This window comes from Schistocerca serialis, chromosome 9 (assembly GCF_023864345.2).
Source record: "Schistocerca serialis cubense isolate TAMUIC-IGC-003099 chromosome 9, iqSchSeri2.2, whole genome shotgun sequence".
NCBI lineage: Eukaryota > Metazoa > Arthropoda > Insecta > Orthoptera > Acrididae > Schistocerca > Schistocerca serialis.
This window is the reverse complement of record NC_064646.1, coordinates 461,840,533-461,979,973: the sequence shown is the minus strand read 5'-3', so window position 1 is coordinate 461,979,973 and position 139,441 is coordinate 461,840,533.

Here is a 139,441-nt window from a genome sequence, read left to right as displayed (position 1 = left end):
ACCTTTCCATGGGCTGTCTCGGTTCGCGTACTTTTTCAGGGCGCACTGTTACTGAGGACACTATATGGTGTCAGCCGGGGTGGGGGTGCTTTATGGGCTCGGGTGCGGCGGCCGGTTGCGCGCGCGCCCCATTGGTCGGCGGCCGCAACAGGGCGAGCTGGTAAAGGTGCGGCGGCGGCTGGCGGCGGGTGCCACTGTGTGGGGAGACGCTGACTAGAGTGGAGCGCTTGCTACTGGTGTTGCTGCTGCCGTACGTTGGTTCGAGATGCCGCCCAAGACTAGCGGGAAGGCCGCCAAGAAGGCTGGCAAGGCGCAGAAGAACATTTCGAAGGGCGACAAGAAGAAGAAGCGCAAGAGGAAGGAGAGCTATGCCATCTACATCTACAAGGTGCTGAAGCAGGTGCACCCTGACACGGGCATCTCGTCGAAGGCGATGAGCATCATGAACAGCTTCGTGAACGACATTTTCGAGCGCATTGCGGCCGAGGCTTCTCGCCTGGCGCACTACAACAAGCGCTCGACCATCACGTCCCGCGAGATCCAGACCGCTGTGCGGCTGTTGCTGCCTGGCGAGCTGGCCAAGCACGCCGTGAGCGAGGGCACGAAGGCGGTGACCAAGTACACGAGCTCCAAGTAAGGAGGTGGCTCTGGAATGGAAGGAAGGATGGAGAAGGCTCCTCCGTTGCGAGAGCGGCAAAACGGCCCTTTTCAGGGCCACCAACTTGCCTTTTGCGGGAAGGGCGGAATTGTTGTTGTTGTTTGTGTGGACGGCTGTGATGTATGTGTGCATTTTGATTGTGGGTGGGGGGGCGCGCGTCAAAGCGTGTTGCGGGGTACGGCCACGAGGTTGGTCGCCGTGGCGTGGAATGGTGGCACGCCTCGTTGGAGTGAGTGGTTTTGACCCATTGGTGTTGGTGTGTGTGTGTGTGTTACCTGTCTGCGAGGGGGGACAGTGCGATCGGCGACTTTTGTGTCACCGTAACGACGGCCGTTTGCGGGTTTGTTTTTTTTGCACATCATACATGGCGAGGGTGAAATGTGAAATGTTTTTGTTTGGTTTTTTTTTTTTTTTTTTTTTGCCGCCCACTATTCCCTTTGCTGTACGCCGAGTTTGACAATGGTGCGACGTAACTGCAGCGTGGAGGTGTGTGAGTGACGTTGAAATGAACGTGCCATTAAGACGCATTGTTGTTGTATTGTACTGTACGTGTACGGCGACACGCACGATGATGTACCATTCGACTCTGATGTTTGATAGCCGTGTCTGACTGATTGCGTACGACGCACGCACACCGATGTCGTCATTCAAGATGCACGCGTGTCCAGTGCAGTACAGTAAGCGCGACGCTAGACGACGACGGCGGCGGTCGTTTGTTTGGCGAATGTCTGTACACGTGTTTGTCTGTGTCCATCCGGTATGTATTTGTTTGTTTGAAAGTGTTTTGTGTGTCGGTGACGTGGTCCGATCCGTCGCCCCCTGAGTAACTGTCGATCGGCGCGATAGACCGGCGTCACGCAACTGAACCGAAGTCTTGGGCACACCCGTCATACTGTTGTACACCGTCGCGCTGAGAACGGTAACGAAAGGTTGACTTTGATCGGTCGAATGTCTGGGCAGAACGTGAGGAATGAGGCAAGAGTGCAAGGAGGGGGGGCAAAAGAGAGAGGAAGGGAAAAAGGGGAGAAACGCATTCGTAGAGCAACGGAACGTTCCCGTGTCGGAGGCGTATTGGAGCCGCACTGAAATGCGTTTAACGGCGGCGCGGCTGCAAGTGTCTGCCGTGGTGAACGTTACCTTTGACGGCTGCATTGGGCTTTGCCTTTGCTTTTGCTTTCGCTTTCGCTTTCGCTTTCGCTTTCCCGGATGTACGTAACGTTTGTTGATATGGTTCTGAGGAAGAGTGTATGACAGTGCCGTGCCGTCCATGTTCGTGTGCCCTCCCATTGTGTGTATGCTATTGTCTGTGTACTTGAATGATGTATGTAGGTGTTAGTGGACATGTTTTACCAGTGGGGGGAAGTGGATCGTCGATAGTTGCCGTCACTCTGTCACGGTCGAGATGACGCACCCTCCGTACAGAAAGGTGTCGAGAAAGTGAGTGTGTGTGCGTGTGTGTGAATTGGCAGTGTTTGGAGGTGGGCGTGCCCTGCATGTGGCCCGGAAGGCTGTTCGTTTGGCGGTAGTGTTGTGTGGACAGGGGAGGGGCATGCGTAACGCTGCTGGCATGGCATTTCGGGAGATGGGAGGGGGCAAACGAGGAAACGAGGAGCGGCGGCCAAAGACGGGACGGGGAGGGGCGCGGTGTGGGTGGCTTGCGCCTGTGCTCGGCGTTGTGGTTTGTGCAAAAGAGGAGGAGAAAAACAATGTGAGTTGCCAGGGAGGGGAGCGGTGTTGTGTTGTGGTTGTCGTGGTGTAGCCGCAGACGCGGCTGTCAGTGAACGTGGCGAGACGGACGGATGCGCGGAGGGGCGGGGGCGGCGCATTTCGCCGGTGCCGTGCCGTGCCGTGCCGTGCCGTGCCGTGCCGTGCCGTGCCATGCCTGAAAGCCGCGTGGTCGCTGTGTTGTTGGTGGCGTGGGGGCGAGGAGAGTACCGTACGGGTGTGCTTGTGCGCCGGAAATGGCACACTGCGCCCGCCCGTCTTGGAGGCTGATGGCTGTGGTGTGGAAATGGGGCGCGGTGATGTTGAAGCAGTTGAAGAACAGAAAAGAAACCAAGAAAACGGAAGGCGTGATGCGGCGGTGGTGGTGAGAGCGGGAAAAACAAAACAAAAAAAAAAAAACAACAAAAAAAAAAGAAGGAAAAACAACAAGAAACAAAAAAGAAAACAAAAAGTCTATCAATATTAAAATGTAAATGGAAATGGAAATGGACCCAGGTATAACCTCCCTGCACAAATAGCAGAGAGTCCGATGATAATAAAAATGTGCCAGAATGTTAACGTCCCTACAAAACAAACCCAACGATAATATTAATGAAAGAGTGAACCGTATGTAACATTGCAACAGACATAATGAAACCTGATAAATTGTATAAGGGCAGCAGCGTTGACCTTTGGCCCTGTATTCAGAATAAAAAGAGCCAAAGATCGTTACCCCAATGAAAAAGACACTGAAACACGTATGTAACATAGTAGCGATGGCGAGACATTGTAGCATCTGTGACCAGAGAGTTTGCGCTGGACTGCGCGAGTGTTGCGAGCGGTTCTCAGTCAGTCAGTCAGTCAGTCAGTCAGTCAGTCAGCCGTTGCGAGTCCGTAGCTCTGTGTAGTTGAGGGCTGTACTCTGTCAGTAGTCGTCGCGTGCAGTACGCTAATAGTCGTCATGCAGAGCGGTCGGTCAGTAGTAGCAGCCGAGTGCGGTTGTGTGATGTAGGCGGTCGGCAACACTGGTCAAGATGGTGAATAAGGTATACTGTTAATTAATATAATCATTAGATGATGAAAAATTGTATTTATTGTAATTATTCTCCAACAAGTTCCCCAATAATAATTTTTATTTCAAAAGCATTTTTCAAACATTTAATTTTTTATTGAACTAAAGAGTTCGTTGCACTTCACATTTCATTCCACTTCTTTGAAGAAAAATGTCACTAAAATCACAAAAAAAAGAGAATATTATTATTTGCAATGCAGTTCCTCCAAGCGCTGCGCAACAACCAGAGCAGAAATGTGACATCCATTTATTCGGAGGTAAGACTTTAATTCTGATTGTTTTGCACAGGGCCAAAGACCGATATTTCGGTTTAATTGAAGTTTCTTGTCACTGAACGGACTTTTTTAAATGTTGTGTGAAGACTTTATATTTGAGTCAGATTGCGAATTTCACATTTTTGTTGCCATTTTCAATACCTCTCATTGTGGGCGAGGTTACAATTAGCGCAATGTCCATTAGCATCCGTAAATAACATTGTCCATTATTTTAAATTTTGCTGGGAGGTTACAACACACACACAAAAAAAAAAAACAAAAAATTGCATTTATATCCACTCCTCAATTGTAGATACCCCTTACACAGCTGTGTGCAATGAATGAGTGCTGGCTGGTAATTAATTGCACTCCTTGGAGGGAAATGCCATAGGAAGTAGTCTTTAAAAAGTGAATGTTTTTCGTTAAGAGACACAAGTTACTTTAGAAAAAAAAGTAATAGTGGGGCTTTTGTTGTTGAACAAAATAAGTACAATGAACATACGTTATCAGATTTGCGCAATGCAGCGTCACACCACCTTTTGATTATAACACAATATACTATACATCGTCCCGAACCGTGACCAGAGTCGCGAGACGAGCAGAGCACGCCGCCGACGCCCGCTCAGTACAACCGTCCACCCGCTACCACTGTCGACCGACTACTACCTCTCCCGACTCGCGCTACAATATATATAACAACTGTTCCTGGCGACCCGGTGCGTGCCACTACTGTCGTCTGGCGCGGTCCAAGCGCCGACTAGCAGCGATAAAGAACTCTCTGGTCAGACAGAGATGCTGTCATGCCTCGCCATCGCTCTGGTAATGAATACATACGTGTTGCAGCGTGCGTACCACCGGAACACGCAGTGGCGGAGCCAAAGACTGTGTTGTCGAGGTCGAGTGCGAGCGGGAAGAGAGGCAGCGTCGGCACGGAGATGCAAGCGAGCGCGAGACGCACGGGGGCTGCGGCGTGGCGCGTTTGCGGTCGGCGCCTTTGGTGGCAACGGCCGGGACAAGCAGCGGTGTATGGTGTGGTGCGGGGCGGACAGGGGCGGCGGTGGACGGGGAGGAGGCGGCGCGACGACGGCATGGGGGCGAAAACGGGACGGGGGACGGCGGATGTTGAGAGGCGTCACGCGCGGACAGGACACAGACACAGAGATTGGAAAGGGAGGGTGCGCGGTAGTAGTTGGGAATGTGCGTACCGTGCGGGATGGGAGTGGGCGAGGAACACGGTCGTGGCCCCTGTTTTGGGTGCGTGTGATGACGTCGGTGTGTTGTGGGAAGGGAAGGTGCTGTGGCGGCGGCGCGTAATGGGCGTAGGCCGAAAAGAGAAAGGAACGTGGGCAGTGTGTTGGCAAGCGTCGGTTCGACTGCTGCGACGTTGATGGGCAGGGCAGGGCAAGGTTAATGGTGGTAGGAGTAGGCGTGTGGGCGCAAAAAATCTGCCGCTGCAGGCGGTGCCGTAACCGCCATGGCGGGAAGGAGAGAGGGCCAAAGAAAGAAAGAAAGAAGACAAAAAAAAACAAAAAAAAAAGGAGGGGGGGGCGAAAGTGGAGAGGCGGTGGTGTGAGAAGGGCGGGGGCGGAAGGAAGGCAGGAAGGACAAGAGGCGAGGCGACGGCTTGCTTTGTGTATCGGTCGGTCTCTGGCTATGCTTCGTTTTCTGCAGCAGGGTCGGTGCGCGGCGTGGCTCGCGGCAGTGGGAACGCCTGGTGGCTGGACGGCCAGCAATGCGGTTGGATGGGCGGCCACAGCACCGCACCTGTGCCCGAGGAGGAGACGCTGGCGGCGGGCCCTGAGGTGAGGCCGGCTCGGCTGGGGCTGTGGATGTGTAGGTGTGCGCCGCTGCTGCAACAACGAGTAAAACGCGAGAAGAAGGGATGGCGGTAGAGAGAAAAAAAAAAAAGGTCGTGTTGTGTTGATGCGCAGGCAGACGCGTACAGAGGGACGAGCCCGGTCTGCAGCAGGGTGTGGCCGTGCCGAGTGCAGAGCAGCGGCGGCTCGGTTCGGTTCGGCCCGGCCCGGCCCGGCCCGGCCCGGCCCGGCGGGCCGCGGTGTTGTCGCTCACGTGAGCGCCCCCTGGCGGGTGGCCGGAGGCGGCGCGGCGTGTTGGACGTGTGGCTGGTGGCAGTGCACAATTTGCGAGTGGCTGGCGGTGTGGTGTGGCGGTTGGCGCGTCGGGCGGCGGAGAGGTATGTGTTGCGGGCGCCCTTTGCTGCGCTGCGTCGTTGCGTGTGCCGTACAGGGCGGGCGCTTGTCGACTGTGTGGGCGGTGTGGCGAATTGGCGTGAAACGGCTGCCGAGAGGTGTGTGGTAGCGAGCCGGTCGGTGGTGTCAGTGCGAAGGGGAATGTGCGTGCGTTTGGCGGTTTCGGTGTGCTTTTTGCGGCGTGAGAGTGGGAACTAGTGGGGCCGGCTGTTGTGTTGGTTCCTTGTGTCTTGTGTCGCGTAGCTTGATGGCAACGTGGAAGGACGCCGGTTTCGTTTCGAGCCTTGCGTGTGGTTGTCGACGTTGACTGGTTGGCGTGTGCCGATGCACGTGCATGTGTGGGTCGCGAGTGCGTTTTTGGCTGGCTGTGTGTGTTTTGGGGGGGAAGGGGGAGGCGGTGGTGAAAGTGCAGTCGTTGCCACGGGCGTCGTCGGGTGGGGCTGGGGCTGTGCGTCGTGGCGGAAAGGTGGTAGGTTGCGGGAAGCGAGCCCGTCGTTGACGGTGTCGCGTGAGTTGTGAATCGAGCGGGGCGCGGGGCGCGGGGCGCGGGGCGCGGGGCGCGGGGCGCGGGACAGGAGCAGCGTGCCGCTGCGTCGTGGTCGTCAGCAGAGGCTGTGCGTGTGCTTGTCCTTTTTGTGGGCGGTTCGTGCGAGGCGTTTTTGTTTTGTGTTGCCCTAGTTGTTAGTTTATTTTGTTTGTGTTTGTTATTGTGAGACGACGACTGGTTGGTGGCGTGCGCGCGAAGTGGCGGTGTGCGCTTCCCGTGTCGTTTGTGTTGTTTTGTTTTTTTGTTTTTGTGTGTTTTTTTGCACTGGGCCCCGGTGGGTGGGTGCGTGTGTGTCGATTGCCGGCTGGCGAAAGGTGCGCCATCGGCGGGGTGGGTCGCCGGCACAAGTAGAGGCGGCGGCGTTGTTGCTGTTGTTGTGTGGTGTTTGTTTTGTTCGGCTGTGTCGGCGAGCTGTGTTGCGGTGCGTGTGAATGGTGGTCGATGTTGTGAACAGCGGCTGTGTACGGTAGTGGTGTTGTTGTAGCACGACGTGCATCCGGGCCGGCGCGGAAAGCGCAGTTGCGGGCGGTTGCCCTTCGGTGCCAGCCATGTCGCGTGAGCGGCGGGTTGCTCTGGTGTCGACACGTGGTGCTCTGGGTTGTTGTGTGGTGCCCTTTGGCCGGTGGGTGGGGGTGGTTCGCGTGTGTCTCGTTCGCGCTCGGTGTCTGGTCGTGGTCGTGCTGCTCCCCCGTCTGTCGGCGGTTTCCGACGTGGTCTGTACGTTTTTGTTCGTTTGCGGCGTGCCTGCCGACGTCGTCCCGTCGCGACCTTTCAACCGAAAGTGTGGCGCCCGAAGGTGAACGAACGTAACCCTGACCTCGGCGCTTTACGCTGAGCCGAGCGAACCGAACCGAACCTAACCTGTGGTGTGGCGAGGTGAGCTCAGCCTGTGAGCCCCTAACGTCTACGTAAGGTAAGCTGTCCGGCTCACGCCTCACGTTTGAACGCTTTTTTAACCTACGTTTGACGCTTCTTAACCTAGCACTGACCCCTTAACCTAACGTGTAACCTAACCTAACCTAACCTAACCTAACCTAACCTAACCTAACCTAACCTAACCTAACCTAACCTAACCTAACCTAACCTCTGACGCCTGACGTGTTTGAATGCTTAACCTAAGTTTGACGCTTAACCTAACCCAGGTCCTCCTTAACCTAACCCACGTCCACCTAACCTAACCTAACGTAGACGTGTAAACGTAATGTGTAACGCGTAACGTGTAAGGTCGGCTGTCGTGTGTGCTTGACGGCAGATTGGGTTGGTCTGTAGATTCGGATTGCGGTTTGCCTCGGTCGAGGGGTTGGGTCGGAAGCGGCGAGGGGCGGCGGCGCCTGTTGCGCAGGCGGCGTCCGTTTGCGGCGGGCAATTGTTGAGAAACGGCTGTGAATGTTGGCGGGCGAGAGGAGGAGGACGGCGCGCGATGTGGCCCGACGGCTGCGGGCCGATCGGGAAACGGCGGGAGGGCGACGGAAGGCGATGGGGCGGCGGAGGCGCGTTTGCACGGCCGTCATCGCCGCACGCCTCGGCTTGTGTGGCTGTGGCGCCGGCCGCGCTGGCCGGGCTGCCGCGGCGACGGTGTGGGAGTTTTGCCGAAGGTTTGGCCATTGTGGCGGGTCGTCGGCTGGGGCTGTGGGGGCGGCATTTGGGCGGGGGCGGCGATTCTCGGCGGGCCGACCCAGGCTGTAGCGCGCGGTAGCTGCAGTTTGGCCGTGGTTTGCGGCGCTGCCGTGGCGACTGGTTGGCGACTGTGGTGTGGCTGTGTGTAGCCCCATCCTCGGTGGTTTGAAAGGCGCGGGCGGTTGTGGCGCAGGTTTGGGGCTGCTCCGCACAGGCTGTCGGACGTTGGGCGGTAGCAAGCGCGGGAGGCGCGGCGCGACGGCGCGCAGAGTGGCGGCCGCTCTCTCGGCCGTCCGCGCCCGCCCGCGACACTGGCTGGGCCCTTGTGATTCTCTGCTCCGCTGCTGTGCTGTGCTTGCGTGCCTGCCGTGCCGTCCCGCTCGCTCTCGCTGTGTGTTACGCGCGTCGTCGAAATGGCAGATCAGGCGGCTACGAACGAGACTGCTGCGGCACCCGCCGCCACCGGCACTACGAAGAAGGCCAAGTCTGCGTCGTCTGCGAAGAAGCCGCGCGCCAAGCCTGCGCACCCGCGCACCTCTGAGATGGTGACGGCCGCCATCAAGAGTCTGAAGGAGCGCGGCGGGTCGTCGCTGCAGGCGATCAAGAAGTACATAGCCGCGCACTACAAGCTGGACGCGGAGAAGCTGGCGCCGTTTATCAAGAAGTACCTCAAGTCGGCCGTCGTGGCGGGCGAGCTGGTGCAGACGAAGGGGAAGGGCGCGTCCGGCTCGTTCAAGCTTGCCGGCGCCGGCGGCGGGGGGGCGGCCGAGGGCGGCAAGGCTCGTGCTGGCGGTGCCAAGAAGAAGCGCGCCGCTCCGGCCAGCAAGGAGAAGAAGGGCGCCCGTGCGGCCGGCGCAAAGAAGGCTGGTGGCGTGAAGGCGGCGACCGGTCGGAAGGCGGGCGCCGCCAAGAAGGCGTCTGCGGCGTCGGCCGCTCCCGCGGGTGCGAAGAAGGCGGCTGCGGCCAAGCCGGCCAAGGCCAAGTCGCCGTCGAAGGCGAAGAAGGCCGCCAAGGTTCCGACGAAGAAGCCGAAGGCGCCGCGCCCGAAGAAGGCGACGACGCCGTCTAAGGCGAAGGCTTCGCCCAAGAAGAAGAAGTAGAGTAGAGTAGAGGAGAAAGAGATGGGAAAGGAAGGGTTTGGCGCTTGACTCCGTCGTCCCCACCCCCCGTCGTCGTCTAGTGGCGCGCAAGAGACGCGCGGCCCAAAACGGCCCTTCTCAGGGCCATCAAAGCACGTCGGGGAAGGTTTTGATTGTCGTGTTGCGTTTGGTGTGGGTGTCTGTCTGTCTGTCTGGCGTTTCTGTATGCCCGTGGGGATGCTGTTTGCGTGCCATGGTGGTTGGATTGCGGGGGTCGGTGGCGGGTGTGGGCGGCGGTAGCGGTAAGCGGTGTTGTTGTCGTGGTTGATTGTCGCCGTGTTTGTGGCGGCGGCCGACGGTTGGTTTTCTGTCACGTTGTTTTTGTTTGAATACGTTGGTTGGCTTGCCTGCGTTCGTTCTTCTCGGATGTCTGTCTTGTCGAGTCGTGTCTGGTCTTTGTTTTGTTCCTTTGTGTGTGTGTTATGTTTTGCAACGGGGGGCACGTTGAGATGTGGGAAGGAGTCGGCGGGGATTTCGGTGGCGTGTAGAGCGAGCGAGCGCGCCTGCCTGGCCGTTGGCCGTCGGAGTGGAGTGCGGGTTTTTTTTGTTTTCGAAACGAAAGCGGCGGCCGGCCAGCCAGCCAGCCACCCGTGCGGTGTGACGTCGGCCGTTGGGTATTGTGCGCTTTGAGCGCCGGGGAGGGATGATGTGTGATTGTTGCGCGCTGCTAGCAGGCAGGCAGAGTGAGCGGGTGTGGCGGACGGACGGGAAGTGGTGGTTTTTTTTGTTTTTGGGTTGCGGGGCGAGAGGCAGGCGACCGACAAAGTTTGCTCGCGACGGAGAGATGTTAGTGGCCCTGAAAAGGGCCGTTTTTGTTTGTGCGGTGCGGTGCCGCGGCGCGGTTTAGGCGCGCTCGCCGCGGATGCGGCGCGCGAGCTGGATGTCCTTGGGCATGATGGTGACGCGCTTGGCGTGGATTGCGCACAGGTTGGTGTCTTCGAAGAGGCCGACGAGGTAGGCCTCGCTGGCCTCCTGCAGGGCCATGACTGCGGAGCTCTGGAAGCGCAGGTCGGTCTTGAAGTCCTGGGCGATCTCGCGCACTAGGCGCTGGAATGGCAGCTTGCGGATGAGCAGCTCTGTGCTCTTCTGGTAGCGCCTGATTTCTCGCAGGGCGACGGTGCCCGGCCTGTAGCGGTGGGGCTTCTTGACGCCTCCGGTGGGGGGCGCGCTCTTCTTCGCCGCCTTGGTGGCGAGCTGTTTGCGCGGCGCCTTTCCGCCGGTGGACTTGCGGGCCGTTTGCTTTGTGCGGGCCATGGCGGTAGCGTTGGCGGTAGCGGTAGCGGTAGCGGAGCGGCGTGCGTGGAGGTTAGGTGCGGCGCGGCGTCCGGTGCTGCCTTGACAACGGGCCCGCGCGCCTCCGTGCTGCGCTTATATGCCCTCGGTTGCGCGTGGTGGGGGGAGGGCGGGCCAGAGTCTATATAGGGGGGCGGCGGGCGCGCTGGGCGCAGACCGTAGCCGACTCGCCAGCCGCTGCAGCTGCTGTTTGTGCACGTTTTGCTTTGCCCGAGGAAGGAAGGATGACAGGCCGCGGCAAGGGAGGAAAGGGGCTCGGCAAGGGTGGCGCCAAGCGGCACCGCAAGGTGTTGCGCGACAACATCCAGGGCATCACGAAGCCCGCCATCCGCCGCCTGGCTCGCAGGGGCGGCGTGAAGCGCATCTCTGGTCTGATCTACGAGGAGACCCGCGGGGTGCTGAAGGTGTTCCTGGAGAACGTGATCCGCGACGCGGTGACGTACACTGAGCACGCCAAGCGCAAGACTGTGATGGCCATGGACGTGGTGTACGCCCTGAAGAGGCAGGGGCGCACCCTGTACGGTTTCGGCGGTTAGGCTGCGTCGCAGCGGGCGCTGGCCTTCCCGCGGCCGTGCTTGTGGGTGGGAGAGACTAGAAAACGGCCCTTTTCAGGGCCACCACACTGTTCGGAAGTTGAAAAGTGCGAAAGAGTCTGTGTTGTTGCTGCGTGTGTGCGCTGTGTTGTTTGTTTGTTTGTTTCTTTCTTTCTTTCCGTTTGAGCGACGTGATGTGACTGGGAGGGGGAGAAGGAAAGGAAACGTGTCATGTGGCTGGAGCTGCTTCGTTTGTGTGTCTTTGTATCGATCGCGACGGAGATGGCGGGCTGTGTGTTGTTGTGCGAGAGGCGGTGATTATTTGCTTGCGTGGTTTGGCTCTGTGTGTGTGTGTGTTTGCGGCGGCGTTGGGGTTTCCGAGGCAAGGCGTGTGGGCATAGGCGGCCGGATCAGCTGTTTCGTTCGTGTCGACGGCCGTTGCGCGCGGGAGTGGAGGGCGGTGTGTCGACACGCCTCCCTTTAACAATGGTCATTATTGCTGCCGTTGTCGTTTGGAAGGCGACTGCGACCGTGCAAAATGTGGGTGGGTGTGTGTGTTGGGCCACACGGGCTGTGTGGACGACAAGATGGCGGACGTGCGCCGGCGGCGGCTGTGCTGTGACAGTGCAAAGTTAAAAAAAAAAAAAAAAAAAACAAAACAAGGTGCGGCGAGGACGACTGAAATTTTGCTTTGGACGTAGGTTTGTGTGGTGGCCCTGAAAAGGGCCGATTGTTGTGGGCCGAGCCGAGCCGGCAAAGCGCGTTGCGTGCAGGGGAGCACGCGGCGCTGCGATTGCCTGGCCTCCTTTAGGCCTTCTTCTCGGTCTTCTTTGGCAGCAGGACGGCCTGGATGTTGGGCAGGACACCACCCTGTGCGATGGTGACGCCCGACAGGAGCTTGTTGAGCTCCTCGTCGTTGCGGATGGCAAGCTGCAGGTGGCGCGGGATGATGCGCGTCTTCTTGTTGTCGCGGGCCGCGTTTCCGGCCAGCTCGAGCACCTCAGCCGCGAGGTACTCCATGACGGCGGCGAGGTAGACGGGCGCCCCGGCGCCGACGCGCTCTGCGTAGTTTCCCTTGCGCAGGAGGCGGTGGATTCTGCCGACCGGGAACTGGAGCCCGGCCCTGCTTGAGCGGGACTTTGACTTGCCCTTGACTTTGCCTCCCTTTCCGCGTCCGGACATGGCGATGGGCTAGCGACGGTGCACACGAAACGGAAACGAAAACGACCGGTGCGAGCGGCAGCGAGTCGAGCAGCGGAGTGCGTGCCGGCGCAGCCGGGGTGGGGGTGCTTTATGGGCTCGGGTGCGGCGGCCGGTTGCGCGCGCGCCCCATTGGTCGGCGGCCGCAACAGGGCGAGCTGGTAAAGGTGCGGCGGCGGCTGGCGGCGGGTGCCACTGTGTGGGGAGACGCTGAATAGAGCGGAGCGCTTGCTACTGGTGTTGCTGCTGCCGTACGTTGGTTCGAGATGCCGCCCAAGACTAGCGGGAAGGCCGCCAAGAAGGCTGGCAAGGCGCAGAAGAACATTTCGAAGGGCGACAAGAAGAAGAAGCGCAAGAGGAAGGAGAGCTATGCCATCTACATCTACAAGGTGCTGAAGCAGGTGCACCCTGACACGGGCATCTCGTCGAAGGCGATGAGCATCATGAACAGCTTCGTGAACGACATTTTCGAGCGCATTGCGGCCGAGGCTTCTCGCCTGGCGCACTACAACAAGCGCTCGACCATCACGTCCCGCGAGATCCAGACCGCTGTGCGGCTGTTGCTGCCTGGCGAGCTGGCCAAGCACGCCGTGAGCGAGGGCACGAAGGCGGTGACCAAGTACACGAGCTCCAAGTAAGGAGGTGGCTCTGGAATGGAAGGAAGGATGGAGAAGGCTCCTCCGTTGCGAGAGCGGCAAAACGGCCCTTTTCAGGGCCACCAACTTGCCTTTTGCGGGAAGGGCGGAATTGTTGTTGTTGTTTGTGTGGACGGCTGTGATGTATGTGTGCATTTTGATTGTGGGTGGGGGGGCGCGCGTCAAAGCGTGTTGCGGGGTACGGCCACGAGGTTGGTCGCCGTGGCGTGGAATGGTGGCACGCCTCGTTGGAGTGAGTGGTTTTGACCCATTGGTGTTGGTGTGTGTGTGTGTGTTACCTGTCTGCGAGGGGGGACAGTGCGATCGGCGACTTTTGTGTCACCGTAACGACGGCCGTTTGCGGGTTTGTTTTTTTTGCACATCATACATGGCGAGGGTGAAATGTGAAATGTTTTTGTTTGGTTTTTTTTTTTTTTTTTTTTTGCCGCCCACTATTCCCTTTGCTGTACGCCGAGTTTGACAATGGTGCGACGTAACTGCAGCGTGGAGGTGTGTGAGTGACGTTGAAATGAACGTGCCATTAAGACGCATTGTTGTTGTATTGTACTGTACGTGTACGGCGACACGCACGATGATGTACCATTCGACTCTGATGTTTGATAGCCGTGTCTGACTGATTGCGTACGACGCACGCACACCGATGTCGTCATTCAAGATGCACGCGTGTCCAGTGCAGTACAGTAAGCGCGACGCTAGACGACGACGGCGGCGGTCGTTTGTTTGGCGAATGTCTGTACACGTGTTTGTCTGTGTCCATCCGGTATGTATTTGTTTGTTTGAAAGTGTTTTGTGTGTCGGTGACGTGGTCCGATCCGTCGCCCCCTGAGTAACTGTCGATCGGCGCGATAGACCGGCGTCACGCAACTGAACCGAAGTCTTGGGCACACCCGTCATACTGTTGTACACCGTCGCGCTGAGAACGGTAACGAAAGGTTGACTTTGATCGGTCGAATGTCTGGGCAGAACGTGAGGAATGAGGCAAGAGTGCAAGGAGGGGGGGCAAAAGAGAGAGGAAGGGAAAAAGGGGAGAAACGCATTCGTAGAGCAACGGAACGTTCCCGTGTCGGAGGCGTATTGGAGCCGCACTGAAATGCGTTTAACGGCGGCGCGGCTGCAAGTGTCTGCCGTGGTGAACGTTACCTTTGACGGCTGCATTGGGCTTTGCCTTTGCTTTTGCTTTCGCTTTCGCTTTCGCTTTCGCTTTCCCGGATGTACGTAACGTTTGTTGATATGGTTCTGAGGAAGAGTGTATGACAGTGCCGTGCCGTCCATGTTCGTGTGCCCTCCCATTGTGTGTATGCTATTGTCTGTGTACTTGAATGATGTATGTAGGTGTTAGTGGACATGTTTTACCAGTGGGGGGAAGTGGATCGTCGATAGTTGCCGTCACTCTGTCACGGTCGAGATGACGCACCCTCCGTACAGAAAGGTGTCGAGAAAGTGAGTGTGTGTGCGTGTGTGTGAATTGGCAGTGTTTGGAGGTGGGCGTGCCCTGCATGTGGCCCGGAAGGCTGTTCGTTTGGCGGTAGTGTTGTGTGGACAGGGGAGGGGCATGCGTAACGCTGCTGGCATGGCATTTCGGGAGATGGGAGGGGGCAAACGAGGAAACGAGGAGCGGCGGCCAAAGACGGGACGGGGAGGGGCGCGGTGTGGGTGGCTTGCGCCTGTGCTCGGCGTTGTGGTTTGTGCAAAAGAGGAGGAGAAAAACAATGTGAGTTGCCAGGGAGGGGAGCGGTGTTGTGTTGTGGTTGTCGTGGTGTAGCCGCAGACGCGGCTGTCAGTGAACGTGGCGAGACGGACGGATGCGCGGAGGGGCGGGGGCGGCGCATTTCGCCGGTGCCGTGCCGTGCCGTGCCGTGCCGTGCCGTGCCATGCCTGAAAGCCGCGTGGTCGCTGTGTTGTTGGTGGCGTGGGGGCGAGGAGAGTACCGTACGGGTGTGCTTGTGCGCCGGAAATGGCACACTGCGCCCGCCCGTCTTGGAGGCTGATGGCTGTGGTGTGGAAATGGGGCGCGGTGATGTTGAAGCAGTTGAAGAACAGAAAAGAAACCAAGAAAACGGAAGGCGTGATGCGGCGGTGGTGGTGAGAGCGGGAAAAACAAAACAAAGAAAAAAACAACAAAAAAAAAAGAAGGAAAAACAACAAGAAACAAAAAAGAAAACAAAAAGTCTATCAATATTAAAATGTAAATGGAAATGGAAATGGACCCAGGTATAACCTCCCTGCACAAATAGCAGAGAGTCCGATGATAATAAAAATGTGCCAGAATGTTAACGTCCCTACAAAACAAACCCAACGATAATATTAATGAAAGAGTGAACCGTATGTAACATTGCAACAGACATAATGAAACCTGATAAATTGTATAAGGGCAGCAGCGTTGACCTTTGGCCCTGTATTCAGAATAAAAAGAGCCAAAGATCGTTACCCCAATGAAAAAGACACTGAAACACGTATGTAACATAGTAGCGATGGCGAGACATTGTAGCATCTGTGACCAGAGAGTTTGCGCTGGACTGCGCGAGTGTTGCGAGCGGTTCTCAGTCAGTCAGTCAGTCAGTCAGTCAGTCAGTCAGCCGTTGCGAGTCCGTAGCTCTGTGTAGTTGAGGGCTGTACTCTGTCAGTAGTCGTCGCGTGCAGTACGCTAATAGTCGTCATGCAGAGCGGTCGGTCAGTAGTAGCAGCCGAGTGCGGTTGTGTGATGTAGGCGGTCGGCAACACTGGTCAAGATGGTGAATAAGGTATACTGTTAATTAATATAATCATTAGATGATGAAAAATTGTATTTATTGTAATTATTCTCCAACAAGTTCCCCAATAATAATTTTTATTTCAAAAGCATTTTTCAAACATTTAATTTTTTATTGAACTAAAGAGTTCGTTGCACTTCACATTTCATTCCACTTCTTTGAAGAAAAATGTCACTAAAATCACAAAAAAAAGAGAATATTATTATTTGCAATGCAGTTCCTCCAAGCGCTGCGCAACAACCAGAGCAGAAATGTGACATCCATTTATTCGGAGGTAAGACTTTAATTCTGATTGTTTTGCACAGGGCCAAAGACCGATATTTCGGTTTAATTGAAGTTTCTTGTCACTGAACGGACTTTTTTAAATGTTGTGTGAAGACTTTATATTTGAGTCAGATTGCGAATTTCACATTTTTGTTGCCATTTTCAATACCTCTCATTGTGGGCGAGGTTACAATTAGCGCAATGTCCATTAGCATCCGTAAATAACATTGTCCATTATTTTAAATTTTGCTGGGAGGTTACAACACACACACAAAAAAAAAAAAAAAAAAATTGCATTTATATCCACTCCTCAATTGTAGATACCCCTTACACAGCTGTGTGCAATGAATGAGTGCTGGCTGGTAATTAATTGCACTCCTTGGAGGGAAATGCCATAGGAAGTAGTCTTTAAAAAGTGAATGTTTTTCGTTAAGAGACACAAGTTACTTTAGAAAAAAAAGTAATAGTGGGGCTTTTGTTGTTGAACAAAATAAGTACAATGAACATACGTTATCAGATTTGCGCAATGCAGCGTCACACCACCTTTTGATTATAACACAATATACTATACATCGTCCCGAACCGTGACCAGAGTCGCGAGACGAGCAGAGCACGCCGCCGACGCCCGCTCAGTACAACCGTCCACCCGCTACCACTGTCGACCGACTACTACCTCTCCCGACTCGCGCTACAATATATATAACAACTGTTCCTGGCGACCCGGTGCGTGCCACTACTGTCGTCTGGCGCGGTCCAAGCGCCGACTAGCAGCGATAAAGAACTCTCTGGTCAGACAGAGATGCTGTCATGCCTCGCCATCGCTCTGGTAATGAATACATACGTGTTGCAGCGTGCGTACCACCGGAACACGCAGTGGCGGAGCCAAAGACTGTGTTGTCGAGGTCGAGTGCGAGCGGGAAGAGAGGCAGCGTCGGCACGGAGATGCAAGCGAGCGCGAGACGCACGGGGGCTGCGGCGTGGCGCGTTTGCGGTCGGCGCCTTTGGTGGCAACGGCCGGGACAAGCAGCGGTGTATGGTGTGGTGCGGGGCGGACAGGGGCGGCGGTGGACGGGGAGGAGGCGGCGCGACGACGGCATGGGGGCGAAAACGGGACGGGGGACGGCGGATGTTGAGAGGCGTCACGCGCGGACAGGACACAGACACAGAGATTGGAAAGGGAGGGTGCGCGGTAGTAGTTGGGAATGTGCGTACCGTGCGGGATGGGAGTGGGCGAGGAACACGGTCGTGGCCCCTGTTTTGGGTGCGTGTGATGACGTCGGTGTGTTGTGGGAAGGGAAGGTGCTGTGGCGGCGGCGCGTAATGGGCGTAGGCCGAAAAGAGAAAGGAACGTGGGCAGTGTGTTGGCAAGCGTCGGTTCGACTGCTGCGACGTTGATGGGCAGGGCAGGGCAAGGTTAATGGTGGTAGGAGTAGGCGTGTGGGCGCAAAAAATCTGCCGCTGCAGGCGGTGCCGTAACCGCCATGGCGGGAAGGAGAGAGGGCCAAAGAAAGAAGACAAAAAAAAAACAAAAAAAAAGGAGGGGGGGGCGAAAGTGGAGAGGCGGTGGTGTGAGAAGGGCGGGGGCGGAAGGAAGGCAGGAAGGACAAGAGGCGAGGCGACGGCTTGCTTTGTGTATCGGTCGGTCTCTGGCTATGCTTCGTTTTCTGCAGCAGGGTCGGTGCGCGGCGTGGCTCGCGGCAGTGGGAACGCCTGGTGGCTGGACGGCCAGCAATGCGGTTGGATGGGCGGCCACAGCACCGCACCTGTGCCCGAGGAGGAGACGCTGGCGGCGGGCCCTGAGGTGAGGCCGGCTCGGCTGGGGCTGTGGATGTGTAGGTGTGCGCCGCTGCTGCAACAACGAGTAAAACGCGAGAAGAAGGGATGGCGGTAGAGAGAAAAAAAAAAAGGTCGTGTTGTGTTGATGCGCAGGCAGACGCGTACAGAGGGACGAGCCCGGTCTGCAGCAGGGTGTGGCCGTGCCGAGTGCAGAGCAGCGGCGGCTCGGTTCGGTTTGGCCCGGCCCGGCCCGGCCCGGCCCGGCCCGGCGGGCCGCGCTGTTGTCGCGGACGTGAGCGCCCCCTGGCGGGTGGCCGGAGGCGGCGCGGCGTGTTGGACGTGTGGCTGGTGGCAGTGCACAATTTGCGAGTGGCTGGCGGTGTGGTGTGGCGGTTGGCGCGTCGGGCGGCGGAGAGGTATGTGTTGCGGGCGCCCTTTGCTGCGCTGCGTCGTTGCGTGTGCCGTACAGGGCGGGCGCTTGTCGACTGTGTGGGCGGTGTGGCGAATTGGCGTGAAACGGCTGCCGAGAGGTGTGTGGTAGCGAGCCGGTCGGTGGTGTCAGTGCGAAGGGGAATGTGCGTGCGTTTGGCGGTTTCGGTGTGCTTTTTGCGGCGTGAGAGTGGGAACTAGTGGGGCCGGCTGTTGTGTTGGTTCCTTGTGTCTTGTGTCGCGTAGCTTGATGGCAACGTGGAAGGACGCCGGTTTCGTTTCGAGCCTTGCGTGTGGTTGTCGACGTTGACTGGTTGGCGTGTGCCGATGCACGTGCATGTGTGGGTCGCGAGTGCGTTTTTGGCTGGCTGTGTGTGTTTTGGGGGGGAAGGGGGAGGCGGTGGTGAAAGTGCAGTCGTTGCCACGGGCGTCGTCGGGTGGGGCTGGGGCTGTGCGTCGTGGCGGAAAGGTGGTAGGTTGCGGGAAGCGAGCCCGTCGTTGACGGTGTCGCGTGAGTTGTGAATCGAGCGGGGCGCGGGGCGCGGGGCGCGGGGCGCGGGGCGCGGGACAGGAGCAGCGTGCCGCTGCGTCGTGGTCGTCAGCAGAGGCTGTGCGTGTGCTTGTCCTTTTTGTGGGCGGTTCGTGCGAGGCGTTTTTGTTTTGTGTTGCCCTAGTTGTTAGTTTATTTTGTTTGTGTTTGTTATTGTGAGACGACGACTGGTTGGTGGCGTGCGCGCGAAGTGGCGGTGTGCGCTTCCCGTGTCGTTTGTGTTGTTTTGTTTTTTTGTTTTTGTGTGTTTTTTTGCACTGGGCCCCGGTGGGTGGGTGCGTGTGTGTCGATTGCCGGCTGGCGAAAGGTGCGCCATCGGCGGGGTGGGTCGCTGGCACAAGTAGAGGCGGCGGCGTTGTTGCTGTTGTTGTGTGGTGTTTGTTTTGTTCGGCTGTGTCGGCGAGCTGTGTTGCGGTGCGTGTGAATGGTGGTCGATGTTGTGAACAGCGGCTGTGTACGGTAGTGGTGTTGTTGTAGCACGACGTGCATCCGGGCCGGCGCGGAAAGCGCAGTTGCGGGCGGTTGCCCTTCGGTGCCAGCCATGTCGCGTGAGCGGCGGGTTGCTCTGGTGTCGACACGTGGTGCTCTGGGTTGTTGTGTGGTGCCCTTTGGCCGGTGGGTGGGGGTGGTTCGCGTGTGTCTCGTTCGCGCTCGGTGTCTGGTCGTGGTCGTGCTGCTCCCCCGTCTGTCGGCGGTTTCCGACGTGGTCTGTACGTTTTTGTTCGTTTGCGGCGTGCCTGCCGACGTCGTCCCGTCGCGACCTTTCAACCGAAAGTGTGGCGCCCGAAGGTGAACGAACGTAACCCTGACCTCGGCGCTTTACGCTGAGCCGAGCGAACCGAACCGAACCTAACCTGTGGTGTGGCGAGGTGAGCTCAGCCTGTGAGCCCCTAACGTCTACGTAAGGTAAGCTGTCCGGCTCACGCCTCACGTTTGAACGCTTTTTTAACCTACGTTTGACGCTTCTTAACCTAGCACTGACCCCTTAACCTAACGTGTAACCTAACCTAACCTAACCTAACCTAACCTAACCTAACCTAACCTAACCTAACCTCTGACGCCTGACGTGTTTGAATGCTTAACCTAAGTTTGACGCTTAACCTAACCCAGGTCCTCCTTAACCTAACCCACGTCCACCTAACCTAACCTAACGTAGACGTGTAAACGTAATGTGTAACGCGTAACGTGTAAGGTCGGCTGTCGTGTGTGCTTGACGGCAGATTGGGTTGGTCTGTAGATTCGGATTGCGGTTTGCCTCGGTCGAGGGGTTGGGTCGGAAGCGGCGAGGGGCGGCGGCGCCTGTTGCGCAGGCGGCGTCCGTTTGCGGCGGGCAATTGTTGAGAAACGGCTGTGAATGTTGGCGGGCGAGAGGAGGAGGACGGCGCGCGATGTGGCCCGACGGCTGCGGGCCGATCGGGAAACGGCGGGAGGGCGACGGAAGGCGATGGGGCGGCGGAGGCGCGTTTGCACGGCCGTCATCGCCGCACGCCTCGGCTTGTGTGGCTGTGGCGCCGGCCGCGCTGGCCGGGCTGCCGCGGCGACGGTGTGGGAGTTTTGCCGAAGGTTTGGCCATTGTGGCGGGTCGTCGGCTGGGGCTGTGGGGGCGGCATTTGGGCGGGGGCGGCGATTCTCGGCGGGCCGACCCAGGCTGTAGCGCGCGGTAGCTGCAGTTTGGCCGTGGTTTGCGGCGCTGCCGTGGCGACTGGTTGGCGACTGTGGTGTGGCTGTGTGTAGCCCCATCCTCGGTGGTTTGAAAGGCGCGGGCGGTTGTGGCGCAGGTTTGGGGCTGCTCCGCACAGGCTGTCGGACGTTGGGCGGTAGCAAGCGCGGGAGGCGCGGCGCGGCGGCGCGCAGAGTGGCGGCCGCTCTCTCGGCCGTCCGCGCCCGCCCGCGACACTGGCTGGGCCCTTGTGATTCTCTGCTCCGCTGCTGTGCTGTGCTTGCGTGCCTGCCGTGCCGTCCCGCTCGCTCTCGCTGTGTGTTACGCGCGTCGTCGAAATGGCAGATCAGGCGGCTACGAACGAGACTGCTGCGGCACCCGCCGCCACCGGCACTACGAAGAAGGCCAAGTCTGCGTCGTCTGCGAAGAAGCCGCGCGCCAAGCCTGCGCACCCGCGCACCTCTGAGATGGTGACGGCCGCCATCAAGAGTCTGAAGGAGCGCGTCGGGTCGTCGCTGCAGGCGATCAAGAAGTACATAGCCGCGCACTACAAGCTGGACGCGGAGAAGCTGGCGCCGTTTATCAAGAAGTACCTCAAGTCGGCCGTCGTGGCGGGCGAGCTGGTGCAGACGAAGGGGAAGGGCGCGTCCGGCTCGTTCAAGCTTGCCGGCGCCGGCGGCGGGGGGGCGGCCGAGGGCGGCAAGGCTCGTGCTGGCGGTGCCAAGAAGAAGCGCGCCGCTCCGGCCAGCAAGGAGAAGAAGGGCGCCCGTGCGGCCGGCGCAAAGAAGGCTGGTGGCGTGAAGGCGGCGACCGGTCGGAAGGCGGGCGCCGCCAAGAAGGCGTCTGCGGCGTCGGCCGCTCCCGCGGGTGCGAAGAAGGCGGCTGCGGCCAAGCCGGCCAAGGCCAAGTCGCCGTCGAAGGCGAAGAAGGCCGCCAAGGTTCCGACGAAGAAGCCGAAGGCGCCGCGCCCGAAGAAGGCGACGACGCCGTCTAAGGCGAAGGCTTCGCCCAAGAAGAAGAAGTAGAGTAGAGTAGAGGAGAAAGAGATGGGAAAGGAAGGGTTTGGCGCTTGACTCCGTCGTCCCCACCCCCCGTCGTCGTCTAGTGGCGCGCAAGAGACGCGCGGCCCAAAACGGCCCTTCTCAGGGCCATCAAAGCACGTCGGGGAAGGTTTTGATTGTCGTGTTGCGTTTGGTGTGGGTGTCTGTCTGTCTGTCTGGCGTTTCTGTATGCCCGTGGGGATGCTGTTTGCGTGCCGTGGTGGTTGGATTGCGGGGGTCGGTGGCGGGTGTGGGCGGCGGTAGCGGTAAGCGGTGTTGTTGTCGTGGTTGATTGTCGCCGTGTTTGTGGCGGCGGCCGACGGTTGGTTTTCTGTCACGTTGTTTTTGTTTGAATACGTTGGTTGGCTTGCCTGCGTTCGTTCTTCTCGGATGTCTGTCTTGTCGAGTCGTGTCTGGTCTTTGTTTTGTTCCTTTGTGTGTGTGTTATGTTTTGCAACGGGGGGCACGTTGAGATGTGGGAAGGAGTCGGCGGGGATTTCGGTGGCGTGTAGAGCGAGCGAGCGCGCCTGCCTGGCCGTTGGCCGTCGGAGTGGAGTGCGGGTTTTTTTTGTTTTCGAAACGAAAGCGGCGGCCGGCCAGCCAGCCAGCCACCCGTGCGGTGTGACGTCGGCCGTTGGGTATTGTGCGCTTTGAGCGCCGGGGAGGGATGATGTGTGATTGTTGCGCGCTGCTAGCAGGCAGGCAGAGTGAGCGGGTGTGGCGGACGGACGGGAAGTGGTGGTTTTTTTTGTTTTTGGGTTGCGGGGCGAGAGGCAGGCGACCGACAAAGTTTGCTCGCGACGGAGAGATGTTAGTGGCCCTGAAAAGGGCCGTTTTTGTTTGTGCGGTGCGGTGCCGCGGCGCGGTTTAGGCGCGCTCGCCGCGGATGCGGCGCGCGAGCTGGATGTCCTTGGGCATGATGGTGACGCGCTTGGCGTGGATTGCGCACAGGTTGGTGTCTTCGAAGAGGCCGACGAGGTAGGCCTCGCTGGCCTCCTGCAGGGCCATGACTGCGGAGCTCTGGAAGCGCAGGTCGGTCTTGAAGTCCTGGGCGATCTCGCGCACTAGGCGCTGGAATGGCAGCTTGCGGATGAGCAGCTCTGTGCTCTTCTGGTAGCGCCTGATTTCTCGCAGGGCGACGGTGCCCGGCCTGTAGCGGTGGGGCTTCTTGACGCCTCCGGTGGCGGGCGCGCTCTTCCTCGCCGCCTTGGTGGCGAGCTGTTTGCGCGGCGCCTTTCCGCCGGTGGACTTGCGGGCCGTTTGCTTTGTGCGGGCCATGGCGGTAGCGTTGGCGGTAGCGGTAGCGGTAGCGGAGCGGCGTGCGTGGAGGTTAGGTGCGGCGCGGCGTCCGGTGCTGCCTTGACAACGGGCCCGCGCGCCTCCGTGCTGCGCTTATATGCCCTCGGTTGCGCGTGGTGGGGGGAGGGCGGGCCAGAGTCTATATAGGGGGGCGGCGGGCGCGCTGGGCGCAGACCGTAGCCGACTCGCCAGCCGCTGCAGCTGCTGTTTGTGCACGTTTTGCTTTGCCCGAGGAAGGAAGGATGACAGGCCGCGGCAAGGGAGGAAAGGGGCTCGGCAAGGGTGGCGCCAAGCGGCACCGCAAGGTGTTGCGCGACAACATCCAGGGCATCACGAAGCCCGCCATCCGCCGCCTGGCTCGCAGGGGCGGCGTGAAGCGCATCTCTGGTCTGATCTACGAGGAGACCCGCGGGGTGCTGAAGGTGTTCCTGGAGAACGTGATCCGCGACGCGGTGACGTACACTGAGCACGCCAAGCGCAAGACTGTGACGGCCATGGACGTGGTGTACGCCCTGAAGAGGCAGGGGCGCACCCTGTACGGTTTCGGCGGTTAGGCTGCGTCGCAGCGGGCGCTGGCCTTCCCGCGGCCGTGCTTGTGGGTGGGAGAGACTAGAAAACGGCCCTTTTCAGGGCCACCACACTGTTCGGAAGTTGAAAAGTGCGAAAGAGTCTGTGTTGTTGCTGCGTGTGTGCGCTGTGTTGTTTGTTTGTTTGTTTCTTTCTTTCTTTCCGTTTGAGCGACGTGATGTGACTGGGAGGGGGAGAAGGAAAGGAAACGTGTCATGTGGCTGGAGCTGCTTCGTTTGTGTGTCTTTGTATCGATCGCGACGGAGATGGCGGGCTGTGTGTTGTTGTGCGAGAGGCGGTGATTATTTGCTTGCGTGGTTTGGCTCTGTGTGTGTGTGTGTTTGCGGCGGCGTTGGGGTTTCCGAGGCAAGGCGTGTGGGCATAGGCGGCCGGATCAGCTGTTTCGTTCGTGTCGACGGCCGTTGCGCGCGGGAGTGGAGGGCGGTGTGTCGACACGCCTCCCTTTAACAATGGTCATTATTGCTGCCGTTGTCGTTTGGAAGGCGACTGCGACCGTGCAAAATGTGGGTGGGTGTGTGTGTTGGGCCACACGGGCTGTGTGGACGACAAGATGGCGGACGTGCGCCGGCGGCGGCTGTGCTGTGACAGTGCAAAGTTAAAAAAAAAAAAAAAAAAAAACAAAACAAGGTGCGGCGAGGACGACTGAAATTTTGCTTTGGACGTAGGTTTGTGTGGTGGCCCTGAAAAGGGCCGATTGTTGTGGGCCGAGCCGAGCCGGCAAAGCGCGTTGCGTGCAGGGGAGCACGCGGCGCTGCGATTGCCTGGCCTCCTTTAGGCCTTCTTCTCGGTCTTCTTTGGCAGCAGGACGGCCTGGATGTTGGGCAGGACACCACCCTGTGCGATGGTGACGCCCGACAGGAGCTTGTTGAGCTCCTCGTCGTTGCGGATGGCAAGCTGCAGGTGGCGCGGGATGATGCGCGTCTTCTTGTTGTCGCGGGCCGCGTTTCCGGCCAGCTCGAGCACCTCAGCCGCGAGGTACTCCATGACGGCGGCGAGGTAGACGGGCGCCCCGGCGCCGACGCGCTCTGCGTAGTTTCCCTTGCGCAGGAGGCGGTGGATTCTGCCGACCGGGAACTGGAGCCCGGCCCTGCTTGAGCGGGACTTTGACTTGCCCTTGACTTTGCCTCCCTTTCCGCGTCCGGACATGGCGATGGGCTAGCGACGGTGCACACGAAACGGAAACGAAAACGACCGGTGCGAGCGGCAGCGAGTCGAGCAGCGGAGTGCGTGCCGGCGCAGCCGGGGTGGGGGTGCTTTATGGGCTCGGGTGCGGCGGCCGGTTGCGCGCGCGCCCCATTGGTCGGCGGCCGCAACAGGGCGAGCTGGTAAAGGTGCGGCGGCGGCTGGCGGCGGGTGCCACTGTGTGGGGAGACGCTGACTAGAGCGGAGCGCTTGCTACTGGTGTTGCTGCTGCCGTACGTTGGTTCGAGATGCCGCCCAAGACTAGCGGGAAGGCCGCCAAGAAGGCTGGCAAGGCGCAGAAGAACATTTCGAAGGGCGACAAGAAGAAGAAGCGCAAGAGGAAGGAGAGCTATGCCATCTACATCTACAAGGTGCTGAAGCAGGTGCACCCTGACACGGGCATCTCGTCGAAGGCGATGAGCATCATGAACAGCTTCGTGAACGACATTTTCGAGCGCATTGCGGCCGAGGCTTCTCGCCTGGCGCACTACAACAAGCGCTCGACCATCACGTCCCGCGAGATCCAGACCGCTGTGCGGCTGTTGCTGCCTGGCGAGCTGGCCAAGCACGCCGTGAGCGAGGGCACGAAGGCGGTGACCAAGTACACGAGCTCCAAGTAAGGAGGTGGCTCTGGAATGGAAGGAAGGATGGAGAAGGCTCCTCCGTTGCGAGAGCGGCAAAACGGCCCTTTTCAGGGCCACCAACTTGCCTTTTGCGGGAAGGGCGGAATTGTTGTTGTTGTTTGTGTGGACGGCTGTGATGTATGTGTGCATTTTGATTGTGGGTGGGGGGGCGCGCGTCAAAGCGTGTTGCGGGGTACGGCCACGAGGTTGGTCGCCGTGGCGTGGAATGGTGGCACGCCTCGTTGGAGTGAGTGGTTTTGACCCATTGGTGTTGGTGTGTGTGTGTGTGTTACCTGTCTGCGAGGGGGGACAGTGCGATCGGCGACTTTTGTGTCACCGTAACGACGGCCGTTTGCGGGTTTGTTTTTTTTGCACATCATACATGGCGAGGGTGAAATGTGAAATGTTTTTGTTTGGTTTTTTTTTTTTTTTTTTTTTGCCGCCCACTATTCCCTTTGCTGTACGCCGAGTTTGACAATGGTGCGACGTAACTGCAGCGTGGAGGTGTGTGAGTGACGTTGAAATGAACGTGCCATTAAGACGCATTGTTGTTGTATTGTACTGTACGTGTACGGCGACACGCACGATGATGTACCATTCGACTCTGATGTTTGATAGCCGTGTCTGACTGATTGCGTACGACGCACGCACACCGATGTCGTCATTCAAGATGCACGCGTGTCCAGTGCAGTACAGTAAGCGCGACGCTAGACGACGACGGCGGCGGTCGTTTGTTTGGCGAATGTCTGTACACGTGTTTGTCTGTGTCCATCCGGTATGTATTTGTTTGTTTGAAAGTGTTTTGTGTGTCGGTGACGTGGTCCGATCCGTCGCCCCCTGAGTAACTGTCGATCGGCGCGATAGACCGGCGTCACGCAACTGAACCGAAGTCTTGGGCACACCCGTCATACTGTTGTACACCGTCGCGCTGAGAACGGTAACGAAAGGTTGACTTTGATCGGTCGAATGTCTGGGCAGAACGTGAGGAATGAGGCAAGAGTGCAAGGAGGGGGGGCAAAAGAGAGAGGAAGGGAAAAAGGGGAGAAACGCATTCGTAGAGCAACGGAACGTTCCCGTGTCGGAGGCGTATTGGAGCCGCACTGAAATGCGTTTAACGGCGGCGCGGCTGCAAGTGTCTGCCGTGGTGAACGTTACCTTTGACGGCTGCATTGGGCTTTGCCTTTGCTTTTGCTTTCGCTTTCGCTTTCGCTTTCGCTTTCCCGGATGTACGTAACGTTTGTTGATATGGTTCTGAGGAAGAGTGTATGACAGTGCCGTGCCGTCCATGTTCGTGTGCCCTCCCATTGTGTGTATGCTATTGTCTGTGTACTTGAATGATGTATGTAGGTGTTAGTGGACATGTTTTACCAGTGGGGGGAAGTGGATCGTCGATAGTTGCCGTCACTCTGTCACGGTCGAGATGACGCACCCTCCGTACAGAAAGGTGTCGAGAAAGTGAGTGTGTGTGCGTGTGTGTGAATTGGCAGTGTTTGGAGGTGGGCGTGCCCTGCATGTGGCCCGGAAGGCTGTTCGTTTGGCGGTAGTGTTGTGTGGACAGGGGAGGGGCATGCGTAACGCTGCTGGCATGGCATTTCGGGAGATGGGAGGGGGCAAACGAGGAAACGAGGAGCGGCGGCCAAAGACGGGACGGGGAGGGGCGCGGTGTGGGTGGCTTGCGCCTGTGCTCGGCGTTGTGGTTTGTGCAAAAGAGGAGGAGAAAAACAATGTGAGTTGCCAGGGAGGGGAGCGGTGTTGTGTTGTGGTTGTCGTGGTGTAGCCGCAGACGCGGCTGTCAGTGAACGTGGCGAGACGGACGGATGCGCGGAGGGGCGGGGGCGGCGCATTTCGCCGGTGCCGTGCCGTGCCGTGCCGTGCCGTGCCGTGCCGTGCCGTGCCATGCCTGAAAGCCGCGTGGTCGCTGTGTTGTTGGTGGCGTGGGGGCGAGGAGAGTACCGTACGGGTGTGCTTGTGCGCCGGAAATGGCACACTGCGCCCGCCCGTCTTGGAGGCTGATGGCTGTGGTGTGGAAATGGGGCGCGGTGATGTTGAAGCAGTTGAAGAACAGAAAAGAAACCAAGAAAACGGAAGGCGTGATGCGGCGGTGGTGGTGAGAGCGGGAAAAACAAAACAAAGAAAAAAACAACAAAAAAAAAAGAAGGAAAAACAACAAGAAACAAAAAAGAAAACAAAAAGTCTATCAATATTAAAATGTAAATGGAAATGGAAATGGACCCAGGTATAACCTCCCTGCACAAATAGCAGAGAGTCCGATGATAATAAAAATGTGCCAGAATGTTAACGTCCCTACAAAACAAACCCAACGATAATATTAATGAAAGAGTGAACCGTATGTAACATTGCAACAGACATAATGAAACCTGATAAATTGTATAAGGGCAGCAGCGTTGACCTTTGGCCCTGTATTCAGAATAAAAAGAGCCAAAGATCGTTACCCCAATGAAAAAGACACTGAAACACGTATGTAACATAGTAGCGATGGCGAGACATTGTAGCATCTGTGACCAGAGAGTTTGCGCTGGACTGCGCGAGTGTTGCGAGCGGTTCTCAGTCAGTCAGTCAGTCAGTCAGTCAGTCAGTCAGTCAGCCGTTGCGAGTCCGTAGCTCTGTGTAGTTGAGGGCTGTACTCTGTCAGTAGTCGTCGCGTGCAGTACGCTAATAGTCGTCATGCAGAGCGGTCGGTCAGTAGTAGCAGCCGAGTGCGGTTGTGTGATGTAGGCGGTCGGCAACACTGGTCAAGATGGTGAATAAGGTATACTGTTAATTAATATAATCATTAGATGATGAAAAATTGTATTTATTGTAATTATTCTCCAACAAGTTCCCCAATAATAATTTTTATTTCAAAAGCATTTTTCAAACATTTAATTTTTTATTGAACTAAAGAGTTCGTTGCACTTCACATTTCATTCCACTTCTTTGAAGAAAAATGTCACTAAAATCACAAAAAAAAGAGAATATTATTATTTGCAATGCAGTTCCTCCAAGCGCTGCGCAACAACCAGAGCAGAAATGTGACATCCATTTATTCGGAGGTAAGACTTTAATTCTGATTGTTTTGCACAGGGCCAAAGACCGATATTTCGGTTTAATTGAAGTTTCTTGTCACTGAACGGACTTTTTTAAATGTTGTGTGAAGACTTTATATTTGAGTCAGATTGCGAATTTCCCTTTTTTGTTGCCATTTTCAATACCTCTCATTGTGGGCGAGGTTACAATTAGCGCAATGTCCATTAGCATCCGTAAATAACATTGTCCATTATTTTAAATTTTGCTGGGAGGTTACAACACACACACAAAAAAAAACAAAACAAAAAATTGCATTTATATCCACTCCTCAATTGTAGATACCCCTTACACAGCTGTGTGCAATGAATGAGTGCTGGCTGGTAATTAATTGCACTCCTTGGAGGGAAATGCCATAGGAAGTAGTCTTTAAAAAGTGAATGTTTTTCGTTAAGAGACACAAGTTACTTTAGAAAAAAAAGTAATAGTGGGGCTTTTGTTGTTGAACAAAATAAGTACAATGAACATACGTTATCAGATTTGCGCAATGCAGCGTCACACCACCTTTTGATTATAACACAATATACTATACATCGTCCCGAACCGTGACCAGAGTCGCGAGACGAGCAGAGCACGCCGCCGACGCCCGCTCAGTACAACCGTCCACCCGCTACCACTGTCGACCGACTACTACCTCTCCCGACTCGCGCTACAATATATATAACAACTGTTCCTGGCGACCCGGTGCGTGCCACTACTGTCGTCTGGCGCGGTCCAAGCGCCGACTAGCAGCGATAAAGAACTCTCTGGTCAGACAGAGATGCTGTCATGCCTCGCCATCGCTCTGGTAATGAATACATACGTGTTGCAGCGTGCGTACCACCGGAACACGCAGTGGCGGAGCCAAAGACTGTGTTGTCGAGGTCGAGTGCGAGCGGGAAGAGAGGCAGCGTCGGCACGGAGATGCAAGCGAGCGCGAGACGCACGGGGGCTGCGGCGTGGCGCGTTTGCGGTCGGCGCCTTTGGTGGCAACGGCCGGGACAAGCAGCGGTGTATGGTGTGGTGCGGGGCGGACAGGGGCGGCGGTGGACGGGGAGGAGGCGGCGCGACGACGGCATGGGGGCGAAAACGGGACGGGGGACGGCGGATGTTGAGAGGCGTCACGCGCGGACAGGACACAGACACAGAGATTGGAAAGGGAGGGTGCGCGGTAGTAGTTGGGAATGTGCGTACCGTGCGGGATGGGAGTGGGCGAGGAACACGGTCGTGGCCCCTGTTTTGGGTGCGTGTGATGACGTCGGTGTGTTGTGGGAAGGGAAGGTGCTGTGGCGGCGGCGCGTAATGGGCGTAGGCCGAAAAGAGAAAGGAACGTGGGCAGTGTGTTGGCAAGCGTCGGTTCGACTGCTGCGACGTTGATGGGCAGGGCAGGGCAAGGTTAATGGTGGTAGGAGTAGGCGTGTGGGCGCAAAAAATCTGCCGCTGCAGGCGGTGCCGTAACCGCCATGGCGGGAAGGAGAGAGGGCCAAAGAAAGAAAGAAAGAAGACAAAAAAAAACAAAAAAAAAAGGAGGGGGGGGCGAAAGTGGAGAGGCGGTGGTGTGAGAAGGGCGGGGGCGGAAGGAAGGCAGGAAGGACAAGAGGCGAGGCGACGGCTTGCTTTGTGTATCGGTCGGTCTCTGGCTATGCTTCGTTTTCTGCAGCAGGGTCGGTGCGCGGCGTGGCTCGCGGCAGTGGGAACGCCTGGTGGCTGGACGGCCAGCAATGCGGTTGGATGGGCGGCCACAGCACCGCACCTGTGCCCGAGGAGGAGACGCTGGCGGCGGGCCCTGAGGTGAGGCCGGCTCGGCTGGGGCTGTGGATGTGTAGGTGTGCGCCGCTGCTGCAACAACGAGTAAAACGCGAGAAGAAGGGATGGCGGTAGAGAGAAAAAAAAAAAGGTCGTGTTGTGTTGATGCGCAGGCAGACGCGTACAGAGGGACGAGCCCGGTCTGCAGCAGGGTGTGGCCGTGCCGAGTGCAGAGCAGCGGCGGCTCGGTTCGGTTCGGCCCGGCCCGGCCCGGCCCGGCCCGGCCCGGCGGGCCGCGGTGTTGTCGCTCACGTGAGCGCCCCCTGGCGGGTGGCCGGAGGCGGCGCGGCGTGTTGGACGTGTGGCTGGTGGCAGTGCACAATTTGCGAGTGGCTGGCGGTGTGGTGTGGCGGTTGGCGCGTCGGGCGGCGAAGAGGTATGTGTTGCGGGCGCCCTTTGCTGCGCTGCGTCGTTGCGTGTGCCGTACAGGGCGGGCGCTTGTCGACTGTGTGGGCGGTGTGGCGAATTGGCGTGAAACGGCTGCCGAGAGGTGTGTGGTAGCGAGCCGGTCGGTGGTGTCAGTGCGAAGGGGAATGTGCGTGCGTTTGGCGGTTTCGGTGTGCTTTTTGCGGCGTGAGAGTGGGAACTAGTGGGGCCGGCTGTTGTGTTGGTTCCTTGTGTCTTGTGTCGCGTAGCTTGATGGCAACGTGGAAGGACGCCGGTTTCGTTTCGAGCCTTGCGTGTGGTTGTCGACGTTGACTGGTTGGCGTGTGCCGATGCACGTGCATGTGTGGGTCGCGAGTGCGTTTTTGGCTGGCTGTGTGTGTTTTGGGGGGGAAGGGGGAGGCGGTGGTGAAAGTGCAGTCGTTGCCACGGGCGTCGTCGGGTGGGGCTGGGGCTGTGCGTCGTGGCGGAAAGGTGGTAGGTTGCGGGAAGCGAGCCCGTCGTTGACGGTGTCGCGTGAGTTGTGAATCGAGCGGGGCGCGGGGCGCGGGGCGCGGGGCGCGGGGCGCGGGACAGGAGCAGCGTGCCGCTGCGTCGTGGTCGTCAGCAGAGGCTGTGCGTGTGCTTGTCCTTTTTGTGGGCGGTTCGTGCGAGGCGTTTTTGTTTTGTGTTGCCCTAGTTGTTAGTTTATTTTGTTTGTGTTTGTTATTGTGAGACGACGACTGGTTGGTGGCGTGCGCGCGAAGTGGCGGTGTGCGCTTCCCGTGTCGTTTGTGTTGTTTTGTTTTTTTGTTTTTGTGTGTTTTTTTGCACTGGGCCCCGGTGGGTGGGTGCGTGTGTGTCGATTGCCGGCTGGCGAAAGGTGCGCCATCGGCGGGGTGGGTCGCCGGCACAAGTAGAGGCGGCGGCGTTGTTGCTGTTGTTGTGTGGTGTTTGTTTTGTTCGGCTGTGTCGGCGAGCTGTGTTGCGGTGCGTGTGAATGGTGGTCGATGTTGTGAACAGCGGCTGTGTACGGTAGTGGTGTTGTTGTAGCACGACGTGCATCCGGGCCGGCGCGGAAAGCGCAGTTGCGGGCGGTTGCCCTTCGGTGCCAGCCATGTCGCGTGAGCGGCGGGTTGCTCTGGTGTCGACACGTGGTGCTCTGGGTTGTTGTGTGGTGCCCTTTGGCCGGTGGGTGGGGGTGGTTCGCGTGTGTCTCGTTCGCGCTCGGTGTCTGGTCGTGGTCGTGCTGCTCCCCCGTCTGTCGGCGGTTTCCGACGTGGTCTGTACGTTTTTGTTCGTTTGCGGCGTGCCTGCCGACGTCGTCCCGTCGCGACCTTTCAACCGAAAGTGTGGCGCCCGAAGGTGAACGAACGTAACCCTGACCTCGGCGCTTTACGCTGAGCCGAGCGAACCGAACCGAACCTAACCTGTGGTGTGGCGAGGTGAGCTCAGCCTGTGAGCCCCTAACGTCTACGTAAGGTAAGCTGTCCGGCTCACGCCTCACGTTTGAACGCTTTTTTAACCTACGTTTGACGCTTCTTAACCTAGCACTGACCCCTTAACCTAACGTGTAACCTAACCTAACCTAACCTAACCTAACCTAACCTAACCTAACCTAACCTAACCTAACCTAACCTAACCTAACCTCTGACGCCTGACGTGTTTGAATGCTTAACCTAAGTTTGACGCTTAACCTAACCCAGGTCCTCCTTAACCTAACCCACGTCCACCTAACCTAACCTAACGTAGACGTGTAAACGTAATGTGTAACGCGTAACATGTAAGGTCGGCTGTCGTGTGTGCTTGACGGCAGATTGGGTTGGTCTGTAGATTCGGATTGCGGTTTGCCTCGGTCGAGGGGTTGGGTCGGAAGCGGCGAGGGGCGGCGGCGCCTGTTGCGCAGGCGGCGTCCGTTTGCGGCGGGCAATTGTTGAGAAACGGCTGTGAATGTTGGCGGGCGAGAGGAGGAGGACGGCGCGCGATGTGGCCCGACGGCTGCGGGCCGATCGGGAAACGGCGGGAGGGCGACGGAAGGCGATGGGGCGGCGGAGGCGCGTTTGCACGGCCGTCATCGCCGCACGCCTCGGCTTGTGTGGCTGTGGCGCCGGCCGCGCTGGCCGGGCTGCCGCGGCGACGGTGTGGGAGTTTTGCCGAAGGTTTGGCCATTGTGGCGGGTCGTCGGCTGGGGCTGTGGGGGCGGCATTTGGGCGGGGGCGGCGATTCTCGGCGGGCCGACCCAGGCTGTAGCGCGCGGTAGCTGCAGTTTGGCCGTGGTTTGCGGCGCTGCCGTGGCGACTGGTTGGCGACTGTGGTGTGGCTGTGTGTAGCCCCATCCTCGGTGGTTTGAAAGGCGCGGGCGGTTGTGGCGCAGGTTTGGGGCTGCTCCGCACAGGCTGTCGGACGTTGGGCGGTAGCAAGCGCGGGAGGCGCGGCGCGGCGGCGCGCAGAGTGGCGGCCGCTCTCTCGGCCGTCCGCGCCCGCCCGCGACACTGGCTGGGCCCTTGTGATTCTCTGCTCCGCTGCTGTGCTGTGCTTGCGTGCCTGCCGTGCCGTCCCGCTCGCTCTCGCTGTGTGTTACGCGCGTCGTCGAAATGGCAGATCAGGCGGCTACGAACGAGACTGCTGCGGCACCCGCCGCCACCGGCACTACGAAGAAGGCCAAGTCTGCGTCGTCTGCGAAGAAGCCGCGCGCCAAGCCTGCGCACCCGCGCACCTCTGAGATGGTGACGGCCGCCATCAAGAGTCTGAAGGAGCGCGGCGGGTCGTCGCTGCAGGCGATCAAGAAGTACATAGCCGCGCACTACAAGCTGGACGCGGAGAAGCTGGCGCCGTTTATCAAGAAGTACCTCAAGTCGGCCGTCGTGGCGGGCGAGCTGGTGCAGACGAAGGGGAAGGGCGCGTCCGGCTCGTTCAAGCTTGCCGGCGCCGGCGGCGGGGGGGCGGCCGAGGGCGGCAAGGCTCGTGCTGGCGGTGCCAAGAAGAAGCGCGCCGCTCCGGCCAGCAAGGAGAAGAAGGGCGCCCGTGCGGCCGGCGCAAAGAAGGCTGGTGGCGTGAAGGCGGCGACCGGTCGGAAGGCGGGCGCCGCCAAGAAGGCGTCTGCGGCGTCGGCCGCTCCCGCGGGTGCGAAGAAGGCGGCTGCGGCCAAGCCGGCCAAGGCCAAGTCGCCGTCGAAGGCGAAGAAGGCCGCCAAGGTTCCGACGAAGAAGCCGAAGGCGCCGCGCCCAAAGAAGGCGACGACGCCGTCTAAGGCGAAGGCTTCGCCCAAGAAGAAGAAGTAGAGTAGAGTAGAGGAGAAAGAGATGGGAAAGGAAGGGTTTGGCGCTTGACTCCGTCGTCCCCACCCCCCGTCGTCGTCTAGTGGCGCGCAAGAGACGCGCGGCCCAAAACGGCCCTTCTCAGGGCCATCAAAGCACGTCGGGGAAGGTTTTGATTGTCGTGTTGCGTTTGGTGTGGGTGTCTGTCTGTCTGTCTGGCGTTTCTGTATGCCCGTGGGGATGCTGTTTGCGTGCCGTGGTGGTTGGATTGCGGGGGTCGGTGGCGGGTGTGGGCGGCGGTAGCGGTAAGCGGTGTTGTTGTCGTGGTTGATTGTCGCCGTGTTTGTGGCGGCGGCCGACGGTTGGTTTTCTGTCACGTTGTTTTTGTTTGAATACGTTGGTTGGCTTGCCTGCGTTCGTTCTTCTCGGATGTCTGTCTTGTCGAGTCGTGTCTGGTCTTTGTTTTGTTCCTTTGTGTGTGTGTTATGTTTTGCAACGGGGGGCACGTTGAGATGTGGGAAGGAGTCGGCGGGGATTTCGGTGGCGTGTAGAGCGAGCGAGCGCGCCTGCCTGGCCGTTGGCCGTCGGAGTGGAGTGCGGGTTTTTTTTGTTTTCGAAACGAAAGCGGCGGCCGGCCAGCCAGCCAGCCACCCGTGCGGTGTGACGTCGGCCGTTGGGTATTGTGCGCTTTGAGCGCCGGGGAGGGATGATGTGTGATTGTTGCGCGCTGCTAGCAGGCAGGCAGAGTGAGCGGGTGTGGCGGACGGACGGGAAGTGGTGGTTTTTTTTGTTTTTGGGTTGCGGGGCGAGAGGCAGGCGACCGACAAAGTTTGCTCGCGACGGAGAGATGTTAGTGGCCCTGAAAAGGGCCGTTTTTGTTTGTGCGGTGCGGTGCCGCGGCGCGGTTTAGGCGCGCTCGCCGCGGATGCGGCGCGCGAGCTGGATGTCCTTGGGCATGATGGTGACGCGCTTGGCGTGGATTGCGCACAGGTTGGTGTCTTCGAAGAGGCCGACGAGGTAGGCCTCGCTGGCCTCCTGCAGGGCCATGACTGCGGAGCTCTGGAAGCGCAGGTCGGTCTTGAAGTCCTGGGCGATCTCGCGCACTAGGCGCTGGAATGGCAGCTTGCGGATGAGCAGCTCTGTGCTCTTCTGGTAGCGCCTGATTTCTCGCAGGGCGACGGTGCCCGGCCTGTAGCGGTGGGGCTTCTTGACGCCTCCGGTGGCGGGCGCGCTCTTCCTCGCCGCCTTGGTGGCGAGCTGTTTGCGCGGCGCCTTTCCGCCGGTGGACTTGCGGGCCGTTTGCTTTGTGCGGGCCATGGCGGTAGCGTTGGCGGTAGCGGTAGCGGTAGCGGAGCGGCGTGCGTGGAGGTTAGGTGCGGCGCGGCGTCCGGTGCTGCCTTGACAACGGGCCCGCGCGCCTCCGTGCTGCGCTTATATGCCCTCGGTTGCGCGTGGTGGGGGGAGGGCGGGCCAGAGTCTATATAGGGGGGCGGCGGGCGCGCTGGGCGCAGACCGTAGCCGACTCGCCAGCCGCTGCAGCTGCTGTTTGTGCACGTTTTGCTTTGCCCGAGGAAGGAAGGATGACAGGCCGCGGCAAGGGAGGAAAGGGGCTCGGCAAGGGTGGCGCCAAGCGGCACCGCAAGGTGTTGCGCGACAACATCCAGGGCATCACGAAGCCCGCCATCCGCCGCCTGGCTCGCAGGGGCGGCGTGAAGCGCATCTCTGGTCTGATCTACGAGGAGACCCGCGGGGTGCTGAAGGTGTTCCTGGAGAACGTGATCCGCGACGCGGTGACGTACACTGAGCACGCCAAGCGCAAGACTGTGACGGCCATGGACGTGGTGTACGCCCTGAAGAGGCAGGGGCGCACCCTGTACGGTTTCGGCGGTTAGGCTGCGTCGCAGCGGGCGCTGGCCTTCCCGCGGCCGTGCTTGTGGGTGGGAGAGACTAGAAAACGGCCCTTTTCAGGGCCACCACACTGTTCGGAAGTTGAAAAGTGCGAAAGAGTCTGTGTTGTTGCTGCGTGTGTGCGCTGTGTTGTTTGTTTGTTTGTTTCTTTCTTTCTTTCCGTTTGAGCGACGTGATGTGACTGGGAGGGGGAGAAGGAAAGGAAACGTGTCATGTGGCTGGAGCTGCTTCGTTTGTGTGTCTTTGTATCGATCGCGACGGAGATGGCGGGCTGTGTGTTGTTGTGCGAGAGGCGGTGATTATTTGCTTGCGTGGTTTGGCTCTGTGTGTGTGTGTGTTTGCGGCGGCGTTGGGGTTTCCGAGGCAAGGCGTGTGGGCATAGGCGGCCGGATCAGCTGTTTCGTTCGTGTCGACGGCCGTTGCGCGCGGGAGTGGAGGGCGGTGTGTCGACACGCCTCCCTTTAACAATGGTCATTATTGCTGCCGTTGTCGTTTGGAAGGCGACTGCGACCGTGCAAAATGTGGGTGGGTGTGTGTGTTGGGCCACACGGGCTGTGTGGACGACAAGATGGCGGACGTGCGCCGGCGGCGGCTGTGCTGTGACAGTGCAAAGTTAAAAAAAAAAAAAAAAACAAAACAAGGTGCGGCGAGGACGACTGAAATTTTGCTTTGGACGTAGGTTTGTGTGGTGGCCCTGAAAAGGGCCGATTGTTGTGGGCCGAGCCGAGCCGGCAAAGCGCGTTGCGTGCAGGGGAGCACGCGGCGCTGCGATTGCCTGGCCTCCTTTAGGCCTTCTTCTCGGTCTTCTTTGGCAGCAGGACGGCCTGGATGTTGGGCAGGACACCACCCTGTGCGATGGTGACGCCCGACAGGAGCTTGTTGAGCTCCTCGTCGTTGCGGATGGCAAGCTGCAGGTGGCGCGGGATGATGCGCGTCTTCTTGTTGTCGCGGGCCGCGTTTCCGGCCAGCTCGAGCACCTCAGCCGCGAGGTACTCCATGACGGCGGCGAGGTAGACGGGCGCCCCGGCGCCGACGCGCTCTGCGTAGTTTCCCTTGCGCAGGAGGCGGTGGATTCTGCCGACCGGGAACTGGAGCCCGGCCCTGCTTGAGCGGGACTTTGACTTGCCCTTGACTTTGCCTCCCTTTCCGCGTCCGGACATGGCGATGGGCTAGCGACGGTGCACACGAAACGGAAACGAAAACGACCGGTGCGAGCGGCAGCGAGTCGAGCAGCGGAGTGCGTGCCGGCGCAGCCTGCTGCACTCATCTTTTGCTTTCCCCTCTTTGGGGAAGTGTGAGGGGGAGTCTGTAGCCTTTTGGCTTTTACTCCCCTGTGTACATGTGTGTGTGATTTTTCTATATATTTTTGGTGTCTGTGATATGTGATGAATTGTTGTGTGTGTATCTGGGACTTGCCTGAGGTAGGCGAGATGATTGGTGATATATGGGAAGGAACTGGATTAGGGAATGGGTATTGGGATTTTTCTCTTTGACTTAATCGTCGAAGATCGTCATAGGGCGCTTGTGTTTATCGCGGGACATGTCATACCGACCAAGGGAGTGGATGAGTGCATTTCCGGATCTGGAAGCACCTTCATAGAAGGCCCTTGCCAGATCCTGGAAACGCTCTCTCAGGAGTGGGATATCGGCTGCAGCGTGCAGGTCGTCTGTGGGGAATCCGAGAGGTAGATGCAGTGCCCTTCTGAGGGCGCGGTTCTGCAGCCTCTGGAGTTTGTCCATGTGCTGCTTCGCCGCGTATCCCCAGACAGGGCACGCATACTCCATTACTGGCCGGATCAGGGCCTGGTAAACGTTTACTGCTACTGGGCAGGGAAGGGAGCTGTTTGTGTTTAGGATAGGGTATAGGATGGACATTCTGGCGCAGACCTTCCTGTGGACCTCGTCTATGTGGGGTTTCCACGTAAGACGAGAGTCCAAGGTTACGCCAAGGTACTTGGCGGTTCTGCGCCAGGGGAGTTGGGTTCCATTTAGGTGGAGGTGAAGGGGGGGACGTTGAGGAGGTTCGCGCCTTCCGAGCCTGCGGGTAATCAGCATTGCCTGCGTCTTCTCCGAGTTGATGGTGATGCGCCAGCGACGGGCCCAGGTTTCTGTGTCATCTAAAACCCTTTGTAGCCTACGAATGACCAGGTCCTTGTTCGCATTTCTTGTGTAAAAGGCTGTGTCATCTGCGTACTGCGCAGTGTGCACCAGGGGGGCCGTTGGAGTGTCCGCAGTGTACAAGCTGTACAATACGGGCCCCAGGACCGATCCCTGTGGCACCCCGGCACGAATACGCCTTCTGGTGGAGGTGGCAGTTTCTACTTTGACGGAGAAAGTCCTATTCGTGAGGTAGCTCTTGATTAGCTGAACTATGCTCCCTGGAAACCCTTGTGAGTACAACTTGTAGAGTAGCCCTCTATGCCATACTGAATCAAAGGCTTTGGCTACGTCTAGTAGCACTATCCCGCAGTAGCCTCTGTGGTTGAAGCCCTCTGTGGCTGCTTCAACCATTCTCATGACCTGTTGTGGGGCAGAGTGGTTCTGCCGGAATCCAAATTGGAAATCCGGCAGAATTTGCTCTCTGGTAATATGTTCTTGTATGGGTTTTAGCAGGAGGCGCTCATAGATCTTGCTGAGTGTTGGCAAGAGGCTAATCGGCCTGTAGTGCTGCGGGAATAGAGGGTCTTTTCCTGGTTTGTGTATCGCGACCACTTCCGCATGTTTCCAGCAAGCTGGGAACTCACGGGAACGAGTAATCTCGTTGAGGACGTTCGCGAGGTGTGTGATCGCTGTGGGTGGGAGTTTTTTGACTAACTGGTTTGTGACACTGTCGTGCCCTGGCGCCTTTTTTATAGGGAGAGACCTGATTACTCTTGCCACGTCCTCGGGGGCAAAGAGTATGGGTTCGTCCTCTGGGTCCTCCTCAGCATTGAGGAAGACAGCCAGTTGACGACTGACTACCTCTTCATGCTCTTCATCCTGGGGTTCTGCCGTTTGAAACTGCTTCTCGAAGGAGTCGGCGAGGGCGTTGGCCTTCTCAGCATTGCTGTAGACCAATCCCCGCTCGCCGTGCAGTGGCGGCATCCTAGCGCGTCTTTTTGTGAATTGTTTGGTTGCTTGCCAAAGTGTATGATCGTCTACTTTGAGAGCTGTGAGGCGGTTTTGCCATTGCTGGTTTCTGTGCTCATTGAGCGCTACCTTCAGTTCTCTCTGTAGACGATTGAGCAGCCTCCTTGTGGCCTGATTTCTGGTGATCTTCCACTCTTTTGCCACTCTGTTCTTGTGACGGATTTGAGCTAGTAAGTGTTCCGGGAGCTGTATTTGCGGTGGAGGACCATCCCTTTGTGGTGGGGTGGCCTCTTCCGCTGCCTGCAAGATGGTGCCTGTCAAGTCTAGTAGCGCTTGATCTACTGTTTCGGCAGTAGGTGGCGGAGCGCGAGCGATATCAGAGGCGACAGTTTCTTGGTATCGCTCCCAGTCTGTGCATTTGTAAGACGTCTGGTACCGTGGGAGTGCTACCCATTCTCCCACATCGACTTCTAGAATCACTGGGTTGTGGTCGGAGGACATTCTGTTGATTGTCCTTGCGGTCACAAATCCTGCGATCCTCCTAGTGAGAGCTATGTCTAACACATCGGGCCTGCTTCCGTTTTTCGGAAAATGTGTGGGCTCGACTGGACCCCATGTTTCGAAGTGGTGGGCGCGCGCTAGTTGTTGCAGTTTGGCGCCTGCTCTGGAGGTTACTCTAGAATTCCAGTCAGGGTGTTTGGCATTGAAGTCTCCCCCTATTACGAGTTTGCCTTCAATTTGCCCTAGAGCAGCTATGTCTCCCTCATCTATCTGGTCATGTGGGGGTCGGTAGACTGCAACAATTGTTAGGGGTCCAGTGGCAGTGGTTACTTCCACCGCCACTGCTTCGATTTTGTTGGTAGCTGGTAAGAATACCTGGTGGTGGGGGATCCCTCTTTTTACATATATGGCCACTCCTCCGCCTTGGGTTGGCCTGTCTTTACGGTAGCTAATGTAGTTGGGAACTGTCGCTTTTACTCCCGGTTTTAGGTGGGTTTCCCCCATCATGCATATGTCGATGGAGAACTCCTTCATGAGTTCTCTGAACTCGACCTCTTGATTGACAATGCCGTCTGCGTTAAAGACGCACATTGTCAGGCCTTGGATGTTTGGTCGTCTATCCATGATGGGGTTTTGACGCTACTGAGGAAGTCGCAGAGGGGAGCGACTGCTGGACTGTTGCCTGAAGGGCAGCGAGGATCTGTGTGTTCTGCTTCTGGGCTTCCCTGAATTCCTTCATCATTTCCATGACGAGGTTCATGGTCTGCACCATTACACCTAACAACTGATCCGTGGGGGGGAAGTGTGTCTGGGGTTTCCTAGGGCCTTCTCCGTCAAGTTGGACCTGGTTGTTGTTGCTGTGTTTTACCCGGTGTTGTTCTTGTGTTGGTGTCTGGTGTTGTGGTGGTTGGGCAATGCTTTCATGGTTCCTCGGGGGAGAAACCACTTCTGCGTATGTTGCCCTGGGTGTGTCTGGCCTTGGTTTTACCCAGGCCTTGTCTGTGTGTGTTGTCGTGTTTTGGTTTCTTGTGTGTCTGGATGGGTTCGTGGAGTTTTCTTTTCGTGTGTGGGGGGCGGCCTTAGCGCCCTTTGCCTGCTGTGTGTGTCTTTTATGGACCTCGCAACCTTGGTAACCCGCTGTGTGGTTTTTGCCACACAGCGCGCACCTTATTTGCGGGTCCGTGTGTTTCATGTTGCACGTTCGTGTGTCATGGGCCTCGGCGCATTTTCTGCACCTCACTGCCATGGAGCAGTGTGCCGCAATGTGGTTGAGGCCCTGACATCTGAAGCACTGCACCGTCTTGTTTTTGCGGCGCAGTGGTTCAGTGGTCACAGGGACAGCCAGGATCGTCTTAATGTCCCTTTTGTTCTGTGGGACGTCCGGCAGTGTGACCTGATACAGGGGCCATTTGCTCCCTATGTTTCCCATTTGTTGGACCGCCTTGACGATGTACCCCTGGGCAGTCAGGTCTGTTTTGATCGCCTGGGGGGCCACTCGTCTTGGTAGGTCCCTGATGACTATGTTTTTATTACGTGTTTTTGTTGTGGGGAAAGTGTAATGGGGTATGTTTTTGCTGTTGAGAAGTGTTTTTATTGTGGTGTAGTGCTCGAGTGTCAGTAATGTTATTTTTATTTTGTCACCACCAGCAGGTTTCGCCTTGAAATTGCCTCCCCCGATTGCTGTTTTTAACATTTCGTAGAGTTCCTCGTAGTTCTGAGAGAACTCTGCGACGATCGGAGGGAGGTGGTGGGTGACATGATTTTGTGTTTGTGTTGTTGTGTCTTGTGGTGCCTCTGGCTCATCGGCCACCGCTTGGAACCTGTTCGGGGTGGGTTCCACTCCCCGGGCCGGCGGGAGCCTCGGCTGGCGAAAGGTTTTCCTCGCCAGCACGAAACCATCCGAATCCTGCCCGTTTATGCGGTTCCCTTCCAGTTCCGGTGTTTCCTGGTCCCCTCCTAGGACGACGACAGGTGCTGTCGGGGGCGCGGGCTCCTCAGAGGGTGTGGAGGTGGTTGGGATGGGGGTGGTGGATTGTTTTTTCCCCTTGGAGTGCTTCTCCTGCTTGACCTTCCTTACACGCCTTTGCCGGGATGTGGTGGACTTGAGTGGGGGGGATTTGAGGAATTGGGATCGGGTAGGGGGTTGGGTGGCAGTCGCGGGTTTGGGGAGGATTTTAGTCGGTTGACTGGGCTTCTGCTTGCCATTTAGGCTGCGGATATGTTCAGCAAGGAGGCCACAGCCGTTGGCAAGCAGGAGAGGGCTGAGGAGAGGGGAGGGAGGGGCGGGATCGCAAGTCCTGACGACGTATTTGTTTGTCTGTGTTTTGTGTAGGTTTGCCATGTCCGTAGCGGGAAGGGGGCTTGCTGCCAGGTTGTTGTCAGTTGCCACCTTTGTTGTCACCGTTAGGTTTTCCGGTGGCATTGCTGACCCTACTATCACGATGGCAGACGCGGAATTCTGGACGGGGGCGGCGGAAAACCTCTCTGTGGTTCCGCGGCCCGCTTCCAGGTCCTGGCCTACATTTTCCCTGTTCTTGGGGGGGGCAGAGACTGACTCTGCGGCAGCCGAGGTGCTAGAGACGGCCGGCCGCGCGGCCCGCGGCAACAAGAAAACGCGCCTCGTGTCGTCGGCGGAAAGAGACCGCCGCGACCCCAAGGCGCCACCCAAACTCGGCATATCACGACGACGAGAGGACACGACAACTTTGCCAGGCGACGCCATGCAAATGTTTTTCCCAGTGCCGTCCGTGCTAAGACCTAGGCGCAAGTGCCCGTCAATGTTTTGATAAAAACAGAGCCGGAGAACACCTCTGTTTGTACTCCCGTGCTAGCGGGGGCCTATGGCTGACAGTACGCGAGTGAGAGGAGCGATGCTCAACCCTCGACTGCTACTCAGCGAGTGCCGGCGCAGCCAGGGTGGGGGTGCTTTATGGGCTCGGGTGCGGCGGCCGGTTGCGCGCGCGCCCCATTGGTCGGCGGCCGCAACAGGGCGAGCTGGTAAAGGTGCGGCGGCGGCTGGCGGCGGGTGCCACTGTGTGGGGAGACGCTGACTAGAGCGGAGCGCTTGCTACTGGTGTTGCTGCTGCCGTACGTTGGTTCGAGATGCCGCCCAAGACTAGCGGGAAGGCCGCCAAGAAGGCTGGCAAGGCGCAGAAGAACATTTCGAAGGGCGACAAGAAGAAGAAGCGCAAGAGGAAGGAGAGCTATGCCATCTACATCTACAAGGCGCTGAAGCAGGTGCACCCTGACACGGGCATCTCGTCGAAGGCGATGAGCATCATGAACAGCTTCGTGAACGACATTTTCGAGCGCATTGCGGCCGAGGCTTCTCGCCTGGCGCACTACAACAAGCGCTCGACCATCACGTCCCGCGAGATCCAGACCGCTGTGCGGCTGTTGCTGCCTGGCGAGCAGGCCAAGCACGCCGTGAGCGAGGGCACGAAGGCGGTGACCAAGTACACGAGCTCCAAGTAAGGAGGTGGCTCTGGAATGGAAGGAAGGATGGAGAAGGCTCCTCCGTTGCGAGAGCGGCAAAACGGCCCTTTTCAGGGCCACCAACTTGCCTTTTGCGGGAAGGGCGGAATTGTTGTTGTTGTTTGTGTGGACGGCTGTGATGTATGTGTGCATTTTGATTGTGGGTGGGGGGGCGCGCGTCAAAGCGTGTTGCGGGGTACGGCCACGAGGTTGGTCGCCGTGGCGTGGAATGGTGGCACGCCTCGTTGGAGTGAGTGGTTTTGACCCATTGGTGTTGGTGTGTGTGTGTGTTACCTGTCTGCGAGGGGGGACAGTGCGATCGGCGACTTTTGTGTCACCGTAACGACGGCCGTTTGCGGGTTTGTTTTTTTTGCACATCATACATGGCGAGGGTGAAATGTGAAATGTTTTTGTTTGGTTTTTTTTTTTTTTTTTTTTTGCCGCCCACTATTCCCTTTGCTGTACGCCGAGTTTGACAATGGTGCGACGTAACTGCAGCGTGGAGGTGTGTGAGTGACGTTGAAATGAACGTGCCATTAAGACGCATTGTTGTTGTATTGTACTGTACGTGTACGGCGACACGCACGATGATGTACCATTCGACTCTGATGTTTGATAGCCGTGTCTGACTGATTGCGTACGACGCACGCACACCGATGTCGTCATTCAAGATGCACGCGTGTCCAGTGCAGTACAGTAAGCGCGACGCTAGACGACGACGGCGGCGGTCGTTTGTTTGGCGAATGTCTGTACACGTGTTTGTCTGTGTCCATCCGGTATGTATTTGTTTGTTTGAAAGTGTTTTGTGTGTCGGTGACGTGGTCCGATCCGTCGCCCCCTGAGTAACTGTCGATCGGCGCGATAGACCGGCGTCACGCAACTGAACCGAAGTCTTGGGCACACCCGTCATACTGTTGTACACCGTCGCGCTGAGAACGGTAACGAAAGGTTGACTTTGATCGGTCGAATGTCTGGGCAGAACGTGAGGAATGAGGCAAGAGTGCAAGGAGGGGGGGCAAAAGAGAGAGGAAGGGAAAAAGGGGAGAAACGCATTCGTAGAGCAACGGAACGTTCCCGTGTCGGAGGCGTATTGGAGCCGCACTGAAATGCGTTTAACGGCGGCGCGGCTGCAAGTGTCTGCCGTGGTGAACGTTACCTTTGACGGCTGCATTGGGCTTTGCCTTTGCTTTTGCTTTCGCTTTCGCTTTCGCTTTCGCTTTCCCGGATGTACGTAACGTTTGTTGATATGGTTCTGAGGAAGAGTGTATGACAGTGCCGTGCCGTCCATGTTCGTGTGCCCTCCCATTGTGTGTATGCTATTGTCTGTGTACTTGAATGATGTATGTAGGTGTTAGTGGACATGTTTTACCAGTGGGGGGAAGTGGATCGTCGATAGTTGCCGTCACTCTGTCACGGTCGAGATGACGCACCCTCCGTACAGAAAGGTGTCGAGAAAGTGAGTGTGTGTGCGTGTGTGTGAATTGGCAGTGTTTGGAGGTGGGCGTGCCCTGCATGTGGCCCGGAAGGCTGTTCGTTTGGCGGTAGTGTTGTGTGGACAGGGGAGGGGCATGCGTAACGCTGCTGGCATGGCATTTCGGGAGATGGGAGGGGGCAAACGAGGAAACGAGGAGCGGCGGCCAAAGACGGGACGGGGAGGGGCGCGGTGTGGGTGGCTTGCGCCTGTGCTCGGCGTTGTGGTTTGTGCAAAAGAGGAGGAGAAAAACAATGTGAGTTGCCAGGGAGGGGAGCGGTGTTGTGTTGTGGTTGTCGTGGTGTAGCCGCAGACGCGGCTGTCAGTGAACGTGGCGAGACGGACGGATGCGCGGAGGGGCGGGGGCGGCGCATTTCGCCGGTGCCGTGCCGTGCCGTGCCGTGCCGTGCCGTGCCGTGCCGTGCCATGCCTGAAAGCCGCGTGGTCGCTGTGTTGTTGGTGGCGTGGGGGCGAGGAGAGTACCGTACGGGTGTGCTTGTGCGCCGGAAATGGCACACTGCGCCCGCCCGTCTTGGAGGCTGATGGCTGTGGTGTGGAAATGGGGCGCGGTGATGTTGAAGCAGTTGAAGAACAGAAAAGAAACCAAGAAAACGGAAGGCGTGATGCGGCGGTGGTGGTGAGAGCGGGAAAAACAAAACAAAAAAAAAAAAACAACAAAAAAAAAAGAAGGAAAAACAACAAGAAACAAAAAAGAAAACAAAAAGTCTATCAATATTAAAATGTAAATGGAAATGGAAATGGACCCAGGTATAACCTCCCTGCACAAATAGCAGAGAGTCCGATGATAATAAAAATGTGCCAGAATGTTAACGTCCCTACAAAACAAACCCAACGATAATATTAATGAAAGAGTGAACCGTATGTAACATTGCAACAGACATAATGAAACCTGATAAATTGTATAAGGGCAGCAGCGTTGACCTTTGGCCCTGTATTCAGAATAAAAAGAGCCAAAGATCGTTACCCCAATGAAAAAGACACTGAAACACGTATGTAACATAGTAGCGATGGCGAGACATTGTAGCATCTGTGACCAGAGAGTTTGCGCTGGACTGCGCGAGTGTTGCGAGCGGTTCTCAGTCAGTCAGTCAGTCAGTCAGTCAGTCAGTCAGCCGTTGCGAGTCCGTAGCTCTGTGTAGTTGAGGGCTGTACTCTGTCAGTAGTCGTCGCGTGCAGTACGCTAATAGTCGTCATGCAGAGCGGTCGGTCAGTAGTAGCAGCCGAGTGCGGTTGTGTGATGTAGGCGGTCGGCAACACTGGTCAAGATGGTGAATAAGGTATACTGTTAATTAATATAATCATTAGATGATGAAAAATTGTATTTATTGTAATTATTCTCCAACAAGTTCCCCAATAATAATTTTTATTTCAAAAGCATTTTTCAAACATTTAATTTTTTATTGAACTAAAGAGTTCGTTGCACTTCACATTTCATTCCACTTCTTTGAAGAAAAATGTCACTAAAATCACAAAAAAAAGAGAATATTATTATTTGCAATGCAGTTCCTCCAAGCGCTGCGCAACAACCAGAGCAGAAATGTGACATCCATTTATTCGGAGGTAAGACTTTAATTCTGATTGTTTTGCACAGGGCCAAAGACCGATATTTCGGTTTAATTGAAGTTTCTTGTCACTGAACGGACTTTTTTAAATGTTGTGTGAAGACTTTATATTTGAGTCAGATTGCGAATTTCACATTTTTGTTGCCATTTTCAATACCTCTCATTGTGGGCGAGGTTACAATTAGCGCAATGTCCATTAGCATCCGTAAATAACATTGTCCATTATTTTAAATTTTGCTGGGAGGTTACAACACACACACAAAAAAAAAAAAAACAAAAAATTGCATTTATATCCACTCCTCAATTGTAGATACCCCTTACACAGCTGTGTGCAATGAATGAGTGCTGGCTGGTAATTAATTGCACTCCTTGGAGGGAAATGCCATAGGAAGTAGTCTTTAAAAAGTGAATGTTTTTCGTTAAGAGACACAAGTTACTTTAGAAAAAAAAGTAATAGTGGGGCTTTTGTTGTTGAACAAAATAAGTACAATGAACATACGTTATCAGATTTGCGCAATGCAGCGTCACACCACCTTTTGATTATAACACAATATACTATACATCGTCCCGAACCGTGACCAGAGTCGCGAGACGAGCAGAGCACGCCGCCGACGCCCGCTCAGTACAACCGTCCACCCGCTACCACTGTCGACCGACTACTACCTCTCCCGACTCGCGCTACAATATATATAACAACTGTTCCTGGCGACCCGGTGCGTGCCACTACTGTCGTCTGGCGCGGTCCAAGCGCCGACTAGCAGCGATAAAGAACTCTCTGGTCAGACAGAGATGCTGTCATGCCTCGCCATCGCTCTGGTAATGAATACATACGTGTTGCAGCGTGCGTACCACCGGAACACGCAGTGGCGGAGCCAAAGACTGTGTTGTCGAGGTCGAGTGCGAGCGGGAAGAGAGGCAGCGTCGGCACGGAGATGCAAGCGAGCGCGAGACGCACGGGGGCTGCGGCGTGGCGCGTTTGCGGTCGGCGCCTTTGGTGGCAACGGCCGGGACAAGCAGCGGTGTATGGTGTGGTGCGGGGCGGACAGGGGCGGCGGTGGACGGGGAGGAGGCGGCGCGACGACGGCATGGGGGCGAAAACGGGACGGGGGACGGCGGATGTTGAGAGGCGTCACGCGCGGACAGGACACAGACACAGAGATTGGAAAGGGAGGGTGCGCGGTAGTAGTTGGGAATGTGCGTACCGTGCGGGATGGGAGTGGGCGAGGAACACGGTCGTGGCCCCTGTTTTGGGTGCGTGTGATGACGTCGGTGTGTTGTGGGAAGGGAAGGTGCTGTGGCGGCGGCGCGTAATGGGCGTAGGCCGAAAAGAGAAAGGAACGTGGGCAGTGTGTTGGCAAGCGTCGGTTCGACTGCTGCGACGTTGATGGGCAGGGCAGGGCAAGGTTAATGGTGGTAGGAGTAGGCGTGTGGGCGCAAAAAATCTGCCGCTGCAGGCGGTGCCGTAACCGCCATGGCGGGAAGGAGAGAGGGCCAAAGAAAGAAAGAAAGAAGACAAAAAAAAACAAAAAAAAAAGGAGGGGGGGGCGAAAGTGGAGAGGCGGTGGTGTGAGAAGGGCGGGGGCGGAAGGAAGGCAGGAAGGACAAGAGGCGAGGCGACGGCTTGCTTTGTGTATCGGTCGGTCTCTGGCTATGCTTCGTTTTCTGCAGCAGGGTCGGTGCGCGGCGTGGCTCGCGGCAGTGGGAACGCCTGGTGGCTGGACGGCCAGCAATGCGGTTGGATGGGCGGCCACAGCACCGCACCTGTGCCCGAGGAGGAGACGCTGGCGGCGGGCCCTGAGGTGAGGCCGGCTCGGCTGGGGCTGTGGATGTGTAGGTGTGCGCCGCTGCTGCAACAACGAGTAAAACGCGAGAAGAAGGGATGGCGGTAGAGAGAAAAAAAAAAAGGTCGTGTTGTGTTGATGCGCAGGCAGACGCGTACAGAGGGACGAGCCCGGTCTGCAGCAGGGTGTGGCCGTGCCGAGTGCAGAGCAGCGGCGGCTCGGTTCGGTTCGGCCCGGCCCGGCCCGGCCCGGCCCGGCCCGGCGGGCCGCGCTGTTGTCGCGGACGTGAGCGCCCCCTGGCGGGTGGCCGGAGGCGGCGCGGCGTGTTGGACGTGTGGCTGGTGGCAGTGCACAATTTGCGAGTGGCTGGCGGTGTGGTGTGGCGGTTGGCGCGTCGGGCGGCGGAGAGGTATGTGTTGCGGGCGCCCTTTGCTGCGCTGCGTCGTTGCGTGTGCCGTACAGGGCGGGCGCTTGTCGACTGTGTGGGCGGTGTGGCGAATTGGCGTGAAACGGCTGCCGAGAGGTGTGTGGTAGCGAGCCGGTCGGTGGTGTCAGTGCGAAGGGGAATGTGCGTGCGTTTGGCGGTTTCGGTGTGCTTTTTGCGGCGTGAGAGTGGGAACTAGTGGGGCCGGCTGTTGTGTTGGTTCCTTGTGTCTTGTGTCGCGTAGCTTGATGGCAACGTGGAAGGACGCCGGTTTCGTTTCGAGCCTTGCGTGTGGTTGTCGACGTTGACTGGTTGGCGTGTGCCGATGCACGTGCATGTGTGGGTCGCGAGTGCGTTTTTGGCTGGCTGTGTGTGTTTTGGGGGGGAAGGGGGAGGCCGTGGTGAAAGTGCAGTCGTTGCCACGGGCGTCGTCGGGTGGGGCTGGGGCTGTGCGTCGTGGCGGAAAGGTGGTAGGTTGCGGGAAGCGAGCCCGTCGTTGACGGTGTCGCGTGAGTTGTGAATCGAGCGGGGCGCGGGGCGCGGGGCGCGGGGCGCGGGGCGCGGGGCGCGGGACAGGAGCAGCGTGCCGCTGCGTCGTGGTCGTCAGCAGAGGCTGTGCGTGTGCTTGTCCTTTTTGTGGGCGGTTCGTGCGAGGCGTTTTTGTTTTGTGTTGCCCTAGTTGTTAGTTTATTTTGTTTGTGTTTGTTATTGTGAGACGACGACTGGTTGGTGGCGTGCGCGCGAAGTGGCGGTGTGCGCTTCCCGTGTCGTTTGTGTTGTTTTGTTTTTTTGTTTTTGTGTGTTTTTTTGCACTGGGCCCCGGTGGGTGGGTGCGTGTGTGTCGATTGCCGGCTGGCGAAAGGTGCGCCATCGGCGGGGTGGGTCGCCGGCACAAGTAGAGGCGGCGGCGTTGTTGCTGTTGTTGTGTGGTGTTTGTTTTGTTCGGCTGTGTCGGCGAGCTGTGTTGCGGTGCGTGTGAATGGTGGTCGATGTTGTGAACAGCGGCTGTGTACGGTAGTGGTGTTGTTGTAGCACGACGTGCATCCGGGCCGGCGCGGAAAGCGCAGTTGCGGGCGGTTGCCCTTCGGTGCCAGCCATGTCGCGTGAGCGGCGGGTTGCTCTGGTGTCGACACGTGGTGCTCTGGGTTGTTGTGTGGTGCCCTTTGGCCGGTGGGTGGGGGTGGTTCGCGTGTGTCTCGTTCGCGCTCGGTGTCTGGTCGTGGTCGTGCTGCTCCCCCGTCTGTCGGCGGTTTCCGACGTGGTCTGTACGTTTTTGTTCGTTTGCGGCGTGCCTGCCGACGTCGTCCCGTCGCGACCTTTCAACCGAAAGTGTGGCGCCCGAAGGTGAACGAACGTAACCCTGACCTCGGCGCTTTACGCTGAGCCGAGCGAACCGAACCGAACCTAACCTGTGGTGTGGCGAGGTGAGCTCAGCCTGTGAGCCCCTAACGTCTACGTAAGGTAAGCTGTCCGGCTCACGCCTCACGTTTGAACGCTTTTTTAACCTACGTTTGACGCTTCTTAACCTAGCACTGACCCCTTAACCTAACGTGTAACCTAACCTAACCTAACCTAACCTAACCTAACCTAACCTAACCTAACCTAACCTAACCTAACCTAACCTAACCTCTGACGCCTGACGTGTTTGAATGCTTAACCTAAGTTTGACGCTTAACCTAACCCAGGTCCTCCTTAACCTAACCCACGTCCACCTAACCTAACCTAACGTAGACGTGTAAACGTAATGTGTAACGCGTAACGTGTAAGGTCGGCTGTCGTGTGTGCTTGACGGCAGATTGGGTTGGTCTGTAGATTCGGATTGCGGTTTGCCTCGGTCGAGGGGTTGGGTCGGAAGCGGCGAGGGGCGGCGGCGCCTGTTGCGCAGGCGGCGTCCGTTTGCGGCGGGCAATTGTTGAGAAACGGCTGTGAATGTTGGCGGGCGAGAGGAGGAGGACGGCGCGCGATGTGGCCCGACGGCTGCGGGCCGATCGGGAAACGGCGGGAGGGCGACGGAAGGCGATGGGGCGGCGGAGGCGCGTTTGCACGGCCGTCATCGCCGCACGCCTCGGCTTGTGTGGCTGTGGCGCCGGCCGCGCTGGCCGGGCTGCCGCGGCGACGGTGTGGGAGTTTTGCCGAAGGTTTGGCCATTGTGGCGGGTCGTCGGCTGGGGCTGTGGGGGCGGCATTTGGGCGGGGGCGGCGATTCTCGGCGGGCCGACCCAGGCTGTAGCGCGCGGTAGCTGCAGTTTGGCCGTGGTTTGCGGCGCTGCCGTGGCGACTGGTTGGCGACTGTGGTGTGGCTGTGTGTAGCCCCATCCTCGGTGGTTTGAAAGGCGCGGGCGGTTGTGGCGCAGGTTTGGGGCTGCTCCGCACAGGCTGTCGGACGTTGGGCGGTAGCAAGCACGGGAGGCGCGGCGCGGCGGCGCGCAGAGTGGCGGCCGCTCTCTCGGCCGTCCGCGCCCGCCCGCGACACTGCCTGGGCCCTTGTGATTCTCTGCTCCGCTGCTGTGCTGTGCTTGCGTGCCTGCCGTGCCGTCCCGCTCGCTCTCGCTGTGTGTTACGCGCGTCGTCGAAATGGCAGATCAGGCGGCTACGAACGAGACTGCTGCGGCACCCGCCGCCACCGGCACTACGAAGAAGGCCAAGTCTGCGTCGTCTGCGAAGAAGCCGCGCGCCAAGCCTGCGCACCCGCGCACCTCTGAGATGGTGACGGCCGCCATCAAGAGTCTGAAGGAGCGCGGCGGGTCGTCGCTGCAGGCGATCAAGAAGTACATAGCCGCGCACTACAAGCTGGACGCGGAGAAGCTGGCGCCGTTTATCAAGAAGTACCTCAAGTCGGCCGTCGTGGCGGGCGAGCTGGTGCAGACGAAGGGGAAGGGCGCGTCCGGCTCGTTCAAGCTTGCCGGCGCCGGCGGCGGGGGGGCGGCCGAGGGCGGCAAGGCTCGTGCTGGCGGTGCCAAGAAGAAGCGCGCCGCTCCGGCCAGCAAGGAGAAGAAGGGCGCCCGTGCGGCCGGCGCAAAGAAGGCTGGTGGCGTGAAGGCGGCGACCGGTCGGAAGGCGGGCGCCGCCAAGAAGGCGTCTGCGGCGTCGGCCGCTCCCGCGGGTGCGAAGAAGGCGGCTGCGGCCAAGCCGGCCAAGGCCAAGTCGCCGTCGAAGGCGAAGAAGGCCGCCAAGGTTCCGACGAAGAAGCCGAAGGCGCCGCGCCCGAAGAAGGCGACGACGCCGTCTAAGGCGAAGGCTTCGCCCAAGAAGAAGAAGTAGAGTAGAGTAGAGGAGAAAGAGATGGGAAAGGAAGGGTTTGGCGCTTGACTCCGTCGTCCCCACCCCCCGTCGTCGTCTAGTGGCGCGCAAGAGACGCGCGGCCCAAAACGGCCCTTCTCAGGGCCATCAAAGCACGTCGGGGAAGGTTTTGATTGTCGTGTTGCGTTTGGTGTGGGTGTCTGTCTGTCTGTCTGGCGTTTCTGTATGCCCGTGGGGATGCTGTTTGCGTGCCGTGGTGGTTGGATTGCGGGGGTCGGTGGCGGGTGTGGGCGGCGGTAGCGGTAAGCGGTGTTGTTGTCGTGGTTGATTGTCGCCGTGTTTGTGGCGGCGGCCGACGGTTGGTTTTCTGTCACGTTGTTTTTGTTTGAATACGTTGGTTGGCTTGCCTGCGTTCGTTCTTCTCGGATGTCTGTCTTGTCGAGTCGTGTCTGGTCTTTGTTTTGTTCCTTTGTGTGTGTGTTATGTTTTGCAACGGGGGGCACGTTGAGATGTGGGAAGGAGTCGGCGGGGATTTCGGTGGCGTGTAGAGCGAGCGAGCGCGCCTGCCTGGCCGTTGGCCGTCGGAGTGGAGTGCGGGTTTTTTTTGTTTTCGAAACGAAAGCGGCGGCCGGCCAGCCAGCCAGCCACCCGTGCGGTGTGACGTCGGCCGTTGGGTATTGTGCGCTTTGAGCGCCGGGGAGGGATGATGTGTGATTGTTGCGCGCTGCTAGCAGGCAGGCAGAGTGAGCGGGTGTGGCGGACGGACGGGAAGTGGTGGTTTTTTTTGTTTTTGGGTTGCGGGGCGAGAGGCAGGCGACCGACAAAGTTTGCTCGCGACGGAGAGATGTTAGTGGCCCTGAAAAGGGCCGTTTTTGTTTGTGCGGTGCGGTGCCGCGGCGCGGTTTAGGCGCGCTCGCCGCGGATGCGGCGCGCGAGCTGGATGTCCTTGGGCATGATGGTGACGCGCTTGGCGTGGATTGCGCACAGGTTGGTGTCTTCGAAGAGGCCGACGAGGTAGGCCTCGCTGGCCTCCTGCAGGGCCATGACTGCGGAGCTCTGGAAGCGCAGGTCGGTCTTGAAGTCCTGGGCGATCTCGCGCACTAGGCGCTGGAATGGCAGCTTGCGGATGAGCAGCTCTGTGCTCTTCTGGTAGCGCCTGATTTCTCGCAGGGCGACGGTGCCCGGCCTGTAGCGGTGGGGCTTCTTGACGCCTCCGGTGGCGGGCGCGCTCTTCCTCGCCGCCTTGGTGGCGAGCTGTTTGCGCGGCGCCTTTCCGCCGGTGGACTTGCGGGCCGTTTGCTTTGTGCGGGCCATGGCGGTAGCGTTGGCGGTAGCGGTAGCGGTAGCGGAGCGGCGTGCGTGGAGGTTAGGTGCGGCGCGGCGTCCGGTGCTGCCTTGACAACGGGCCCGCGCGCCTCCGTGCTGCGCTTATATGCCCTCGGTTGCGCGTGGTGGGGGGAGGGCGGGCCAGAGTCTATATAGGGGGGCGGCGGGCGCGCTGGGCGCAGACCGTAGCCGACTCGCCAGCCGCTGCAGCTGCTGTTTGTGCACGTTTTGCTTTGCCCGAGGAAGGAAGGATGACAGGCCGCGGCAAGGGAGGAAAGGGGCTCGGCAAGGGTGGCGCCAAGCGGCACCGCAAGGTGTTGCGCGACAACATCCAGGGCATCACGAAGCCCGCCATCCGCCGCCTGGCTCGCAGGGGCGGCGTGAAGCGCATCTCTGGTCTGATCTACGAGGAGACCCGCGGGGTGCTGAAGGTGTTCCTGGAGAACGTGATCCGCGACGCGGTGACGTACACTGAGCACGCCAAGCGCAAGACTGTGACGGCCATGGACGTGGTGTACGCCCTGAAGAGGCAGGGGCGCACCCTGTACGGTTTCGGCGGTTAGGCTGCGTCGCAGCGGGCGCTGGCCTTCCCGCGGCCGTGCTTGTGGGTGGGAGAGACTAGAAAACGGCCCTTTTCAGGGCCACCACACTGTTCGGAAGTTGAAAAGTGCGAAAGAGTCTGTGTTGTTGCTGCGTGTGTGCGCTGTGTTGTTTGTTTGTTTGTTTCTTTCTTTCTTTCCGTTTGAGCGACGTGATGTGACTGGGAGGGGGAGAAGGAAAGGAAACGTGTCATGTGGCTGGAGCTGCTTCGTTTGTGTGTCTTTGTATCGATCGCGACGGAGATGGCGGGCTGTGTGTTGTTGTGCGAGAGGCGGTGATTATTTGCTTGCGTGGTTTGGCTCTGTGTGTGTGTGTGTTTGCGGCGGCGTTGGGGTTTCCGAGGCAAGGCGTGTGGGCATAGGCGGCCGGATCAGCTGTTTCGTTCGTGTCGACGGCCGTTGCGCGCGGGAGTGGAGGGCGGTGTGTCGACACGCCTCCCTTTAACAATGGTCATTATTGCTGCCGTTGTCGTTTGGAAGGCGACTGCGACCGTGCAAAATGTGGGTGGGTGTGTGTGTTGGGCCACACGGGCTGTGTGGACGACAAGATGGCGGACGTGCGCCGGCGGCGGCTGTGCTGTGACAGTGCAAAGTTAAAAAAAAAAAAAAAAAAAAAACAAGGTGCGGCGAGGACGACTGAAATTTTGCTTTGGACGTAGGTTTGTGTGGTGGCCCTGAAAAGGGCCGATTGTTGTGGGCCGAGCCGAGCCGGCAAAGCGCGTTGCGTGCAGGGGAGCACGCGGCGCTGCGATTGCCTGGCCTCCTTTAGGCCTTCTTCTCGGTCTTCTTTGGCAGCAGGACGGCCTGGATGTTGGGCAGGACACCACCCTGTGCGATGGTGACGCCCGACAGGAGCTTGTTGAGCTCCTCGTCGTTGCGGATGGCAAGCTGCAGGTGGCGCGGGATGATGCGCGTCTTCTTGTTGTCGCGGGCCGCGTTTCCGGCCAGCTCGAGCACCTCAGCCGCGAGGTACTCCATGACGGCGGCGAGGTAGACGGGCGCCCCGGCGCCGACGCGCTCTGCGTAGTTTCCCTTGCGCAGGAGGCGGTGGATTCTGCCGACCGGGAACTGGAGCCCGGCCCTGCTTGAGCGGGACTTTGACTTGCCCTTGACTTTGCCTCCCTTTCCGCGTCCGGACATGGCGATGGGCTAGCGACGGTGCACACGAAACGGAAACGAAAACGACCGGTGCGAGCGGCAGCGAGTCGAGCAGCGGAGTGCGTGCCGGCGCACTGCACTGCGTGGCTCCTTCACGAAGAAACTTCAGTCTTCGAGTAAAGCGGAGTTCACAACATATACATGTTTTGCCTCCCATTAATTCTGGTGGTGCGTCTTCTAGAGGGGATTGGCTTCTGGTTGTTTCCACTCTTTATTCTTCTTCAGTGACAGCCTATGCCGTAAGGAGCTGGGGCCAGCGTGTATTGGCATTGCGCCGTATCTTCTGCCCCAGAGAGCGTATGTACCGGTTCTCGGATTGCCGCGCCTTTTCGTAGAAGCGGCGGGCAACCGTACGGATGTGGTCCTTGACTTTGCGGACCTCAGCGAGGTCGTGCAGTGGTCCAGATGGGAAGTCCCGCGGCAGGTGCAGCGCGAGGCGGAGAGCCCTGTTCTGCAGAGATTGTAGTTTCTTCAGATGGTCGTCTGCCGCATTCCCCCAGACGACAGCCGCGTAATCGAAGACAGGGCGGATTAGCGCCCTGTACAACGTGACGCCCAGTCGCGGAGGAAGAGTCGACGTCGGGTTGAGCAGGGGGTAGAGCTGGAGAAGTCGACCCCTTGCTTTGTTTACGACGCCCTTCACGTGTGGGCCCCAGGTGAGGCGGCGATCTATGGTGACCCCAAGATACTGCGCTGTCGGTCGCCAGTTGACAGGACTGCCTCCAACGACGAGTGGGGGCAGAGCGGCTGGGATGACACGACGGGTTGCAATGAAAAATTGCGTCTTGGCGCCGTTGAACTGGAGTTTCCACTTGACGGCCCAATCGGCTAGGGTGTCGACAGCGTGCTGCAACCTCTGGCGAAGTGTGTCCGCGCGCATACTTCGTGAGTAGAGCGCAGTGTCGTCGGCGTACAGTGCTAGGTGCACACGAGGGACCGTCGGCGTATCAGCCGTGTAGAGCGTGTACAGAATCGGCCCCAAGACCGACCCCTGTGGCACGCCTGCTCTGATGGGACGGACTGTTGACAGGCCAGTTTCTGCACGGACATGAAAAGTCCGTCCATCGAGGAAGGACCGTAGCAGACGGATGTGGGATCCAGGGACCCCCATTTCGAGAAGTTTGAAGAGCAGCCCATCGTGCCAGACGCTGTCAAAAGCGCGCGAGACATCAAGGAAGACTGCTCCGAAGTATTCGCGCCTCTCCAGGGAATCGAAGGCTTCCTCCACGAGTCGGAGAAGTTGGTGCTCCGTAGAGTGGCCCGTACGGAAGCCGAACTGGGCATCTGGGAGTAGAGCGTCGGCGGTGACGTGTTGCTGTAGCCTCTTCAGGTAGATGCGCTCGAAAACTTTCGAGATGGCAGGCAGCAGACTAATTGGGCGATAGCTCTTCGGCTGGCGGAGATCTTTTCCCATCTTAGGAATAGCCACAATCTCAGCATGCTTCCACTGCAGGGGAAAGTGGCCGGTGCGAAAGATCTTGTTGAAGATTGCAGCCAGGCGAGTAGAGGCGTCCTCAGGCAGTTGTTTCAGCATGGCAGTGGAGACGTCGTCAGGGCCTGCAGCTCTCTTTGGATTGAGGGCCTTCAGAGCCGCCGAGACTTCTTCAGGAGTTGTGGCCTCTATGTCATCATCGCCCTCCGTTTCCAGATAGCGAGGGAGCCGGGCAGCGACCATCTCTTCATGTTCTGCGTCCAGTGGATCCTCTACAGGCTTGAAGTTCTCTTCGAAAACATCGGCGAGGGCATCAGCCTTCGCGTTCGGTTCGCAGACAGTTCCGGTTGCAGTTCGGAGAGGCGGCATACGCTGCGTTCGCCGTAGGAAGTGTTTCGTGGTCCTCCAGGCAGACCCGTCGTCAAGCTGAAGAGTCGCCACACGGCTAGCCCACTCCCGGTTGTGGTGATTGTCCACAGCCACCGTGATTTCGCGCCGCATACGGTTGAGTTGCCGTTTGGTGGCGGGGTTCCGTGTACGCTGCCATTCGCGGTACACTCTGTTCTTCTCGGCAATTTGTGCAAGGAGATCGGGGGGCAGCTGTCGAGAGTGGTCCTGGCGCTCGCGTCTGGGCGGAGCCGCTTCATTGACTGCGGCGAGGGCGGCGTCCGTGAAGTGGAGGAGGGAATCTTCAGCTTCTGCGTCGTCGGCAGGAGGCATCCCAGCTAGGGACTCGGTCAGGGTGTGGCGAAAGAGATCCCAGTTGACTCCAGAGAGTGACACCCCACGCCTGGGTAACTGCAGTGGGTCGAGGTCGACGTCAAAAACAACTGGCACATGGTCAGAGGAGAGAACATTCCGTGTCGAGGCGAGGATGCGGTGCGGAATGCCTTTCACGACCGCAAAGTCGACGATGTCCGGTTGTCCATTAGCGGGGAAGATGGTGGGATCATAGGGACCCACTACCACGGCGTCATTGCGATCCACGATTCGGAGGACGCGGCGTCCGTCTCTGTTGGTGAGTCGTGAACGCCAAGCGACGTGCTTGGAGTTATAGTCTCCAGCGATGAACAGCTTGCCTCCGATGGAGAGAAGAGATTCTAAGTCCGCATCTACCCATGGATGCGACGGTGGTTTGTAGATAGCAATGAAGGTTATGGCTCCCGCTGACGTGTGCGCGACAACTCCAGTCGCCTCCAGAGTCACGAGCGGCGGCAGTTGAATCTGGTGGTGACGGATCCCATTCCGTATGTAGATGGCCATACCTCCGCCGGCAGTTGGCCTGTCAGCACGGTAACAGGAGTAGTTCGGCGCTTTGACGGCAATGCCTGGTTTAAGGCGGGTTTCGCTGAGCAGACAGATGTCCACGGCTTCATCGCGAAGAAATTGACGAAATTCGCCAGCTTGTGTGCGTAGACAGAGGGTGTTCCACGCGACGACCGTGAGTCCTCTAACACTTCCCATAATGAGTAATGGAGGAGCGTCTGGTGGCTGCCGGAGCGGCAATCTTCTGTGCAGCGGTCAGGTGCTGCGTGAGGACATCAAGCAGTTTTGTCGTGCTCGCCACAAGCGCGGTGAGTTGAGTAATCAGACTGGCGATGTCCGTGGCGGAGGCGGCAGGAGCCGTATCGTCTCTGGCGCCGACGGAAGTGGCCACCTCTTCGCCATTGTATGTGGCGTCTTCTGGAGCGTTGGTTGTGCGACCCCCCGTCTTGCGCCGGCCGCCGCGGCGTTGGGGGCGTGCATCAGACGTCACGGGTAGGGCAGCAGAGGAGGGGCCCGGTTCCGGGTCCGACGAATTCTGCGCAGGTGGAGTGGCGCAGTTTAGTAGTGGATGGCGTGCCCCTGCGTCTTCAAAAACATCTCGGGTGTGTGAGTCGCCATTGCGGCGACGTGCCTGAGGGCCTGCATGGTCGGCGTCATCGCTGTTGGGTCGGCGGGGCGCCAGTCCTCTGGCGACAACCGTGGCGTGGGAGATTGTAGGTTCAGCCTTGGCAGACTTCTTCTGTTTCGCGGCGACTGGCTGGCCGCGCTGACGAGCACTGGCGCGTCTCCAAGCTTCACAGCCGCGGTAGCTGGCAACGTGAGCGCCCCCACAGAGAGCGCACGTTGGCTGCTGCTTCCGAGGGATGGGGCAGTCCTTCGCTGGGTGTGCACCGGCGCATTTCACACATTTTTCAGGCATGGAGCAATGCCGGGCGACATGGTTGATGCCCTGGCACCGGTAGCACTGAACAGGGCCTCTCTTGGCGCGCAAGTCTTCTGTGGTCACCGAGACGTTGGCGAGTCGGGTGAGCTGGTAGAGCTTCCTGTTCTCGATTGTATCGGTTGCGATGACGAGAAACAGGGGCATGTAGTCACGTGATTTGGGCTGCTTCATCTTGACCACAGTTCTGACACTGAAGTCGAGCTCTTCGAGTTCTTCTTTAATGTGATCCGGCTCCATGTTGAAGGGCAGATGCCGGATGACAATCTTCAGGACGCGGTCCGGTGTGGTGGCGTGAGTGAAGAAAGGGATTGCCCTTTCAGACGCCTCCTGCGTCACGCGTCGGTAGTCGTCTGCTGAGCGCAGCGTAATCTTGTACATGTCTCGTCCGGCGACCTTCACATTGTAGACTGCCGTCGTCCAGCTATTGAGAAGCTGCTGCAGTTGCCGGAAGGTCCCTTCGTATTTCAGAACGATCGGCGGAAGTGGCGCATCCCTCCTTGGCGCCGTGGAAGGGCGCGGCGGGTCCTCAGGGGCATCCTCAAGGGCCGCAAAAGTGTTGGCAGTGGATGCCGGCTCGTGGGTGGACAGCACCCGCCGTCGCGCTGTATGCCGTCGCTTCGGGCGAGTGAATCCGTCAGCATCGTCAGCAGGCGTTTGTTTCGATCGCTTCTCAACCGGGGAGCTGCGCCCGCCGGTAGGGGCTGTATCTTCTTCTCTTCTGCTTTTGCCGGATTGCCGACGAGGCGGTGGTACGCCCGACGGCTCGTCTTCTTCCGACTCCGGAAGCGGAACTGTAAGCGCATCCATAGCGATATCCATCATGTCCTCATTCGTTGCGTGGTCCGTCATAAGTGGGGGGCCAGATGGGGCCGCCGACGTAGCAAGCTCCGCCGGACGGCGATCTGCCACACCCTTCGCAGTACGTAGCTCCGTTCGCTTCGACATCTCTCGCGCGAATCAACTGTGCCGGCGCAGCCGGGGTGGGGGTGCTTTATGGGCTCGGGTGCGGCGGCCGGTTGCGCGCGCGCCCCATTGGTCGGCGGCCGCAACAGGGCGAGCTGGTAAAGGTGCGGCGGCGGCTGGCGGCGGGTGCCACTGTGTGGGGAGACGCTGACTAGAGCGGAGCGCTTGCTACTGGTGTTGCTGCTGCCGTACGTTGGTTCGAGATGCCGCCCAAGACTAGCGGGAAGGCCGCCAAGAAGGCTGGCAAGGCGCAGAAGAACATTTCGAAGGGCGACAAGAAGAAGAAGCGCAAGAGGAAGGAGAGCTATGCCATCTACATCTACAAGGTGCTGAAGCAGGTGCACCCTGACACGGGCATCTCGTCGAAGGCGATGAGCATCATGAACAGCTTCGTGAACGACATTTTCGAGCGCATTGCGGCCGAGGCTTCTCGCCTGGCGCACTACAACAAGCGCTCGACCATCACGTCCCGCGAGATCCAGACCGCTGTGCGGCTGTTGCTGCCTGGCGAGCTGGCCAAGCACGCCGTGAGCGAGGGCACGAAGGCGGTGACCAAGTACACGAGCTCCAAGTAAGGAGGTGGCTCTGGAATGGAAGGAAGGATGGAGAAGGCTCCTCCGTTGCGAGAGCGGCAAAACGGCCCTTTTCAGGGCCACCAACTTGCCTTTTGCGGGAAGGGCGGAATTGTTGTTGTTGTTTGTGTGGACGGCTGTGATGTATGTGTGCATTTTGATTGTGGGTGGGGGGGCGCGCGTCAAAGCGTGTTGCGGGGTACGGCCACGAGGTTGGTCGCCGTGGCGTGGAATGGTGGCACGCCTCGTTGGAGTGAGTGGTTTTGACCCATTGGTGTTGGTGTGTGTGTGTGTGTTACCTGTCTGCGAGGGGGGACAGTGCGATCGGCGACTTTTGTGTCACCGTAACGACGGCCGTTTGCGGGTTTGTTTTTTTTGCACATCATACATGGCGAGGGTGAAATGTGAAATGTTTTTGTTTGGTTTTTTTTTTTTTTTTTTTTGCCGCCCACTATTCCCTTTGCTGTACGCCGAGTTTGACAATGGTGCGACGTAACTGCAGCGTGGAGGTGTGTGAGTGACGTTGAAATGAACGTGCCATTAAGACGCATTGTTGTTGTATTGTACTGTACGTGTACGGCGACACGCACGATGATGTACCATTCGACTCTGATGTTTGATAGCCGTGTCTGACTGATTGCGTACGACGCACGCACACCGATGTCGTCATTCAAGATGCACGCGTGTCCAGTGCAGTACAGTAAGCGCGACGCTAGACGACGACGGCGGCGGTCGTTTGTTTGGCGAATGTCTGTACACGTGTTTGTCTGTGTCCATCCGGTATGTATTTGTTTGTTTGAAAGTGTTTTGTGTGTCGGTGACGTGGTCCGATCCGTCGCCCCCTGAGTAACTGTCGATCGGCGCGATAGACCGGCGTCACGCAACTGAACCGAAGTCTTGGGCACACCCGTCATACTGTTGTACACCGTCGCGCTGAGAACGGTAACGAAAGGTTGACTTTGATCGGTCGAATGTCTGGGCAGAACGTGAGGAATGAGGCAAGAGTGCAAGGAGGGGGGGCAAAAGAGAGAGGAAGGGAAAAAGGGGAGAAACGCATTCGTAGAGCAACGGAACGTTCCCGTGTCGGAGGCGTATTGGAGCCGCACTGAAATGCGTTTAACGGCGGCGCGGCTGCAAGTGTCTGCCGTGGTGAACGTTACCTTTGACGGCTGCATTGGGCTTTGCCTTTGCTTTTGCTTTCGCTTTCGCTTTCGCTTTCGCTTTCCCGGATGTACGTAACGTTTGTTGATATGGTTCTGAGGAAGAGTGTATGACAGTGCCGTGCCGTCCATGTTCGTGTGCCCTCCCATTGTGTGTATGCTATTGTCTGTGTACTTGAATGATGTATGTAGGTGTTAGTGGACATGTTTTACCAGTGGGGGGAAGTGGATCGTCGATAGTTGCCGTCACTCTGTCACGGTCGAGATGACGCACCCTCCGTACAGAAAGGTGTCGAGAAAGTGAGTGTGTGTGCGTGTGTGTGAATTGGCAGTGTTTGGAGGTGGGCGTGCCCTGCATGTGGCCCGGAAGGCTGTTCGTTTGGCGGTAGTGTTGTGTGGACAGGGGAGGGGCATGCGTAACGCTGCTGGCATGGCATTTCGGGAGATGGGAGGGGGCAAACGAGGAAACGAGGAGCGGCGGCCAAAGACGGGACGGGGAGGGGCGCGGTGTGGGTGGCTTGCGCCTGTGCTCGGCGTTGTGGTTTGTGCAAAAGAGGAGGAGAAAAACAATGTGAGTTGCCAGGGAGGGGAGCGGTGTTGTGTTGTGGTTGTCGTGGTGTAGCCGCAGACGCGGCTGTCAGTGAACGTGGCGAGACGGACGGATGCGCGGAGGGGCGGGGGCGGCGCATTTCGCCGGTGCCGTGCCGTGCCGTGCCGTGCCGTGCCGTGCCGTGCCGTGCCATGCCTGAAAGCCGCGTGGTCGCTGTGTTGTTGGTGGCGTGGGGGCGAGGAGAGTACCGTACGGGTGTGCTTGTGCGCCGGAAATGGCACACTGCGCCCGCCCGTCTTGGAGGCTGATGGCTGTGGTGTGGAAATGGGGCGCGGTGATGTTGAAGCAGTTGAAGAACAGAAAAGAAACCAAGAAAACGGAAGGCGTGATGCGGCGGTGGTGGTGAGAGCGGGAAAAACAAAACAAAAAAAAAAAACAACAAAAAAAAAAAGAAGGAAAAACAACAAGAAACAAAAAAGAAAACAAAAAGTCTATCAATATTAAAATGTAAATGGAAATGGAAATGGACCCAGGTATAACCTCCCTGCACAAATAGCAGAGAGTCCGATGATAATAAAAATGTGCCAGAATGTTAACGTCCCTACAAAACAAACCCAACGATAATATTAATGAAAGAGTGAACCGTATGTAACATTGCAACAGACATAATGAAACCTGATAAATTGTATAAGGGCAGCAGCGTTGACCTTTGGCCCTGTATTCAGAATAAAAAGAGCCAAAGATCGTTACCCCAATGAAAAAGACACTGAAACACGTATGTAACATAGTAGCGATGGCGAGACATTGTAGCATCTGTGACCAGAGAGTTTGCGCTGGACTGCGCGAGTGTTGCGAGCGGTTCTCAGTCAGTCAGTCAGTCAGTCAGTCAGTCAGTCAGCCGTTGCGAGTCCGTAGCTCTGTGTAGTTGAGGGCTGTACTCTGTCAGTAGTCGTCGCGTGCAGTACGCTAATAGTCGTCATGCAGAGCGGTCGGTCAGTAGTAGCAGCCGAGTGCGGTTGTGTGATGTAGGCGGTCGGCAACACTGGTCAAGATGGTGAATAAGGTATACTGTTAATTAATATAATCATTAGATGATGAAAAATTGTATTTATTGTAATTATTCTCCAACAAGTTCCCCAATAATAATTTTTATTTCAAAAGCATTTTTCAAACATTTAATTTTTTATTGAACTAAAGAGTTCGTTGCACTTCACATTTCATTCCACTTCTTTGAAGAAAAATGTCACTAAAATCACAAAAAAAAGAGAATATTATTATTTGCAATGCAGTTCCTCCAAGCGCTGCGCAACAACCAGAGCAGAAATGTGACATCCATTTATTCGGAGGTAAGACTTTAATTCTGATTGTTTTGCACAGGGCCAAAGACCGATATTTCGGTTTAATTGAAGTTTCTTGTCACTGAACGGACTTTTTTAAATGTTGTGTGAAGACTTTATATTTGAGTCAGATTGCGAATTTCACATTTTTGTTGCCATTTTCAATACCTCTCATTGTGGGCGAGGTTACAATTAGCGCAATGTCCATTAGCATCCGTAAATAACATTGTCCATTATTTTAAATTTTGCTGGGAGGTTACAACACACACACAAAAAAAAAAAACAAAAAATTGCATTTATATCCACTCCTCAATTGTAGATACCCCTTACACAGCTGTGTGCAATGAATGAGTGCTGGCTGGTAATTAATTGCACTCCTTGGAGGGAAATGCCATAGGAAGTAGTCTTTAAAAAGTGAATGTTTTTCGTTAAGAGACACAAGTTACTTTAGAAAAAAAAGTAATAGTGGGGCTTTTGTTGTTGAACAAAATAAGTACAATGAACATACGTTATCAGATTTGCGCAATGCAGCGTCACACCACCTTTTGATTATAACACAATATACTATACATCGTCCCGAACCGTGACCAGAGTCGCGAGACGAGCAGAGCACGCCGCCGACGCCCGCTCAGTACAACCGTCCACCCGCTACCACTGTCGACCGACTACTACCTCTCCCGACTCGCGCTACAATATATATAACAACTGTTCCTGGCGACCCGGTGCGTGCCACTACTGTCGTCTGGCGCGGTCCAAGCGCCGACTAGCAGCGATAAAGAACTCTCTGGTCAGACAGAGATGCTGTCATGCCTCGCCATCGCTCTGGTAATGAATACATACGTGTTGCAGCGTGCGTACCACCGGAACACGCAGTGGCGGAGCCAAAGACTGTGTTGTCGAGGTCGAGTGCGAGCGGGAAGAGAGGCAGCGTCGGCACGGAGATGCAAGCGAGCGCGAGACGCACGGGGGCTGCGGCGTGGCGCGTTTGCGGTCGGCGCCTTTGGTGGCAACGGCCGGGACAAGCAGCGGTGTATGGTGTGGTGCGGGGCGGACAGGGGCGGCGGTGGACGGGGAGGAGGCGGCGCGACGACGGCATGGGGGCGAAAACGGGACGGGGGACGGCGGATGTTGAGAGGCGTCACGCGCGGACAGGACACAGACACAGAGATTGGAAAGGGAGGGTGCGCGGTAGTAGTTGGGAATGTGCGTACCGTGCGGGATGGGAGTGGGCGAGGAACACGGTCGTGGCCCCTGTTTTGGGTGCGTGTGATGACGTCGGTGTGTTGTGGGAAGGGAAGGTGCTGTGGCGGCGGCGCGTAATGGGCGTAGGCCGAAAAGAGAAAGGAACGTGGGCAGTGTGTTGGCAAGCGTCGGTTCGACTGCTGCGACGTTGATGGGCAGGGCAGGGCAAGGTTAATGGTGGTAGGAGTAGGCGTGTGGGCGCAAAAAATCTGCCGCTGCAGGCGGTGCCGTAACCGCCATGGCGGGAAGGAGAGAGGGCCAAAGAAAGAAAGAAAGAAGACAAAAAAAAACAAAAAAAAAAGGAGGGGGGGGCGAAAGTGGAGAGGCGGTGGTGTGAGAAGGGCGGGGGCGGAAGGAAGGCAGGAAGGACAAGAGGCGAGGCGACGGCTTGCTTTGTGTATCGGTCGGTCTCTGGCTATGCTTCGTTTTCTGCAGCAGGGTCGGTGCGCGGCGTGGCTCGCGGCAGTGGGAACGCCTGGTGGCTGGACGGCCAGCAATGCGGTTGGATGGGCGGCCACAGCACCGCACCTGTGCCCGAGGAGGAGACGCTGGCGGCGGGCCCTGAGGTGAGGCCGGCTCGGCTGGGGCTGTGGATGTGTAGGTGTGCGCCGCTGCTGCAACAACGAGTAAAACGCGAGAAGAAGGGATGGCGGTAGAGAGAAAAAAAAAAAGGTCGTGTTGTGTTGATGCGCAGGCAGACGCGTACAGAGGGACGAGCCCGGTCTGCAGCAGGGTGTGGCCGTGCCGAGTGCAGAGCAGCGGCGGCTCGGTTCGGTTCGGCCCGGCCCGGCCCGGCCCGGCCCGGCCCGGCGGGCCGCGCTGTTGTCGCGGACGTGAGCGCCCCCTGGCGGGTGGCCGGAGGCGGCGCGGCGTGTTGGACGTGTGGCTGGTGGCAGTGCACAATTTGCGAGTGGCTGGCGGTGTGGTGTGGCGGTTGGCGCGTCGGGCGGCGGAGAGGTATGTGTTGCGGGCGCCCTTTGCTGCGCTGCGTCGTTGCGTGTGCCGTACAGGGCGGGCGCTTGTCGACTGTGTGGGCGGTGTGGCGAATTGGCGTGAAACGGCTGCCGAGAGGTGTGTGGTAGCGAGCCGGTCGGTGGTGTCAGTGCGAAGGGGAATGTGCGTGCGTTTGGCGGTTTCGGTGTGCTTTTTGCGGCGTGAGAGTGGGAACTAGTGGGGCCGGCTGTTGTGTTGGTTCCTTGTGTCTTGTGTCGCGTAGCTTGATGGCAACGTGGAAGGACGCCGGTTTCGTTTCGAGCCTTGCGTGTGGTTGTCGACGTTGACTGGTTGGCGTGTGCCGATGCACGTGCATGTGTGGGTCGCGAGTGCGTTTTTGGCTGGCTGTGTGTGTTTTGGGGGGGAAGGGGGAGGCGGTGGTGAAAGTGCAGTCGTTGCCACGGGCGTCGTCGGGTGGGGCTGGGGCTGTGCGTCGTGGCGGAAAGGTGGTAGGTTGCGGGAAGCGAGCCCGTCGTTGACGGTGTCGCGTGAGTTGTGAATCGAGCGGGGCGCGGGGCGCGGGGCGCGGGGCGCGGGGCGCGGGGCGCGGGACAGGAGCAGCGTGCCGCTGCGTCGTGGTCGTCAGCAGAGGCTGTGCGTGTGCTTGTCCTTTTTGTGGGCGGTTCGTGCGAGGCGTTTTTGTTTTGTGTTGCCCTAGTTGTTAGTTTATTTTGTTTGTGTTTGTTATTGTGAGACGACGACTGGTTGGTGGCGTGCGCGCGAAGTGGCGGTGTGCGCTTCCCGTGTCGTTTGTGTTGTTTTGTTTTTTTGTTTTTGTGTGTTTTTTTGCACTGGGCCCCGGTGGGTGGGTGCGTGTGTGTCGATTGCCGGCTGGCGAAAGGTGCGCCATCGGCGGGGTGGGTCGCCGGCACAAGTAGAGGCGGCGGCGTTGTTGCTGTTGTTGTGTGGTGTTTGTTTTGTTCGGCTGTGTCGGCGAGCTGTGTTGCGGTGCGTGTGAATGGTGGTCGATGTTGTGAACAGCGGCTGTGTACGGTAGTGGTGTTGTTGTAGCACGACGTGCATCCGGGCCGGCGCGGAAAGCGCAGTTGCGGGCGGTTGCCCTTCGGTGCCAGCCATGTCGCGTGAGCGGCGGGTTGCTCTGGTGTCGACACGTGGTGCTCTGGGTTGTTGTGTGGTGCCCTTTGGCCGGTGGGTGGGGGTGGTTCGCGTGTGTCTCGTTCGCGCTCGGTGTCTGGTCGTGGTCGTGCTGCTCCCCCGTCTGTCGGCGGTTTCCGACGTCGTCTGTACGTTTTTGTTCGTTTGCGGCGTGCCTGCCGACGTCGTCCCGTCGCGACCTTTCAACCGAAAGTGTGGCGCCCGAAGGTGAACGAACGTAACCCTGACCTCGGCGCTTTACGCTGAGCCGAGCGAACCGAACCGAACCTAACCTGTGGTGTGGCGAGGTGAGCTCAGCCTGTGAGCCCCTAACGTCTACGTAAGGTAAGCTGTCCGGCTCACGCCTCACGTTTGAACGCTTTTTTAACCGACGTTTGACGCTTCTTAACCTAGCACTGACCCCTTAACCTAACGTGTAACCTAACCTAACCTAACCTAACCTAACCTAACCTAACCTAACCTAACCTAACCTAACCTAACCTAACCTCTGACGCCTGACGTGTTTGAATGCTTAACCTAAGTTTGACGCTTAACCTAACCCAGGTCCTCCTTAACCTAACCCACGTCCACCTAACCTAACCTAACGTAGACGTGTAAACGTAATGTGTAACGCGTAACGTGTAAGGTCGGCTGTCGTGTGTGCTTGACGGCAGATTGGGGTGGTCTGTAGATTCGGATTGCGGTTTGCCTCGGTCGAGGGGTTGGGTCGGAAGCGGCGAGGGGCGGCGGCGCCTGTTGCGCAGGCGGCGTCCGTTTGCGGCGGGCAATTGTTGAGAAACGGCTGTGAATGTTGGCGGGCGAGAGGAGGAGGACGGCGCGCGATGTGGCCCGACGGCTGCGGGCCGATCGGGAAACGGCGGGAGGGCGACGGAAGGCGATGGGGCGGCGGAGGCGCGTTTGCACGGCCGTCATCGCCGCACGCCTCGGCTTGTGTGGCTGTGGCGCCGGCCGCGCTGGCCGGGCTGCCGCGGCGACGGTGTGGGAGTTTTGCCGAAGGTTTGGCCATTGTGGCGGGTCGTCGGCTGGGGCTGTGGGGGCGGCATTTGGGCGGGGGCGGCGATTCTCGGCGGGCCGACCCAGGCTGTAGCGCGCGGTAGCTGCAGTTTGGCCGTGGTTTGCGGCGCTGCCGTGGCGACTGGTTGGCGACTGTGGTGTGGCTGTGTGTAGCCCCATCCTCGGTGGTTTGAAAGGCGCGGGCGGTTGTGGCGCAGGTTTGGGGCTGCTCCGCACAGGCTGTCGGACGTTGGGCGGTAGCAAGCGCGGGAGGCGCGGCGCGGCGGCGCGCAGAGTGGCGGCCGCTCTCTCGGCCGTCCGCGCCCGCCCGCGACACTGGCTGGGCCCTTGTGATTCTCTGCTCCGCTGCTGTGCTGTGCTTGCGTGCCTGCCGTGCCGTCCCGCTCGCTCTCGCTGTGTGTTACGCGCGTCGTCGAAATGGCAGATCAGGCGGCTACGAACGAGACTGCTGCGGCACCCGCCGCCACCGGCACTACGAAGAAGGCCAAGTCTGCGTCGTCTGCGAAGAAGCCGCGCGCCAAGCCTGCGCACCCGCGCACCTCTGAGATGGTGACGGCCGCCATCAAGAGTCTGAAGGAGCGCGGCGGGTCGTCGCTGCAGGCGATCAAGAAGTACATGGCCGCGCACTACAAGCTGGACGCGGAGAAGCTGGCGCCGTTTATCAAGAAGTACCTCAAGTCGGCCGTCGTGGCGGGCGAGCTGGTGCAGACGAAGGGGAAGGGCGCGTCCGGCTCGTTCAAGCTTGCCGGCGCCGGCGGCGGGGGGGCGGCCGAGGGCGGCAAGGCTCGTGCTGGCGGTGCCAAGAAGAAGCGCGCCGCTCCGGCCAGCAAGGAGAAGAAGGGCGCCCGTGCGGCCGGCGCAAAGAAGGCTGGTGGCGTGAAGGCGGCGACCGGTCGGAAGGCGGGCGCCGCCAAGAAGGCGTCTGCGGCGTCGGCCGCTCCCGCGGGTGCGAAGAAGGCGGCTGCGGCCAAGCCGGCCAAGGCCAAGTCGCCGTCGAAGGCGAAGAAGGCCGCCAAGGTTCCGACGAAGAAGCCGAAGGCGCCGCGCCCGAAGAAGGCGACGACGCCGTCTAAGGCGAAGGCTTCGCCCAAGAAGAAGAAGTAGAGTAGAGTAGAGGAGAAAGAGATGGGAAAGGAAGGGTTTGGCGCTTGACTCCGTCGTCCCCACCCCCCGTCGTCGTCTAGTGGCGCGCAAGAGACGCGCGGCCCAAAACGGCCCTTCTCAGGGCCATCAAAGCACGTCGGGGAAGGTTTTGATTGTCGTGTTGCGTTTGGTGTGGGTGTCTGTCTGTCTGTCTGGCGTTTCTGTATGCCCGTGGGGATGCTGTTTGCGTGCCGTGGTGGTTGGATTGCGGGGGTCGGTGGCGGGTGTGGGCGGCGGTAGCGGTAAGCGGTGTTGTTGTCGTGGTTGATTGTCGCCGTGTTTGTGGCGGCGGCCGACGGTTGGTTTTCTGTCACGTTGTTTTTGTTTGAATACGTTGGTTGGCTTGCCTGCGTTCGTTCTTCTCGGATGTCTGTCTTGTCGAGTCGTGTCTGGTCTTTGTTTTGTTCCTTTGTGTGTGTGTTATGTTTTGCAACGGGGGGCACGTTGAGATGTGGGAAGGAGTCGGCGGGGATTTCGGTGGCGTGTAGAGCGAGCGAGCGCGCCTGCCTGGCCGTTGGCCGTCGGAGTGGAGTGCGGGTTTTTTTTGTTTTCGAAACGAAAGCGGCGGCCGGCCAGCCAGCCAGCCACCCGTGCGGTGTGACGTCGGCCGTTGGGTATTGTGCGCTTTGAGCGCCGGGGAGGGATGATGTGTGATTGTTGCGCGCTGCTAGCAGGCAGGCAGAGTGAGCGGGTGTGGCGGACGGACGGGAAGTGGTGGTTTTTTTTGTTTTTGGGTTGCGGGGCGAGAGGCAGGCGACCGACAAAGTTTGCTCGCGACGGAGAGATGTTAGTGGCCCTGAAAAGGGCCGATTTTGTTTGTGCGGTGCGGTGCCGCGGCGCGGTTTAGGCGCGCTCGCCGCGGATGCGGCGCGCGAGCTGGATGTCCTTGGGCATGATGGTGACGCGCTTGGCGTGGATTGCGCACAGGTTGGTGTCTTCGAAGAGGCCGACGAGGTAGGCCTCGCTGGCCTCCTGCAGGGCCATGACTGCGGAGCTCTGGAAGCGCAGGTCGGTCTTGAAGTCCTGGGCGATCTCGCGCACTAGGCGCTGGAATGGCAGCTTGCGGATGAGCAGCTCTGTGCTCTTCTGGTAGCGCCTGATTTCTCGCAGGGCGACGGTGCCCGGCCTGTAGCGGTGGGGCTTCTTGACGCCTCCGGTGGCGGGCGCGCTCTTCCTCGCCGCCTTGGTGGCGAGCTGTTTGCGCGGCGCCTTTCCGCCGGTGGACTTGCGGGCCGTTTGCTTTGTGCGGGCCATGGCGGTAGCGTTGGCGGTAGCGGTAGCGGAGCGGCGTGCGTGGAGGTTAGGTGCGGCGCGGCGTCCGGTGCTGCCTTGACAACGGGCCCGCGCGCCTCCGTGCTGCGCTTATATGCCCTCGGTTGCGCGTGGTGGGGGGAGGGCGGGCCAGAGTCTATATAGGGGGGCGGCGGGCGCGCTGGGCGCAGACCGTAGCCGACTCGCCAGCCGCTGCAGCTGCTGTTTGTGCACGTTTTGCTTTGCCCGAGGAAGGAAGGATGACAGGCCGCGGCAAGGGAGGAAAGGGGCTCGGCAAGGGTGGCGCCAAGCGGCACCGCAAGGTGTTGCGCGACAACATCCAGGGCATCACGAAGCCCGCCATCCGCCGCCTGGCTCGCAGGGGCGGCGTGAAGCGCATCTCTGGTCTGATCTACGAGGAGACCCGCGGGGTGCTGAAGGTGTTCCTGGAGAACGTGATCCGCGACGCGGTGACGTACACTGAGCACGCCAAGCGCAAGACTGTGACGGCCATGGACGTGGTGTACGCCCTGAAGAGGCAGGGGCGCACCCTGTACGGTTTCGGCGGTTAGGCTGCGTCGCAGCGGGCGCTGGCCTTCCCGCGGCCGTGCTTGTGGGTGGGAGAGACTAGAAAACGGCCCTTTTCAGGGCCACCACACTGTTCGGAAGTTGAAAAGTGCGAAAGAGTCTGTGTTGTTGCTGCGTGTGTGCGCTGTGTTGTTTGTTTGTTTGTTTCTTTCTTTCTTTCCGTTTGAGCGACGTGATGTGACTGGGAGGGGGAGAAGGAAAGGAAACGTGTCATGTGGCTGGAGCTGCTTCGTTTGTGTGTCTTTGTATCGATCGCGACGGAGATGGCGGGCTGTGTGTTGTTGTGCGAGAGGCGGTGATTATTTGCTTGCGTGGTTTGGCTCTGTGTGTGTGTGTGTTTGCGGCGGCGTTGGGGTTTCCGAGGCAAGGCGTGTGGGCATAGGCGGCCGGATCAGCTGTTTCGTTCGTGTCGACGGCCGTTGCGCGCGGGAGTGGAGGGCGGTGTGTCGACACGCCTCCCTTTAACAATGGTCATTATTGCTGCCGTTGTCGTTTGGAAGGCGACTGCGACCGTGCAAAATGTGGGTGGGTGTGTGTGTTGGGCCACACGGGCTGTGTGGACGACAAGATGGCGGACGTGCGCCGGCGGCGGCTGTGCTGTGACAGTGCAAAGTTAAAAAAAAAAAAAAAAAACAAAACAAGGTGCGGCGAGGACGACTGAAATTTTGCTTTGGACGTAGGTTTGTGTGGTGGCCCTGAAAAGGGCCGATTGTTGTGGGCCGAGCCGAGCCGGCAAAGCGCGTTGCGTGCAGGGGAGCACGCGGCGCTGCGATTGCCTGGCCTCCTTTAGGCCTTCTTCTCGGTCTTCTTTGGCAGCAGGACGGCCTGGATGTTGGGCAGGACACCACCCTGTGCGATGGTGACGCCCGACAGGAGCTTGTTGAGCTCCTCGTCGTTGCGGATGGCAAGCTGCAGGTGGCGCGGGATGATGCGCGTCTTCTTGTTGTCGCGGGCCGCGTTTCCGGCCAGCTCGAGCACCTCAGCCGCGAGGTACTCCATGACGGCGGCGAGGTAGACGGGCGCCCCGGCGCCGACGCGCTTTGCGTAGTTTCCCTTGCGCAGGAGGCGGTGGATTCTGCCGACCGGGAACTGGAGCCCGGCCCTGCTTGAGCGGGACTTTGACTTGCCCTTGACTTTGCCTCCCTTTCCGCGTCCGGACATGGCGATGGGCTAGCGACGGTGCACACGAAACGGAAACGAAAACGACCGGTGCGAGCGGCAGCGAGTCGAGCAGCGGAGTGCGTGCCGGCGCAGCCGGGGTGGGGGTGCTTTATGGGCTCGGGTGCGGCGGCCGGTTGCGCGCGCGCCCCATTGGTCGGCGGCCGCAACAGGGCGAGCTGGTAAAGGTGCGGCGGCGGCTGGCGGCGGGTGCCACTGTGTGGGGAGACGCTGACTAGAGCGGAGCGCTTGCTACTGGTGTTGCTGCTGCCGTACGTTGGTTCGAGATGCCGCCCAAGACTAGCGGGAAGGCCGCCAAGAAGGCTGGCAAGGCGCAGAAGAACATTTCGAAGGGCGACAAGAAGAAGAAGCGCAAGAGGAAGGAGAGCTATGCCATCTACATCTACAAGGTGCTGAAGCAGGTGCACCCTGACACGGGCATCTCGTCGAAGGCGATGAGCATCATGAACAGCTTCGTGAACGACATTTTCGAGCGCATTGCGGCCGAGGCTTCTCGCCTGGCGCACTACAACAAGCGCTCGACCATCACGTCCCGCGAGATCCAGACCGCTGTGCGGCTGTTGCTGCCTGGCGAGCTGGCCAAGCACGCCGTGAGCGAGGGCACGAAGGCGGTGACCAAGTACACGAGCTCCAAGTAAGGAGGTGGCTCTGGAATGGAAGGAAGGATGGAGAAGGCTCCTCCGTTGCGAGAGCGGCAAAACGGCCCTTTTCAGGGCCACCAACTTGCCTTTTGCGGGAAGGGCGGAATTGTTGTTGTTGTTTGTGTGGACGGCTGTGATGTATGTGTGCATTTTGATTGTGGGTGGGGGGGCGCGCGTCAAAGCGTGTTGCGGGGTACGGCCACGAGGTTGGTCGCCGTGGCGTGGAATGGTGGCACGCCTCGTTGGAGTGAGTGGTTTTGACCCATTGGTGTTGGTGTGTGTGTGTGTGTTACCTGTCTGCGAGGGGGGACAGTGCGATCGGCGACTTTTGTGTCACCGTAACGACGGCCGTTTGCGGGTTTGTTTTTTTTGCACATCATACATGGCGAGGGTGAAATGTGAAATGTTTTTGTTTGGTTTTTTTTTTTTTTTTTTTTTTTTTGCCGCCCACTATTCCCTTTGCTGTACGCCGAGTTTGACAATGGTGCGACGTAACTGCAGCGTGGAGGTGTGTGAGTGACGTTGAAATGAACGTGCCATTAAGACGCATTGTTGTTGTATTGTACTGTACGTGTACGGCGACACGCACGATGATGTACCATTCGACTCTGATGTTTGATAGCCGTGTCTGACTGATTGCGTACGACGCACGCACACCGATGTCGTCATTCAAGATGCACGCGTGTCCAGTGCAGTACAGTAAGCGCGACGCTAGACGACGACGGCGGCGGTCGTTTGTTTGGCGAATGTCTGTACACGTGTTTGTCTGTGTCCATCCGGTATGTATTTGTTTGTTTGAAAGTGTTTTGTGTGTCGGTGACGTGGTCCGATCCGTCGCCCCCTGAGTAACTGTCGATCGGCGCGATAGACCGGCGTCACGCAACTGAACCGAAGTCTTGGGCACACCCGTCATACTGTTGTACACCGTCGCGCTGAGAACGGTAACGAAAGGTTGACTTTGATCGGTCGAATGTCTGGGCAGAACGTGAGGAATGAGGCAAGAGTGCAAGGAGGGGGGGCAAAAGAGAGAGGAAGGGAAAAAGGGGAGAAACGCATTCGTAGAGCAACGGAACGTTCCCGTGTCGGAGGCGTATTGGAGCCGCACTGAAATGCGTTTAACGGCGGCGCGGCTGCAAGTGTCTGCCGTGGTGAACGTTACCTTTGACGGCTGCATTGGGCTTTGCCTTCGCTTTTGCTTTCGCTTTCGCTTTCGCTTTCGCTTTCCCGGATGTACGTAACGTTTGTTGATATGGTTCTGAGGAAGAGTGTATGACAGTGCCGTGCCGTCCATGTTCGTGTGCCCTCCCATTGTGTGTATGCTATTGTCTGTGTACTTGAATGATGTATGTAGGTGTTAGTGGACATGTTTTACCAGTGGGGGGAAGTGGATCGTCGATAGTTGCCGTCACTCTGTCACGGTCGAGATGACGCACCCTCCGTACAGAAAGGTGTCGAGAAAGTGAGTGTGTGTGCGTGTGTGTGAATTGGCAGTGTTTGGAGGTGGGCGTGCCCTGCATGTGGCCCGGAAGGCTGTTCGTTTGGCGGTAGTGTTGTGTGGACAGGGGAGGGGCATGCGTAACGCTGCTGGCATGGCATTTCGGGAGATGGGAGGGGGCAAACGAGGAAACGAGGAGCGGCGGCCAAAGACGGGACGGGGAGGGGCGCGGTGTGGGTGGCTTGCGCCTGTGCTCGGCGTTGTGGTTTGTGCAAAAGAGGAGGAGAAAAACAATGTGAGTTGCCAGGGAGGGGAGCGGTGTTGTGTTGTGGTTGTCGTGGTGTAGCCGCAGACGCGGCTGTCAGTGAACGTGGCGAGACGGACGGATGCGCGGAGGGGCGGGGGCGGCGCATTTCGCCGGTGCCGTGCCGTGCCGTGCCGTGCCGTGCCGTGCCGTGCCGTGCCATGCCTGAAAGCCGCGTGGTCGCTGTGTTGTTGGTGGCGTGGGGGCGAGGAGAGTACCGTACGGGTGTGCTTGTGCGCCGGAAATGGCACACTGCGCCCGCCCGTCTTGGAGGCTGATGGCTGTGGTGTGGAAATGGGGCGCGGTGATGTTGAAGCAGTTGAAGAACAGAAAATAAACCAAGAAAACGGAAGGCGTGATGCGGCGGTGGTGGTGAGAGCGGGAAAAACAAAACAAAAAAAAAAAAACAACAAAAAAAAAAGAAGGAAAAACAACAAGAAACAAAAAAGAAAACAAAAAGTCTATCAATATTAAAATGTAAATGGAAATGGAAATGGACCCAGGTATAACCTCCCTGCACAAATAGCAGAGAGTCCGATGATAATAAAAATGTGCCAGAATGTTAACGTCCCTACAAAACAAACCCAACGATAATATTAATGAAAGAGTGAACCGTATGTAACATTGCAACAGACATAATGAAACCTGATAAATTGTATAAGGGCAGCAGCGTTGACCTTTGGCCCTGTATTCAGAATAAAAAGAGCCAAAGATCGTTACCCCAATGAAAAAGACACTGAAACACGTATGTAACATAGTAGCGATGGCGAGACATTGTAGCATCTGTGACCAGAGAGTTTGCGCTGGACTGCGCGAGTGTTGCGAGCGGTTCTCAGTCAGTCAGTCAGTCAGTCAGTCAGTCAGTCAGCCGTTGCGAGTCCGTAGCTCTGTGTAGTTGAGGGCTGTACTCTGTCAGTAGTCGTCGCGTGCAGTACGCTAATAGTCGTCATGCAGAGCGGTCGGTCAGTAGTAGCAGCCGAGTGCGGTTGTGTGATGTAGGCGGTCGGCAACACTGGTCAAGATGGTGAATAAGGTATACTGTTAATTAATGTAATCATTAGATGATGAAAAATTGTATTTATTGTAATTATTCTCCAACAAGTTCCCCAATAATAATTTTTATTTCAAAAGCATTTTTCAAACATTTAATTTTTTATTGAACTAAAGAGTTCGTTGCACTTCACATTTCATTCCACTTCTTTGAAGAAAAATGTCACTAAAATCACAAAAAAAAGAGAATATTATTATTTGCAATGCAGTTCCTCCAAGCGCTGCGCAACAACCAGAGCAGAAATGTGACATCCATTTATTCGGAGGTAAGACTTTAATTCTGATTGTTTTGCACAGGGCCAAAGACCGATATTTCGGTTTAATTGAAGTTTCTTGTCACTGAACGGACTTTTTTAAATGTTGTGTGAAGACTTTATATTTGAGTCAGATTGCGAATTTCACATTTTTGTTGCCATTTTCAATACCTCTCATTGTGGGCGAGGTTACAATTAGCGCAATGTCCATTAGCATCCGTAAATAACATTGTCCATTATTTTAAATTTTGCTGGGAGGTTACAACACACACACAAAAAAAAAAAAACAAAAAATTGCATTTATATCCACTCCTCAATTGTAGATACCCCTTACACAGCTGTGTGCAATGAATGAGTGCTGGCTGGTAATTAATTGCACTCCTTGGAGGGAAATGCCATAGGAAGTAGTCTTTAAAAAGTGAATGTTTTTCGTTAAGAGACACAAGTTACTTTAGAAAAAAAAGTAATAGTGGGGCTTTTGTTGTTGAACAAAATAAGTACAATGAACATACGTTATCAGATTTGCGCAATGCAGCGTCACACCACCTTTTGATTATAACACAATATACTATACATCGTCCCGAACCGTGACCAGAGTCGCGAGACGAGCAGAGCACGCCGCCGACGCCCGCTCAGTACAACCGTCCACCCGCTACCACTGTCGACCGACTACTACCTCTCCCGACTCGCGCTACAATATATATAACAACTGTTCCTGGCGACCCGGTGCGTGCCACTACTGTCGTCTGGCGCGGTCCAAGCGCCGACTAGCAGCGATAAAGAACTCTCTGGTCAGACAGAGATGCTGTCATGCCTCGCCATCGCTCTGGTAATGAATACATACGTGTTGCAGCGTGCGTACCACCGGAACACGCAGTGGCGGAGCCAAAGACTGTGTTGTCGAGGTCGAGTGCGAGCGGGAAGAGAGGCAGCGTCGGCACGGAGATGCAAGCGAGCGCGAGACGCACGGGGGCTGCGGCGTGGCGCGTTTGCGGTCGGCGCCTTTGGTGGCAACGGCCGGGACAAGCAGCGGTGTATGGTGTGGTGCGGGGCGGACAGGGGCGGCGGTGGACGGGGAGGAGGCGGCGCGACGACGGCATGGGGGCGAAAACGGGACGGGGGACGGCGGATGTTGAGAGGCGTCACGCGCGGACAGGACACAGACACAGAGATTGGAAAGGGAGGGTGCGCGGTAGTAGTTGGGAATGTGCGTACCGTGCGGGATGGGAGTGGGCGAGGAACACGGTCGTGGCCCCTGTTTTGGGTGCGTGTGATGACGTCGGTGTGTTGTGGGAAGGGAAGGTGCTGTGGCGGCGGCGCGTAATGGGCGTAGGCCGAAAAGAGAAAGGAACGTGGGCAGTGTGTTGGCAAGCGTCGGTTCGACTGCTGCGACGTTGATGGGCAGGGCAGGGCAAGGTTAATGGTGGTAGGAGTAGGCGTGTGGGCGCAAAAAATCTGCCGCTGCAGGCGGTGCCGTAACCGCCATGGCGGGAAGGAGAGAGGGCCAAAGAAAGAAAGAAAGAAGACAAAAAAAAACAAAAAAAAAAAGGAGGGGGGGGCGAAAGTGGAGAGGCGGTGGTGTGAGAAGGGCGGGGGCGGAAGGAAGGCAGGAAGGACAAGAGGCGAGGCGACGGCTTGCTTTGTGTATCGGTCGGTCTCTGGCTATGCTTCGTTTTCTGCAGCAGGGTCGGTGCGCGGCGTGGCTCGCGGCAGTGGGAACGCCTGGTGGCTGGACGGCCAGCAATGCGGTTGGATGGGCGGCCACAGCACCGCACCTGTGCCCGAGGAGGAGACGCTGGCGGCGGGCCCTGAGGTGAGGCCGGCTCGGCTGGGGCTGTGGATGTGTAGGTGTGCGCCGCTGCTGCAACAACGAGTAAAACGCGAGAAGAAGGGATGGCGGTAGAGAGAAAAAAAAAAAGGTCGTGTTGTGTTGATGCGCAGGCAGACGCGTACAGAGGGACGAGCCCGGTCTGCAGCAGGGTGTGGCCGTGCCGAGTGCAGAGCAGCGGCGGCTCGGTTCGGTTCGGCCCGGCCCGGCCCGGCCCGGCCCGGCCCGGCGGGCCGCGCTGTTGTCGCGGACGTGAGCGCCCCCTGGCGGGTGGCCGGAGGCGGCGCGGCGTGTTGGACGTGTGGCTGGTGGCAGTGCACAATTTGCGAGTGGCTGGCGGTGTGGTGTGGCGGTTGGCGCGTCGGGCGGCGGAGAGGTATGTGTTGCGGGCGCCCTTTGCTGCGCTGCGTCGTTGCGTGTGCCGTACAGGGCGGGCGCTTGTCGACTGTGTGGGCGGTGTGGCGAATTGGCGTGAAACGGCTGCCGAGAGGTGTGTGGTAGCGAGCCGGTCGGTGGTGTCAGTGCGAAGGGGAATGTGCGTGCGTTTGGCGGTTTCGGTGTGCTTTTTGCGGCGTGAGAGTGGGAACTAGTGGGGCCGGCTGTTGTGTTGGTTCCTTGTGTCTTGTGTCGCGTAGCTTGATGGCAACGTGGAAGGACGCCGGTTTCGTTTCGAGCCTTGCGTGTGGTTGTCGACGTTGACTGGTTGGCGTGTGCCGATGCACGTGCATGTGTGGGTCGCGAGTGCGTTTTTGGCTGGCTGTGTGTGTTTTGGGGGGGAAGGGGGAGGCGGTGGTGAAAGTGCAGTCGTTGCCACGGGCGTCGTCGGGTGGGGCTGGGGCTGTGCGTCGTGGCGGAAAGGTGGTAGGTTGCGGGAAGCGAGCCCGTCGTTGACGGTGTCGCGTGAGTTGTGAATCGAGCGGGGCGCGGGGCGCGGGGCGCGGGGCGCGGGGCGCGGGGCGCGGGACAGGAGCAGCGTGCCGCTGCGTCGTGGTCGTCAGCAGAGGCTGTGCGTGTGCTTGTCCTTTTTGTGGGCGGTTCGTGCGAGGCGTTTTTGTTTTGTGTTGCCCTAGTTGTTAGTTTATTTTGTTTGTGTTTGTTATTGTGAGACGACGACTGGTTGGTGGCGTGCGCGCGAAGTGGCGGTGTGCGCTTCCCGTGTCGTTTGTGTTGTTTTGTTTTTTTGTTTTTGTGTGTTTTTTTGCACTGGGCCCCGGTGGGTGGGTGCGTGTGTGTCGATTGCCGGCTGGCGAAAGGTGCGCCATCGGCGGGGTGGGTCGCCGGCACAAGTAGAGGCGGCGGCGTTGTTGCTGTTGTTGTGTGGTGTTTGTTTTGTTCGGCTGTGTCGGCGAGCTGTGTTGCGGTGCGTGTGAATGGTGGTCGATGTTGTGAACAGCGGCTGTGTACGGTAGTGGTGTTGTTGTAGCACGACGTGCATCCGGGCCGGCGCGGAAAGCGCAGTTGCGGGCGGTTGCCCTTCGGTGCCAGCCATGTCGCGTGAGCGGCGGGTTGCTCTGGTGTCGACACGTGGTGCTCTGGGTTGTTGTGTGGTGCCCTTTGGCCGGTGGGTGGGGGTGGTTCGCGTGTGTCTCGTTCGCGCTCGGTGTCTGGTCGTGGTCGTGCTGCTCCCCCGTCTGTCGGCGGTTTCCGACGTGGTCTGTACGTTTTTGTTCGTTTGCGGCGTGCCTGCCGACGTCGTCCCGTCGCGACCTTTCAACCGAAAGTGTGGCGCCCGAAGGTGAACGAACGTAACCCTGACCTCGGCGCTTTACGCTGAGCCGAGCGAACCGAACCGAACCTAACCTGTGGTGTGGCGAGGTGAGCTCAGCCTGTGAGCCCCTAACGTCTACGTAAGGTAAGCTGTCCGGCTCACGCCTCACGTTTGAACGCTTTTTTAACCTACGTTTGACGCTTCTTAACCTAGCACTGACCCCTTAACCTAACGTGTAACCTAACCTAACCTAACCTAACCTAACCTAACCTAACCTAACCTAACCTAACCTAACCTAACCTCTGACGCCTGACGTGTTTGAATGCTTAACCTAAGTTTGACGCTTAACCTAACCCAGGTCCTCCTTAACCTAACCCACGTCCACCTAACCTAACCTAACGTAGACGTGTAAACGTAATGTGTAACGCGTAACGTGTAAGGTCGGCTGTCGTGTGTGCTTGACGGCAGATTGGGTTGGTCTGTAGATTCGGATTGCGGTTTGCCTCGGTCGAGGGGTTGGGTCGGAAGCGGCGAGGGGCGGCGGCGCCTGTTGCGCAGGCGGCGTCCGTTTGCGGCGGGCAATTGTTGAGAAACGGCTGTGAATGTTGGCGGGCGAGAGGAGGAGGACGGCGCGCGATGTGGCCCGACGGCTGCGGGCCGATCGGGAAACGGCGGGAGGGCGACGGAAGGCGATGGGGCGGCGGAGGCGCGTTTGCACGGCCGTCATCGCCGCACGCCTCGGCTTGTGTGGCTGTGGCGCCGGCCGCGCTGGCCGGGCTGCCGCGGCGACGGTGTGGGAGTTTTGCCGAAGGTTTGGCCATTGTGGCGGGTCGTCGGCTGGGGCTGTGGGGGCGGCATTTGGGCGGGGGCGGCGATTCTCGGCGGGCCGACCCAGGCTGTAGCGCGCGGTAGCTGCAGTTTGGCCGTGGTTTGCGGCGCTGCCGTGGCGACTGTGGTGTGGCTGTGTGTAGCCCCATCCTCGGTGGTTTGAAAGGCGCGGGCGGTTGTGGCGCAGGTTTGGGGCTGCTCCGCACAGGCTGTCGGACGTTGGGCGGTAGCAAGCGCGGGAGGCGCGGCGCGGCGGCGCGCAGAGTGGCGGCCGCTCTCTCGGCCGTCCGCGCCCGCCCGCGACACTGGCTGGGCCCTTGTGATTCTCTGCTCCGCTGCTGTGCTGTGCTTGCGTGCCTGCCGTGCCGTCCCGCTCGCTCTCGCTGTGTGTTACGCGCGTCGTCGAAATGGCAGATCAGGCGGCTACGAACGAGACTGCTGCGGCACCCGCCGCCACCGGCACTACGAAGAAGGCCAAGTCTGCGTCGTCTGCGAAGAAGCCGCGCGCCAAGCCTGCGCACCCGCGCACCTCTGAGATGGTGACGGCCGCCATCAAGAGTCTGAAGGAGCGCGGCGGATCGTCGCTGCAGGCGATCAAGAAGTACATAGCCGCGCACTACAAGCTGGACGCGGAGAAGCTGGCGCCGTTTATCAAGAAGTACCTCAAGTCGGCCGTCGTGGCGGGCGAGCTGGTGCAGACGAAGGGGAAGGGCGCGTCCGGCTCGTTCAAGCTTGCCGGCGCCGGCGGCGGGGGGGCGGCCGAGGGCGGCAAGGCTCGTGCTGGCGGTGCCAAGAAGAAGCGCGCCGCTCCGGCCAGCAAGGAGAAGAAGGGCGCCCGTGCGGCCGGCGCAAAGAAGGCTGGTGGCGTGAAGGCGGCGACCGGTCGGAAGGCGGGCGCCGCCAAGAAGGCGTCTGCGGCGTCGGCCGCTCCCGCGGGTGCGAAGAAGGCGGCTGCGGCCAAGCCGGCCAAGGCCAAGTCGCCGTCGAAGGCGAAGAAGGCCGCCAAGGTTCCGACGAAGAAGCCGAAGGCGCCGCGCCCGAAGAAGGCGACGACGCCGTCTAAGGCGAAGGCTTCGCCCAAGAAGAAGAAGTAGAGTAGAGTAGAGGAGAAAGAGATGGGAAAGGAAGGGTTTGGCGCTTGACTCCGTCGTCCCCACCCCCCGTCGTCGTCTAGTGGCGCGCAAGAGACGCGCGGCCCAAAACGGCCCTTCTCAGGGCCATCAAAGCACGTCGGGGAAGGTTTTGATTGTCGTGTTGCGTTTGGTGTGGGTGTCTGTCTGTCTGTCTGGCGTTTCTGTATGCCCGTGGGGATGCTGTTTGCGTGCCGTGGTGGTTGGATTGCGGGGGTCGGTGGCGGGTGTGGGCGGCGGTAGCGGTAAGCGGTGTTGTTGTCGTGGTTGATTGTCGCCGTGTTTGTGGCGGCGGCCGACGGTTGGTTTTCTGTCACGTTGTTTTTGTTTGAATACGTTGGTTGGCTTGCCTGCGTTCGTTCTTCTCGGATGTCTGTCTTGTCGAGTCGTGTCTGGTCTTTGTTTTGTTCCTTTGTGTGTGTGTTATGTTTTGCAACGGGGGGCACGTTGAGATGTGGGAAGGAGTCGGCGGGGATTTCGGTGGCGTGTAGAGCGAGCGAGCGCGCCTGCCTGGCCGTTGGCCGTCGGAGTGGAGTGCGGGTTTTTTTTGTTTTCGAAACGAAAGCGGCGGCCGGCCAGCCAGCCAGCCACCCGTGCGGTGTGACGTCGGCCGTTGGGTATTGTGCGCTTTGAGCGCCGGGGAGGGATGATGTGTGATTGTTGCGCGCTGCTAGCAGGCAGGCAGAGTGAGCGGGTGTGGCGGACGGACGGGAAGTGGTGGTTTTTTTTGTTTTTGGGTTGCGGGGCGAGAGGCAGGCGACCGACAAAGTTTGCTCGCGACGGAGAGATGTTAGTGGCCCTGAAAAGGGCCGTTTTTGTTTGTGCGGTGCGGTGCCGCGGCGCGGTTTAGGCGCGCTCGCCGCGGATGCGGCGCGCGAGCTGGATGTCCTTGGGCATGATGGTGACGCGCTTGGCGTGGATTGCGCACAGGTTGGTGTCTTCGAAGAGGCCGACGAGGTAGGCCTCGCTGGCCTCCTGCAGGGCCATGACTGCGGAGCTCTGGAAGCGCAGGTCGGTCTTGAAGTCCTGGGCGATCTCGCGCACTAGGCGCTGGAATGGCAGCTTGCGGATGAGCAGCTCTGTGCTCTTCTGGTAGCGCCTGATTTCTCGCAGGGCGACGGTGCCCGGCCTGTAGCGGTGGGGCTTCTTGACGCCTCCGGTGGCGGGCGCGCTCTTCCTCGCCGCCTTGGTGGCGAGCTGTTTGCGCGGCGCCTTTCCGCCGGTGGACTTGCGGGCCGTTTGCTTTGTGCGGGCCATGGCGGTAGCGTTGGCGGTAGCGGTAGCGGAGCGGCGTGCGTGGAGGTTAGGTGCGGCGCGGCGTCCGGTGCTGCCTTGACAACGGGCCCGCGCGACTCCGACTCCGTTACTCATGTGCCTACCTGAGGCACGTGTGTGTGCAGGGTAAGCACTTGTGTGCTGTTCCTGCAGGACCTGAAAGAGATGTTTTTGAAAAGACTTCCTAACTGTTGTTGGGGTCCTCTCGGTGTTTATCTCGTGGGTCCTGGTGTTGTTGGGGGAAGGGTTATTCCCGCAACAGGTCCGGCCAACGGGTAGTTGGTCGATGGTGTTGCTGCTGGCCCAAGCCCCGAATGAGCCGATTGCGGGATTGACCCGCTTTTTGGTAAAACTGGCGTGCTAGGACTCGGAATCGGTCCCGCAACGTCAGGATGCCCGTGTCTTCATGGAGAAAGGTGGTTGGGTAGAACCTGGGAAGGCCCAGCGCAAGCTTCAGCGCCTTGTTTTGCACGCATTGTAGCGATCGTATCGAGGAGTCGGCGGCATTGCCCCACACCACGGCCGCGTACTCTAGCACTGGACGTACCAGTGTCAGATACAGCGTGATGCCGTGACGGGAGGGCAATGTGGACTCCGGGTTTAACAAGGGATAGAGTGCACGAAGCCGCCCTATCGCCTTGTTTCGGATCCGCTGGATGTGTGGGGCCCAGGTGAGCCGCTGGTCTAGTCTCACTCCGAGGTAGGTAGCTGTTTTTGACCACGGGATGGGGCCTCCCGCGATGTGTAGGGCTTCTAGGTTTGGCGGCACTCTGCGCTTCGTGAACGCCACCGCCTGGCTCTTGCCAGCGTTAAATTTAAGGCGCCACATGGTGGCCCAAGCACCAAGCGCTTCACATCCTTGCTGGAGGCGACGCCCCATGGTATGCGCGTTCATGCTCCGGGTGAACAGAGCAGTGTCGTCCGCATAAAGGGCCAACTCTACTCCGTTCACTCGCGGAGCGTCGGCGGTGAAGAGCGAGTAGAGTATGGGGCCTAGTACCGATCCCTGCGGTACGCCGGCACGTATGGGTCTGTTTGTGGACCTTCCCTGTTCTGCCCGGACGTGGAATGTCCTGCCAGATAAGTAGGACCTGAGAAGCACTCCGTGCGACGTCGGTACCCCGAGTACAAACAACTTGTAGACGAGGCCGTCATGCCACACGGAGTCGAAGGCGCGTGAGACGTCCAGGAATACCGCCCCGAGGTATTCCCTCGTCTCCAGCGCCCTCATAGCTGGTTCCACGAGGCGGAGCAGCTGGTGGGTCGTGGAGTGACCTCCACGAAAACCAAACTGTTCGTCTGGCAGTATGTCTTCCTGGTCCACGTGTTGCAGAAGTCGCCGCACGTAAAGTCTCTCGAAAACCTTCGAGAGACATGGGAGGAGGCTGATGGGTCTGTAGCTGGATGGCGACCGGGGGTCCTTGTCCTGCTTCGGGATGGCCACCACCTCGGCATGTTTCCACACCGAGGGGTAGACACCCGAGGCCAGGATTTCGTTAAAGACTGTGGCCAGGTATTGCTCGTACTCCTGAGGAAGATTCCTAAGGAGTGAGTTCGGGATGCCGTCGATGCCACCTGCCCTCCGGGCGTTGAGCGATCGGAGTTGCAATGCGACTTCTTCGGCGGTGATGGGGTCTATGCTGTCACCCTCCTCTCGTGCGTCGAGGAAGACTGGGAGACGTTCTTCCACTAGACGGACGTGGGCCACGTCGATGTCTTCTACCACGGGTCGGAAGTTTGCCTCAAAGGTGTCCGCTAGGACACTTGCCTTGGCGTCCGGCTCGCAGTAGTGGTCCTGACCGAGTTTCAGGGGAGGAATGCGCTGCCTGCGGCGCAGAAAACCTCTCACGACTCGCCATGCACTGCCGTCATCTGGGTCGAGGGACTCGACAAGGTCGGCCCATGCTTGGTTGCGGTGTTCGCGGACGGCCGCAGTGATGGCACGACGCATGCGGTTTACGCGGCGTTTCGTTTCTGGCTGTCGCGTTATTTGCCACTCACGGAAAAGATGGTTCTTCGCCACTATAAGCTCCCGTATTGCTTGCGGGAGGCGTCGCGACCTGTCTTGCGGCTGACGTGTGCGACCAGGTGTGGCAGTCTCTGCAGCTCGCAGGAGCGCCTGATTTAGGGAGGTGATGGCGGCTTCCGCCCCCACCTCCTCCGGATCAGGGGCATCTGTGAGGTACTCCCGTACCTCGGTTTGGAAGTGCTCGACGTTGATATTTTTGAAGGATGGACGACCGGCCCGCACCGCCGCGCCGACGACGTCTATGTCAAAGATCACCGGCAAGTGATCTGATGACAGAGCCGTCCTCGTCTCGGCAGTCGTAAACCGATCGACCCCCCTCAGTATAGCAACGTCGAGAACGTCTGGTTGTCCGTGCACTGGGATGTGGGTTGGGTCGTAGGGCCCTAGAATGATGGCGCCGTGTCTGAGGGCGGCGCGTTCAAGTCGGCGCCCGCTGACATTTGTGAGGCGGGAGTTCCAGTGGGCGGACTTTGCGTTAAAGTCCCCCCCGATGAACAGCCTCCCCTCCATGTCCAGTAGGGTGTCGAAATCGGCCTCTTGCAGAACACCCCGCGGCGGCCGGTATGCCGCCACGAAGGTGATCTTGCCGACAGACGTGTTGACGGTCACGCCGGTGGCTTCAATGTGCTCGAGTCGTGGCAGCTGCACCGGGTAGTGCCGCAAGGACGACCTAACATACGCCGCCGTTCCGCCGCCGTGGGTCGGCCGGTCAGTGCGGTAGCAGCTGTAGTTTGCGACCCTGACATGCACACCGGGTTTTAGGAATGTTTCGCAGACGAGGCAGATGTCTACTGCCTCGCTGTATAGAAATTCCCTAAATTCACCCTGCTGCGGTATAAGACTGTTTGCGTTAAAAACGCAAATAGTCAGGCCATGGGTATGGTCGTTATCCATGACTGGGGGGCTGGGCGACGGCCTGGAGGGCCGTCGCAGCTGCGGAGACTAGACTGGGTAGTTGTGTCATGATTCTGTTTAATGTTTGCAGTAGCGTCTGCAGATCATCTGTGATAGCGCTCGAGGCCGCGGGGGCGGGTGGCGCTGGGGCTGTACTAGGCTGGCACTGTTTTGCGATGGGTGTCTGCGCAGCAGGGGCAGCCTGTCCATTTTCGGCGCGGGTCGTGGGGGGCGGTGGGAGTAGCCCAGCAGCACTGGGTTCCGTCTGTGTGTTGGTAGGTGGTTGCAGGTTGCGGGCGGGTAGGCGGCGTTCACCGCGAGGCGGGGCCTGCTGTTCAGCAGCCCGTCTCCCGGCAACGGACGCAAAACTGACTCCTGGCTGCACTTTTTTGGCGGCCTTGCCACGCTTGCGGGATTTGAATGCGTTACAGCCCCTGTAGCTGGCAACATGCGGCTCACTGCAGTTGCAGCATTTGGGCTGTTCGTCGCGCTTTTTTACGCAATCACGGCTTTGGTGTGCACCTGCACACTTTACGCAACGCGCGGGCATGGTGCAGTTGTGTGCAACATGGTCTAAGCCTTGGCAAGAGTAACACTGAAGCCTCTTGCCTTTGGCCTTGAGTAGTTCGACTGAGACGTCGATGTCCGCAATTTTGTCGAGTTGGAAGATTTTCCTGTTGTCCTCGTTGTCCACTAGGACGACAAGGAACAACGGCATCTTTTTGTGCGTACGCGGCGATGTCATTAATTCTACCGTGCGCGCGGAAAAACCCGACTCCGCGAGTTCTTGTTTAAGGTGGGCAGGGTCCATCTTGATTGGCAGGTGGCGTATAACCACCTTTAGTAGCTTCAGGGACTCGGTGTTGTGGGTATAGCAATGGAGTCCCTGATCCCTAACGAGATCCATGAGCTTTTTGTGCTCGTCTATGGATGTTGGGAGGATCTTGTAGACGTTATTCGCTTGGACTTTGAATGACTTTACTTCCACCACTTCTTTAATCATGCGGCGGAGGTCCATGAACTCGTCGTCCCACGTCACGACTACTGGAGGGGGGCGTGTGTGTTTACGTGCTGGGGCGGCGGGTTCCGCTTCCATGACAACTTCGGTTGCCTCTGCGAACCGATTTGATGTGGCTGGCGGTGGGGCGAGCACCTTCTCCAGCCTTTTGGGCTTGGCAGTGTGCCGCCGGTTTGGTACGGTAAAACCGTCTTCCTCGGCTGCAGGGGGCGCTGTGGGGGCGTCTGCAGCAGCAGCCTTCTTTTTTGTTTGGCGCCCTTCAGGCGCGGTTACTGCGGTTTGTTCCTCAGAGTCAGAGGTGGCTGGTCGTTTCCGTGATGCCTGTTGCACATCCATCGGCATTTCTGCCGATAGAAGTGTCCCCAGGTTGGCTTCAGGAATTTCTAGTAGAACTGGCGTTGTTGGGTGCCGTGTTGGGTTGGGGTGGTCGCTGTCAGTCAGTCTCTGCGCGGCGAGGACTGGCGCGCTAGCGGCTTCTTCACTGGAATTGTCCGTTGGGGCGATCAGCAGCGCACTGGCTTCTTGAGTAGCCAAGACTGGTGACGCAACACCATTCGGGGCCGCCTCCGCCAGAGCAGCAACATCTTGAGTTGCTACACCCAGCAGGGCTCCCGGCGGAACAATCACCTCATCTATGGCCGAGCGCGGCAGTTCACTCAGCGGAAAGGAAGACTCTGTTTGCGGCTGTTGTGCCCGGGCGGCGGCTAAGTCGTGGCGCACGAAATGTGCGTACGCCCTTTCCGCGGCCTCTTTTTCTGCGGGTGTTTCTGGCTTTGCTATGCGATTCATAATCACATACAGCTCAACGGCAGAGATGGGGCGGTAGCCTGAGGGGGCGCAAGAAGCGCCGACCGTGGACGCGGTATCGCTGTGGGCGGGTGGTGTGGCGGATGTTGCCGCCGACAGAGTGCGGTCTGTCGTGACAACATCCTCTATGGCGGTTAGGCAGCTATTATTTGGGTCCATGGGGCACCTGTAATTGAGAAAGAAAAGATGTAGATATCTAACTCTAGTGATCGCGGACTGGTCCCACGTGAAGGGGGTCCTGGATCACAGCGTGCCCTAACGTTCCCTAGGCGTGACGCAAATCGATTCCTGAATCGATTTGTGCCACAGCCAGTAGCAGATAACACGACAATTTTGCCGCTAACCAACCCGCGCGCGAGTAGTCAGCAGGAGAGACAAGCTTTTGCTTTTGCCACGCGGACGCCGTTGACCAACGCACCTTAACAAAGGCGCGCAGACAAAGACGCGCGAGAACAATAGCGCGAGCGAGACAATAGCAGCTGCGGTGAGCCAGAGCGTCCTCTCGCTACGGCGGCTCAGCGCGGTCTCAACGGGCCCGCGCGCCTCCGTGCTGCGCTTATATGCCCTCGGTTGCGCGTGGTGGGGGGAGGGCGGGCCAGAGTCTATATAGGGGGGCGGCGGGCGCGCTGGGCGCAGACCAGAGCAGACCACACTCGAGTTAGCGATGCCGCGTGACACGGACGCACGCGCCGAGCGCTCCGCGCCACCGCTCGCTAATATGTCGACAGCGGACAGGGCCGCGTCCCTGCACGCATCGGGAGTCGAGTCGAGTACGTCGGGAGAGCACTCGCGGCCTTCCGATAGTACTCCTCCTCCATCGCGTAGCGTTGCCCCCGTAGGCAACGCATCAGCAGACAAGGCCGCGTCCTTGAACGCAACCAGTGTCGGTAGCAACACATCCGCTGAACCGACTGTTGAAACAGAGTGTGCTTCCACTCACTCCCTCGATGCAATGGATCTCCAACACATCAGAAAGGAGTTGAGGGAGGCATGCATGGACACTGAAGGGAGCTTCTACGTCCTCGACGACGAGAACGAGACCCCTGAAACCACAGCTAGCACCGCACCTGCAACAACAACGCCTGCAAACCTTGAAGCAGGAGTTGCGGAGGCAGCGCTGAACTCCTTGTTGGACCTCCTGCCGAAGTCCAACACGTTATTGGAGGCGCACGCCAACAGCGCCCCAAACCAGGAAAACGCCGTCGATGTCTCTGAAATGGAGCACCAGACCATTCAGAATAAGAGACGGCATTCTGACGGTGACGCTCCCGTGCCAGCTAACGTACGGAAATTCCGGAAGGCTACAGGCCCCGCCGCACGGCCCAAGGCGACGGCCAAAGGTCGTAAACGCAGCAATGGAGAGGGAGCGCAACAGCAGGCAGACGCAGACGGCTTCCAACAAGTGAGGAAACCGGCAAAGCGCGCCAACATCCCGTCCTCCACCCCGATAGCTGTGGAAAACCAATACAACGCTCTGAGCGACGAAGACAGCGAAGACGACGTGCAGATGACGCCCGCACCGCCACGCCGCTCTAAACCGCCACCGCTCGTCCTGGACTACCCTGGCACATTCCGCGAGCTGCAACAACTGCTGCAGAAGGTGCTAGGGAAGAACAACTTCATAATACGAGTGTCTGGAGAGCTGTTCAAAGTCCAGACGAACAGCACCACGGACTACATGACGCTGAACAAAGAAGTAACAGACAAGGGCATCAAATTCTACACGTACTCTGCAACGAGGGAGAAACCGCTGCGAGTAGTGTACCGAGGGTTCTCGTATAAAACGGAACCAAGCCACATCAAAGAGGAGCTGGAGGACATGGGATATGCTGTGAGCGGCGTGTCCAAAATGAAAAATCCACAAACGAGAAAAGACTCGCCGCTCTTCTGTGTGTATGCTCCCAACACAGAGCGCAACAGGCAGCTGTTCCAGCTCCGATTAATCGCCAACTGCAGTGTGACACCTGAAAACTTGCGCACTAAACAACCATACGCACAGTGCTTCAGGTGCCAACAACTCGGTCACGTCCAAAAACACTGCGGCATGGACGAGAGATGTGTGAGATGCGCAGGCGAACACGCATCTCGCGATTGCCCTATCAAAGGAATACCACACAAGGACTTCACACCGAAGTGCGCCTTGTGTGGTGGAAACCACCTGGCCGCGTATAGAGGCTGTGAACGGCACATAGCCTTCCTCGAGCGCGCCCAAGGACAACAGCTCCGCGGAGGGAAGACGGCCAGAAACGGGAAAACCGCATTCCGCGACTCGCAGACCTGGCCGGCAACCGGTCACCCACAAAGACGACGACGCCGCCGGACACGTGGAGGTCGACGCGCCGGATACAACCCAGCGCCGCCAGGGGCCAGCACCTCCCGGCCGAGTACGCAGAGGCAGCCGCCAACAGTCGGTAAGGCAGCTCGCGACGCGACCGGCAGTGCAGTCCCAGCCACCTCCCCTACGCGCGAGTCTCAAAACTCGCCGCGAGAGGGCAGCACCTCCCGGACGCAACCGGGAAAGCCAGCCGCCGAGTACAGCTCGACGCCACCAGAGGGCAGCAGCATGCAGACGTTGCAGCCAGCAGCCGGTAAGGCAGCCGCCACGGCTACCTACAACACAATCCCGGAGGCCGCTACCACGACGGAGTCCCGCAACCCGCCGCGTGGTGGCAGCACCTCACGGACACAGCCAGCGGCAAGTGGCGCCCAGAGAGGCGCGCCGCTCACAGGTGGCAGCACCGCGCGGCCGCAGCCGGCACCCCGTGCTAACGCATGGGCACGGCAGCGATCAGCTGATCTGACGGCAGCCGCTACTGCTACCGGGCGCGCGCAACGAGCACGCACAAATAACGAAGACGCAGCCCCCGGGCGGCGCCCTCCGAGATTAGACAGCCCAGTTGACTTCCCGGAAATGCGCCAGCGTGGAAGCCGCTACCAACAGCGGCACATCGACGCGCCCCATCCTCCAAAACAACCACAGGAGGAAGACAAGGCCACCCAAATGCTGCAACTGTTGGCAGGCCTCATAGACAGGGTCCTCCATGTGATCGAGGACCTTCCAAACAAATACGCGGCGTCTGTGGAGAAGATCACACAGACGATTACCCTGGCCATCTCCACAAAACATCATGGATAGACACGCCCGTGGTGTAAAAATCGGCGTCTTTAACGCCAACGGCTTGCGTCGCCAGGACGCGGAATTCAGAAGCTTCATCTGCGACGAGAACCTGGACATCTGTCTCGTCGCAGAAACACACCTGAAGCCCGGCGTGAAAGTGGGAGTGCCCAACTACCACTGTTACCGGGATGACCGGCCAACCGCGGGTGGCGGCACGGCGGTATACGTAAGGAGGACGATGCGCCACCACCGGATTCACCTGCCACAACTCGCCACAATAGAGGCCACGGGAGTAGCCGTGCAAACGGACCAAGGACCGATAAACTTCGTGGCAATATACCGACGCCCAAGGGGTCTACTGCAGCCAGATGAGTTCGCGGCGCTGATTTCCCTCCCTGGAAACACATTCCTCGGAGGCGACGTTAACGCCAAGAACATCATCTGGAACTCCAGGACCACAAACACAAGCGGCCGCCGTCTACATCGGGTGGCCGAGCAGCTCGGAGCGGCGGTGATAGGTCCCCACCAGCCGACCATCTTCCCGACACGAAGAGGTGCGCAACCGGACGTCATAGACGTGGCCATCGTCCGCGGGGTGAGACACTTCATCTCCGCCACAACGAGGGCCACGATGGCGTCCGACCACGCCCCCGTGGTCTTTGAACTGAATGCGGACATCGTCCAAACGACCAAACGTGGCCACGACATCAGGGGCATCACATGGGACACGTACCAAACAGAAATGGCGGCCAAAATCGGAGACGCGCCGAACCCGACTGAACACGGTGCGGAAGCGGCGCTGCGGCACCTCACCCGAGGAGTCGCAGAAGCTGTGGCGGCAGCCACTCCAAACGGAAGAACAGAGAAGCCACACGCCCGTGAATTCCCGCAACATCTCAAAGCTGCCATCACGGAGAAGAACAGACTTCGCCGCGAATGGCAGCTAACACGGAATCCCGCAACAAAGCGGCAACTGAACAGGATGCAGCGGGAGATTAAAGCAGCCGCCGACGCCCACAGAATCGAAGAGTGGTCGCAGAAAGTCGCCTCCCTGAAGACAGAGGACGGAACAGCCTGGCACGCGGTGAAGGGATTCATCCGCCGCACCGCCAAAATACCGCCACTGCAAGTCGGCAACGTCTTCGTCAGCGAACCGGACGCAAAGGCCAACGCCCTCGCGGACGCGTTCGCTGAAAACTTCACTCCGGTGGAAGACCCCGTCGACCTGGCACACGTGGCACTGGTTGAGGAGCGACTTCCAGTCTTCCTAGCGGCCGAGGACAACGACACCGTCATCGAGCCGATCGAAGAAGCGGAGGTCGAGGTCCAGCTACGCTGTCTCAACGGCAGGAAGGCAGGAGGCCCCGATCTCGTCACGAACCAGCTCCTCAAACAACTACCGCCCATCGCAATCGGGCACCTCACGGGGATCTTCAACACCATCATCCAAACTGGCGTATTTCCAGAGTGCTGGAAGCACGCCGAGATCGTGGCCCTACCCAAGCCAGGGAAGGATCACAGGCGGGCTAACAACTACCGCCCGATCAGTCTGCTGCCAGCACTCTCGAAGGTCTTCGAGAGGTTGTACCTGTGGCGGCTGGGAATACACATCGACGCGGAAGGCATCCTGCCCGACGACCAGTTTGGATTCCGGAAGGGACACTCCACGACCCAGCAACTACTGCGACTGACAGAGGAAGCCTTCTGTGCCCTGGACCGACGCGAGTATTTCGGCGCGTTTCTGCTCGACGTGTCTCGTGCATTTGATTCAGTGTGGCACAAAGGTCTCCTTTATAAACTATTTACATTGGGGATTCCTGGGCCACACGTGAAGCTCCTGCAGAGTTACCTCGCGGGTCGCACGTTTCACGTACGGGCAGACTGTGGAATCTCCACAGAACGCCGAATACTCGCCGGAGTCCCGCAAGGTTCGGTCCTGGGTCCAGTGCTATACTCGCTGTACACTGCCGACCTTCCGCGCACAGATCGGGTGCAACTCGCCCTGTACGCGGACGATACGGCAGTGTACTGCCGCAGCATGCAGCCGCAACTCCTTCAAAGGCGACTGCAATCAGCAGCCAACAATTTGGAAGACTGGGCGGCAAAGTGGCGGCTGGCGTACAACGCCGCCAAATCACAGGCAATCGTCATTGCCCACCGAAACGTGCCGGCTGACCTCCAGGAGATAACATTACGAGGAAGACCGGTCCCCTGGAGCGCAACGGCAAAATATCTGGGCGTCACACTAGACAAACGTCTAACGTGGCGCCCACACATTGAAGAGACGAGGAAAAAGGCAATGGGGCGCATGAACATGCTGTACCCCATCCTAAACCCACGCTCTTCATTACCAGACCACCTAGGGGTGATCCTCTACAAATCCCTCATACGACCAGTGCTGGAATACGCCGCGGTCGTATGGGGAAACACGGCACCAACCAACTTACAACGGATCCAGGCAGTGCAGAACAGAGCACTGAAATGGGCACTCCATCTGCCGGCGGACTTCCCAACTGAGGAACTCCACCAGATAGCGGACGCCCAGAGACTCCGCAAAAGAATCGAAGAACAGGCTGTAAAATTTTACAACGCCGCCGAAACTTCGCAAAACGCGAAAATAAGAGGACTCGGCAACCGAGAAGAGTGGAGAGCGCACCTGCGCTGGCCACACCATCTTCGTCAGGCACGCTGACGAAGAAGCAACCATTCTCGAAATTCTAAAGCACCAAAACACGGACAACCGAAAACTAGGAAACTAAAGATCTCGCAAAAATGAAGAAAAATTGGAAGGAAGAGCACACTACGTGCTGAAACTTCGTGAAATCCAGAAACCCACAGAGGAGTTTCAACAAGAGGTGCACAGGCTGGGCGCAGACCGTAGCCGACTCGCCAGCCGCTGCAGCTGCTGTTTGTGCACGTTTTGCTTTGCCCGAGGAAGGAAGGATGACAGGCCGCGGCAAGGGAGGAAAGGGGCTCGGCAAGGGTGGCGCCAAGCGGCACCGCAAGGTGTTGCGCGACAACATCCAGGGCATCACGAAGCCCGCCATCCGCCGCCTGGCTCGCAGGGGCGGCGTGAAGCGCATCTCTGGTCTGATCTACGAGGAGACCCGCGGGGTGCTGAAGGTGTTCCTGGAGAACGTGATCCGCGACGCGGTGACGTACACTGAGCACGCCAAGCGCAAGACTGTGACGGCCATGGACGTGGTGTACGCCCTGAAGAGGCAGGGGCGCACCCTGTACGGTTTCGGCGGTTAGGCTGCGTCGCAGCGGGCGCTGGCCTTCCCGCGGCCGTGCTTGTGGGTGGGAGAGACTAGAAAACGGCCCTTTTCAGGGCCACCACACTGTTCGGAAGTTGAAAAGTGCGAAAGAGTCTGTGTTGTTGCTGCGTGTGTGCGCTGTGTTGTTTGTTTGTTTGTTTCTTTCTTTCTTTCCGTTTGAGCGACGTGATGTGACTGGGAGGGGGAGAAGGAAAGGAAACGTGTCATGTGGCTGGAGCTGCTTCGTTTGTGTGTCTTTGTATCGATCGCGACGGAGATGGCGGGCTGTGTGTTGTTGTGCGAGAGGCGGTGATTATTTGCTTGCGTGGTTTGGCTCTGTGTGTGTGTGTGTTTGCGGCGGCGTTGGGGTTTCCGAGGCAAGGCGTGTGGGCATAGGCGGCCGGATCAGCTGTTTCGTTCGTGTCGACGGCCGTTGCGCGCGGGAGTGGAGGGCGGTGTGTCGACACGCCTCCCTTTAACAATGGTCATTATTGCTGCCGTTGTCGTTTGGAAGGCGACTGCGACCGTGCAAAATGTGGGTGGGTGTGTGTGTTGGGCCACACGGGCTGTGTGGACGACAAGATGGCGGACGTGCGCCGGCGGCGGCTGTGCTGTGACAGTGCAAAGTTAAAAAAAAAAAAAAAAACAAAACAAGGTGCGGCGAGGACGACTGAAATTTTGCTTTGGACGTAGGTTTGTGTGGTGGCCCTGAAAAGGGCCGATTGTTGTGGGCCGAGCCGAGCCGGCAAAGCGCGTTGCGTGCAGGGGAGCACGCGGCGCTGCGATTGCCTGGCCTCCTTTAGGCCTTCTTCTCGGTCTTCTTTGGCAGCAGGACGGCCTGGATGTTGGGCAGGACACCACCCTGTGCGATGGTGACGCCCGACAGGAGCTTGTTGAGCTCCTCGTCGTTGCGGATGGCAAGCTGCAGGTGGCGCGGGATGATGCGCGTCTTCTTGTTGTCGCGGGCCGCGTTTCCGGCCAGCTCGAGCACCTCAGCCGCGAGGTACTCCATGACGGCGGCGAGGTAGACGGGCGCCCCGGCGCCGACGCGCTCTGCGTAGTTTCCCTTGCGCAGGAGGCGGTGGATTCTGCCGACCGGGAACTGGAGCCCGGCCCTGCTTGAGCGGGACTTTGACTTGCCCTTGACTTTGCCTCCCTTTCCGCGTCCGGACATGGCGATGGGCTAGCGACGGTGCACACGAAACGGAAACGAAAACGACCGGTGCGAGCGGCAGCGAGTCGAGCAGCGGAGTGCGTGCCGGCGCAGCCGGGGTGGGGGTGCTTTATGGGCTCGGGTGCGGCGGCCGGTTGCGCGCGCGCCCCATTGGTCGGCGGCCGCAACAGGGCGAGCTGGTAAAGGTGCGGCGGCGGCTGGCGGCGGGTGCCACTGTGTGGGGAGACGCTGACTAGAGCGGAGCGCTTGCTACTGGTGTTGCTGCTGCCGTACGTTGGTTCGAGATGCCGCCCAAGACTAGCGGGAAGGCCGCCAAGAAGGCTGGCAAGGCGCAGAAGAACATTTCGAAGGGCGACAAGAAGGAGAAGCGCAAGAGGAAGGAGAGCTATGCCATCTACATCTACAAGGTGCTGAAGCAGGTGCACCCTGACACGGGCATCTCGTCGAAGGCGATGAGCATCATGAACAGCTTCGTGAACGACATTTTCGAGCGCATTGCGGCCGAGGCTTCTCGCCTGGCGCACTACAACAAGCGCTCGACCATCACGTCCCGCGAGATCCAGACCGCTGTGCGGCTGTTGCTGCCTGGCGAGCTGGCCAAGCACGCCGTGAGCGAGGGCACGAAGGCGGTGACCAAGTACACGAGCTCCAAGTAAGGAGGTGGCTCTGGAATGGAAGGAAGGATGGAGAAGGCTCCTCCGTTGCGAGAGCGGCAAAACGGCCCTTTTCAGGGCCACCAACTTGCCTTTTGCGGGAAGGGCGGAATTGTTGTTGTTGTTTGTGTGGACGGCTGTGATGTATGTGTGCATTTTGATTGTGGGTGGGGGGGCGCGCGTCAAAGCGTGTTGCGGGGTACGGCCACGAGGTTGGTCGCCGTGGCGTGGAATGGTGGCACGCCTCGTTGGAGTGAGTGGTTTTGACCCATTGGTGTTGGTGTGTGTGTGTGTGTTACCTGTCTGCGAGGGGGGACAGTGCGATCGGCGACTTTTGTGTCACCGTAACGACGGCCGTTTGCGGGTTTGTTTTTTTTGCACATCATACATGGCGAGGGTGAAATGTGAAATGTTTTTGTTTGGTTTTTTTTTTTTTTTTTTTTTTGCCGCCCACTATTCCCTTTGCTGTACGCCGAGTTTGACAATGGTGCGACGTAACTGCAGCGTGGAGGTGTGTGAGTGACGTTGAAATGAACGTGCCATTAAGACGCATTGTTGTTGTATTGTACTGTACGTGTACGGCGACACGCACGATGATGTACCATTCGACTCTGATGTTTGATAGCCGTGTCTGACTGATTGCGTACGACGCACGCACACCGATGTCGTCATTCAAGATGCACGCGTGTCCAGTGCAGTACAGTAAGCGCGACGCTAGACGACGACGGCGGCGGTCGTTTGTTTGGCGAATGTCTGTACACGTGTTTGTCTGTGTCCATCCGGTATGTATTTGTTTGTTTGAAAGTGTTTTGTGTGTCGGTGACGTGGTCCGATCCGTCGCCCCCTGAGTAACTGTCGATCGGCGCGATAGACCGGCGTCACGCAACTGAACCGAAGTCTTGGGCACACCCGTCATACTGTTGTACACCGTCGCGCTGAGAACGGTAACGAAAGGTTGACTTTGATCGGTCGAATGTCTGGGCAGAACGTGAGGAATGAGGCAAGAGTGCAAGGAGGGGGGGCAAAAGAGAGAGGAAGGGAAAAAGGGGAGAAACGCATTCGTAGAGCAACGGAACGTTCCCGTGTCGGAGGCGTATTGGAGCCGCACTGAAATGCGTTTAACGGCGGCGCGGCTGCAAGTGTCTGCCGTGGTGAACGTTACCTTTGACGGCTGCATTGGGCTTTGCCTTTGCTTTTGCTTTCGCTTTCGCTTTCGCTTTCGCTTTCCCGGATGTACGTAACGTTTGTTGATATGGTTCTGAGGAAGAGTGTATGACAGTGCCGTGCCGTCCATGTTCGTGTGCCCTCCCATTGTGTGTATGCTATTGTCTGTGTACTTGAATGATGTATGTAGGTGTTAGTGGACATGTTTTACCAGTGGGGGGAAGTGGATCGTCGATAGTTGCCGTCACTCTGTCACGGTCGAGATGACGCACCCTCCGTACAGAAAGGTGTCGAGAAAGTGAGTGTGTGTGCGTGTGTGTGAATTGGCAGTGTTTGGAGGTGGGCGTGCCCTGCATGTGGCCCGGAAGGCTGTTCGTTTGGCGGTAGTGTTGTGTGGACAGGGGAGGGGCATGCGTAACGCTGCTGGCATGGCATTTCGGGAGATGGGAGGGGGCAAACGAGGAAACGAGGAGCGGCGGCCAAAGACGGGACGGGGAGGGGCGCGGTGTGGGTGGCTTGCGCCTGTGCTCGGCGTTGTGGTTTGTGCAAAAGAGGAGGAGAAAAACAATGTGAGTTGCCAGGGAGGGGAGCGGTGTTGTGTTGTGGTTGTCGTGGTGTAGCCGCAGACGCGGCTGTCAGTGAACGTGGCGAGACGGACGGATGCGCGGAGGGGCGGGGGCGGCGCATTTCGCCGGTGCCGTGCCGTGCCGTGCCGTGCCGTGCCGTGCCGTGCCGTGCCATGCCTGAAAGCCGCGTGGTCGCTGTGTTGTTGGTGGCGTGGGGGCGAGGAGAGTACCGTACGGGTGTGCTTGTGCGCCGGAAATGGCACACTGCGCCCGCCCGTCTTGGAGGCTGATGGCTGTGGTGTGGAAATGGGGCGCGGTGATGTTGAAGCAGTTGAAGAACAGAAAAGAAACCAAGAAAACGGAAGGCGTGATGCGGCGGTGGTGGTGAGAGCGGGAAAAACAAAACAAAAAAAAAAAACAACAAAAAAAAAAGAAGGAAAAACAACAAGAAACAAAAAAGAAAACAAAAAGTCTATCAATATTAAAATGTAAATGGAAATGGAAATGGACCCAGGTATAACCTCCCTGCACAAATAGCAGAGAGTCCGATGATAATAAAAATGTGCCAGAATGTTAACGTCCCTACAAAACAAACCCAACGATAATATTAATGAAAGAGTGAACCGTATGTAACATTGCAACAGACATAATGAAACCTGATAAATTGTATAAGGGCAGCAGCGTTGACCTTTGGCCCTGTATTCAGAATAAAAAGAGCCAAAGATCGTTACCCCAATGAAAAAGACACTGAAACACGTATGTAACATAGTAGCGATGGCGAGACATTGTAGCATCTGTGACCAGAGAGTTTGCGCTGGACTGCGCGAGTGTTGCGAGCGGTTCTCAGTCAGTCAGTCAGTCAGTCAGTCAGTCAGTCAGCCGTTGCGAGTCCGTAGCTCTGTGTAGTTGAGGGCTGTACTCTGTCAGTAGTCGTCGCGTGCAGTACGCTAATAGTCGTCATGCAGAGCGGTCGGTCAGTAGTAGCAGCCGAGTGCGGTTGTGTGATGTAGGCGGTCGGCAACACTGGTCAAGATGGTGAATAAGGTATACTGTTAATTAATATAATCATTAGATGATGAAAAATTGTATTTATTGTAATTATTCTCCAACAAGTTCCCCAATAATAATTTTTATTTCAAAAGCATTTTTCAAACATTTAATTTTTTATTGAACTAAAGAGTTCGTTGCACTTCACATTTCATTCCACTTCTTTGAAGAAAAATGTCACTAAAATCACAAAAAAAAGAGAATATTATTATTTGCAATGCAGTTCCTCCAAGCGCTGCGCAACAACCAGAGCAGAAATGTGACATCCATTTATTCGGAGGTAAGACTTTAATTCTGATTGTTTTGCACAGGGCCAAAGACCGATATTTCGGTTTAATTGAAGTTTCTTGTCACTGAACGGACTTTTTTAAATGTTGTGTGAAGACTTTATATTTGAGTCAGATTGCGAATTTCACATTTTTGTTGCCATTTTCAATACCTCTCATTGTGGGCGAGGTTACAATTAGCGCAATGTCCATTAGCATCCGTAAATAACATTGTCCATTATTTTAAATTTTGCTGGGAGGTTACAACACACACACAAAAAAAAAAAACAAAAAATTGCATTTATATCCACTCCTCAATTGTAGATACCCCTTACACAGCTGTGTGCAATGAATGAGTGCTGGCTGGTAATTAATTGCACTCCTTGGAGGGAAATGCCATAGGAAGTAGTCTTTAAAAAGTGAATGTTTTTCGTTAAGAGACACAAGTTACTTTAGAAAAAAAAGTAATAGTGGGGCTTTTGTTGTTGAACAAAATAAGTACAATGAACATACGTTATCAGATTTGCGCAATGCAGCGTCACACCACCTTTTGATTATAACACAATATACTATACATCGTCCCGAACCGTGACCAGAGTCGCGAGACGAGCAGAGCACGCCGCCGACGCCCGCTCAGTACAACCGTCCACCCGCTACCACTGTCGACCGACTACTACCTCTCCCGACTCGCGCTACAATATATATAACAACTGTTCCTGGCGACCCGGTGCGTGCCACTACTGTCGTCTGGCGCGGTCCAAGCGCCGACTAGCAGCGATAAAGAACTCTCTGGTCAGACAGAGATGCTGTCATGCCTCGCCATCGCTCTGGTAATGAATACATACGTGTTGCAGCGTGCGTACCACCGGAACACGCAGTGGCGGAGCCAAAGACTGTGTTGTCGAGGTCGAGTGCGAGCGGGAAGAGAGGCAGCGTCGGCACGGAGATGCAAGCGAGCGCGAGACGCACGGGGGCTGCGGCGTGGCGCGTTTGCGGTCGGCGCCTTTGGTGGCAACGGCCGGGACAAGCAGCGGTGTATGGTGTGGTGCGGGGCGGACAGGGGCGGCGGTGGACGGGGAGGAGGCGGCGCGACGACGGCATGGGGGCGAAAACGGGACGGGGGACGGCGGATGTTGAGAGGCGTCACGCGCGGACAGGACACAGACACAGAGATTGGAAAGGGAGGGTGCGCGGTAGTAGTTGGGAATGTGCGTACCGTGCGGGATGGGAGTGGGCGAGGAACACGGTCGTGGCCCCTGTTTTGGGTGCGTGTGATGACGTCGGTGTGTTGTGGGAAGGGAAGGTGCTGTGGCGGCGGCGCGTAATGGGCGTAGGCCGAAAAGAGAAAGGAACGTGGGCAGTGTGTTGGCAAGCGTCGGTTCGACTGCTGCGACGTTGATGGGCAGGGCAGGGCAAGGTTAATGGTGGTAGGAGTAGGCGTGTGGGCGCAAAAAATCTGCCGCTGCAGGCGGTGCCGTAACCGCCATGGCGGGAAGGAGAGAGGGCCAAAGAAAGAAAGAAAGAAGACAAAAAAAAACAAAAAAAAAAGGAGGGGGGGGCGAAAGTGGAGAGGCGGTGGTGTGAGAAGGGCGGGGGCGGAAGGAAGGCAGGAAGGACAAGAGGCGAGGCGACGGCTTGCTTTGTGTATCGGTCGGTCTCTGGCTATGCTTCGTTTTCTGCAGCAGGGTCGGTGCGCGGCGTGGCTCGCGGCAGTGGGAACGCCTGGTGGCTGGACGGCCAGCAATGCGGTTGGATGGGCGGCCACAGCACCGCACCTGTGCCCGAGGAGGAGACGCTGGCGGCGGGCCCTGAGGTGAGGCCGGCTCGGCTGGGGCTGTGGATGTGTAGGTGTGCGCCGCTGCTGCAACAACGAGTAAAACGCGAGAAGAAGGGATGGCGGTAGAGAGAAAAAAAAAAGGTCGTGTTGTGTTGATGCGCAGGCAGACGCGTACAGAGGGACGAGCCCGGTCTGCAGCAGGGTGTGGCCGTGCCGAGTGCAGAGCAGCGGCGGCTCGGTTCGGTTCGGCCCGGCCCGGCCCGGCCCGGCCCGGCCCGGCGGGCCGCGCTGTTGTCGCGGACGTGAGCGCCCCCTGGCGGGTGGCCGGAGGCGGCGCGGCGTGTTGGACGTGTGGCTGGTGGCAGTGCACAATTTGCGAGTGGCTGGCGGTGTGGTGTGGCGGTTGGCGCGTCGGGCGGCGGAGAGGTATGTGTTGCGGGCGCCCTTTGCTGCGCTGCGTCGTTGCGTGTGCCGTACAGGGCGGGCGCTTGTCGACTGTGTGGGCGGTGTGGCGAATTGGCGTGAAACGGCTGCCGAGAGGTGTGTGGTAGCGAGCCGGTCGGTGGTGTCAGTGCGAAGGGGAATGTGCGTGCGTTTGGCGGTTTCGGTGTGCTTTTTGCGGCGTGAGAGTGGGAACTAGTGGGGCCGGCTGTTGTGTTGGTTCCTTGTGTCTTGTGTCGCGTAGCTTGATGGCAACGTGGAAGGACGCCGGTTTCGTTTCGAGCCTTGCGTGTGGTTGTCGACGTTGACTGGTTGGCGTGTGCCGATGCACGTGCATGTGTGGGTCGCGAGTGCGTTTTTGGCTGGCTGTGTGTGTTTTGGGGGGGAAGGGGGAGGCGGTGGTGAAAGTGCAGTCGTTGCCACGGGCGTCGTCGGGTGGGGCTGGGGCTGTGCGTCGTGGCGGAAAGGTGGTAGGTTGCGGGAAGCGAGCCCGTCGTTGACGGTGTCGCGTGAGTTGTGAATCGAGCGGGGCGCGGGGCGCGGGGCGCGGGGCGCGGGGCGCGGGGCGCGGGACAGGAGCAGCGTGCCGCTGCGTCGTGGTCGTCAGCAGAGGCTGTGCGTGTGCTTGTCCTTTTTGTGGGCGGTTCGTGCGAGGCGTTTTTGTTTTGTGTTGCCCTAGTTGTTAGTTTATTTTGTTTGTGTTTGTTATTGTGAGACGACGACTGGTTGGTGGCGTGCGCGCGAAGTGGCGGTGTGCGCTTCCCGTGTCGTTTGTGTTGTTTTGTTTTTTTGTTTTTGTGTGTTTTTTTGCACTGGGCCCCGGTGGGTGGGTGCGTGTGTGTCGATTGCCGGCTGGCGAAAGGTGCGCCATCGGCGGGGTGGGTCGCCGGCACAAGTAGAGGCGGCGGCGTTGTTGCTGTTGTTGTGTGGTGTTTGTTTTGTTCGGCTGTGTCGGCGAGCTGTGTTGCGGTGCGTGTGAATGGTGGTCGATGTTGTGAACAGCGGCTGTGTACGGTAGTGGTGTTGTTGTAGCACGACGTGCATCCGGGCCGGCGCGGAAAGCGCAGTTGCGGGCGGTTGCCCTTCGGTGCCAGCCATGTCGCGTGAGCGGCGGGTTGCTCTGGTGTCGACACGTGGTGCTCTGGGTTGTTGTGTGGTGCCCTTTGGCCGGTGGGTGGGGGTGGTTCGCGTGTGTCTCGTTCGCGCTCGGTGTCTGGTCGTGGTCGTGCTGCTCCCCCGTCTGTCGGCGGTTTCCGACGTGGTCTGTACGTTTTTGTTCGTTTGCGGCGTGCCTGCCGACGTCGTCCCGTCGCGACCTTTCAACCGAAAGTGTGGCGCCCGAAGGTGAACGAACGTAACCCTGACCTCGGCGCTTTACGCTGAGCCGAGCGAACCGAACCGAACCTAACCTGTGGTGTGGCGAGGTGAGCTCAGCCTGTGAGCCCCTAACGTCTACGTAAGGTAAGCTGTCCGGCTCACGCCTCACGTTTGAACGCTTTTTTAACCTACGTTTGACGCTTCTTAACCTAGCACTGACCCCTTAACCTAACGTGTAACCTAACCTAACCTAACCTAACCTAACCTAACCTAACCTAACCTAACCTAACCTAACCTAACCTAACCTAACCTCTGACGCCTGACGTGTTTGAATGCTTAACCTAAGTTTGACGCTTAACCTAACCCAGGTCCTCCTTAACCTAACCCACGTCCACCTAACCTAACCTAACGTAGACGTGTAAACGTAATGTGTAACGCGTAACGTGTAAGGTCGGCTGTCGTGTGTGCTTGACGGCAGATTGGGTTGGTCTGTAGATTCGGATTGCGGTTTGCCTCGGTCGAGGGGTTGGGTCGGAAGCGGCGAGGGGCGGCGGCGCCTGTTGCGCAGGCGGCGTCCGTTTGCGGCGGGCAATTGTTGAGAAACGGCTGTGAATGTTGGCGGGCGAGAGGAGGAGGACGGCGCGCGATGTGGCCCGACGGCTGCGGGCCGATCGGGAAACGGCGGGAGGGCGACGGAAGGCGATGGGGCGGCGGAGGCGCGTTTGCACGGCCGTCATCGCCGCACGCCTCGGCTTGTGTGGCTGTGGCGCCGGCCGCGCTGGCCGGGCTGCCGCGGCGACGGTGTGGGAGTTTTGCCGAAGGTTTGGCCATTGTGGCGGGTCGTCGGCTGGGGCTGTGGGGGCGGCATTTGGGCGGGGGCGGCGATTCTCGGCGGGCCGACCCAGGCTGTAGCGCGCGGTAGCTGCAGTTTGGCCGTGGTTTGCGGCGCTGCCGTGGCGACTGGTTGGCGACTGTGGTGTGGCTGTGTGTAGCCCCATCCTCGGTGGTTTGAAAGGCGCGGGCGGTTGTGGCGCAGGTTTGGGGCTGCTCCGCACAGGCTGTCGGACGTTGGGCGGTAGCAAGCGCGGGAGGCGCGGCGCGGCGGCGCGCAGAGTGGCGGCCGCTCTCTCGGCCGTCCGCGCCCGCCCGCGACACTGGCTGGGCCCTTGTGATTCTCTGCTCCGCTGCTGTGCTGTGCTTGCGTGCCTGCCGTGCCGTCCCGCTCGCTCTCGCTGTGTGTTACGCGCGTCGTCGAAATGGCAGATCAGGCGGCTACGAACGAGACTGCTGCGGCACCCGCCGCCACCGGCACTACGAAGAAGGCCAAGTCTGCGTCGTCTGCGAAGAAGCCGCGCGCCAAGCCTGCGCACCCGCGCACCTCTGAGATGGTGACGGCCGCCATCAAGAGTCTGAAGGAGCGCGGCGGGTCGTCGCTGCAGGCGATCAAGAAGTACATAGCCGCGCACTACAAGCTGGACGCGGAGAAGCTGGCGCCGTTTATCAAGAAGTACCTCAAGTCGGCCGTCGTGGCGGGCGAGCTGGTGCAGACGAAGGGGAAGGGCGCGTCCGGCTCGTTCAAGCTTGCCGGCGCCGGCGGCGGGGGGGCGGCCGAGGGCGGCAAGGCTCGTGCTGGCGGTGCCAAGAAGAAGCGCGCCGCTCCGGCCAGCAAGGAGAAGAAGGGCGCCCGTGCGGCCGGCGCAAAGAAGGCTGGTGGCGTGAAGGCGGCGACCGGTCGGAAGGCGGGCGCCGCCAAGAAGGCGTCTGCGGCGTCGGCCGCTCCCGCGGGTGCGAAGAAGGCGGCTGCGGCCAAGCCGGCCAAGGCCAAGTCGCCGTCGAAGGCGAAGAAGGCCGCCAAGGTTCCGACGAAGAAGCCGAAGGCGCCGCGCCCGAAGAAGGCGACGACGCCGTCTAAGGCGAAGGCTTCGCCCAAGAAGAAGAAGTAGAGTAGAGTAGAGGAGAAAGAGATGGGAAAGGAAGGGTTTGGCGCTTGACTCCGTCGTCCCCACCCCCCGTCGTCGTCTAGTGGCGCGCAAGAGACGCGCGGCCCAAAACGGCCCTTCTCAGGGCCATCAAAGCACGTCGGGGAAGGTTTTGATTGTCGTGTTGCGTTTGGTGTGGGTGTCTGTCTGTCTGTCTGGCGTTTCTGTATGCCCGTGGGGATGCTGTTTGCGTGCCGTGGTGGTTGGATTGCGGGGGTCGGTGGCGGGTGTGGGCGGCGGTAGCGGTAAGCGGTGTTGTTGTCGTGGTTGATTGTCGCCGTGTTTGTGGCGGCGGCCGACGGTTGGTTTTCTGTCACGTTGTTTTTGTTTGAATACGTTGGTTGGCTTGCCTGCGTTCGTTCTTCTCGGATGTCTGTCTTGTCGAGTCGTGTCTGGTCTTTGTTTTGTTCCTTTGTGTGTGTGTTATGTTTTGCAACGGGGGGCACGTTGAGATGTGGGAAGGAGTCGGCGGGGATTTCGGTGGCGTGTAGAGCGAGCGAGCGCGCCTGCCTGGCCGTTGGCCGTCGGAGTGGAGTGCGGGTTTTTTTTGTTTTCGAAACGAAAGCGGCGGCCGGCCAGCCAGCCAGCCACCCGTGCGGTGTGACGTCGGCCGTTGGGTATTGTGCGCTTTGAGCGCCGGGGAGGGATGATGTGTGATTGTTGCGCGCTGCTAGCAGGCAGGCAGAGTGAGCGGGTGTGGCGGACGGACGGGAAGTGGTGGTTTTTTTTGTTTTTGGGTTGCGGGGCGAGAGGCAGGCGACCGACAAAGTTTGCTCGCGACGGAGAGATGTTAGTGGCCCTGAAAAGGGCCGTTTTTGTTTGTGCGGTGCGGTGCCGCGGCGCGGTTTAGGCGCGCTCGCCGCGGATGCGGCGCGCGAGCTGGATGTCCTTGGGCATGATGGTGACGCGCTTGGCGTGGATTGCGCACAGGTTGGTGTCTTCGAAGAGGCCGACGAGGTAGGCCTCGCTGGCCTCCTGCAGGGCCATGACTGCGGAGCTCTGGAAGCGCAGGTCGGTCTTGAAGTCCTGGGCGATCTCGCGCACTAGGCGCTGGAATGGCAGCTTGCGGATGAGCAGCTCTGTGCTCTTCTGGTAGCGCCTGATTTCTCGCAGGGCGACGGTGCCCGGCCTGTAGCGGTGGGGCTTCTTGACGCCTCCGGTGGCGGGCGCGCTCTTCCTCGCCGCCTTGGTGGCGAGCTGTTTGCGCGGCGCCTTTCCGCCGGTGGACTTGCGGGCCGTTTGCTTTGTGCGGGCCATGGCGGTAGCGGTAGCGGTAGCGGAGCGGCGTGCGTGGAGGTTAGGTGCGGCGCGGCGTCCGGTGCTGCCTTGACAACGGGCCCGCGCGCCTCCGTGCTGCGCTTATATGCCCTCGGTTGCGCGTGGTGGGGGGAGGGCGGGCCAGAGTCTATATAGGGGGGCGGCGGGCGCGCTGGGCGCAGACCGTAGCCGACTCGCCAGCCGCTGCAGCTGCTGTTTGTGCACGTTTTGCTTTGCCCGAGGAAGGAAGGATGACAGGCCGCGGCAAGGGAGGAAAGGGGCTCGGCAAGGGTGGCGCCAAGCGGCACCGCAAGGTGTTGCGCGACAACATCCAGGGCATCACGAAGCCCGCCATCCGCCGCCTGGCTCGCAGGGGCGGCGTGAAGCGCATCTCTGGTCTGATCTACGAGGAGACCCGCGGGGTGCTGAAGGTGTTCCTGGAGAACGTGATCCGCGACGCGGTGACGTACACTGAGCACGCCAAGCGCAAGACTGTGACGGCCATGGACGTGGTGTACGCCCTGAAGAGGCAGGGGCGCACCCTGTACGGTTTCGGCGGTTAGGCTGCGTCGCAGCGGGCGCTGGCCTTCCCGCGGCCGTGCTTGTGGGTGGGAGAGACTAGAAAACGGCCCTTTTCAGGGCCACCACACTGTTCGGAAGTTGAAAAGTGCGAAAGAGTCTGTGTTGTTGCTGCGTGTGTGCGCTGTGTTGATTGTTTGTTTGTTTCTTTCTTTCTTTCCGTTTGAGCGACGTGATGTGACTGGGAGGGGGAGAAGGAAAGGAAACGTGTCATGTGGCTGGAGCTGCTTCGTTTGTGTGTCTTTGTATCGATCGCGACGGAGATGGCGGGCTGTGTGTTGTTGTGCGAGAGGCGGTGATTATTTGCTTGCGTGGTTTGGCTCTGTGTGTGTGTGTGTTTGCGGCGGCGTTGGGGTTTCCGAGGCAAGGCGTGTGGGCATAGGCGGCCGGATCAGCTGTTTCGTTCGTGTCGACGGCCGTTGCGCGCGGGAGTGGAGGGCGGTGTGTCGACACGCCTCCCTTTAACAATGGTCATTATTGCTGCCGTTGTCGTTTGGAAGGCGACTGCGACCGTGCAAAATGTGGGTGGGTGTGTGTGTTGGGCCACACGGGCTGTGTGGACGACAAGATGGCGGACGTGCGCCGGCGGCGGCTGTGCTGTGACAGTGCAAAGTTAAAAAAAAAAAAAAAAAACAAAACAAGGTGCGGCGAGGACGACTGAAATTTTGCTTTGGACGTAGGTTTGTGTGGTGGCCCTGAAAAGGGCCGATTGTTGTGGGCCGAGCCGAGCCGGCAAAGCGCGTTGCGTGCAGGGGAGCACGCGGCGCTGCGATTGCCTGGCCTCCTTTAGGCCTTCTTCTCGGTCTTCTTTGGCAGCAGGACGGCCTGGATGTTGGGCAGGACACCACCCTGTGCGATGGTGACGCCCGACAGGAGCTTGTTGAGCTCCTCGTCGTTGCGGATGGCAAGCTGCAGGTGGCGCGGGATGATGCGCGTCTTCTTGTTGTCGCGGGCCGCGTTTCCGGCCAGCTCGAGCACCTCAGCCGCGAGGTACTCCATGACGGCGGCGAGGTAGACGGGCGCCCCGGCGCCGACGCGCTCTGCGTAGTTTCCCTTGCGCAGGAGGCGGTGGATTCTGCCGACCGGGAACTGGAGCCCGGCCCTGCTTGAGCGGGACTTTGACTTGCCCTTGACTTTGCCTCCCTTTCCGCGTCCGGACATGGCGATGGGCTAGCGACGGTGCACACGAAACGGAAACGAAAACGACCGGTGCGAGCGGCAGCGAGTCGAGCAGCGGAGTGCGTGCCGGCGCAGCCGACTACTGCATTTGTGCTATCCTCTCTTTCGAGGAGAGCATGTGTGGTGGAGGGTGTTGTCCTCTGGGACATTTCCTCCTCTATGCTTTGTGTGTGGTTTGTCTTTGCTGTCATGTATGTCATGTTATGGTGCAGTGTTTTTGGTGTTGCTGTGCTGCCTTTTAGGCTGTGTTAGTTAGCATGCTTTTTGGTCGTCTGTGTCTGTCCAGTGTTGTGTCGTACTGTCCCAAGTATTTTATTAGTCTGTTGTCAGATCTGGCCGTGTTTTCGTAAAAACTTTCGGCCAGTTCTATGAAGCGCTCGTGGAGCGTTTGTATTCCAGCCGCTTCATGTAGGTCAGCAGTGGGGAAGCGGAAGGGAAGGTGTAGCGCCCTTTTGAGCGCGCGGTTTTGTACTGACTGAAGTTTGCGGAGGTGCCAGTGCGCCGCGTATCCCCAGACAGGGCAAGCGTACTCCATTAGTGGACGTATCAGTGAGCAGTAGGTTCTGACTCCTATGTCAGCCGCTAGGGTGCTTTGGGTGTTTAGGATAGGATACAACATTTGCATCCTACCACTAGCTTTGCGGCGCAAGTCCTCGATGTGAGCCCTCCAGGTGAGCCTGGTGTCGAGGGTGACTCCAAGGTACCTGGCGGTTCGTCGCCATGGGAGTTCTTGGCCGTTCAGCTTAAGCAGTAGCGGCTGACGGGCGGGAGCCCGCTTGCCCAGTTTCCGGGTGATCATAATGGCTTGGGTTTTTGTTTCATTGAGAGTGATGCGCCACTTTTTAGCCCAGCGGCCGGTCTCGTCCAGCGCAGTTTGCAATCTTCGCGTAACCCTGTCTCTGTTCGGGTTACGCGTGAAGAACGCTGTGTCGTCGGCGTATTGGGCAGTGTGCACCAGCGGTACGGTCGGGAGGTCGGCAGTGTACAGGTTGTACAGTACCGGGCCCAGTACCGACCCCTGGGGCACGCCTGCCCTGATGCGCCGTTTTGTTGAAAGCGACGACTCGATCCTAACGGAGAAAGTCCTTTGGGAGAGATAGCTCGCGAGTAGCTTCACTATCGGACCTGGGAAGCCTTGGGAGAATAGCTTGTAGAGAAGCCCGGTGTGCCAGACAGAGTCAAAGGCAGCGGCTACGTCAAGTAGCACTACCCCGCAGTAACTTTTGCGATTGAAGCTTTCAGTAGCTGCTTCAACGACCCTCATTAGTTGCTGGGGCGCGGAGTGTTCCTGCCTGAAACCGAACTGAAAGTCAGGCAGGATTTGTTGTATTCTGACGTGGTCGAGAATGGGAATAAGTAGCAGGCGTTCGTAGATTTTGCTAAGGGTTGGCAAAAGGCTGATAGGTCGGTGGTTCTGCGGGATAACCGGGTCTTTACCGGGTTTCGCGATCGCGACGACTTCTGCGTGTTTCCAGCACCTTGGAAACTTGCGGGAACGCGTGATCTCATTAAAGATATTTGCGATGTGGGCTACGGCAGGGGGTGGGAGGTGTTTCACTACTACGTTGTTGAGCTGGTCGTGGCCAGGGGCTCTTTTGTTGGGTAGGGACCTGATTACTCTGTTCACGTCGTCGGGTGTGAAGAGCGGTGTGTTTTCTTCGTCGTCATCGGCGTCGTCCGCCGCTAGGAATGTGGCGAGCTGACGTCGAACAACGGCTTCATGGTCCCTGTCCTGCGCCTCTGCGGGGCGGAACTGTTTTTCAAAGGCATCTGCCAGGGCATTTGCCTTATCTGCGGTGCTAAAGACAAGTCCGCGCTCGCCGTGCAGAGGTGGCAGTCTGGCGCGTCTTTTGGTGATCTGCTTGGTCGCCTGCCAGAGGCTATTGTCGTCCACGCGGAGGGCCGAAAGTCGCGCCGACCATTGCTGGTTGCGGTGCTCAGTGAGTGCGACCTTGAGCTCTCTTTGTAGGCGGTTCAGTAGCCTCCTAGTTACGGGGTTCTTTGTGAGCTTCCACTCTTTGGCGATCCTATTTTTGTTTCTAATTTGGGCAAGCAGGTGCGGCGGGAGTTGCTTAACTGGGGGAGGGCCGTCCGGAGGCCGTGGTGTGGCCTCCTTTGCTGCTTGCAGGATCGTGCTGGTGAGATCTTTAAGCGCCTGTTCTGCAGAATCTGCAGTTGGAGGCGGGGCCTGGGCAATTACTGAAGTTACGTCAACTTTGAATTGCTCCCAGTTAGTGCGCTTGTATGAGGTGTGTTGTTGCTGGAGAGGTACCCAGTCTCCTATGTCGACCTCGAGAATCACGGGATTGTGATCGGAAGACATTCGGTTAACCGATTGCGCGGTCACAAATCCCGTTATTCTTTTGGTGAGCGCTATGTCGAGGACGTCCGCCCTTCCCCCGTTTCTGGGGAAGTGGGTGGGCTCCTCTGGACCCCATATGTGAAAGTGGTGGGTGCGCGCGAGTCGTTGCAGTTGACGACCAGCTCTGTTTGAGTTTCGCGAGTGCCAGTCTGCGTGCTTGGCGTTCAGGTCGCCGCCAATGAAGAGTTTTCCTCTGATTTGTCCTAGGGCTGCTATGTCGTCCTCTTCCAGAGTGTAGGAGGGAGGGCGATATGCTGCAACGACAGTGAGGGGCCCTGTGACAGTGGCAATCTCTATTGCCGCTGTTTCTATTTGCCTAGTTGCTGGTGGGTGGACCTGATGATGGGGGATTCCTCGTTTGACGTATGTTGCTACCCCGCCTCCAGCGGTGGGCCGGTCGGTCCTATAGCAGTTGTAGTTGGGTACCGACACCCTTACACCCGGTTTTAGGTGTGTCTCGGCCACCATACATACGTCTATGTTTTCATCGCGTAGGAACTCGCGGAACTCGTTGTTTTGTCCGACGATACCGTTTGCGTTGAAGACGCACATTCTGAGTCCTTGGATGTGGGGTCGTCTATCCATCACTTGGGGGAGGATTTCTCTGCTGTAGTCGCATTGTTATGCGACCCTTGGAGCACCAAATTGATGGCGGTTAGAATTTGGGCGTTCTGTTGCCTGATTTCGTGGAGCAGTTGCGTTAGGAGGCCTAACGTTTGCTCCACAACTCCTGACGGCCGTAGGGCATTTGCACTCTCTTCAGAAGTGCTGGGCTGAGGGCCTTGTGACGAGCACTCAGCTGCCGCTACTGGCTGCAGACTGGACTTACGAGTTTGAGGGGAGGAGGCTTCCCTGGACGTTTCTCCGTTAGCGGGGATCGGCTGCTGGGCTAAGTGTATTGTGGGAGTCGTTTGTTGACTCCTGTCAGTACCTGCCACTGTCGCGTAGCTTGCGCTACCTCGCGGTCTCGAACGGGTAGTTGTTGGTCGCGTATGTGGATTGGCCGGCGCTCTCGAGTGCGTAGGTGGATTGGCCGGCGCTCTCGAGTTCGTAGGACCGCCGCCACGGTTGGTTTTCTGTGAGGCGGGGGGCTTGGTGCCTTGTGCGCGTAGGCGGTACTCTTTTTGTACACGGCAGCCTTGGTAGAAGGCGCCGTGTCCAGATTGGCCGCATAGGGCGCACTTGCTTTTCGGATCGCCTCTCTCTAAGGAGCACTCGGATGTGGGGTGCCCTTCTGCGCATTTCATGCACCGAGTTGGCATGTCGCAGTGCTTGGCAACGTGCCCTAATCCTTGGCAGTTGTAGCACTGCACGTTGCCACTTTTCCTGCGTAGTGGTTCGACTGTGACAGGCACTGACAGGACGTGTGTAGTGTGTTTCTGCCTGTTTTGAGGGGTGTCAGGTAAATTGGTTTGATACAGTGGCCATTTGTTACCACTGTATACTTCCCTCATGTGGGTGACGCTATTAACTTCGAAGCCCTGCCTCTGCAGGTCCTTCTTAATAGCGTCAGTGCCAACTTTGCGGGGTAAGTCCCTTATTACCAGCTTCATCAGTCGCTGCTTGGCTGTGGGGAAGGTGTAGTGGGGGACTTTATGTTCAGAGAGCAGGGCCTTCACAGCAGTGTAATCGTCCAGCTCTCTGAACATGAGTTTGATTTTGTCCCCTCCGGCGGACTTAGCAGTAAACTGCTTCTCGCCTAAGCAGTTACTGACGAGGGAGTGAAGCTCCTCGTAGTTGTTGCTGAATTCGGCGATTATGGGGGGGAGTCTGTGTCTTTGTGTGTGTGTGGGTTGTGGCGCATCACCACTCGCGGTCGCGGGTACCGCTTCGTCCTCGTCAGACAGCGGCAGGAACTTATTGCTTGTGGAAGCAATGCCTCTCGCCTGCTGAGTGACGGGTAAGCGGGCGGTTTTCCGCGCTTTCTGAAAACCATCGCCATCGGTGCCTGATGTTTGGGGCTCGGTAGTGTCTGCGGAGGTGGTCGCGCGGGATTCGTCGATGACGAGGGGGCAGTCTGACTCGTCTCCGCTCCCTGAGGGGGAGGGAGTACGTGCCTTGGTGGTGGGCGGTGGAATTGATGACGCTTTTTTGGTTTGTTTGCGCCTGACAGTGGTTTTGTGCTTTCTGGCACTTTTTACCACGTCTTTGATGCGCTTGGGTGGGGCAGATGGGTGTTGGGACGTGGTTTGATCAGGAGGAGAGGGTTTAGGAGCGGGAGCGGTCTTTTTGGGTAGGGCTATGGGGTTTGGTTTAGGGAGGATACTGACCGGTAGGTGTTTCCTTTGCGCAGGGGTGAGGTGCTGCGCCAGCGCTTGTGCCTGCCCTGTGCTGATCATCAGGGTGGCCATAGACATCCTGCCGCTGGTGGGTGGAAGAGAAGAACTTCTTTTTGTTGTATATTCCCCGGTTGCGCGCGCGCCCCATTGGTCGGCGGCCGCAACAGGGCGAGCTGGTAAAGGTGCGGCGGCGGCTGGCGGCGGGTGCCACTGTGTGGGGAGACGCTGACTAGAGCGGAGCGCTTGCTACTGGTGTTGCTGCTGCCGTACGTTGGTTCGAGATGCCGCCCAAGACTAGCGGGAAGGCCGCCAAGAAGGCTGGCAAGGCGCAGAAGAACATTTCGAAGGGCGACAAGAAGAAGAAGCGCAAGAGGAAGGAGAGCTATGCCATCTACATCTACAAGGTGCTGAAGCAGGTGCACCCTGACACGGGCATCTCGTCGAAGGCGATGAGCATCATGAACAGCTTCGTGAACGACATTTTCGAGCGCATTGCGGCCGAGGCTTCTCGCCTGGCGCACTACAACAAGCGCTCGACCATCACGTCCCGCGAGATCCAGACCGCTGTGCGGCTGTTGCTGCCTGGCGAGCTGGCCAAGCACGCCGTGAGCGAGGGCACGAAGGCGGTGACCAAGTACACGAGCTCCAAGTAAGGAGGTGGCTCTGGAATGGAAGGAAGGATGGAGAAGGCTCCTCCGTTGCGAGAGCGGCAAAACGGCCCTTTTCAGGGCCACCAACTTGCCTTTTGCGGGAAGGGCGGAATTGTTGTTGTTGTTTGTGTGGACGGCTGTGATGTATGTGTGCATTTTGATTGTGGGTGGGGGGGCGCGCGTCAAAGCGTGTTGCGGGGTACGGCCACGAGGTTGGTCACCATGGCGTGGAATGGTGGCACGCCTCGTTGGAGTGAGTGGTTTTGACCCATTGGTGTTGGTGTGTGTGTGTGTGTTACCTGTCTGCGAGGGGGGACAGTGCGATCGGCGACTTTTGTGTCACCGTAACGACGGCCGTTTGCGGGTTTGTTTTTTTTGCACATCATACATGGCGAGGGTGAAATGTGAAATGTTTTTGTTTGGTTTTTTTTTTTTTTTTTTTTTTTTTGCCGCCCACTATTCCCTTTGCTGTACGCCGAGTTTGACAATGGTGCGACGTAACTGCAGCGTGGAGGTGTGTGAGTGACGTTGAAATGAACGTGCCATTAAGACGCATTGTTGTTGTATTGTACTGTACGTGTACGGCGACACGCACGATGATGTACCATTCGACTCTGATGTTTGATAGCCGTGTCTGACTGATTGCGTACGACGCACGCACACCGATGTCGTCATTCAAGATGCACGCGTGTCCAGTGCAGTACAGTAAGCGCGACGCTAGACGACGACGGCGGCGGTCGTTTGTTTGGCGAATGTCTGTACACGTGTTTGTCTGTGTCCATCCGGTATGTATTTGTTTGTTTGAAAGTGTTTTGTGTGTCGGTGACGTGGTCCGATCCGTCGCCCCCTGAGTAACTGTCAATCGGCGCGATAGACCGGCGTCACGCAACTGAACCGAAGTCTTGGGCACACCCGTCATACTGTTGTACACCGTCGCGCTGAGAACGGTAACGAAAGGTTGACTTTGATCGGTCGAATGTCTGGGCAGAACGTGAGGAATGAGGCAAGAGTGCAAGGAGGGGGGGCAAAAGAGAGAGGAAGGGAAAAAGGGGAGAAACGCATTCGTAGAGCAACGGAACGTTCCCGTGTCGGAGGCGTATTGGAGCCGCACTGAAATGCGTTTAACGGCGGCGCGGCTGCAAGTGTCTGCCGTGGTGAACGTTACCTTTGACGGCTGCATTGGGCTTTGCCTTTGCTTTTGCTTTCGCTTTCGCTTTCGCTTTCGCTTTCCCGGATGTACGTAACGTTTGTTGATATGGTTCTGAGGAAGAGTGTATGACAGTGCCGTGCCGTCCATGTTCGTGTGCCCTCCCATTGTGTGTATGCTATTGTCTGTGTACTTGAATGATGTATGTAGGTGTTAGTGGACATGTTTTACCAGTGGGGGGAAGTGGATCGTCGATAGTTGCCGTCACTCTGTCACGGTCGAGATGACGCACCCTCCGTACAGAAAGGTGTCGAGAAAGTGAGTGTGTGTGCGTGTGTGTGAATTGGCAGTGTTTGGAGGTGGGCGTGCCCTGCATGTGGCCCGGAAGGCTGTTCGTTTGGCGGTAGTGTTGTGTGGACAGGGGAGGGGCATGCGTAACGCTGCTGGCATGGCATTTCGGGAGATGGGAGGGGGCAAACGAGGAAACGAGGAGCGGCGGCCAAAGACGGGACGGGGAGGGGCGCGGTGTGGGTGGCTTGCGCCTGTGCTCGGCGTTGTGGTTTGTGCAAAAGAGGAGGAGAAAAACAATGTGAGTTGCCAGGGAGGGGAGCGGTGTTGTGTTGTGGTTGTCGTGGTGTAGCCGCAGACGCGGCTGTCAGTGAACGTGGCGAGACGGACGGATGCGCGGAGGGGCGGGGGCGGCGCATTTCGCCGGTGCCGTGCCGTGCCGTGCCGTGCCGTGCCGTGCCGTGCCGTGCCATGCCTGAAAGCCGCGTGGTCGCTGTGTTGTTGGTGGCGTGGGGGCGAGGAGAGTACCGTACGGGTGTGCTTGTGCGCCGGAAATGGCACACTGCGCCCGCCCGTCTTGGAGGCTGATGGCTGTGGTGTGGAAATGGGGCGCGGTGATGTTGAAGCAGTTGAAGAACAGAAAAGAAACCAAGAAAACGGAAGGCGTGATGCGGCGGTGGTGGTGAGAGCGGGAAAAACAAAACAAAAAAAAAAAAACAACAAAAAAAAAAGAAGGAAAAACAACAAGAAACAAAAAAGAAAACAAAAAGTCTATCAATATTAAAATGTAAATGGAAATGGAAATGGACCCAGGTATAACCTCCCTGCACAAATAGCAGAGAGTCCGATGATAATAAAAATGTGCCAGAATGTTAACGTCCCTACAAAACAAACCCAACGATAATATTAATGAAAGAGTGAACCGTATGTAACATTGCAACAGACATAATGAAACCTGATAAATTGTATAAGGGCAGCAGCGTTGACCTTTGGCCCTGTATTCAGAATAAAAAGAGCCAAAGATCGTTACCCCAATGAAAAAGACACTGAAACACGTATGTAACATAGTAGCGATGGCGAGACATTGTAGCATCTGTGACCAGAGAGTTTGCGCTGGACTGCGCGAGTGTTGCGAGCGGTTCTCAGTCAGTCAGTCAGTCAGTCAGTCAGTCAGTCAGCCGTTGCGAGTCCGTAGCTCTGTGTAGTTGAGGGCTGTACTCTGTCAGTAGTCGTCGCGTGCAGTACGCTAATAGTCGTCATGCAGAGCGGTCGGTCAGTAGTAGCAGCCGAGTGCGGTTGTGTGATGTAGGCGGTCGGCAACACTGGTCAAGATGGTGAATAAGGTATACTGTTAATTAATATAATCATTAGATGATGAAAAATTGTATTTATTGTAATTATTCTCCAACAAGTTCCCCAATAATAATTTTTATTTCAAAAGCATTTTTCAAACATTTAATTTTTTATTGAACTAAAGAGTTCGTTGCACTTCACATTTCATTCCACTTCTTTGAAGAAAAATGTCACTAAAATCACAAAAAAAAGAGAATATTATTATTTGCAATGCAGTTCCTCCAAGCGCTGCGCAACAACCAGAGCAGAAATGTGACATCCATTTATTCGGAGGTAAGACTTTAATTCTGATTGTTTTGCACAGGGCCAAAGACCGATATTTCGGTTTAATTGAAGTTTCTTGTCACTGAACGGACTTTTTTAAATGTTGTGTGAAGACTTTACATTTGAGTCAGATTGCGAATTTCACATTTTTGTTGCCATTTTCAATACCTCTCATTGTGGGCGAGGTTACAATTAGCGCAATGTCCATTAGCATCCGTAAATAACATTGTCCATTATTTTAAATTTTGCTGGGAGGTTACAACACACACACAAAAAAAAAAAAAACAAAAAATTGCATTTATATCCACTCCTCAATTGTAGATACCCCTTACACAGCTGTGTGCAATGAATGAGTGCTGGCTGGTAATTAATTGCACTCCTTGGAGGGAAATGCCATAGGAAGTAGTCTTTAAAAAGTGAATGTTTTTCGTTAAGAGACACAAGTTACTTTAGAAAAAAAAGTAATAGTGGGGCTTTTGTTGTTGAACAAAATAAGTACAATGAACATACGTTATCAGATTTGCGCAATGCAGCGTCACACCACCTTTTGATTATAACACAATATACTATACATCGTCCCGAACCGTGACCAGAGTCGCGAGACGAGCAGAGCACGCCGCCGACGCCCGCTCAGTACAACCGTCCACCCGCTACCACTGTCGACCGACTACTACCTCTCCCGACTCGCGCTACAATATATATAACAACTGTTCCTGGCGACCCGGTGCGTGCCACTACTGTCGTCTGGCGCGGTCCAAGCGCCGACTAGCAGCGATAAAGAACTCTCTGGTCAGACAGAGATGCTGTCATGCCTCGCCATCGCTCTGGTAATGAATACATACGTGTTGCAGCGTGCGTACCACCGGAACACGCAGTGGCGGAGCCAAAGACTGTGTTGTCGAGGTCGAGTGCGAGCGGGAAGAGAGGCAGCGTCGGCACGGAGATGCAAGCGAGCGCGAGACGCACGGGGGCTGCGGCGTGGCGCGTTTGCGGTCGGCGCCTTTGGTGGCAACGGCCGGGACAAGCAGCGGTGTATGGTGTGGTGCGGGGCGGACAGGGGCGGCGGTGGACGGGGAGGAGGCGGCGCGACGACGGCATGGGGGCGAAAACGGGACGGGGGACGGCGGATGTTGAGAGGCGTCACGCGCGGACAGGACACAGACACAGAGATTGGAAAGGGAGGGTGCGCGGTAGTAGTTGGGAATGTGCGTACCGTGCGGGATGGGAGTGGGCGAGGAACACGGTCGTGGCCCCTGTTTTGGGTGCGTGTGATGACGTCGGTGTGTTGTGGGAAGGGAAGGTGCTGTGGCGGCGGCGCGTAATGGGCGTAGGCCGAAAAGAGAAAGGAACGTGGGCAGTGTGTTGGCAAGCGTCGGTTCGACTGCTGCGACGTTGATGGGCAGGGCAGGGCAAGGTTAATGGTGGTAGGAGTAGGCGTGTGGGCGCAAAAAATCTGCCGCTGCAGGCGGTGCCGTAACCGCCATGGCGGGAAGGAGAGAGGGCCAAAGAAAGAAAGAAAGAAGACAAAAAAAAACAAAAAAAAAGGAGGGGGGGGCGAAAGTGGAGAGGCGGTGGTGTGAGAAGGGCGGGGGCGGAAGGAAGGCAGGAAGGACAAGAGGCGAGGCGACGGCTTGCTTTGTGTATCGGTCGGTCTCTGGCTATGCTTCGTTTTCTGCAGCAGGGTCGGTGCGCGGCGTGGCTCGCGGCAGTGGGAACGCCTGGTGGCTGGACGGCCAGCAATGCGGTTGGATGGGCGGCCACAGCACCGCACCTGTGCCCGAGGAGGAGACGCTGGCGGCGGGCCCTGAGGTGAGGCCGGCTCGGCTGGGGCTGTGGATGTGTAGGTGTGCGCCGCTGCTGCAACAACGAGTAAAACGCGAGAAGAAGGGATGGCGGTAGAGAGAGAAAAAAAAAGGTCGTGTTGTGTTGATGCGCAGGCAGACGCGTACAGAGGGACGAGCCCGGTCTGCAGCAGGGTGTGGCCGTGCCGAGTGCAGAGCAGCGGCGGCTCGGTTCGGTTCGGCCCGGCCCGGCCCGGCCCGGCGGGCCGCGCTGTTGTCGCGGACGTGAGCGCCCCCTGGCGGGTGGCCGGAGGCGGCGCGGCGTGTTGGACGTGTGGCTGGTGGCAGTGCACAATTTGCGAGTGGCTGGCGGTGTGGTGTGGCGGTTGGCGCGTCGGGCGGCGGAGAGGTATGTGTTGCGGGCGCCCTTTGCTGCGCTGCGTCGTTGCGTGTGCCGTACAGGGCGGGCGCTTGTCGACTGTGTGGGCGGTGTGGCGAATTGGCGTGAAACGGCTGCCGAGAGGTGTGTGGTAGCGAGCCGGTCGGTGGTGTCAGTGCGAAGGGGAATGTGCGTGCGTTTGGCGGTTTCGGTGTGCTTTTTGCGGCGTGAGAGTGGGAACTAGTGGGGCCGGCTGTTGTGTTGGTTCCTTGTGTCTTGTGTCGCGTAGCTTGATGGCAACGTGGAAGGACGCCGGTTTCGTTTCGAGCCTTGCGTGTGGTTGTCGACGTTGACTGGTTGGCGTGTGCCGATGCACGTGCATGTGTGGGTCGCGAGTGCGTTTTTGGCTGGCTGTGTGTGTTTTGGGGGGGAAGGGGGAGGCGGTGGTGAAAGTGCAGTCGTTGCCACGGGCGTCGTCGGGTGGGGCTGGGGCTGTGCGTCGTGGCGGAAAGGTGGTAGGTTGCGGGAAGCGAGCCCGTCGTTGACGGTGTCGCGTGAGTTGTGAATCGAGCGGGGCGCGGGGCGCGGGGCGCGGGGCGCGGGGCGCGGGACAGGAGCAGCGTGCCGCTGCGTCGTGGTCGTCAGCAGAGGCTGTGCGTGTGCTTGTCCTTTTTGTGGGCGGTTCGTGCGAGGCGTTTTTGTTTTGTGTTGCCCTAGTTGTTAGTTTATTTTGTTTGTGTTTGTTATTGTGAGACGACGACTGGTTGGTGGCGTGCGCGCGAAGTGGCGGTGTGCGCTTCCCGTGTCGTTTGTGTTGTTTTGTTTTTTTGTTTTTGTGTGTTTTTTTGCACTGGGCCCCGGTGGGTGGGTGCGTGTGTGTCGATTGCCGGCTGGCGAAAGGTGCGCCATCGGCGGGGTGGGTCGCCGGCACAAGTAGAGGCGGCGGCGTTGTTGCTGTTGTTGTGTGGTGTTTGTTTTGTTCGGCTGTGTCGGCGAGCTGTGTTGCGGTGCGTGTGAATGGTGGTCGATGTTGTGAACAGCGGCTGTGTACGGTAGTGGTGTTGTTGTAGCACGACGTGCATCCGGGCCGGCGCGGAAAGCGCAGTTGCGGGCGGTTGCCCTTCGGTGCCAGCCATGTCGCGTGAGCGGCGGGTTGCTCTGGTGTCGACACGTGGTGCTCTGGGTTGTTGTGTGGTGCCCTTTGGCCGGTGGGTGGGGGTGGTTCGCGTGTGTCTCGTTCGCGCTCGGTGTCTGGTCGTGGTCGTGCTGCTCCCCCGTCTGTCGGCGGTTTCCGACGTGGTCTGTACGTTTTTGTTCGTTTGCGGCGTGCCTGCCGACGTCGTCCCGTCGCGACCTTTCAACCGAAAGTGTGGCGCCCGAAGGTGAACGAACGTAACCCTGACCTCGGCGCTTTACGCTGAGCCGAGCGAACCGAACCGAACCTAACCTGTGGTGTGGCGAGGTGAGCTCAGCCTGTGAGCCCCTAACGTCTACGTAAGGTAAGCTGTCCGGCTCACGCCTCACGTTTGAACGCTTTTTTAACCTACGTTTGACGCTTCTTAACCTAGCACTGACCCCTTAACCTAACGTGTAACCTAACCTAACCTAACCTAACCTAACCTAACCTAACCTAACCTAACCTAACCTAACCTAACCTAACCTCTGACGCCTGACGTGTTTGAATGCTTAACCTAAGTTTGACGCTTAACCTAACCCAGGTCCTCCTTAACCTAACCCACGTCCACCTAACCTAACCTAACGTAGACGTGTAAACGTAATGTGTAACGCGTAACGTGTAAGGTCGGCTGTCGTGTGTGCTTGACGGCAGATTGGGTTGGTCTGTAGATTCGGATTGCGGTTTGCCTCGGTCGAGGGGTTGGGTCGGAAGCGGCGAGGGGCGGCGGCGCCTGTTGCGCAGGCGGCGTCCGTTTGCGGCGGGCAATTGTTGAGAAACGGCTGTGAATGTTGGCGGGCGAGAGGAGGAGGACGGCGCGCGATGTGGCCCGACGGCTGCGGGCCGATCGGGAAACGGCGGGAGGGCGACGGAAGGCGATGGGGCGGCGGAGGCGCGTTTGCACGGCCGTCATCGCCGCACGCCTCGGCTTGTGTGGCTGTGGCGCCGGCCGCGCTGGCCGGGCTGCCGCGGCGACGGTGTGGGAGTTTTGCCGAAGGTTTGGCCATTGTGGCGGGTCGTCGGCTGGGGCTGTGGGGGCGGCATTTGGGCGGGGGCGGCGATTCTCGGCGGGCCGACCCAGGCTGTAGCGCGCGGTAGCTGCAGTTTGGCCGTGGTTTGCGGCGCTGCCGTGGCGACTGGTTGGCGACTGTGGTGTGGCTGTGTGTAGCCCCATCCTCGGTGGTTTGAAAGGCGCGGGCGGTTGTGGCGCAGGTTTGGGGCTGCTCCGCACAGGCTGTCGGACGTTGGGCAGTAGCAAGCGCGGGAGGCGCGGCGCGGCGGAGCGCAGAGTGGCGGCCGCTCTCTCGGCCGTCCGCGCCCGCCCGCGACACTGGCTGGGCCCTTGTGATTCTCTGCTCCGCTGCTGTGCTGTGCTTGCGTGCCTGCCGTGCCGTCCCGCTCGCTCTCGCTGTGTGTTACGCGCGTCGTCGAAATGGCAGATCAGGCGGCTACGAACGAGACTGCTGCGGCACCCGCCGCCACCGGCACTACGAAGAAGGCCAAGTCTGCGTCGTCTGCGAAGAAGCCGCGCGCCAAGCCTGCGCACCCGCGCACCTCTGAGATGGTGACGGCCGCCATCAAGAGTCTGAAGGAGCGCGGCGGGTCGTCGCTGCAGGCGATCAAGAAGTACATAGCCGCGCACTACAAGCTGGACGCGGAGAAGCTGGCGCCGTTTATCAAGAAGTACCTCAAGTCGGCCGTCGTGGCGGGCGAGCTGGTGCAGACGAAGGGGAAGGGCGCGTCCGGCTCGTTCAAGCTTGCCGGCGCCGGCGGCGGGGGGGCGGCCGAGGGCGGCAAGGCTCGTGCTGGCGGTGCCAAGAAGAAGCGCGCCGCTCCGGCCAGCAAGGAGAAGAAGGGCGCCCGTGCGGCCGGCGCAAAGAAGGCTGGTGGCGTGAAGGCGGCGACCGGTCGGAAGGCGGGCGCCGCCAAGAAGGCGTCTGCGGCGTCGGCCGCTCCCGCGGGTGCGAAGAAGGCGGCTGCGGCCAAGCCGGCCAAGGCCAAGTCGCCGTCGAAGGCGAAGAAGGCCGCCAAGGTTCCGACGAAGAAGCCGAAGGCGCCGCGCCCGAAGAAGGCGACGACGCCGTCTAAGGCGAAGGCTTCGCCCAAGAAGAAGAAGTAGAGTAGAGTAGAGGAGAAAGAGATGGGAAAGGAAGGGTTTGGCGCTTGACTCCGTCGTCCCCACCCCCCGTCGTCGTCTAGTGGCGCGCAAGAGACGCGCGGCCCAAAACGGCCCTTCTCAGGGCCATCAAAGCACGTCGGGGAAGGTTTTGATTGTCGTGTTGCGTTTGGTGTGGGTGTCTGTCTGTCTGTCTGGCGTTTCTGTATGCCCGTGGGGATGCTGTTTGCGTGCCGTGGTGGTTGGATTGCGGGGGTCGGTGGCGGGTGTGGGCGGCGGTAGCGGTAAGCGGTGTTGTTGTCGTGGTTGATTGTCGCCGTGTTTGTGGCGGCGGCCGACGGTTGGTTTTCTGTCACGTTGTTTTTGTTTGAATACGTTGGTTGGCTTGCCTGCGTTCGTTCTTCTCGGATGTCTGTCTTGTCGAGTCGTGTCTGGTCTTTGTTTTGTTCCTTTGTGTGTGTGTTATGTTTTGCAATGGGGGGCACGTTGAGATGTGGGAAGGAGTCGGCGGGGATTTCGGTGGCGTGTAGAGCGAGCGAGCGCGCCTGCCTGGCCGTTGGCCGTCGGAGTGGAGTGCGGGTTTTTTTTGTTTTCGAAACGAAAGCGGCGGCCGGCCAGCCAGCCAGCCACCCGTGCGGTGTGACGTCGGCCGTTGGGTATTGTGCGCTTTGAGCGCCGGGGAGGGATGATGTGTGATTGTTGCGCGCTGCTAGCAGGCAGGCAGAGTGAGCGGGTGTGGCGGACGGACGGGAAGTGGTGGTTTTTTTTGTTTTTGGGTTGCGGGGCGAGAGGCAGGCGACCGACAAAGTTTGCTCGCGACGGAGAGATGTTAGTGGCCCTGAAAAGGGCCGTTTTTGTTTGTGCGGTGCGGTGCCGCGGCGCGGTTTAGGCGCGCTCGCCGCGGATGCGGCGCGCGAGCTGGATGTCCTTGGGCATGATGGTGACGCGCTTGGCGTGGATTGCGCACAGGTTGGTGTCTTCGAAGAGGCCGACGAGGTAGGCCTCGCTGGCCTCCTGCAGGGCCATGACTGCGGAGCTCTGGAAGCGCAGGTCGGTCTTGAAGTCCTGGGCGATCTCGCGCACTAGGCGCTGGAATGGCAGCTTGCGGATGAGCAGCTCTGTGCTCTTCTGGTAGCGCCTGATTTCTCGCAGGGCGACGGTGCCCGGCCTGTAGCGGTGGGGCTTCTTGACGCCTCCGGTGGCGGGCGCGCTCTTCCTCGCCGCCTTGGTGGCGAGCTGTTTGCGCGGCGCCTTTCCGCCGGTGGACTTGCGGGCCGTTTGCTTTGTGCGGGCCATGGCGGTAGCGTTGGCGGTAGCGGTAGCGGTAGCGGAGCGGCGTGCGTGGAGGTTAGGTGCGGCGCGGCGTCCGGTGCTGCCTTGACAACGGGCCCGCGCGCCTCCGTGCTGCGCTTATATGCCCTCGGTTGCGCGTGGTGGGGGGAGGGCGGGCCAGAGTCTATATAGGGGGGCGGCGGGCGCGCTGGGCGCAGACCGTAGCCGACTCGCCAGCCGCTGCAGCTGCTGTTTGTGCACGTTTTGCTTTGCCCGAGGAAGGAAGGATGACAGGCCGCGGCAAGGGAGGAAAGGGGCTCGGCAAGGGTGGCGCCAAGCGGCACCGCAAGGTGTTGCGCGACAACATCCAGGGCATCACGAAGCCCGCCATCCGCCGCCTGGCTCGCAGGGGCGGCGTGAAGCGCATCTCTGGTCTGATCTGCGAGGAGACCCGCGGGGTGCTGAAGGTGTTCCTGGAGAACGTGATCCGCGACGCGGTGACGTACACTGAGCACGCCAAGCGCAAGACTGTGACGGCCATGGACGTGGTGTACGCCCTGAAGAGGCAGGGGCGCACCCTGTACGGTTTCGGCGGTTAGGCTGCGTCGCAGCGGGCGCTGGCCTTCCCGCGGCCGTGCTTGTGGGTGGGAGAGACTAGAAAACGGCCCTTTTCAGGGCCACCACACTGTTCGGAAGTTGAAAAGTGCGAAAGAGTCTGTGTTGTTGCTGCGTGTGTGCGCTGTGTTGTTTGTTTGTTTGTTTCTTTCTTTCTTTCCGTTTGAGCGACGTGATGTGACTGGGAGGGGGAGAAGGAAAGGAAACGTGTCATGTGGCTGGAGCTGCTTCGTTTGTGTGTCTTTGTATCGATCGCGACGGAGATGGCGGGCTGTGTGTTGTTGTGCGAGAGGCGGTGATTATTTGCTTGCGTGGTTTGGCTCTGTGTGTGTGTGTGTTTGCGGCGGCGTTGGGGTTTCCGAGGCAAGGCGTGTGGGCATAGGCGGCCGGATCAGCTGTTTCGTTCGTGTCGACGGCCGTTGCGCGCGGGAGTGGAGGGCGGTGTGTCGACACGCCTCCCTTTAACAATGGTCATTATTGCTGCCGTTGTCGTTTGGAAGGCGACTGCGACCGTGCAAAATGTGGGTGGGTGTGTGTGTTGGGCCACACGGGCTGTGTGGACGACAAGATGGCGGACGTGCGCCGGCGGCGGCTGTGCTGTGACAGTGCAAAGTTAAAAAAAAAAAAAAAAACAAAACAAGGTGCGGCGAGGACGACTGAAATTTTGCTTTGGACGTAGGTTTGTGTGGTGGCCCTGAAAAGGGCCGATTGTTGTGGGCCGAGCCGAGCCGGCAAAGCGCGTTGCGTGCAGGGGAGCACGCGGCGCTGCGATTGCCTGGCCTCCTTTAGGCCTTCTTCTCGGTCTTCTTTGGCAGCAGGACGGCCTGGATGTTGGGCAGGACACCACCCTGTGCGATGGTGACGCCCGACAGGAGCTTGTTGAGCTCCTCGTCGTTGCGGATGGCAAGCTGCAGGTGGCGCGGGATGATGCGCGTCTTCTTGTTGTCGCGGGCCGCGTTTCCGGCCAGCTCGAGCACCTCAGCCGCGAGGTACTCCATGACGGCGGCGAGGTAGACGGGCGCCCCGGCGCCGACGCGCTCTGCGTAGTTTCCCTTGCGCAGGAGGCGGTGGATTCTGCCGACCGGGAACTGGAGCCCGGCCCTGCTTGAGCGGGACTTTGACTTGCCCTTGACTTTGCCTCCCTTTCCGCGTCCGGACATGGCGATGGGCTAGCGACGGTGCACACGAAACGGAAACGAAAACGACCGGTGCGAGCGGCAGCGAGTCGAGCAGCGGAGTGCGTGCCGGCGCACTCACTCACTGCAAAACACTGGCAACATCTGCCAGGTGTGGAGGCAGGGTAAGCAGCGTAGCTGCTGTTCCTGCATATACCTCTCTTTTGAATTTGGTTTCCTAACTTCAGGGATTTTCCTCGGTGAGCGCCTCTGACTAGGGAGGCGCTCTATGTGGCGTCATCGCCTCCGTGGGAGTTTGTTTACTCCCGCAGGAGGTCGGGCCAACGTGTAGTCGGCCTGTGGTGGACCTGGTGGCCCAGCCCACGAATCAGGCGGCTGCCAGAGTGTTCTGCAGCGTTGTAGAACCCTCTGGCGATGTGCCGGAAGCGGTCCCGCAGTAGCGGGACGCCTGCTTCCTCGTGCAGAAGCCTCGTAGGATAGCGAGGCGGCTTATGAAGGGCAAGGCGCAGCGCCCTGTTCTGTACTCGCTGAAGCACCGCGATGTGTGTGGCGGCAGCGTTGCCCCACACCACGGCCGCATACTCTAGTATCGGCCGTACCAGGGCCAGATACAGAGAGAGGCCGTGTCTTGGCGGGAGTGTGGAGGAGGGGTTGAGCAGCGGGTACAGCGCACGAAGGCGTCCCACTGCTCGCCCCCTGACCTCGCGGACGTGGGGGAGCCACGTCAGGCGCCGATCGAGCGTCACCCCGAGGTACTTTCCTGTCCGCAACCATGGAATGGGGCCTCCCATGATCGTGACTGGCTGCAGGTTCGGAGGTAGCCTTTTCCTGCTGAAGACAATGGCCTGGCTCTTTGCGGCGTTAAATTTGAGTCGCCATTTGGTGGACCAGGCTCCCAGGACGTCACATCCGAGCTGGAGGCGACGGCGCATCTCGGCCGCGTTCATGCTGCGGGTGAACAGCGCTGTGTCGTCAGCATAAAGTGCTAACTCCACGCGTGCCACCCGCGGAGCGTCGGCTGTGTAGAGGGAGTACAGCAGGGGGCCGAGTACCGACCCTTGTGGTACTCCCGCGCGGATCTGTCTATCTGTGGAGATGCCACCGTCTGCTCGGACGTGGAACGTTCGTCCCGAGAGATACGAGCGCAGCAGGACCACGTGTGACGTCGGTACCCCGTGTGCAAAGAGTTTGTACACGAGGCCGTCGTGCCACACGCAGTCGAAGGCCTTGGAGACATCAAGAAGCACCGCCCCGAGGTACTCCCGCGTCTCCAGCGCTCGCATCGCCTGCTCCACCAGGCGCAGCAGCTGTTGGCTGGTGGAATGGCCGCTCCGAAACCCAAATTGCTCCTCCGGGATGAGTTGCTGCTCCGTGGCGTGGCGGAGCAGCCGCCCCACGTACAGCCGCTCAAATACTTTTGAGAGGGACGGGAGCAAGCTGATCGGCCTGTAATTCGCTGCCTGGCGGGGGTCCTTCCCGCTCTTTGGTATGGCAATCACTTCCGCGTGTTTCCACGCGGAAGGGTAGGTGCCAGTGCGAAGAATGCTGTTAAAGATGTCCGCCAGAGTCTGGTGTATCTCCGGCGGCAGCATCTTCAGCAGACAGTTGGTGACCCCGTCCGAGCCACCCGCCTTTTTGGGATTGAGGCGACGGAGTTGCAGGTCTACTTCCTCCGCCGATATCTCCTCGATCTCGTCGTCGTCGGCCCGCGCAGCGAGGAAGACCGGCAGGCGGTCCTCCACCATGCGGACGTGGTCGACGTCGACGACGCCTTCGGCGGGTTGGAAGTTCTCCGCGAATGTGTCTGCGAGGACACTCGCCTTTGTGTCTGGCTCGCAGACGACGTTTCCCCCCACTTGGAGAGGCGGAACGCGTTGGTGTCTCCGGAGGAAGCGCTTGGCGGTCCGCCATGCGCTGCCGTCCGTTGTCGTGAGTGTGGCCACAAGGCCCGCCCAGTCGCGGTTCCTGTGTTCCTCGATTGCTGCCCGAATCTCGCGCCGAGCCCTGTTGAGGCGGCGTTTCGTTGCCGGCAGCCGCGTGAGCTGCCACTCCCGAAAGAGGCGATTCTTGTCCGTGATCGCCTCCAGGATGTGCGGCGGGAGTTGGCGCGACATCTCGCGCGGCCGTCCTGGCCGCCTGGGGGTGGCCACCTCTGCGGCCGCGAGTGTGTGGCGCGTGAGGAAGTTCAGTGCCCCGTCGGCACCCTCCACGTACGGGTCAGGCGCTCCCTCGAGGCGGTCTAAGACCTCCGCTCGGAAGCGCGCCTCGTCGATGCCGCGGAAGTTGCGGCGGGCGGCCGGCAGGGACGCTCCTATGACGTCCATGTCGAAGACCACCGGGAGGTGGTCGGACGACAGGGCGCTACGGACGGTGGCAGACGTGAAGTGCCCGACACCTTTCAGAACCGCGATGTCGAGCACGTCAGACTGGCCTCGGTTGGGAAATACCGTATGATCATAAGGCCCCAGCACAATCGCGCCATGCCGTTGCGTGGCGCGGAGGAGGCGGCGGCCACTGGTGTTGGTGAGGCGGGAGTTCCACTGCGTGTGCTTAGCGTTAAGGTCACCCGCAATGAAAATCTTCCCGCGCAACGCCAGTAGGACATCGAAGTCAGCCTCCTGGAGATGTCCCCTCGGCGGCCTGTAAGCCGCGACGAAGGTGATCACCCCTGCCGCAGTGGTAACAGCCACCCCAGTGGCTTCCACTGCGGCAAGGGGCGGAAGCTGAACTTCATGGTGCTTCAGGGAGGCCTTGATGTAAACGGCCGTCCCTCCGCCGTGGGTCAGCCTGTCGGTGCGGTAGCACCGGTAGTTGGCAACATTCACATGCACCCCAGGCTTCAGGAAGGTCTCGCACACGAGGCAGACATCTATTGCCTCGTCGCGCAAGAACTCCCTGAATTCCCCTTGTTGTGGGTACAGGCTGTTGGCGTTAAACGCGCAGATGGTGAGGCCGTGGACATGGTGATTATCCATGGCGGGGTTGGGGAGCTACGCCGGCCTGGAGGGCCGCGGTGGCCGCGGTGACGAGCACCGGGAGTTGCTCGAGCACCTGGCTCAACGATCGCAGAAGCGATCGGAGCTCGGCTGCTGCTTCTGGTGCCGTGGAGACGCCAGGGGCCGCTGGGGCGACCTCCGCCACAGGGGCGGTTGACTGGGGGCTCTCTGGTGGCGTTGACTGTCGCGAAGCGTCAGTATCTGGCCGTAGGCGAGGCGCAGCGCGGGTTGATTGCTGCTGCTGCGGCGGAGTGTCGGTGGCTGTCTGTTGCGCTGCGGCACGGGTGGCACGCCCCCCGCGCCGGCGACGCCTGCGCGAGCGGGTGACCCGCGCGTCAGGCGCGGCCACCGCCCTCTCGGGCGGAGCCGTGGACGGCGCAGACGGCTGCTGTATCTCTCTGTCGTGGAGGTCGGAGCGCTGCAGCCCGCTTTTGGTGGCAGCAGCGAAGCTGGTGGTAGAGTGCACCTTTCTAGACGGAGCACCTCTGCCTCGCTGCTGGTTCCGGCCCCTCTGGAAGGCCGTGCAGCCTCTGTAGCATGCAACGTGCGGCCCGCCGCAGTTGCAGCAGGTCGGTTTGTCCTCGCGGGGGAGTCCGCAAGATCGGCTCTCATGCTGTCCCGCGCACTTGACGCAGCGGGGGGGCATGGAGCAGTACCTTGAGACATGGTCCAGCCGCTGACAGGAGAAACATTGGGCCCTTTTTCCTTTGGCCCTAAGCGGTTCGACCTCGACCTTGACACGGCCGACCCGCTGTACCTGGAAGATCTTTCTATTTTCCAGGTTGTCGACTAGGACAACTTGGTACAGCGGCATGTCGCGGTGGGTCCTGGGAGACTTCATCAGGCCTGTGGACCTGATGCCGAATCCCATGTCTTCGAGCTCCTCGCGGAGGTAGTCCGCCCCAAACTTGAGGGGAAGGTGGCGGAATACCACCTTCAGGAGTTTGAGCGGCTCAGAGGGGTGTGTGAAGCAATGGACGTGCCGGCGCAGCCGGGGTGGGGGTGCTTTATGGGCTCGGGTGCGGCGGCCGGTTGCGCGCGCGCCCCATTGGTCGGCGGCCGCAACAGGGCGAGCTGGTAAAGGTGCGGCGGCGGCTGGCGGCGGGTGCCACTGTGTGGGGAGACGCTGACTAGAGCGGAGCGCTTGCTACTGGTGTTGCTGCTGCCGTACGTTGGTTCGAGATGCCGCCCAAGACTAGCGGGAAGGCCGCCAAGAAGGCTGGCAAGGCGCAGAAGAACATTTCGAAGGGCGACAAGAAGAAGAAGCGCAAGAGGAAGGAGAGCTATGCCATCTACATCTACAAGGTGCTGAAGCAGGTGCACCCTGACACGGGCATCTCGTCGAAGGCGATGAGCATCATGAACAGCTTCGTGAACGACATTTTCGAGCGCATTGCGGCCGAGGCTTCTCGCCTGGCGCACTACAACAAGCGCTCGACCATCACGTCCCGCGAGATCCAGACCGCTGTGCGGCTGTTGCTGCCTGGCGAGCTGGCCAAGCACGCCGTGAGCGAGGGCACGAAGGCGGTGACCAAGTACACGAGCTCCAAGTAAGGAGGTGGCTCTGGAATGGAAGGAAGGATGGAGAAGGCTCCTCCGTTGCGAGAGCGGCAAAACGGCCCTTTTCAGGGCCACCAACTTGCCTTTTGCGGGAAGGGCGGAATTGTTGTTGTTGTTTGTGTGGACGGCTGTGATGTATGTGTGCATTTTGATTGTGGGTGGGGGGGCGCGCGTCAAAGCGTGTTGCGGGGTACGGCCACGAGGTTGGTCGCCGTGGCGTGGAATGGTGGCACGCCTCGTTGGAGTGAGTGGTTTTGACCCATTGGTGTTGGTGTGTGTGTGTGTGTTACCTGTCTGCGAGGGGGGACAGTGCGATCGGCGACTTTTGTGTCACCGTAACGACGGCCGTTTGCGGGTTTGTTTTTTTTGCACATCATACATGGCGAGGGTGAAATGTGAAATGTTTTTGTTTGGTTTTTTTTTTTTTTTTTTTTTGCCGCCCACTATTCCCTTTGCTGTACGCCGAGTTTGACAATGGTGCGACGTAACTGCAGCGTGGAGGTGTGTGAGTGACGTTGAAATGAACGTGCCATTAAGACGCATTGTTGTTGTATTGTACTGTACGTGTACGGCGACACGCACGATGATGTACCATTCGACTCTGATGTTTGATAGCCGTGTCTGACTGATTGCGTACGACGCACGCACACCGATGTCGTCATTCAAGATGCACGCGTGTCCAGTGCAGTACAGTAAGCGCGACGCTAGACGACGACGGCGGCGGTCGTTTGTTTGGCGAATGTCTGTACACGTGTTTGTCTGTGTCCATCCGGTATGTATTTGTTTGTTTGAAAGTGTTTTGTGTGTCGGTGACGTGGTCCGATCCGTCGCCCCCTGAGTAACTGTCGATCGGCGCGATAGACCGGCGTCACGCAACTGAACCGAAGTCTTGGGCACACCCGTCATACTGTTGTACACCGTCGCGCTGAGAACGGTAACGAAAGGTTGACTTTGATCGGTCGAATGTCTGGGCAGAACGTGAGGAATGAGGCAAGAGTGCAAGGAGGGGGGGCAAAAGAGAGAGGAAGGGAAAAAGGGGAGAAACGCATTCGTAGAGCAACGGAACGTTCCCGTGTCGGAGGCGTATTGGAGCCGCACTGAAATGCGTTTAACGGCGGCGCGGCTGCAAGTGTCTGCCGTGGTGAACGTTACCTTTGACGGCTGCATTGGGCTTTGCCTTTGCTTTTGCTTTCGCTTTCGCTTTCGCTTTCGCTTTCCCGGATGTACGTAACGTTTGTTGATATGGTTCTGAGGAAGAGTGTATGACAGTGCCGTGCCGTCCATGTTCGTGTGCCCTCCCATTGTGTGTATGCTATTGTCTGTGTACTTGAATGATGTATGTAGGTGTTAGTGGACATGTTTTACCAGTGGGGGGAAGTGGATCGTCGATAGTTGCCGTCACTCTGTCACGGTCGAGATGACGCACCCTCCGTACAGAAAGGTGTCGAGAAAGTGAGTGTGTGTGCGTGTGTGTGAATTGGCAGTGTTTGGAGGTGGGCGTGCCCTGCATGTGGCCCGGAAGGCTGTTCGTTTGGCGGTAGTGTTGTGTGGACAGGGGAGGGGCATGCGTAACGCTGCTGGCATGGCATTTCGGGAGATGGGAGGGGGCAAACGAGGAAACGAGGAGCGGCGGCCAAAGACGGGACGGGGAGGGGCGCGGTGTGGGTGGCTTGCGCCTGTGCTCGGCGTTGTGGTTTGTGCAAAAGAGGAGGAGAAAAACAATGTGAGTTGCCAGGGAGGGGAGCGGTGTTGTGTTGTGGTTGTCGTGGTGTAGCCGCAGACGCGGCTGTCAGTGAACGTGGCGAGACGGACGGATGCGCGGAGGGGCGGGGGCGGCGCATTTCGCCGGTGCCGTGCCGTGCCGTGCCGTGCCGTGCCGTGCCGTGCCGTGCCATGCCTGAAAGCCGCGTGGTCGCTGTGTTGTTGGTGGCGTGGGGGCGAGGAGAGTACCGTACGGGTGTGCTTGTGCGCCGGAAATGGCACACTGCGCCCGCCCGTCTTGGAGGCTGATGGCTGTGGTGTGGAAATGGGGCGCGGTGATGTTGAAGCAGTTGAAGAACAGAAAAGAAACCAAGAAAACGGAAGGCGTGATGCGGCGGTGGTGGTGAGAGCGGGAAAAACAAAACAAAAAAAAAAACAACAAAAAAAAAAGAAGGAAAAACAACAAGAAACAAAAAAGAAAACAAAAAGTCTATCAATATTAAAATGTAAATGGAAATGGAAATGGACCCAGGTATAACCTCCCTGCACAAATAGCAGAGAGTCCGATGATAATAAAAATGTGCCAGAATGTTAACGTCCCTACAAAACAAACCCAACGATAATATTAATGAAAGAGTGAACCGTATGTAACATTGCAACAGACATAATGAAACCTGATAAATTGTATAAGGGCAGCAGCGTTGACCTTTGGCCCTGTATTCAGAATAAAAAGAGCCAAAGATCGTTACCCCAATGAAAAAGACACTGAAACACGTATGTAACATAGTAGCGATGGCGAGACATTGTAGCATCTGTGACCAGAGAGTTTGCGCTGGACTGCGCGAGTGTTGCGAGCGGTTCTCAGTCAGTCAGTCAGTCAGTCAGTCAGTCAGTCAGCCGTTGCGAGTCCGTAGCTCTGTGTAGTTGAGGGCTGTACTCTGTCAGTAGTCGTCGCGTGCAGTACGCTAATAGTCGTCATGCAGAGCGGTCGGTCAGTAGTAGCAGCCGAGTGCGGTTGTGTGATGTAGGCGGTCGGCAACACTGGTCAAGATGGTGAATAAGGTATACTGTTAATTAATATAATCATTAGATGATGAAAAATTGTATTTATTGTAATTATTCTCCAACAAGTTCCCCAATAATAATTTTTATTTCAAAAGCATTTTTCAAACATTTAATTTTTTATTGAACTAAAGAGTTCGTTGCACTTCACATTTCATTCCACTTCTTTGAAGAAAAATGTCACTAAAATCACAAAAAAAAGAGAATATTATTATTTGCAATGCAGTTCCTCCAAGCGCTGCGCAACAACCAGAGCAGAAATGTGACATCCATTTATTCGGAGGTAAGACTTTAATTCTGATTGTTTTGCACAGGGCCAAAGACCGATATTTCGGTTTAATTGAAGTTTCTTGTCACTGAACGGACTTTTTTAAATGTTGTGTGAAGACTTTATATTTGAGTCAGATTGCGAATTTCACATTTTTGTTGCCATTTTCAATACCTCTCATTGTGGGCGAGGTTACAATTAGCGCAATGTCCATTAGCATCCGTAAATAACATTGTCCATTATTTTAAATTTTGCTGGGAGGTTACAACACACACACAAAAAAAAAAAAACAAAAAATTGCATTTATATCCACTCCTCAATTGTAGATACCCCTTACACACCTGTGTGCAATGAATGAGTGCTGGCTGGTAATTAATTGCACTCCTTGGAGGGAAATGCCATAGGAAGTAGTCTTTAAAAAGTGAATGTTTTTCGTTAAGAGACACAAGTTACTTTAGAAAAAAAAGTAATAGTGGGGCTTTTGTTGTTGAACAAAATAAGTACAATGAACATACGTTATCAGATTTGCGCAATGCAGCGTCACACCACCTTTTGATTATAACACAATATACTATACATCGTCCCGAACCGTGACCAGAGTCGCGAGACGAGCAGAGCACGCCGCCGACGCCCGCTCAGTACAACCGTCCACCCGCTACCACTGTCGACCGACTACTACCTCTCCCGACTCGCGCTACAATATATATAACAACTGTTCCTGGCGACCCGGTGCGTGCCACTACTGTCGTCTGGCGCGGTCCAAGCGCCGACTAGCAGCGATAAAGAACTCTCTGGTCAGACAGAGATGCTGTCATGCCTCGCCATCGCTCTGGTAATGAATACATACGTGTTGCAGCGTGCGTACCACCGGAACACGCAGTGGCGGAGCCAAAGACTGTGTTGTCGAGGTCGAGTGCGAGCGGGAAGAGAGGCAGCGTCGGCACGGAGATGCAAGCGAGCGCGAGACGCACGGGGGCTGCGGCGTGGCGCGTTTGCGGTCGGCGCCTTTGGTGGCAACGGCCGGGACAAGCAGCGGTGTATGGTGTGGTGCGGGGCGGACAGGGGCGGCGGTGGACGGGGAGGAGGCGGCGCGACGACGGCATGGGGGCGAAAACGGGACGGGGGACGGCGGATGTTGAGAGGCGTCACGCGCGGACAGGACACAGACACAGAGATTGGAAAGGGAGGGTGCGCGGTAGTAGTTGGGAATGTGCGTACCGTGCGGGATGGGAGTGGGCGAGGAACACGGTCGTGGCCCCTGTTTTGGGTGCGTGTGATGACGTCGGTGTGTTGTGGGAAGGGAAGGTGCTGTGGCGGCGGCGCGTAATGGGCGTAGGCCGAAAAGAGAAAGGAACGTGGGCAGTGTGTTGGCAAGCGTCGGTTCGACTGCTGCGACGTTGATGGGCAGGGCAGGGCAAGGTTAATGGTGGTAGGAGTAGGCGTGTGGGCGCAAAAAATCTGCCGCTGCAGGCGGTGCCGTAACCGCCATGGCGGGAAGGAGAGAGGGCCAAAGAAAGAAAGAAAGAAGACAAAAAAAAACAAAAAAAAAAGGAGGGGGGGGCGAAAGTGGAGAGGCGGTGGTGTGAGAAGGGCGGGGGCGGAAGGAAGGCAGGAAGGACAAGAGGCGAGGCGACGGCTTGCTTTGTGTATCGGTCGGTCTCTGGCTATGCTTCGTTTTCTGCAGCAGGGTCGGTGCGCGGCGTGGCTCGCGGCAGTGGGAACGCCTGGTGGCTGGACGGCCAGCAATGCGGTTGGATGGGCGGCCACAGCACCGCACCTGTGCCCGAGGAGGAGACGCTGGCGGCGGGCCCTGAGGTGAGGCCGGCTCGGCTGGGGCTGTGGATGTGTAGGTGTGCGCCGCTGCTGCAACAACGAGTAAAACGCGAGAAGAAGGGATGGCGGTAGAGAGAGAAAAAAAAAGGTCGTGTTGTGTTGATGCGCAGGCAGACGCGTACAGAGGGACGAGCCCGGTCTGCAGCAGGGTGTGGCCGTGCCGAGTGCAGAGCAGCGGCGGCTCGGTTCGGTTCGGCCCGGCCCGGCCCGGCCCGGCCCGGCCCGGCGGGCCGCGCTGTTGTCGCGGACGTGAGCGCCCCCTGGCGGGTGGCCGGAGGCGGCGCGGCGTGTTGGACGTGTGGCTGGTGGCAGTGCACAATTTGCGAGTGGCTGGCGGTGTGGTGTGGCGGTTGGCGCGTCGGGCGGCGGAGAGGTATGTGTTGCGGGCGCCCTTTGCTGCGCTGCGTCGTTGCGTGTGCCGTACAGGGCGGGCGCTTGTCGACTGTGTGGGCGGTGTGGCGAATTGGCGTGAAACGGCTGCCGAGAGGTGTGTGGTAGCGAGCCGGTCGGTGGTGTCAGTGCGAAGGGGAATGTGCGTGCGTTTGGCGGTTTCGGTGTGCTTTTTGCGGCGTGAGAGTGGGAACTAGTGGGGCCGGCTGTTGTGTTGGTTCCTTGTGTCTTGTGTCGCGTAGCTTGATGGCAACGTGGAAGGACGCCGGTTTCGTTTCGAGCCTTGCGTGTGGTTGTCGACGTTGACTGGTTGGCGTGTGCCGATGCACGTGCATGTGTGGGTCGCGAGTGCGTTTTTGGCTGGCTGTGTGTGTTTTGGGGGGGAAGGGGGAGGCGGTGGTGAAAGTGCAGTCGTTGCCACGGGCGTCGTCGGGTGGGGCTGGGGCTGTGCGTCGTGGCGGAAAGGTGGTAGGTTGCGGGAAGCGAGCCCGTCGTTGACGGTGTCGCGTGAGTTGTGAATCGAGCGGGGCGCGGGGCGCGGGGCGCGGGGCGCGGGGCGCGGGACAGGAGCAGCGTGCCGCTGCGTCGTGGTCGTCAGCAGAGGCTGTGCGTGTGCTTGTCCTTTTTGTGGGCGGTTCGTGCGAGGCGTTTTTGTTTTGTGTTGCCCTAGTTGTTAGTTTATTTTGTTTGTGTTTGTTATTGTGAGACGACGACTGGTTGGTGGCGTGCGCGCGAAGTGGCGGTGTGCGCTTCCCGTGTCGTTTGTGTTGTTTTGTTTTTTTGTTTTTGTGTGTTTTTTTGCACTGGGCCCCGGTGGGTGGGTGCGTGTGTGTCGATTGCCGGCTGGCGAAAGGTGCGCCATCGGCGGGGTGGGTCGCCGGCACAAGTAGAGGCGGCGGCGTTGTTGCTGTTGTTGTGTGGTGTTTGTTTTGTTCGGCTGTGTCGGCGAGCTGTGTTGCGGTGCGTGTGAATGGTGGTCGATGTTGTGAACAGCGGCTGTGTACGGTAGTGGTGTTGTTGTAGCACGACGTGCATCCGGGCCGGCGCGGAAAGCGCAGTTGCGGGCGGTTGCCCTTCGGTGCCAGCCATGTCGCGTGAGCGGCGGGTTGCTCTGGTGTCGACACGTGGTGCTCTGGGTTGTTGTGTGGTGCCCTTTGGCCGGTGGGTGGGGGTGGTTCGCGTGTGTCTCGTTCGCGCTCGGTGTCTGGTCGTGGTCGTGCTGCTCCCCCGTCTGTCGGCGGTTTCTTACGTGGTCTGTACGTTTTTGTTCGTTTGCGGCGTGCCTGCCGACGTCGTCCCGTCGCGACCTTTCAACCGAAAGTGTGGCGCCCGAAGGTGAACGAACGTAACCCTGACCTCGGCGCTTTACGCTGAGCCGAGCGAACCGAACCGAACCTAACCTGTGGTGTGGCGAGGTGAGCTCAGCCTGTGAGCCCCTAACGTCTACGTAAGGTAAGCTGTCCGGCTCACGCCTCACGTTTGAACGCTTTTTTAACCTACGTTTGACGCTTCTTAACCTAGCACTGACCCCTTAACCTAACGTGTAACCTAACCTAACCTAACCTAACCTAACCTAACCTAACCTAACCTAACCTAACCTAACCTAACCTAACCTAACCTCTGACGCCTGACGTGTTTGAATGCTTAACCTAAGTTTGACGCTTAACCTAACCCAGGTCCTCCTTAACCTAACCCACGTCCACCTAACCTAACCTAACGTAGACGTGTAAACGTAATGTGTAACGCGTAACGTGTAAGGTCGGCTGTCGTGTGTGCTTGACGGCAGATTGGGTTGGTCTGTAGATTCGGATTGCGGTTTGCCTCGGTCGAGGGGTTGGGTCGGAAGCGGCGAGGGGCGGCGGCGCCTGTTGCGCAGGCGGCGTCCGTTTGCGGCGGGCAATTGTTGAGAAACGGCTGTGAATGTTGGCGGGCGAGAGGAGGAGGACGGCGCGCGATGTGGCCCGACGGCTGCGGGCCGATCGGGAAACGGCGGGAGGGCGACGGAAGGCGATGGGGCGGCGGAGGCGCGTTTGCACGGCCGTCATCGCCGCACGCCTCGGCTTGTGTGGCTGTGGCGCCGGCCGCGCTGGCCGGGCTGCCGCGGCGACGGTGTGGGAGTTTTGCCGAAGGTTTGGCCATTGTGGCGGGTCGTCGGCTGGGGCTGTGGGGGCGGCATTTGGGCGGGGGCGGCGATTCTCGGCGGGCCGACCCAGGCTGTAGCGCGCGGTAGCTGCAGTTTGGCCGTGGTTTGCGGCGCTGCCGTGGCGACTGGTTGGCGACTGTGGTGTGGCTGTGTGTAGCCCCATCCTCGGTGGTTTGAAAGGCGCGGGCGGTTGTGGCGCAGGTTTGGGGCTGCTCCGCACAGGCTGTCGGACGTTGGGCGGTAGCAAGCGCGGGAGGCGCGGCGCGGCGGCGCGCAGAGTGGCGGCCGCTCTCTCGGCCGTCCGCGCCCGCCCGCGACACTGGCTGGGCCCTTGTGATACTCTGCTCCGCTGCTGTGCTGTGCTTGCGTGCCTGCCGTGCCGTCCCGCTCGCTCTCGCTGTGTGTTACGCGCGTCGTCGAAATGGCAGATCAGGCGGCTACGAACGAGACTGCTGCGGCACCCGCCGCCACCGGCACTACGAAGAAGGCCAAGTCTGCGTCGTCTGCGAAGAAGCCGCGCGCCAAGCCTGCGCACCCGCGCACCTCTGAGATGGTGACGGCCGCCATCAAGAGTCTGAAGGAGCGCGGCGGGTCGTCGCTGCAGGCGATCAAGAAGTACATAGCCGCGCACTACAAGCTGGACGCGGAGAAGCTGGCGCCGTTTATCAAGAAGTACCTCAAGTCGGCCGTCGTGGCGGGCGAGCTGGTGCAGACGAAGGGGAAGGGCGCGTCCGGCTCGTTCAAGCTTGCCGGCGCCGGCGGCGGGGGGGCGGCCGAGGGCGGCAAGGCTCGTGCTGGCGGTGCCAAGAAGAAGCGCGCCGCTCCGGCCAGCAAGGAGAAGAAGGGCGCCCGTGCGGCCGGCGCAAAGAAGGCTGGTGGCGTGAAGGCGGCGACCGGTCGGAAGGCGGGCGCCGCCAAGAAGGCGTCTGCGGCGTCGGCCGCTCCCGCGGGTGCGAAGAAGGCGGCTGCGGCCAAGCCGGCCAAGGCCAAGTCGCCGTCGAAGGCGAAGAAGGCCGCCAAGGTTCCGACGAAGAAGCCGAAGGCGCCGCGCCCGAAGAAGGCGACGACGCCGTCTAAGGCGAAGGCTTCGCCCAAGAAGAAGAAGTAGAGTAGAGTAGAGGAGAAAGAGATGGGAAAGGAAGGGTTTGGCGCTTGACTCCGTCGTCCCCACCCCCCGTCGTCGTCTAGTGGCGCGCAAGAGACGCGCGGCCCAAAACGGCCCTTCTCAGGGCCATCAAAGCACGTCGGGGAAGGTTTTGATTGTCGTGTTGCGTTTGGTGTGGGTGTCTGTCTGTCTGTCTGGCGTTTCTGTATGCCCGTGGGGATGCTGTTTGCGTGCCGTGGTGGTTGGATTGCGGGGGTCGGTGGCGGGTGTGGGCGGCGGTAGCGGTAAGCGGTGTTGTTGTCGTGGTTGATTGTCGCCGTGTTTGTGGCGGCGGCCGACGGTTGGTTTTCTGTCACGTTGTTTTTGTTTGAATACGTTGGTTGGCTTGCCTGCGTTCGTTCTTCTCGGATGTCTGTCTTGTCGAGTCGTGTCTGGTCTTTGTTTTGTTCCTTTGTGTGTGTGTTATGTTTTGCAACGGGGGGCACGTTGAGATGTGGGAAGGAGTCGGCGGGGATTTCGGTGGCGTGTAGAGCGAGCGAGCGCGCCTGCCTGGCCGTTGGCCGTCGGAGTGGAGTGCGGGTTTTTTTTGTTTTCGAAACGAAAGCGGCGGCCGGCCAGCCAGCCAGCCACCCGTGCGGTGTGACGTCGGCCGTTGGGTATTGTGCGCTTTGAGCGCCGGGGAGGGATGATGTGTGATTGTTGCGCGCTGCTAGCAGGCAGGCAGAGTGAGCGGGTGTGGCGGACGGACGGGAAGTGGTGGTTTTTTTTGTTTTTGGGTTGCGGGGCGAGAGGCAGGCGACCGACAAAGTTTGCTCGCGACGGAGAGATGTTAGTGGCCCTGAAAAGGGCCGTTTTTGTTTGTGCGGTGCGGTGCCGCGGCGCGGTTTAGGCGCGCTCGCCGCGGATGCGGCGCGCGAGCTGGATGTCCTTGGGCATGATGGTGACGCGCTTGGCGTGGATTGCGCACAGGTTGGTGTCTTCGAAGAGGCCGACGAGGTAGGCCTCGCTGGCCTCCTGCAGGGCCATGACTGCGGAGCTCTGGAAGCGCAGGTCGGTCTTGAAGTCCTGGGCGATCTCGCGCACTAGGGCCATGGCGGTAGCGTTGGCGGTAGCGGTAGCGGTAGCGGAGCGGCGTGCGTGGAGGTTAGGTGCGGCGCGGCGTCCGGTGCTGCCTTGACAACGGGCCCGCGCGCCTCCGTGCTGCGCTTATATGCCCTCGGTTGCGCGTGGTGGGGGGAGGGCGGGCCAGAGTCTATATAGGGGGGCGGCGGGCGCGCTGGGCGCAGACCGTAGCCGACTCGCCAGCCGCTGCAGCTGCTGTTTGTGCACGTTTTGCTTTGCCCGAGGAAGGAAGGATGACAGGCCGCGGCAAGGGAGGAAAGGGGCTCGGCAAGGGTGGCGCCAAGCGGCACCGCAAGGTGTTGCGCGACAACATCCAGGGCATCACGAAGCCCGCCATCCGCCGCCTGGCTCGCAGGGGCGGCGTGAAGCGCATCTCTGGTCTGATCTACGAGGAGACCCGCGGGGTGCTGAAGGTGTTCCTGGAGAACGTGATCCGCGACGCGGTGACGTACACTGAGCACGCCAAGCGCAAGACTGTGACGGCCATGGACGTGGTGTACGCCCTGAAGAGGCAGGGGCGCACCCTGTACGGTTTCGGCGGTTAGGCTGCGTCGCAGCGGGCGCTGGCCTTCCCGCGGCCGTGCTTGTGGGTGGGAGAGACTAGAAAACGGCCCTTTTCAGGGCCACCACACTGTTCGGAAGTTGAAAAGTGCGAAAGAGTCTGTGTTGTTGCTGCGTGTGTGCGCTGTGTTGTTTGTTTGTTTGTTTCTTTCTTTCTTTCCGTTTGAGCGACGTGATGTGACTGGGAGGGGGAGAAGGAAAGGAAACGTGTCATGTGGCTGGAGCTGCTTCGTTTGTGTGTCTTTGTATCGATCGCGACGGAGATGGCGGGCTGTGTGTTGTTGTGCGAGAGGCGGTGATTATTTGCTTGCGTGGTTTGGCTCTGTGTGTGTGTGTGTTTGCGGCGGCGTTGGGGTTTCCGAGGCAAGGCGTGTGGGCATAGGCGGCCGGATCAGCTGTTTCGTTCGTGTCGACGGCCCTTGCGCGCGGGAGTGGAGGGCGGTGTGTCGACACGCCTCCCTTTAACAATGGTCATTATTGCTGCCGTTGTCGTTTGGAAGGCGACTGCGACCGTGCAAAATGTGGGTGGGTGTGTGTGTTGGGCCACACGGGCTGTGTGGACGACAAGATGGCGGACGTGCGCCGGCGGCGGCTGTGCTGTGACAGTGCAAAGTTAAAAAAAAAAAAAAAAACAAAACAAGGTGCGGCGAGGACGACTGAAATTTTGCTTTGGACGTAGGTTTGTGTGGTGGCCCTGAAAAGGGCCGATTGTTGTGGGCCGAGCCGAGCCGGCAAAGCGCGTTGCGTGCAGGGGAGCACGCGGCGCTGCGATTGCCTGGCCTCCTTTAGGCCTTCTTCTCGGTCTTCTTTGGCAGCAGGACGGCCTGGATGTTGGGCAGGACACCACCCTGTGCGATGGTGACGCCCGACAGGAGCTTGTTGAGCTCCTCGTCGTTGCGGATGGCAAGCTGCAGGTGGCGCGGGATGATGCGCGTCTTCTTGTTGTCGCGGGCCGCGTTTCCGGCCAGCTCGAGCACCTCAGCCGCGAGGTACTCCATGACGGCGGCGAGGTAGACGGGCGCCCCGGCGCCGACGCGCTCTGCGTAGTTTCCCTTGCGCAGGAGGCGGTGGATTCTGCCGACCGGGAACTGGAGCCCGGCCCTGCTTGAGCGGGACTTTGACTTGCCCTTGACTTTGCCTCCCTTTCCGCGTCCGGACATGGCGATGGGCTAGCGACGGTGCACACGAAACGGAAACGAAGACGACCGGTGCGAGCGGCAGCGAGTCGAGCAGCGGAGTGCGTGCCGGCGCAGCCTGCTGCACTCATCTAATACTTTCCCCTCTTTGGGGAAGTGTGAGGGGGAGTTTATAGCCTTTTGGCTTTTACTCCCCTGTGTACATGTGTGTGTGATTTTTCTGTATATTTTTGATGTCTGTGATATGTGATGAATTGTTGTGTGTATCTGGGACTTGCCTGAGGTAGGCGAGATGATTGGTGATATATGGGAAGGAACTGGATTAGGGATTGGGTATTGGGATTTTTCTCTTCGACTTAATCGTCGAAGATCGTCATAGGGCGCTTGTGTTTATCGCGGGACATGTCATACCGACCAAGGGAGTGGATGAGTGCATTTCCGGATCTGGAAGTACCTTCATAGAAGGCCCTTGCCAGATCCTGGAAACGCTCTCTCAGGAGTGGGATATCGGCTGCGGCGTGCAGGTCGTCTGTGGGGAATCCGAGAGGTAGATGCAGTGCCCTTCTGAGGGCGCGGTTTTGCAGCCTCTGGAGTTTGTCCAGGTGCTGCTTCGCCGCGTATCCCCAGACAGGGCACGCATACTCCATTACTGGCCGGATCAGGGCCTGATAAACGTTTACTGCTACTGGGCAGGGAAGGGAGCTGTTTGGGTTCAGGATAGGATATAGGATGGACATTCTGGCGCAGACCTTCCTGTGGACCTCGTCTATGTGGGGTTTCCACGTGAGACGAGAGTCCAAGGTTACGCCAAGGTACTTGGCGGTTCTGCGCCAGGGGAGTTGGGTTCCATTTAGGTGGAGGTGGAGGGGGGGACGTTGAGGAGGTTCGCGCCTTCCGAGCCTGCGGGTAATCAGCATTGCCTGCGTCTTCTCCGAGTTGATGGTGATGCGCCAGCGAC